Raw genomic sequence first — 144,179 nt, forward strand, 5'->3', positions numbered from 1 at the left:
TTTGCGAAACTCCCAAGTGTGGTGGTCTGCAATGTGGACCCCGCCCCAGAGAGGGGCATCTGGGGGCGCGGTGGGCGGACCTGTGCTGTAAGGCCCAGAACTTTAGCAGGTCCTGGAGGATGCGGGGAGGATGAGGCCAGAAGAGCAGGGCAGGGGGGCCGTTACTGGTGGGCGTCCTGGGGCGGAGCAGGAGGTGGTCGAGACAGAGGGCATTGAGACAAGGCTGTCTGTGGAGCTCTTTTACTGTTTGCAACTCAAACTAACCCCCTGTCCCGCCCCATTCTCCAGACAAGATGTCCTTCGAGGGGGCCAGGCTCAGCATGAGAAACAGAAGGAACGGCACGCTGGACAGCACCCGGACGCTGTACTCCAGCACGTCTCGGAGCACGGATGTGTCCTACAGCGAAAGCGTGAGTCCCCAGCAGCGGTGCTGTCATGTGGGAAGGCAGCGCTCTGCCTGTGATGTTATTTGGGGACCCACACTGTCTCTTTAAAAAGATCGTACCTCAAAGTGTAGTGTTTTGTTCTGTGGCTTGTTTTGGTCCCATATGGAAACATTTTCTCTTCTGTGTTGTTTCTCCAGTATCCTTATTTTAAAGGTTGTAGCCTTAATACATTGTTACATGATGTGTTTATTAACTGGCGTTCAGGCAGTTTACAATACTGAGCTGTTAACACTGGTTTTTCCTGCTTAGTGCTTGGTGTCCTTGCTTTGGGTCCGGCTGGTTCACCGCAAATAATTCTCGAATCTAAGTCCTTCTCTTCAGCTCTATGGCTGGGTCTCAGTTTGGGTCCTCATTTGTTCTTGCAACAGCTTCTAACTGTTCTCCTTGGCACCTGTGGGTCCTGTTCCAAGACAGCAACTACGCTGCCCTGCAGACGTGGGGAACTGCCAGTCATGCTTCCTCGGGGCCAGCAGGGGCCCTCTTCTTCCTGTGACCAGACTCTGTGGGGTGGGAGAGTTTTGAGGCGGCCTGGGGGGGGGGGGCAGCTCACCATTCCTGTCTGCTGTGTTGTTGCTTGGGCACATCCCACTGGCTTTGTGCTCATCCTGCGGGCAGATCCAATATGCTCGCTTGTTAGGATATAAAGACAGCATTCTAGTCTGATATCAAGGGCCCCCCTCGTCTGCGGTGTTGGAAGTCAGAACAGTAGCTCCCTGTAGTGATGAGGAGGGAGGAGGGTTTGGGAGGGGTGCTGGATGTGTCAGTGTCTAGGTCTGACTGGCGGTTACACGGGGCTGGGTTTGTGATCTGTTGGTGAGCTCTAAGACAACAAATGAGGGGCAAACGGCCCCCCACACTGCGTGTGCAGGCAGCGCAGGTTCTCGGGTACTGCTCCAGCATGAGCCCACCCCCAGCACAAAATGCCTCCTTAGATTTTACACCTGGTCTCACCTTAGCCCTGGCCCTGCAGGAAACAAATGAAGGGCAAAGACAGTGGGGGCCTCTCCTCCAGCCTCAAGCAACAAGAGGCCTCCGGGAAGACAGGAAAGGCTTTTTCCCCATTTCGCTCTTGGACCTGGGCTGTGATGCCTCTGGGAGATGGACAAAGGCTGACTTTCTCTTGCCACACTCCATGGCTCCCAGAGGATTTCTGGATGGATTTCCTGCTCACATCCTCAGAGGTGCTGGCAGCCCCCCTGGGTAGAACTTCCGAGACCACCCAAGGACACCTCATTTCCAAGGAGTCCTGTTTGCAGCCACCTGCCCCCCTCCCCCAACACCCTGTGAACACACAACTCTGCAAAGTGCATTTTCAGAGGGAATTTTTAGCTGTAAAGTAGTGTTTGCACCACCGCTCCTCTGTGATCATTGACTCCACAGGCCTATACAGCTGTAGAGTCCTGTTCATTTGGCTATTAAGTAGACGTAAAATTAGTTAAGATGTTAGAAAATACTATCAGGGAGAAAAGGCATCATAGGCTTTGAGATTTTTGCCTTCAGATGAGTATAGGAATTGTGGTTGTTTTCCACATTTTTATTGGCTGTGGAAGAGAATGTTCAAATGTCAATTTCCAGCTTAAGGAGGAGTAATAAAAATACTTTTGCACCCACCACCAGCTTGAGGAACAGGATAGGACAGGCAACCGAAGGGGAAAATGACAAAAGGCATGAGCATGCATTGAATAAAAGAGGACACAAAAGTAACCCATAAATGTGTGAAGAGAGGCTCAGCCTCTCTATCAGCAGCAAAACTTCAGAAGGCCCCACGTGCCCCCCGTGTCATCCTCTCTCTCCTGCCAGAGGTCACTGCGAGCCTGCATTCTGTGTTATTGTGTCTATAAGTTTATTATTTAAATAAATAAATAAGTAAATATATCCCTAAACAATATATTATTTATTTTTTAAAGATTTTCTGTATTTATTTGAGAGAGAGAGAATGAGCAGGGGGGAGGAGCAGAAGGAGAGGGAGAAGCAGACTCCCTGCTGGGCAGACAGCCTGATGCGGGACTCCATCCCAGGACCCCGGGATCATGACCTGAGCTGAAGGCAGATGCTTCACCGACAGAGCCCCCCGGGCGTCCCCATATTGCTTAGTTTTATCTGGTTTTGGTATACATGGAGGTCTATACGTATTCTTTGGGGAGTTTTTTTTTGGTGGTGATCATTATGTTTTTGAAATTTGTCCGTGTTGAGAGGTGAAGCAGCTGCTGGCCTGTTTCATTCCTGTTCAGTGCTCTGTCCTGTGCATGTCTGTTCAGCCTGAGGGGAATGTTTGGGTTTTAGGGCTTTGCTGTTAGGAGCAATGCCATATGAACATTTTGGGGGGTGTGAGGTGGGGTTCGCTGGGAAACATTCTAAGGGTGAAGCCGGGTGGGTGAAGGTAGATACCTTTCCCTCATGGGGTCTGGGTTTAAGACACAGGATCTATGGGACAACTTTAGTTCAAAGGGCCAGGAAGAGGAGGCATGCGGTCCCTGTTTCTCTGATGTCTCAGAATATAGGGTGGTGGGCACCAGCGGGCAGACTGCCTCATGCACTGTGGACTTCATTCCTAGAGACTGCCTACCCCGTGTTTTTTTGGGGCATGGCCGGTGGCAGCCTTGCTGCCAGGGATAGGGGCATCAAGGCTGGCTTTGGGGCCAGTGGCCTGACTTGGGAGGCCAAACCACTATGAAGTTGTTGGAGAAGTCAGCGCCCAGAGGGAAGGGGGTTTGGACAGCCAGCCCTACTTCCCCAGGGCAAGAATCCCTGTAGGGCTGACGACCCATGGCCAGGCATTCTGAGCTTATTGTCTGTTCACAGGACAAACCTACCTCTCTCTCCCCAGGGCGTGATTTCTAGGGGGATAACTTTGCTGGGCTTGGTAAATAATTTTCCGGAGTATTTGTACCAGTCAACTCACCCACCCCTAAGGAGCGTGAGGCTCCATGGCCTCACATCTGGGATCAGCTGCCTTTTTGATTTTTCCCACCTGGTGGGTGTGCCAAGGGAAATCGCTGTGGTTTTCCTTCACACTTGCTTCATTAATGGGGAGGCTGAGCCTCTCTTCACATATTTATGGGCTAATTTTGTGTTCTCTTTTATTCAATGCATGCTCATGCCTTTTGTCATTTTCCCCTTCAGTTGTCTGTCTTACTGTTAGTGATTTCAAGTGGTTTAGATAGTCTATCTATCAATCCTGTGATGATTAATGTGTATTAATCTTGAGGAGTGTAAAACTACACTTGAGGAATGTAGTTTTTTCAATGCATTTGCAATTATAGTCTCTCACTTGAGGAATATATTTTTTTTCAATGTATTCTTCATCTCTTTCCAAATAGTTTACTTTTGCATCTGAAGGGAAGACTTTGATGTATAGAAACTTGTGGTTGTTTAACAGAATGAGGTCCCAGATATGCCTTACCACCTTGTCCATGAGGGAGCAAACACAACCCTTAAAGGAGTCTTTGGAATATGTCTTCTTTTGAAAAGCAAGTGTAAGATGAAAGAGAATCTGCTTTGATACATTATTTATGCTAAACTCTCAACAAATGCTTACATTCTCTTGGTAATCCTAGGGAATTTAATCCTAGGGAAGGAAAAACATGATTTGTATGTGTATCATGACATTTATTACAAGATAATGCCAGGTTAACTTGTATAAAAATTTGCCTTTAGTTATAAAAATTTAAATGTATGCCTCTTTTAAAAAACTGTGTGGTACTCTAAAAGCATGAACGGACGCTGGGTGCTATGAATATGTGGTAAATTCTCGAAACCTTTGAAGTAGATGTAGATCATATTTAGTATTCATTAATGACAGCAGTGTGTGAAAATAAATTAGTGATACGCTGTCCAATGTTCTTTCTCCAAAGGACTTGGTGAATTTTATTCAAGCAAATTTTAAGAAACGGGAATGTGTCTTCTTTACCAAAGATTCCAAGGCCACGTAAGCAACAATTTTCCCTCCGTTTTTGCTTCCATGTTGGAAAATAAATTATTAACAACCATTTCAACAAATGAACGAATGTTCACTAGTTCATTATTAAAGTTGTTTTCATCTTGCAATTCCCAGAAATGATTTGTGAGCAGGAAGAATTTGGCAAGTAGCTTGGATTTGGTCCCTAGAGCGAGTCCCAAGAGCGGTATCATTTAGTTTTGTATTTTTAACTTTGGCAATAGTTGATGGAGGCTCCAAGAGAGGCTGTCACCCCTTTGGTGTTCCCATGAGCCTGGGAGCCCACCTGAGTGGCCACAGCAATGAAGGTTGTTGTGTTCTAGTGGTTGGCAGATGGCCCCAAGCAGGAGCATGTGTGGCAATCTGGCTCCTCTTTAGGCTGCTGACCTTTGGCCTTCCCATCTAATCGGGTGTTCATCCACTTTTGAGTCTCAAGTGTTTTGGAGCATCAACACTGGGTTTCAAAAGCCATGGAGAGCATCCCCCTACAGCTGTAAATGCAGGTGGTGCTCGATGAATGTTAGCTAACAAATGAGTGAGTTATTGGCCCGACTGCTGATCTTTCCCGTAAAAGATGCACCTGGACCCAAAGAGATAATTTTAGCGCTACCCCCCTCTCGTCCTTTCCCTCTGCCTTTCCTCTGTTGCCTGGGGTTGAGAGAAGAAAGAATCTAGCTATTCATTGGTTAGATTGTTGCTGCTGTAGTTTATAATTAAAGCACTGACCTTCTGCTGAGCGGAGGCAGCCAACAGAGGAAGGATGTAAGAACAAGCAAGAGGAGGTGTGTTAGAACCAGCCCTGGGTCCCACCTTGGCTTGGCTGCCAGCTCGCTGCATGATCTTGAACAAGTTATGCTTTTTCTGAACAGAATTCTCTGATGCTAAAATGCTAGCAAAGTATACCTCATGGGTTGTGGTAAGTATTCAATGAAGTAACACCTAAAATACCTACCATAGTGCCTCAGAGCACAAAAGGGTCTTAATAAATGTGTTTTCTTGCTTTGTGTGAATTAGAACATGAACATTAGAAAAGCTAAGAATCTCTATTTTGTCCTTGGTTAAAACTTACTCAGCATGACTCATTTTGATAGAGTATAAACTTCATGAGTCAACTATTTATTCCCTGAATGGTTTCAACGAAAGATTTTGCTGTTAATCTATTAGTTGACTGGTAGAAAATACAGTTTATTCATTCATTCACTCAAGAAATATTTATTGAACATCTACTATGTCATGGGGACTTACATACTTAATTGCTAATTCTACAATCAGCCCCCCTTGCAGGTAGCTGCTCTTTTTTGAAAAAAAAATATTTTTTTAATTTATTTGAGAGAGAGAGAGAGAGAGAGCGCATTAGTTGGGGGAGGGGCAGAAGGAGAGGGAGAAGCAGACTCCCTACTGAAGAGGGAGCCTGATGCGGGGCTTGATCCCAGAACCCTGAGATCATGATCCGGGTCAAAGGCAGACACTTAACCAGTCGAGCCACCCAGGTGCCCCAAGGTAGCTGTTCTTATCATTTGACAGTCAAGGCATGTGAGCCTCAACAGTTCAGTATTTTACTGGTCACACTGCCAGTGGGAGATGGATAAGGGACTGGACCCAGGTTTTCGGATTCCCAGCTTGTGTGTTCTGTTCGTCTCCTGACCCCACACTTTCTAAGAACAGCACTGCCTCAGGCATACTGTATTCATCAGCAATTTCTTAGGTGCCAGAAATCTAGTCTAATTGGTTTAAGTGAAAGGGGTAGTAATGGGAACTTTTGGCTGAAAAGCATAACCAGAGCCAGGGCTCAGTGGCATAGAGACTCTGTTTCTTCCCACTTGTTGGTTCTGCTGTCCTCTGGGTGGGCAGGCTCTTCATAATTGGTGGCAAAGTGGCTACTATATCTGACATGTTACCAGTGGGGGGAAGGAGGACCTCATTCTTAGCAAATCTTCCTAAAATTCTGGATGCATGTTCATGGTTCTCCTTGGCCTTAGTTGGGCCATGTGCCTACCTTTAAACTTGTCCCTGGGCTAGGGAATAGGATATGCTGATTGGCCAGACATGGGTATTATGTCCACATGGACCCCGTGTGGAAAGGAAGGATGTCTCAAAGGAAAATCAGGGTGTTTCTGCTAGCCGAACAGGAAATGGATGCAAGGTAGGGAAACCTATAGCTGTCCACCTTAAAGGGCTTGATTACAGCTTGAGTCTGGCCCAAAACAAAGGGAGATGTGGTGAGCAACCCCCATCTTCAACAACACAAGCGGAAGACAGGAATGCCTCAGGGTCTTCCGGTTCCCTTCTAGAAGGGCACAAGGTTGTAGACCAGGGTCAAGACTCTCTACTCTTTGAAATTCCCCATATTTATTGATATTATCTCTTCATAGGTGATAGGAATACTCTGTGTCATTCAAATTTCCTATTGGACAAGGACATCAAATGAAGTGACTATTAATATTGATACCCCCAATTTGCTTGCTTGCCACACAAGCTGACATAGGTTGTCCGAGTCTCCCCAGAGAATCCCTGTGGTTGCTCATATGTGCTATGCCCAGACTCCTCAAGTTTCTCTGCTCTACACCTTGTGGATGTCTATTTCTTGAGTAGTCACTGGAGGGTGATGCCCAACCATTGCCCTGTCTGGTGAAGGCCTCTGAAACATTGCTGTCTGGCTCAGGGGCTGTGTCCTGGGACTTCTGAGGCTATAAGCCCCTGGTCTGGGTTTGCTCTCTTCTCTTCTCTCTGCCCTGGCCATGCTGCACTCTAGATAGAAATAGGGAGGACTCTACTTTCTTTATAGCTGCTCTATGCAATGGAACTTTCAGCCATGATGGATATATCCTATATCTGCTCTGTCCAATATGATAGTCACTAGCCACAGGTGGCTCTTGAGCATGTGAAATGTGGCTAGTACAGTCAAGGACTTGAATTTATGTAATTTTAATTTTAACTACTTTAAACATAAAATTACATTGCTACATGTGGCTAAAGGCTGCCTTATAAGTCTGTCTTCAACTATAGTGAGAATAGGTGAGGCAGAGACTTCTCTTCCCCATCCTGCAATGAACTTTTGTGGGTGTGGACAGACCCCACTGGGTAGCAAGATGGTAAAAGCTAAAGAGAGAGAAGAGGAAGCCAATTTGGACCTTGGTGGGGAGGACTCTGAGACCACTGGGGAGCAACCTTGGCTCTGTAATAGAGCTGAGTAAGTACCCCAAGTAAGGGACTGAGTAATAGAAAGGACTGAGGAAGTTGAAATCAATCCTGGTTGTCTTTCTTTTCTTCGCCAAACTGCATGATGCCCCCAAACCTGTTCCAGAAAGGGGGTGAGATCACTGCTGAAGGTAGGATTTTGGATCCAGGCTTTACCTCCGTTTTTATAACCCTGGAAAATACTAGAAGTCTGACATATATTTTGAACATGGATAATTTCCATACTCTATAGTAATTAAGACTTTGAGTTATAAGGAACTCAAGCTAGCTTAACCTAAAAGGGCTGATTTACTATAGGAAATAGTTAATGCCACACAGAACCCAGGAAAAGCCTGTCTCAATCCAGCAGTATAGATGTAGAGTGGCAACAGGTTCACTGTGGTCCATGTTACACATGTATTCTCCAGCAGGAACCCACACTGCTGTATCATTCACAACCTCACCCCTAGGAGGGTGAACTGCTTTTGAGGATTCCTGCCATGGTGTACTTGTTCCTCACCGTATAAGGTCTTCATTGTGTGGCTTTGATAGTTACCCTGGGCTTCCAGCACTTCAAAAAGATCTCCATTAGCAGAGTAACTCATTTCATGTAACACAGTTGAGGCCAATTGCTTCCAAGTAGTAGAATCTTGGTCACCAATAGAATTTGTCTCTTTCTGGAGCAATCATAAAACCTCCTCCTCAAACTAGTTTTATCTCCATTGTATTTTTAGAAGCTGTCACAGAAAAACATACCACTATTATCATTTGGTAAAATGAAAATGTGATCTACTGCCATAGAGTGCTTTTAGAAGTAATTCTCTATTTTGCCATCTGTCAAATAAGCTCATCAGTGAGGAAGACCTTGATAATATAGCCCTTCCCATGACAGCTATATATGCTCAAGTCCACCTTCCAGAAGGCAAAACAAACAAACAAACAAAAAAAGCTTTACAAAAATCACTGAGGAATGATAAGTATTCTATCTATTTACAAGACAACTAATCAATGTATTCATTCACTCATTTATGCCTTCATCATTTGGAAGATATTAGCCGAATGCCCTTATGCTAAGAGAATAGAAGATAAACAGAGTCTAGTTAGAAGCAAACCCTAACAGAGTTTCCCAGCTTGTTTACTTTTATTTGACCTAGTCTGCACAGGGAATCCTTGCTTCAGAGTCACCACATATAGTTGCCCAGGCTGTGCACTGCACAAGTGTGTTAGGATCACAGGCCTATGTCTGCCAGAGGGAGCATCTTTTCTAGCGTGTTGGTGGTTAGGGTGACTACATACTTTATTTTGAGACTTGGAACACTGACAAGCATGATGAGGCTCTGACCCTACTAGGCCTTGGGCAGCAGATATAAACTGGGATTGTTCTGGGCAGATTAGGAGCTTTGGTCATGCATGCTGTTCTGCTTCTCCATGGGCCATGGCTCCCTTGAATTCTTAGCACCTTCTGACTCTTGCCCAAAGACTAATGGGAGAGACAATAGGGGGAGCCAAGTGAGTGGGGCAGGCAGAAAGAAACTGGGAAAAGGGAGAGTTGCTTTGGCCACACTGAGCTTTTTTTTTTTTTTAATTAAAGATTTTATTTATTTATTTGACAGAGAGAGAGAGATCACAAGTAGGTAGGGAGGCAGGCAAAGAGAGGGGGAGAAGCAGGCTCCCTGCTTAGCAGAGACCCCCCCCCCCCCCCCGCCAATGCAGGGCTCAATCCTAGGACCCTGAGATCATGACCTGAGCCAAAGGCAGAGGCTTAACCCACTGAGCCACCCAGGCATCCTGGCCACACTGACATTTTTGTTGTGGTTCCTCTTCTCTTTGGAGACATGGTGGTCAGGAGGCAACACAGCTCTGGATAGAGGAGACAAGGAACCATGGCATGGATTTTTAGATTTTTTTTAAACTACATTTTTCTTCCTTTCTGTTGCTCCTGCCTCCGCTATTCCTTGATCTGCATGCCTGGCACCAGCACAACCCAAAAGTCACTTGCTGGAGGGTGTGCCATTGTTTCCAACCCTCTCAGTAGCTCTGAGAGGAGTGGGGCTGTGCTGGAGAAAAGGAGGGGTTGGCTTGTTCTGTACTAAACTGGACTGTTTAACACCTAAACAGGTGTTATACCAACTGTTCCTGAGAGGTCCCCAAAACTGGAGAGCAGGTGTCCCATCCCATTAATCCCTGGGTGTGGTGGGTTCAGCCCAGGCCTGCCTCAGAGCAGATTTTCAATCCTTTACCTCTTAACTGCCTATCTTTTCATCCTCCTCCGATTTTGTAAATGCACATGTGTCCCTTAACAAACACATATATTTTAGTTCTGTGGCACTCTACATGGGGAGAAATAGTGTTTATTTATTGCAGTTTGTTCTTGTCTAGCCCAATGATAGAAAGTCTCCCAAGCAGCTGACATCTAGTACAGACAGGATGGTCTTTCTAATTTCTGGATTGCTTTGGGTCCCTGCCAGGGTACCCACTGTCTCTACTGAGTACCATCCCTGAGAAGGAGGGCTCACCTCACCTCAGGCGAGTGTTACTGGCCAGACGCACCCTGACAGGGCTGTCACTCAGGGCTCCTGCATGTTATAAACCACAGTGGTAGCTACATAAAGGGTCTCCAGATTTCAAAGGCTTAATCCCATAATAACCTCAAGGCTATGTATGCAGAGATAGACTCCACAAAGGCACTTCTGTATCTCAGCTCTCAATACAGAGCCAGCTTTTTGGTGCATGCACAATAGACAACAGGGATAAAACAGCAAGATAGCTTTTAAACAATCCATTGAGATGATGACTATAGTCTGAAAATAGGACTTGATGGCCATATCTCTGTGTTTATTTAAGCTAATAACGTGTAGTTTATTCTAAAAATGTGATGAATGACTCAAGTAGGCTTAATGAAATCAGTTCCTTCTTGTCAATATCATCCTGCTCAGGGACAATGTGTGCAAGTGTGGCTATGCCCAGAGCCAGCACATAGAAGGCACCCAGATCAACCCAAATGAGAAATGGAGTTACAAGAAACACACCAAGGAATTTCCGACGGATGCCTTTGGGGATATTCAGTTTGAGACTCTGGGGAAGAAAGGGAAGGTAAGTAAATGTTATCTATTTTAGCTGATTCACACAACCTGAACTCCCTTGAGTTACCTTGAATGGGTTCACAGGATGGAGGCAGGAGATATGGGTAGTCAATGCAAAAACTGCAAGTCAAAAAGCAGTGATTAGAATATGTACAGCTGGAAAACTCAGCTCAGGCTTTCCCTGAGGACAAGGCAGGCATGGTGCATCTGTGTTGACCGCCCACCCCCCACCTACTACAAAAGGCCAGTGAACGTTTTTATGCCTTGTCCCATTTAGTTTAGCTTGGAGCATTCTTGAGAATACACATGGCCCTGAATAAGGTGATATTTCCTTCTACACACCCACATTTCAGGCTTGTCTACCTGGTGCTACAACAAGGTTAATGACTGAGAAGTGGTATCCTCAAATGCCCGGGAGTCTCCTGTCTCCATGGCATTACCAGCCCCAGGCAGCTGGAAACCTGGGACTCCTCGCATCCCCAAGCCCTGTGTTTGCAGCCCTGGGAGGAAGCACACTGCAGTCTCTTCCCAGGGCCCCATACCCCAGGATGGGCCACCGTTATCTCTTGCCTTCGCATTAGCTCCCCTCCGTCTTGTCCCTTGGTGTACAGTCAACACTGACGCCGGACGGGTCCCCATCCCATCCTGTTTCTACTCTGCTTCAAACACCTCACAGGTTCCCCCACAGCCTTTAGGGTAAATTCCCGAGTTCTGCAGCTGGCCTGGATGGCCTGTTGGTGGCACTCCCCAGCCTACTGATTTCCTTCCACGTCCCCCTGGGGACTCGCGGTAGCTGCTGGCCCATACGCTCGCTCTTCCCACAGGAGCAGGTGGTTGGGAGGACAGGTGCTCACCCTGACACTTTCCGTCTTCCCCGCAGTATATCCGCTTGTCCTGCGACACGGACGCGGAGACCCTCTATGAGCTGCTGACCCAGCACTGGCACCTGAGAACGCCCAACCTTGTCATTTCTGTGACTGGTGGTGCCAAGAACTTTGCCCTGAAGCCGCGCATGCGCAAGATCTTCAGTCGCCTCATCTACATCGCACAGTCCAAAGGTGCGGGCGGTCCCTGAGGGGCGGGGATGCTGAGCCGCCTCTGGCGAGGCTGGGCCCCATTGTCTTCGGGAGACGGAACTGAGTCCCCAAATGCAGTTCATGCGCAGAATATAGACTCTCTAGAAGTACACGATTAATCATGATCTATTGAAAGCAAGGTCCTCGAATGGACAGAGAGCTCTAGCAGGTGGTGGTGAGGGGTTTGGGGTGGGAGGTGATGGTGGGGGTCACAAGGTTAAATCAGCATCAGGGTGCTTCCTTGCGGGCTCTTTTGTCTCCTTGAATCATCTAAAGTTTTCATTGTGTGGCTTCTACATATAAATTTTACCCAGAAAATACTCTGGCAAATCAAAAAGGCAAGTTTCATTTCTTTGCTCTTGAATTTTGAGATCACTGATGCGCCTTTGGAAATAGTGATGGTGCTTGACACGTTGTAAGCACTAGGTAAGAGTTTGATTGAGATCAAGATGAGTAACTGTAGTTTTGTTACCTGAAATATTCACCATAGTGTTGCCTTTCTTCATTTTTTTATTATGAAAAATTTCAAACCTACAAGAAGAAAGAATCATATAAGGCACATCTGTATACACTTTACTTAGAATCACAAATTATTAACATCTTCCCACAATCGTCATATTACTTTCCAAAAAATAGTCACATGTTAGGATTTTAAATTTTTTATTTTTTTAAAGATTTTATTTTAATTATTTATTTGACAGAGGGAGACAGAGTGAGAGAGGGAACACAAGCAGAGGGAGTGGGAGAGGGAGAAGCACGCTTCCTGCTGAGCAGGGAGCCCACTGCAGGGAGCCCATTGCAGGACTTTTTCCCAGGACCCTAGGATCATGAACTGAGCCATAGGCAGACGCTTAACAACTGAGCCACCTAGGCACCCCCACATCTTAGGATTTGTTAAAGACTCATTTGAGAGTAAACTGAAGGCTTCGTGACCCTTGGCCCTAAGTATGTCAGCATGAACCTCTCAAGAACAGGTATGTTCTCTCACATAACCCAGTACAATTTTCAAACCTGAGAAAGTTAGCTAACCAGTGCTATTATCTTAAAAAAAAGTCCATATTTTATTTTTGTGGATTATTTCAATATTGTCCTTTTAAGCAAACAATACAAACAAAACAAAAACTCCAAAACAGAAAACACCCCCCAAACCAAAACCACCCACAAACCCCCCAAACTGAAAAGCAAACAAACAAACCCCCTTCTTTTTCCCCTCCTCAGTGGACTCCATTGAATTTAGCTTTTCATTCCATAGCAAACAGAAGAGCTTTTTTTTCATCTTGGATTTCTCTGAAGAGTTTCTTGGTCTTTCAGGCTATTTTGAAGAATATAGGCAAATCGTTTTTGCAGATGGCTCCTTCATTGGATTCGATATTTCCTCATGATTAGATTCAGTTGATCAAAGCCTAATATTTTAAAAATGTCTTATTAAGAATACTAGTTAACTGACAGAACATAGGACACATGTCTTATTTTATTTTTATTTTTTTCTTGCCCATCTTTTATTAGATTTATTCCTGTGTATATTATTTTGTTGGTGACGTCACTATTATAAAGGCACCTTTCATTAAAAAGTTTTTTATTGTATTATGTTAGTCACCGTACAGTACATCATTAGTTTTTGATGTAGTGTTCCATGATTCCCTGTTTTCTTTAAACATCAAGAAGAACATTGTTCCCATTAGTTCTCCCTTTCCTGACCCACTAGAGGGAGCTGCAGTAGGAGGTTATTGATCACCTCAGCTTCCTTACTACTAAATCCTGAACACAGGATTCATTCAGAATTCATTCAGAAAATTCATTCAGAAAACTTCTTAAATGCCTACTATGTGTCAGGAATTGTTTTAAGTGCTGGGAATATAACAGAAAAAAACAGACAAAAATCCCTGGCCTGAGTACCTCCAGTCAGCTGAAGGGAAGGGCTGGTGCTGGATGTCAACAGTCTCGTGTCCTCTGTGTTGGCTTCACTTCCCCTCGCCTGGTATGAAAGAGGAACATTGACAACTAAAATTGTCTAGAGGATGGAGAATGGGTGCCGAGGGTCTGCCATTCATGTCCTGTTAGAAATGGTTGCAGGAATCAGGTAGGACAATCCTAAGGACCATGCTGCATTTACCTCAAAACATTAGAAGGGCTTTTATGTGGGAGGTGACTTATCTTGTTCCTTATCGCTGAAGACAGTAGTAAACTACAGAATGGAGACAAATAGTGAGCAAAGGGACTTTCTAATAACTGGGGGAGAGGGCCACCTAGAGACTATTGAGCCTTCCATCACCAGAGCTAATCAAGACTTGCCAGTGACCATTCTCAGACCAATTCTCATTCCAACCCTGGATTCCTGCCTGGGTAGTACATTAGATCTGGGTGGCTTCCAACTTTAGATTCTAATATTATGCTAAATAATATTTTATAAGTATTTTCTTTACTTCATTTCTGGAAAAAAATGTGCAAAACCCTTGACATTGTTATGATCATTGACTATAAACCTTAAAATACCGGTGCGCAAAATTGTGTAATTATGAAGTAAAGCTACATGGTAGGCACCAGGGTCATGGCCCCAGGGTAGGGGTTTGGGAGCAGAGTGCTAGCTTTTCATGGCAGCCCTGCCTTAACTTGCACACAAGCTCCAGTCCTGCATTTATTATCCATAACAGGATTTACCTGCAAGACTGGTTAAGGATGCAGATTCCCTGGCCCCACCCCCGGAGGATCTGATGATTTAGATCAAGAGTGGGGCCCAGAATTTGGATCCTTTTTAAACCAACATCTTTTAGAAATGCTTCCAGAGATCTTCTTCTCCTTCCTCTTCATAGGGTCCTCAACAAAGCCCATTGCAAGGGGTGGCTGGCAGTGCCTCATCCTGGTGCTCACATGGTGGGGGCTTCTTCAGGGGTCTGTGAGCACAGGATGGGAACCTTACTCAGAACCAGCTGAGCACTTGCTCTCCTCCCTCTTTGACAGGTGCCTGGATTCTCACTGGAGGCACCCATTATGGCCTGATGAAGTACATCGGGGAGGTGGTGAGAGACAACACCATCAGCAGGAATTCAGAGGAGAACATCGTTGCCATTGGCATAGCAGCTTGGGGCATGGTCTCCAACAGGGACACCCTCCTCAGGAATTGTGATGCTGAGGTATGTGACAGGAGGAGGGATTGGACAGGAAGAGGTCTGTGAGGAGAAAGACCATGGCATGAGGCTCTGGTCTGAACATTGTGGCTCTGAGATGGGGACAAGCTCATGGGGAACTTGACCTTACAAGGAGCACCTTTGGGACAGACAATTAAAAACAAGGTTGACATGGATACCTGGGTGGTGCAGTCGGTTAAGCTTCTGACTTTTGATTTTGGATCAGGTCATGATCTCAGGGTCATGAACTTGAGCCCTGCATCTGGCTCTGTGTCTGTGGAGGCATGGAGCTGCTCAGGAGTCTCTGTCTCCTTCTCTCTCTATCCTGTACCCCCTCCCCCCCAACCCTGCCAATGCTTTCTCTCTCTCTCTAAAAAACAACAATAACAATTCCCCTCAAAATACCAGCAACAAAAACAACAAAACCCCCCCAAAGCCAAAAACTGCCCCCAAAAGAACAAAAAACAAACGAACAAAAAGGGTGACATGATCAAAGAAGTCCTGTGAAAGAGTTACTAAAAGGTGTGTTTTGTTTATTAAAATTCTTGCTGACGATATTGTGCTGAAGTCAGATTCTTTATTCGTTATAACCATGACTTGAGTTTGTCCCAACAGGGCTCAAGCCTTGGGCACCATACCTTTATTGCTTGGCCACACTCACAAGAATTGCTGTGAACCCTGGTTAATTTGGCTTTAAGAGAGCTATGAATAGTTTTCCCCTTAAAGTTTCCTATGAGCATATTTAGAAAGTAATCAACACACATTTCATGGTACAAATGCAAAGTAGATGTATGAGGTTTTGTAGCAAGTGTAGAATTTTGAAAACAGGACTTCTGGTGAACTGAAAACCTCCTTAAGCGATAGGCAATGTCTACTTAGAAGCTTTGCACCAGATGTTAAGAAATCCCAATTTACTCTACACCTTCTTCCACCTGGGACTCCTTGGAAGTTTAGGTGGCAAATGTTCACGGTTTTTAGAATTATTCTGGTTCTTTTTACTTTTTATTTCTATTTTAGAAGATTTTATTTATTTATTTAGAGAGAGTGAGCATGCGTGAGCAGGGGGAGGGGCAGAGGGAGAGGCAGAGAGAGAATCTCAAGCAGAGTCCACACGGAGTATGGAGCAAGATGCAGGGCTCGATCTCACAACCAAGAGATCATAACCTGAGCTTATATCAAGAGTCAGATACTTAAGTGACTGAGCCACCCAGCGCTCCTGTTTTGTTTTGTTTTTTTAATTTTTATTTTAAAAAATGATAATACTTTTGTGCCTGTTAACATTTTTGAGTTATGTAAGGGACAGAGGAGACTAGGGAGTCATTTCCAAGCATCTCCTAGGAGGCAGCAAGGTGGGGTGGGAGGAGGAGGGCCTTGCAGAGAGAGCAGACTGGGTGTGAGGAACTTTCCTAGCTATGTAGTCTGAATTTTTATAAAAGTAAACTTGTATTATTATGGGATGGATTAATTGTGCAGAGTGAGTGGTAGATTTTATTGTTGTTTCCAGGTGCTCAGCCAGGGGTAGCAAAATCATCTCCCATCAAATGCCAACTTCAGGGGTCAGAGTGGCCTGGGTTAGGATTCTGAGGACAGGGGCAGGCTGGGTGGGAAAGAAGTGTAGTGTTTATCTCTTAGCCATGTTTGTCCTGGGCATTGGCTTAGTGTTGTATAATCACCATTGCTCTGTGGATACATTCCATATATAAATTCATAAAATCACAAGAACAACCCCACAAGGTAGGTACTCCCCCCCACCCCCGCCTTGCTGGATTTGAACAGCAACAACAAAAGACTTCAGTATTTCTCTGGTGGCATCCTCTATCAATAAGTAAAATGTGAAATGAATATGTAAAGATTAAATAGAGAGTTCTGATCACTTGGAAATTGAGAAAAAAACAAACAACATCTTGCTAAATAACTATTAGTTCAAAAAGGAACTTTCAGAAATATAATCACAGATCACTTAGAAAGCAAAGGAAATGAAAACATTATGGCCAAAGCTGCACTCAGAGTGGAATGCATAGTCCTATAACACTTATTAGCAAAAATCAAGAAAATAATTCAATAATAATTGAGTAATATCTGACATTATTTAATCTTTACAGCAGTGAAGTGCTACTATTACCTTCTCATTACAGATGAGAAAACTGAGTCATAGAGAAAGTAAGAAGTTTTCTTTATTCACATGGCTTGTAAGTGCCAGAGCCATGGTTCACAGTCTTTTGGCCACCACAGTGTTCAAATTAATAGGTTTGAAAATAACACCACTAACAACACTTGAGAAGGAGGAAAAGAATAATATTGCCTCAGAAATAAATTAATTAGAAAAGAAAAAAATAGGAAGAATAGAACGCTTATTTATTCTCTGAAATAATTTTGACAATTTAAGGAGTAAATAGAACTAAATCAAATATAATAATCTAAATCAAATATAGTAATCTAAATCAAATATAATAATAAATATTGAGAAAAACTTTACAGATGCAACATACAACTGTATGTCAATACATTTGAAAATGTCATGGAAATGTATACTTTTCTGTAAAACCAAAATTTCCAAAAGATGATTCCACAAGAACTGTAAAATCTGATTAAATGAATTATCAGTGAATGAGCTTAAAGTTTAGGGAAATAAAAATCTTCAAAATTGCTCTAGGCTAGATGATTTCATCCAGAAAATTTTAAAAAGTCTGTTAAGAGTTAAATTAGGGGCACCTGGGTGGCTCAGTTGTTTAGCGTCTGCCTTCGGCTCAGGTCATGATCCCAGGGTCCTGGGATTAAGCCCTGTGTCCGGCTCCCTGCTCAGTGGGGAAACTGCTTCTTCCTTTCCCACTCCCTCTGCTTATGTTTCCCTCCCTCATTTTATTTATTTGTCTGTCAAATAAATAAATAAAATCTTTAAAAAGGAGTTAATTTAAAAAATTGTTGTCGTCTCCAACACATACAGAAGCGTGAGATCCTTATAAATTTCTGCAGAAAGATCAAATCTGCACTCTTTCTGGAATACCATTTCAAAATTTGTATCAATCACTTCTCGGCCTTTTGGCTAAGATCAAGTGCAAAATTTGTATCAAGTGCATGAAGACTGTTCATACCATACTTATAAATATCACTAGGTAATTTAATATTTAATATTTAGACAAACATTGTTAAAAATATTTCTGATAATATCAAGAATTAACAAAGCCTAAATATCTAGTAATATCAAGAATAGAGGGATCTTCAGGTAGCTTACTGCGTAAAGAGAAAGAAATTTGTGCTAAATAATATTTGCAAAGATTTTCTGATAATATAGAAAATATTTGCAGTTTTAAATAGAAAATTATGAAAACAATGCAAATTAATCTATATGCCTAGGAAAGACATAAGTGCACTGAAATCTTGATAATTATCACTAAGTTGTGGAATTAAACATGATTTTATTTTTTCTTGTTCTTTTCTGTATTTTCCATGTTTCCTACAATGCGTATGTATTATTTTTAGATATTCATATTATAGCACTAATTTTTATCCCTTTTACAAGTATGTTCATGATACTTTAGTGAGTTAGGGTAGTCTACTAGCAAACCCATATTATCTGGTGGTCAACTTTTTTGTTTCTTTTCTGTCTGCCCTGGAAAACAGTGCTTGGTCTCTTGCACAAGTTGAACCCAGTAATTGTTTGCAATAACTTTGTCGACCATATCTTCCCATGTGGTCTCTATTCATGGCTTCGTTACAAACCCCACTACTAGTAGATGGGCTCTACCAGAACCCAGATTTAGCTGAACTGAAACAATACCAGGTATTGAAGTTTTATTCATTTGGAGTCTGTGTTATACTGTCAGAAGTATTGTTGCATGACATATGCACAGAAAAAGAGCTCATGCCTCTACTCTTGTTGTTATTTAAACTTTAAATCCTTTGTCAAAGTACAACCACCTATGGGTGCCTGGGTGGCTCAGCCGTTAAGCCTCTGCCTTCAGCTCAGGTCATGATTTCATGGTCCTGGAATTAAGCCCTGCACTGGGCTCTGTGCTCAGTGGAAAGTCTGCTTCTCCCTCTCCCTCTGCCTGCGGCTCCCACTGCTTGTGCTCTCTCTCTATCAAATAAATAAAATCTTAAAAAAAAATACCACCACAAGGCTAAACAACACAATAAAATTTCACACTCATTGAGTGGGATCATATTAAAACCCAAAACTGATGCAGGAAAATTGAAATGGTTGTAATATCAGATCTTCTTCCAGTGATAGGATATATCCCTCAATTTATGCAAGTCTGTGTCTTTGAGGAAAATTTTACAGTTTTTCTCACTAGGACCTACATATTTCTTCTTAATATCATTTCTAGAGATTATGAATTTTTGTTATTATTGTGAATGGGGTGTTTATTCAATGTAATTTTGGAAGCGATTTTTATGTAAAAAAGGATTTATTTGTTGTTTTGAATCAAATGTTTTGAACTCTTTTTTTTAATTCTAATAATATTTTAGTAGATTCATGGGGTAGTCTGTGTTTGCAACCATATCACTGATAAATAGTGCTACTTTTAAACATAACTCTTCCATTTAATTATACCTTGCATTTTTTGCTTATCTTGATGCCTGGGCTAAAATGTTCAGACTAATGTTAAATAATGGTGATGATAACAGGTATCCCAATGGCATCCAAAATATCTGGTATCATAGTGGTAGGAATGAGACTAGTATTTTTACCATAAACAGAATTTGGTGAAATCTTCAATAAACACTATTTTAAGAAAGTACCATAAGGCATCATCCTTTTATTTCTAGTTTATAATTTTTCTTTTTAAATTGAGAATGAACATTGAGTACCACATGTCTTTTTGCATCTGTTGGGTTGCTATTTTTTTCCCCTTTAAACCATAATCTAATGGACTGAGCTCTGGAAACAATGTTACTCATTCCTTAATAAACTAATTAAACTGAGTTTAAATAGCCAATGTTAGGAGTTTTATATCCTCATTCATTAGAAAGCAAGGTCTTTGGCTTTTCCTTTTGTGAGTCTTTCCTTGTTAAGGTTTTAGAATTTGTGTCTGGAAAAGTGTAAGTGGAATAGGAATGTTTTGTTCCAGGAAGGTTTGTAGGGCTCCTCTGTAATTGCCTGGATACCTGCTTGCCAATATTATCCTCTCTGTCATTTCCAGGACTCTCCTGAGTAGAGCTCCTGGCTGGACCAGGACCACTTTGAGAAGAGAACTGTAACATTTGAAATCTTTTTCATTCTTCCTTTGTTCTGATTAAACATGTATAGCATTAATAGAGTCAGTAACCTTCTTCTCATTGAATTTTCAACTTCACTCCTATTCTTAGAATTCAGTTTGAACATCTTTTAATGTAGCCCTAATCCTTTAAGAACTAAACATTGTACATCTACACACACACAAATATAAGTCTACATGTGTATGTGTGTGTGTGTGTACAAAACTATATGCACACACACGTATGTATGTGTGTCTGGATATACACACATACACACATACACACATACTTCCTTGAATGCTATCTGTTTCAGTGAATTTCTACAAATGAGCACAGGGCAATGGAATAAGAACTGAATTGGGAATCTGATCCTTACACTGTCACTGGCCATTTATGACAACAGGCAGATGACCCAACCATTCTGAACCTTCATTTCTTCATACTTAAAATCATGTCCTATACTATAAGACCCTTCCAAAACCTAGGACTTTGGGTGGAGGCATCAATATAGTTGAACCTGATGGGTTATCCTTCATAATAACATGTAAAAATGTTATCATGTACGTTGACCAACGAATAAATCTCAAGGACAAGATTCTCTGTGCTTTTCAGGGATATTTCTCAGCTCAGTACATAATGGATGACTTCAAGAGAGACCCTCTGTATATCCTGGACAACAATCACACCCATCTGCTGCTCGTGGACAATGGGTGCCATGGACATCCTACAGTAGAAGCAAAACTTCGGAATCAGCTGGAGAAGTACATCTCTGAGCGCACTATTCAAGGTCAGGATTCAGAAAGTGGATCTTAGACAGACCTAGTATCAAGAGCAGTAGAGCAGCACCAACAATGGTAGCCACCACTCATTGAGTGAAACATGGTGAACCCACCCAGTTGGGTGTCCTATTGCCAGAGAGGAGCTGTTATTTCTCTTCTTTCTTTGATATCCTAGGAGCATTTCTGCCAACGTGTGAGAGCATGAATGCTGCCTTGTTGCACTCTGGTTTGTCAGTACAGAAAACCCGCTGTCTCTTCTTCTGCTATACAATGTTCAAGAACAAATAAAATCCATACCAGCAAATCTGAACTTATGAAGCAATGTGGTTAGCTAGGATAAAAATGATAAAAACCAACCCGTTAGGTCAACAGTTGGATGAGTTATGTGTTTGAATCCTGGCTATTTCTATATAGTAGAACCACCTAAAATATCGGTTTCAAGGGAAGAATGTAGCAGTTGAGTGAAAGCCTTTATCTGGTATGGGAAGTGACAAATTCTCTCTGTTTCACCACTGCTGAGATGTTGGTGTTGAGGTATGTCTTATTATGGAACAAGAGTACCTCACGATGTAGTGATAGACTCCGTAACAGGAACATATTGGAGATGTTTTCAACATCTTTTTCCTTTTTCAGTGGGACATACATGAAGGAAGGCATTTATATATGTAATAATCTTTCTTGAGAGAATACTTAGTTATGCAAATTTGCCACCCGCTCAAGAAAGCATAGGATTATGCAAATTAGCAAGAGTATATTATTATAAGGATAAACTTGAACCTGGTCTAATATTTATTAGCAAAAGTAAATCATTCACAGCCTTTAGCATTTTAAATATCAGTAACAAATCGCAACATGACCTGTGTCATACTGGTTTGGAGTGCAGAGACACATCAATGTCAATGGGGAGATTTTAAGTCTGAGATCTGCAGTCATCACCCCACACCCTGGGAACAGAAGCTCCTGGTATGCTTCTTCTTGAGATAGATGAATATTTCTAATGAGTCCAGAGTCAGTTTCATGTTCTATGCCTTATAGATTCCAACTATGGTGGCAAGATCCCCATCGTGTGTTTTGCCCAAGGAGGTGGCAAAGAGACTTTGAAGGTGAGTCTTGGTTTGGTTTTCTAGAAAACTGATCAACAAACTAACCCAACAAATTTGCATTTTCAGGCTTTGAGTGTGTTGATCTAATCTGACTAATTTCTTTTACTATAGCAAATAGATTGTAGTATTTTCACCACACAATGTTCCCTAGCAGTCCAGAGGAGACTTTGCAAGAACATGAATAGCTTATATACCTAATATTGGCTTTGGCCATCAGCCTACCAAAGAGAAGGTTTGACATTAACTCATAAAACTACAGATCATAACCAGCATATATATTGGAAAATCATGGCCACCCTATCTGCATGGAGATGAGCTGTGATCACACACAGAGAGGCTACTCTCAGATGGGTTTCCCAGACCACTGAAGGCCCAACCACGTACTTCCTGGGCCTGCAGGGATTCTACCCATAAGAAGGAACCCTGAGCCCTAACCGACTCTGTGATCATAGAAAACTTCCTGGACGATTTTGCACCTCCGGTGTTGAGCAGTGGAGAGGAATTCTGCTCCCCACTCCATCTGTGTTACTTGGATGTTTCTGAGTTCCTCTTATCGCCAGCCAGGCTTCTGCTTGACCTTTGAGAAGGTATCAGTGTGATTGCATATTTGTTGGTATTTGAAGGCATGCACACCATATTGAAGATCTCACTGTTTTAGCAATAGGGCCTCACAAGTGATTTTTAACTCCTTCTTTTAATTAATTTCCACGTCGATTTGCCTATCCCCTTGTATCCTCTATCCTGTGTATCACGATTCTTGGTCCTCTCCACTCCCTCCCAGAGTCTCCTTCTAGAGTTACAAGTAATTCCCGGTGAAGTTATTTGGACTCATAATCTAGCACTTTGTTTATCCTTTTATATAACAATGGCCCTTCATTCATTTATTCATTCACTCACACATATTTAGAGAGCACCTGCTGTGAGATGTCTGATGACTGTTTGTTAAATGCTGAGACCATTGTTAAATGAAAGTTTTCAGGGAAAGGCTTTTCAGGGAAAGGCTTTTCAGGGAAAAATTAAAGATTATTTTAAAAATTGTCAGCACATGAATACTTGAAGAGCAGAAGAGGAAGAGAGGAGGAGGGATGGAGAGAAAGGAATTGAAAGATGGTTATGTTTACTAGCTCTCTTTCAAAATTTTTTTAAGGTTTTATTTATTTATTTGACAGAGATCACAAGTAGGCAGAGAGACAGGCAGAGAGAGGGAAGCAGGCTCCCTGCTGAGCAGAGAGCCTGATGCGGGACTCGATCCCAGGACCCTGAGACCATGACCTGAGCCAAAGGCAGAGGCTTTAACCCACTGAGCCACCCAGGTGCTCCTCTCTTTCAAATTTTTGATTTGGAATTCTCTGATTTCCAGAAAACCACTGTGGGCCTAGGCACTATAACTCTGTGGCATTACCCCCAAATGACTCTGTGGCCAGTAACAACGTCCAGGACAGGGGACAGGAGAGAGGAGGGACAGCTTCCTGTCTGATCATACTATTCTGGCCCCAGCATGTGGACACACTGGTCCATGGGGCAGGCAGTGGGATGCAGAGCTGGAAACACCCCTCAGCTCGCCAGGATGAGGCATCAGATGCTCTATGGGCGACATGTCCTCAGGGAAGGCGTTCAGTCTCTGCTAAGGACAGGGGCTCCTTGGTTTCTTCTGTGCATATAGATCACTGTGTCTTGTTGTTGAGTGATTTAAAATTCTTAAGACTTAGAATAGGTTCTGTGGTTTTGTAAAGGAAATAATAAAAATGTGGTGCGTATATATCTGGGAAACAAATTTAATTTTATTCTCTTTTCATAAAAAGGGCAAGGAAAATTACTTGGAAATTATAAGGGATATATGTGTCAATATATGTGGCTACTGCTTTGAAGGTATATTCATACCTTAAAAGTATGAATACTGATAACCTCTGTCAGATAAGCTGTCAATGATAATATTGAATACCATTTTAGGACTTGTCATGCATATCTATGATGTTAGTATTTAGAAAGATCGATTTTGTACATATCGATATTTTAAGCAGTTTTTTACGGAGAACTTAAGCTCATCACACGTGTCCTTGTTATAGGAATTGGTATTAGCACAGGCTATAACACAACTGGCTTATGTTGCTCATTCAATGACAGTTGCAAACATTTGGTTTGCTTCTGATTCAAATAAAACCCCAAAAGGAAAAGTGCAGAGATATGTCAAGGTGTCTGGTTGACCAGCCTGGTTCCGGTTGTGTTCCATTGGTCATCAGTGTGTCTTCTGTCTGGCCAACTCTGTCTCCCTTCTCCCAGGCCATCAACACCTCCATCAAAAGTAAAATCCCCTGTGTGGTAGTGGAGGGCTCAGGGCAGATTGCGGACGTGATCGCAAGCCTGGTGGAGCTGGAGGACGCCCTGACGTCATCTGTGGTCAAGGAGAAGCTGGTGCGCTTCTTACCCCGTACGGTGTCCCGGCTGCCCGAGGAGGAGACTGAGAGTTGGATCAAATGGGTGAGCTATAGGAGGCTTCTGGGAGCTGGGAAGAAGACAGCCACGTTCATGGGGAGGGGGAAACTGTTAAGAGTTCGATTGCACTAGAGTTGTAGCTGTTTTGTCCATTCTTAGTGACACTGAAGTGATTCTCTGGCCCAAAGTAGGTTTCTTGTTGGACATTGCAGCTCATGTAAGTTAAATAACTCGCCAGGTCTCCGTACCTGGTGGGGGGTAGCATTGAGGGTTCAAACTCAGGCCTGTTTGCAAAGCTGGTAATCCTTTTATATCATGACTTCAACAAACGTTTAGCTTGTGAATGTTGGTGTGTCAGTGGAGCAGAGGAAGGAGATTCTTGGCAATGATGTTTCACAACTGCAGTTGCTAAACTGAGTCTACATCCATCAGAGAAGTGGTTACTACAGAATAATTGCCTTTCTAAATTAACTGGCCCAAGATTCAACTCCGAATCTCTCACCTTTCTCATCAGATCATGTAAGAAACATGTACTTATCAGAATCTCTATTACACTTCTTATGGTTAAGCCTATTGAACTATGTTGACATGGTACCATAGCTTCTAACTACTCTGTTTCGTGAATGCTGTTGACTTGAACTGACTTCCACTTCCTTGACTGCTCAGTTCATTAGAAAGCCCATGTTAATATCAGTGGGTGCGTTTCCATCAGCTCATTCCAGAATGGCTAAATGTTTGGGTTCGATGGCTTCGATGTTTGGGTATGTCTTAGGAGTATGTGCTGCCGTTTGGGAATTTTTGCAGAAAGAAAATAACAGACTATAGATAACGAGAGAGTTATTTAAGTCATAGAGCCCATTTCATCATGAGAGTTCAAGGTTGAATTTAGTGTAAAAAATATTCTTTAACTAGACTGGCACTTTGACAGTATTTAGTTGTGAAGGCACCTCAAAACGTCCAGTGCAGCAGACTGAAACCCTGGTATAGTGAAGGTAGTCTTGTTCATGGTAGCCTCTGCCATTGTTTAAGGCAAGCCTGGATGAACCAAAGCCTTGTAAATAATGAGGAAAATCAACCCAGTCTTCTAGGTCACTCAGTTCTCTGGCAAATAAACATGCAGTGGGGACTCTACTGGTCTTAATTAACTTCAGATGAATGGACGGATAATCTGGGTGAGGTGCAGTGGGGTCGAAGTGATCAGGAAGGAAGTCCTTCCTGGATTAAGCCTTATTACCTAGAATTTAGAATTTAAAAATGCAGATGCATCTCCCAGAGTCAGTATTGGTGCTAAATGATGGCCTGCCCCACAAATGCTTATATGATACTCCTACTCGAATAATTGAATTTTCCAGATTTTACTAAAAATGTAAAGCTGGGGGTTTTATATGGAAGTTCATTCTAGGATTTTCTTGTATCTTGGCCAAGTCCAGTTGAAAGACAGACACAAGAATCAGGCAAATAGAGATCAGATTTTATCAACTTCATTGAGGATGAAGGCAAAGTTGACAGATGGGGCTTAGGGGTATAGTCGTAATGGGCTTCCTTGGGCTGAGCCCCAGAATGAGACAGACGAGCCCACCCAGACAGAGGCAGCCATGGATAGAGACTGCCTTCCCCGAGGCTGGGTATGTGGCTGATAGCAGACCAGAGCACTAACACTCTGCAAGGAGCAGATCCCAATGAAGAAGCAGAAAAGGGCTGGCTGGCCAGGCAAAGTGAAAGCTACCAATTAGACAGGTCACTCCCCCACCCTAAGTAGGAGGAAGTGAAAGGGTGGAGAATATCAAGGGGCTTGGCTGGGATGGAGCCTGCTCTGCATGGAAATATGTGGATAAGGAATAGGAGTCTTCCCTCCCCAAAGTGGTATACAGTTTTGATTCTCCACATGTGGAGACCTTAATGTCTGAGTCAATTCCAAACATATCAGCAGAGAATCCCAGAGACATTGTGTGTTGAGCACTGTGCTCAAGGTGCTTTCCCGCAATGGATGGGAGGAATTCAGTGGTTTGTTCAAGGATACCCACAGAAGAAGAAATAGACAACTCCTAGCTTACACACCCAGGATGGCCCTGAGTCCTCTCCAGTGGCTTTCCTCTCACTCATGCAAGTTGGCTTGAAGAGTCTGAGCCAGGTCATGTCCAAAGAACAGAGGCCATTCAATGGGTCCCCTTAATGAGGGATTTTGATTTCTGGTTTCAGAAAACTATTACAGAAATCTGGAACAGGCTAAAAATCAGATGCATTTCACTTATCCTTTCTCGGATTTATACCTCATTCATATTCATATCTAATATGCTAATGATCCATCATAATTATAATCATGTCAGAAGACATCCATCAATAATAAAAATTAGTCTGGCACTTTAATTATGCACTTATATGAAGGTTTGCAATTGGTACAGCTTTTCCAAAAGACCAAGCTCAAGAGAAGAATTATTAATTAATGAATGTATATATCCAGTCAGATATTAATTGAGCATCTCCCCAAGGCTAATTATGGGTGATTTCACTGATCTTCTGGACAACCAACCCCAAACTCTGAACTCACAGTTTCTTGACCTTTCCAGGGAACCCAGTTTACCTCTCCACTGGGATTATGCTTTCTCTTTCTACTAGTTCACTCAAAGTTGTTCACCTGTGCCTAGTCCTCACCTTCTCAAGAACTTGAACCTCCATAGTATCCCAGTCTATCAATCAGCCTAGATACCATTCATTTGTGTCAAACTGTTTCATCTACTCATTTATTCAGTTGATATTTATTGAGCATATACCATAGGCCAAGTTCTGGGATAGGCATTTCAGAAAGAACAGTATACATGATAGGAAGAGTCCTTGTCCTCATAGAGAAGAGAGAAATTAGAAAAAAAAAAAAGGTTTAAGTTGAATGATTACAGTATATAGCATCGTATAATATCAAACTGAAATGGGTATGCTAAAGAAAGGTAGCATGAACTCTGAAGGGCATGAGCCAAGGGAGCCCAGCCAGGTATGAAGGGCCTCTCAGGGAAAGAATTCTCAGAGGAGGTGATGTGGGATCTGAAGGCTGGGTAGTCAGTGGGGGTGAGGACTGGGATTGTAATATTGAGAACAGCATGTGCAAAGGTCCTGAGGTGTGAGGCAAGCATGGCCTACCTGAGGCCCTGGAATACAGCAGTGAAGGTAGAAGTTTTCGAGTGAAAGCTGGAGAGCTTATGAGGGGCCAGGCCAGGCAGCTGCTTGAACACTGTTTTGAGGTTTGGGTGTTGTTTAAATGGAATGGGAAGTCACTAAAGGTTGAAACAGAATGAAGATGTGGTGCGTTGTGTTCAGGAAAACTCATACTGGCTGCAGTGCAGGGATAGGGCTGAAGGAGGAAAGAGGGAGGTGTCAGGGTGCAAGACCAGACAGGATTCCCCAAAGCTGTCCCTGGGCCCGTCAATTCACTCTGTCTCCACATTCACTTTCTCCTTCTTCCTTTTTGTTTGGAAGGAAAACCTCCTCTGTGATGCCCACCCCCACTTGTGCCCAGACTCTTGGGACATGGACCCCTCTTACCAGTCATTCCTTTCCTTTCCTTTCCTTGGGACATGGACCCCTCTTACCAGTCATTCCATTCCATTCCCTTCCCTTCCCTTCCCCTTCTCTCCACACCTCCCCTCCCCTCTCCTTCCCCTGCCCTCTCCTTTTCCTTTCCTTTTTTTTTCTGTTCTTTTTCTTTAAAATAAAGATTTTATTTATTTATTTGAGAGACAGAGTGAAAGAGAGAGCACGGGCACAAGTGCAGGGGAGGAGCAGAGAGAGACGCAGACTCCCTGCCAAGCAGGGAGCCTGATGTGGGGTTGGATGAAGGGCTGGATGCCGCTTGATGCTAGGCTGGAGCCCAGGACCCCAGGGTGACAGCTTGAGCGGAACACAGAAGGCTTAACTGACTAAGCCACCAGGCACCCCACCACCCCCTACCTGTCATTTCTAGTTGTACCCCTTTCCTTCTGCCTGAGCTAGGGCTGCCCACATGGAGAGAGGACCCTTCCCTTCATACTCCCCCTCCTGCGGCCCTCAGTGTGCATCCTGTGGTTTTCCTTTATTTCCTGGTCACTCCTGGGCGCTGCATCTGTGAACAAAAGCCTCCAACACTGCCTTCCCAGGCGAATGCAGACCAAACAGTCCCTCCTAACATTCAAATCCAAGGTCTTGTCTGCTGCATGGCTTCCAGGCTTCCACCCTCCCACCCTGGCCCAAGACCTCTGTCCCCCTGCCCAGGTGAGACTCTCTGTATTAGTTTTCAAATGTTGCTGGGCCTCTATCCCCGGCCTGGAACCCAGTTAACCCAAACCAGGCTGGCTTCCTCCTCTAGAGGAGCTCTGTCTCAGTAAGCTCCGGCCAAGCTCAACGATATCGGAAGCCTTGGGATCGGGTTTTACAATGAAATGTTACAGAAATATCACAGAGGATAACAACAAGTTCCTTATTTCTTTATCGAGTCACCAAGTCCTCTTGGCTATTTTTGCACTGGAATTCTCCTTCCCACGGGTTAAGCCTTTCTGACCACACTTGGATGGTTTCTGTGGCTTTCTGTTGTTCTTTTCTCCTTTATTCACTCATTCAAAAATTGAGTGCCTACCATGTGCCTGGCTTGGTGACACGTGTGTGCATGTACACACACACTCATGCACTCTCACTCATGCACACTCACACATGCGCACACATACATAAGCACACTCACTCATGCACACACACATGCATCCTCACATATGCACACTCTCCGATTCATATGCACACTCACACTCACTCACACACACATACTCACAATGCACACACATACATATGCATGCACATACTCACACACGCACAACTCACATACACATGCACACACACACACTTGTGTGCATGCACTCACAAACACACACACTCACACATGCACACACACATGCACTTAACACTCACCCCAGTCCCTGAGTCTCAGCTCTTCAATGGGAACTTTTTCTCATATGTTGCACTTGTTCAACGAGTACTTTGTTCTCGTTGTGACTAAGGACTCATTATTCCAATTCAGAGCTTAGGCACTATGGGCCTAGGCACCGTAGGTGAGAGAAGGGGGTCTGGATCACCCTATAGGCAGTCCTCAAAAAAGAATGGAATAAAAGGTTCTTCACCAAAAGAGAGAATTTTTGTTCCTTGTGCCTGAAATCAATTGCCTAACTGTGCTCTTTAAATCTTGCCAGCTCAAAGAAATTCTCGAAAGTTCTCACCTATTAACAGTGATTAAAATGGAAGAAGCTGGGGATGAAATTGTGAGCAATGCTATTTCCTATGCTTTGTATAAAGGTGAGTAAAAATAGCTCCTCTGGAAGTTTTAGTTTTGTGTTGCTTTCCGTGGCTTCTAATGGCCTGCATTTATGTTTTGAACAGCTTTATTGAAATATAATCTCGTGCTTCATTTTGGTTTTCACAGACTGGAAGCCAGAATAACTACTAGTGGCCTGCTGAGTTAACCTCCTTGGTTGAATGTATTTAATAGAACGAGAATTTTTAAGTCATTAAAATACTGGCCAAATACAATCCCAGCACTCTCCAAAGTGCTGTCTGTAACAGTGTTTTAAAATTTTCATCTGAGTCTCAGGAGGTGAAAAAAGCTATAGGCCTTTTTCCTAGGGTTTCACGTTTATGTACATCCATGCACACACCTCCACACAAATAATTTTACGTTCAGTTTCAGGAATTTACAAGTCTCCTGAAGCTTATGAATGATCTTTGCTGTGTTAGAAATCCATCAAGGTGGAGGTTACCTGAAGTAAATTGATCCTTGGCAAAGACCATTTAGAGTCGAGCCACCTGATTAGTATATGTAAGGTATGCAGACTAGGGTAAAGCAACTAGGAAGTGTTATTTGAGCATTAACTATTTATTAGAATTATTCTTATTGTGTTTGCCAGAAATCTGGTTGTAAGTGTATTTATTTATTTTTTTAAAAAAATTTTATTTTTTATTTTTTTTAATTTTATTTTTTTATAAACATATGATGTATTTTTATCCCCAGTATAAGTGTATTTATTAAAAAGGGATTGTATTTGTAGAGATACATAGATACGGAATATATTTGCTCTGGAAAAAACACTAGAAAATTTTTATAATATGGCTCATTATTTCATAGACTTAAAGTTATGTAAGTCTGATATGGTCCTTGAAATGTAACATTCATGGAATTTGATTCTATGGAAAACATCAACATAGCACAATTGCACTGTTAGGATATGAAATGGAAAGATATTATTATGGCTTAAGTTGATCCTCATTATATGCTTTAGGACATCCAGAATATGGACAAGAGTGATTAAAATAAAGAATATGTAGAAGAATGGGTGAAATGACAGTTCTGAATGTCTGATTCGAAGGGAATGTGCTTAGAATCTGCCTTATAAGTGGCCATGAGATGGTTCCGACTCTCTTTTTTCTATTGAGTTGCTTTTCCCCCCTGTCCTCCTACAGCCTTTGGCACCAATGAACAAGACAAGGATAACTGGAATGGGCAGCTGAAGCTTCTGCTGGAATGGAACCAGCTGGACCTCGCCAGTGATGAGATCTTCACCAATGACCGCCGATGGGAGGTAAAAAGAAACTTTCCTGGCTTAGAACAGTATCAGGTCAGACTCACTTCTTCCTTGGTCTTCAATACCAGATCTTGCAGAGGACTGTCCCCTCAGCCCACTAACGCCATCCAGCGTTCACAGCCCATGGTCCCAACATGAGAGGTGCTTCTCCATCTGGGTGCAGAGGTACAGACCCCCTCCTGGGAGCAGATGGGGACACTTATGGGGACAATATGGACACGATGGCTAAAAGGGGTTTATCAGAAGTAGTTCGACTACTTCTAGACAAGACGGCGGTGCTCATTTGCTCCCTGCCCCATCTCCCCAGCCAAGCTGTGATAAAAGGGTTGTCAGCAGTGAGATGCATAAGGGAAAAGTAGAACAACTTCACTGAAGACACACAATGAATGTCTTAGAGCTAGAGACTCTAGACTCTTGGCCAGACAATCACCTCCAATATGGAAATTGTATTGTCTGATAAAAACTAGGTTTTTTTTTCCCAGTAGACTGATTTTTTTTTTACTTTTAATTTGATCAGAGGTATATAGGACTGCATTTTTTAGCAGGGTCCTCTTGTGTACAGCTCAAGTTAAATCAGCCTTAAGAGCTCTGTTCAGTAGGAACAATTACAACCCGTCACCCTGGAATCTGTGAGGCTATATGGTGGTTTGTTTTCTGCTCTTTTAGATCAGTGTAAGTCATCAGTGGGCAGTGAGAATCTATTCAATTTTATACGTGTACGTGAAGATTGGAGGTTTGTGTATCTCATGACATTTATTCTGAATATGACACTCAGAAAACACTTAGGCCCATCGTTGCAGAATCAGATGAAGACTTGGTTTATATGACTACATTACCAATTTTAATAATGTAATGCAAATAAAGTAATGGCGTATGGATTTTTAAATCATTCATTCCCTTAGCAAATATGATCTTGTGTTTGGTCTTTGTGGTAGAATGAACCTTATTGCATGCTGCAAGGCTTTAGTAAGTAGAAAGAGGGTAGAATTATAAGTAGATCAAGTTAATTGATTTGTAAATTAATCCCTGTGTGTGAGATGTTCTATTTAAGTAAGGTCAGGTAGTACAAATAAACATAAACTTAAGCAGATATTGAATGGTACATCTAATTGTATTAACTCTACTGAAGATAGTTCAGGGTAAAGGGCATAATGGCTAAGAGAACAGACTGTGGACCCAGTGCCTCTGCATGACTTAGCCTCTGCAAGTCACTTTTCCTCTCTGTACCCCAATTTCCCCATAGGTGGTGTGTTGGAGTCAGCTCATACTGGCGTGCACGAGCTGACTGCTTGGGATTCAAAGATTTTGTGAGTCACTTGTTAAATACAGTCATTCTAAAAAATTAAATGATATAAACTCAGAATTAAATTTTTAAATTTAAGAACAAAGGCAAGAAATAGTCAAAACACATCACTTTCTAATTATTTTACAACATTTGCTACTACGCGTGCTCTGGAAGTTATTTATATCTGTTGTATCTTCATGCTGGAAATACCAGCCAATGGAGTGGGTGCTTCCCCAGGTCTGTTCCCAGTTCTGCATTCAGTGAGGTCACACTGGTGGCTGAAAATGGGGCACAGTGGGAGCATTTGCACCACAGGAATTGGCAGGTATCACAAACCAGAGCTTATTGTCTTCTCCCAGAGATACGGTTGTTAAACACGTACCTGCACACCACCGCTTGTTTGAGAACGGAGGTGATGGTTGTAGAATCAGGGCATTACCGTCCTGGTTGGGCTGTTAGAATGATCATCAGATCATGTTTCTGAAGCACTTAGGACATTGGCACATATGAAACACTCTGTAAGTATTTGTTGAAAAACAGGCAAAAGCCTTTGGAATCATGGTGATATTTGTGTAAGCTTTTACAGTGCACGAAGCAGGTTTGTGGTGTTAGTTTACTTGCCCCCCATACCAACCCATAGCAGGAATGATCTCATTCTGCCGTTTAATAATCCAGGCCTCCCTAGGTCCCAGCGGATCAAGAGCTACTGATATTTTCTGGAAGGCCTTCTCTGACCTCAACTCTCTGCAAAGATCTTGACCTGTATTAGGTCTTTCACCCCGGCAAGCACCTGTGTTATTGACGAGCAAACTGAGGTTCGGAGACAGTCTTGTTCTGGGTCAGGCATGTAGGTAATGGTAGAACCAGGATCTGGAAACCAAGATGTGTCTGACTGCAAAGCTTTTCTCTTTCTGCATATGCCAGCAGTTTCCACCACCCAGACCTGTGGTGGCACGGGAATCACCTGGGAACTTGGGAGCAACACAAATTGTCAGACCTTATGTCAACTTGCTACAGCAGAAATTCTAAGAAGTCTGTGGCAACGTGTGTTTTAACAAGCCCTCCAGGTGACTCTGATTGAAGTTTGGGTCCCACTGCCCTGTCCAGTGTGTGACCAAGGAAAAGGCAAATGATCTAGAAGGATATGGGAAATGCTGGGCAATGGGACACTTGCCTTGAGGACCGGGGAGAAGGTGCAGCTCCGTTCTGCCACCGTGGGGCAGCCACCCCTTTCCTTTCCTATCCCACCTGAACCACAGCGTGGGGACTTACGAGACACTTGACAGTTCCTGTCTAGGCAACGTGTGATCCCCAGGAGTTCATCGTGAGGCAGAAACAGTGTTCTTCTTGGTAGAGGATATTCACGGAAAGTGGGGGTCAGGCAAACGTCGGGAGTGGAGTGGGCTTGGTGGACAGTAATGAGGAGTGTGTGTGTGTGTGTGTGTGTGTGTGTGTGTGTGTGTGTGTAGTAACAGGGATTTGGGGCACTAGAGACTCCAGGTCCCAGAGACAGCTGCCCTTTGGTTCTAGATGATGGTTGTCTATGTTGTCAGGGTTTCTGGTTTTCCCTCCTAAATCTGGATTTCAATGCTGGTGATGTGAGGATTTTTATGAACCTTCTAAGTGGTAATGTTGGCGACTGAACCCAACTCTGAGGTTTATTTTGGAAGATGTGAAAGCTAGTGTGGCCTGTTGCCCACTCATTTGTGTCTGAGGTAAACACTAATCATCTTTAATGAGAGTCTCAATAAGCTCCTATGGGATAGGTTTATCAGGGTGCCCGGAAAGGGGAGGTAAAGATAAATAATACCCAAGTGTGATTGTCAAGGGTCCCAGTGACTGACTGCGATGTAATGTGACAGCCCTTGGCAGGGTGGTGCATGACTGGGAGGAACAGCTCCTAAGGTGCAGAGTGAATGGGCTGGCCATCGGTTCACAGTCAGTGTCTACTGTAGACTTCAGAGAGATGGTGCGAGCCGCACTGTCCCAGGTGCTTCTTGCATGCCAGGAGCTGGGATGAATTACTGACCGACATTCTCCCCAAGTAATTATCTCTCCTCTACAGTAGCAGGAGGCCAGGTCACCTCCAAACCCACATCTGGCTGACTTCGAAGACTCTGCCTTGCCACTTCCCTGTCCGTTTGAACTATGATCCAACACTGTGTCAGAGATGAAAAGATAAAATTTTTCCCCAAACAGGATTAAAAGAGAAGTTGAAGTTACTCTTACTCTGTGGCTGGAAATGTGACGCGATTGAGAAAGAAAACACTTTTTGTTTTCTTGGCTTGCCATGGGGTCTGAGTCTCCTCTCTGCTTTCTCCACAGTCTGCAGACCTTCAAGAAGTCATGTTCACGGCTCTTATAAAGGACAGACCCAAGTTCGTCCGCCTCTTTCTGGAGAATGGATTGAACCTGCGGAAGTTTCTCACCAACGACGTCCTCACTGAACTCTTCTCCAACCACTTCAGCACCCTCGTCTACCGGAACCTGCAGATTGCCAAGAATTCATATAATGATGCTCTCCTCACATTTGTCTGGAAACTGGTGGCTAACTTTCGGAGAGGCTTCCGGAAGGAAGACAGAAGTAGCAGAGATGACATAGATGTAGAATTTCACGTATGTACCAGGGCAGGTTGTCTGCTTTTGAGTCTTCCCACAAAAAGTGTCTCGACCTCCATCTTTCCCACTTCTTCCCTTATTGCCATAAAGTAGGTAGCATGTAGGCATTGTTAATTTTTGCTACTGCCTTTACTTAAGATAATGAGTCTACCTGGTGAGTAGTCAGATATCTTGCTTAAGCTCTGTGCTATACTTCAGATTATTGTTGCAGTTTTTCTTAATTGCAAATCTCAGTGTGGCGCACTCATTTTCTGAAGGCATCTGACAAGGAAGAGGGACAAATGAATGGCTCCCTGTTCATGTCTCAGCCTTTTGGTGTTGGGTGTGATCAACTGCCCATGTAAAGGTCGACCAGGTTTTCCTTTGTAGATAAAAGGGGTAGTGAACACTTTGAAAGGGATAATCCAGGTTCCCATCTGGGAGGCTATTGTGGAGGTACAGCCTGAATTCTCTCAGGTCTTCGTGTTCCAACCACCGGCAGGCCAAGTTTCCAAATGCCTGCACCTGCAGCTCTTTGCTGAAGGTTTGTTCTGGTCAGAGTCCCATCAATACCAGCAGTTGGTGTATAAATACCCCAGCTCCCTCCCAACTTGGAGGAGCTAATTCTGAGGCATGTGTTCTACACTGGCTCCCAGGATTCCCTAGTGGTAGTAATCTCTAGTTACTAACAAGTGATGACTTGTTGATAACACACCATTTCCATTGGTTCCTTCTTTTCCCATCTTCTTTTCTCACTATCCTATGTTTTTTTCCTGGGATCACCCCTCAAATCAACTACATATCTCAAATTCTTGTTGCTTCTGTGAAAACTCAAATGAGGTAATTATCTCCTGTAATTTTAGGATTTTAATGCATGTATGTGGGTGCATTACAAAAATTTAAATGCGTTAGTTGAAGGAATTGGAACTCTTTAGAAAAACTTCTGTTTGATGCTATTTGTGTTAAAACCCTTTGCAGTATCCATAATTCTTCCTGAAGCATTTTGGATCCTGGTAAAACCTGTAGGGGAGTTTAAAAGGAATAGAGTTGTTGTTTTCAATCTGAAAAGTTTCCATCGGAAGATAGGGAATTCTGAATAGCAGCCATCGCATGTATGAGGAATCAAAAGTTTGAACAATGCTCTGAAAAAAGAAGCAAAGTTTTACATTGTCATAATTGAACTTAAGCCATAGGAAAGTTAGAATTTAGTTGGAGAGACTTTTTTTTTTTTAAGATTTTATTTATTATTTGACAGATAGAGATCACAAGTAGGCAGAGAGGCTGGCAGAGAGAGAGAGAGAGAGAGAGAGAGGAGGAAGCAGGCTCCCTGCTGAGCAGAGAGCCCAATGTGGGGCTTGGTCTCAGGACCCTGGGATCATGACCCAAGTCGAAGGCAGAGGCTTTAACCCACGGAGCCACCCGGGCACCCCGGAGCGACTTTAAGATGAGAAACAGATTTATGTGATGAGAGGAATTCTTCAACCTTCCAGAAATTGTTTAGTTTTTAAATTGCTGTCGGCACATGTTCCTACCCTTTGTGACTTTCTGCCTAGTCATACGTTGTCTTTTATGATAGTTAAGAGATTTTTGTCAAATTATCCTACCTGGTAAGTTGCAGTGATGAAAATCACACTGTGCTGTTGAAATGGATTCCTATATTAATATATGGAGCCCTCCATGCTTGGCATGCTCCCTTGGGACATCCTGACACCTGCTTTCATTCTTATGCCAGTGCATGTACTAAGCGGATATTCTATTTACATCCTGACCACACACTCTAACTCCTTGCAGGACGTGTCTCCTATCACTAGGCACCCATTGCAAGCACTCTTCATCTGGGCCATTCTTCAGAACAAGAAGGAACTCTCCAAGGTCATTTGGGAGCAGGTAAATGTCTAGGCCTGTGCCAAATTTATCCCAAATGCTCGCTTTGTTGTGATTGTTCTGACCTCAAAACTCACATGCCTAATCCAAGACATCATCAATAAAATAGGATGTCTTGTGTCAAGTGAATGTGGTTGTGCCTGTTTCCGTGTCGATGGAGGTGTGATTGGAGGGGAGGTCCTTGGAAGATAGCTATGCTTGGTGAGCAACCCAATAGGCACTTGCTTCTCAGCTGTGTGTATGTTTTCCAAGTGGAGACAGTTTTTAAGTTTAATTAAAAAATTAATTTCTAGCTTTATTGCATTAGAGGTAGGAAGTAGGATTTATTGCGTTAGAGGTAGGAAGTATTGCATTAGAGGTAAGAAGTAGGCTTTGGGGAATGTATTGAGATTTTTTTTCCTTGTGATTTAGCACATGGTTTATGTTCAGTTGTGTAGAAGCTACCTTCTCCATTATTAGAACATAAAGTTGGATATTGAGAATAGAGTTCATGAGCACAGTCTTACTAACTACATCGTCAGCTCTCCCGTGTCCTCAATCACTCTTCCCCTCTTTGAGCTGTCACAGTTTGGTGCTAGGCAGTCAGGTCTCATGCTATCAACAACTCACAACACTTATCTTGATATTTTCTTTTTATATGCTAATTCCACATTCAAGACTGTATCTTCAGGGTCAAGACTGTTTTGTGTACATTGCAAAGTTTATTCTGAATCATTATGAATGGTTCAGATTTCACCACTTCTTGCTTTTGCCAAGAGTTTGTCCTTTCCTGACATTAATGTTGACTTGACCACTTTAAGGAATTATGAATTAACTAACATTATCCACCCATCTAAAAGACCAGGGGCTGCACTCTGGCAGCCCTGGGAGCCAGCAAGCTTCTGAAGACTCTGGCCAAGGTGAAGAATGACATCAATGCCGCAGGGGAGTCTGAGGAGCTGGCCAACGAATACGAGACCCGTGCAGTTGGTGAGTCTCCAGGAATGGGCCACCACAGTGGGCGCCCACATGGTAGGAGGCACACATGCACCTGTAGCACTCATAGGCCAGGTGGTAGAGGTCAGTGGCATGTCCAGGCTCCCCTCTCTGGCATGATTTAGGGGTTGCAGACCACATAGTCAGGGGTGTGCATGTTATAGCAGAAGCCAAAGACCCCTTGGCTGTGCCATACTGATGTTTCCAAGAATGGATGCAGGACAATGTGGGTGTCTCATCTCACAACTGCCAGGGCCACACACAGGCTAGGTCTAAGAAACTCAGCACCACAGTCTGGGGGCAGAGAAGGAGTGTTTTTGGGTGCTTTTGAGAAACTGTGACAGAGCTGAGATTTTTTTGTTAAGATTTTATTTATTTATTTGGCAGGGAGAGACATAGCAAGAGAGGGAACACAAGCAGGGAGAGTGGGGGAGGGAGAAGCAGGCTTCCCACTGAGCAGGAGCCTGATGTGGGCCTTGATCCCAGGAACCCAGGATCATGACCTGAGCCGAAGGCAGATGCTTAATGACTAAGCCATCCAGGCGCCCCCAGATCTGAGATATTTACCTGACTTACCTAGTTATCAAGTTAACCTGTCTGTTTCCTAGAGAGAAGACCCTACACCTCTGGGTCAGGGACACAGATGGTTTATTACTAAGGGTCCAGGCAGCAGTCAGAGCAGCATCTTGGTTTGGTTCCCCATGCCTTCATTCCTCTGGAATGACATGACTAAAGGCTTCTGTTGCCTGCCCTGCAGCTCCCCCAAAGTTTAGGAGACTTGGGGTTTTCCCTGGGGCTGCAGGTGATCCACCCATGCTCCCTTCCAGGGCGTGATTGCTCGTTACCTGGAATGGAATGGGGGAGAGGCACTGCTAAGCATTACCCTTCTGGAATGTCTGTCTTCTGTTTGCTGTTCAGTCATCCTTGAACAAAGCTTGTCAGTGTGGTTTGCTCAGAAGGTCCAGACCATGCAGGAGCATGAGAAACTCAGAACAATTGCTTCCCGATGACAAGAGACTTTGGGCTGCTCAGCTTTTCCTTTCTCACTTGGGAGTTTTCGGTTTGCAATGGGGCAAGCTGCAAAATGCACACAACTTTGTTGTCTCATGTAATGAAAAAAAAAAAGCCTCGTGTGCTTGGCTTCTCTGTGTTGCCAAAAGGGTGTCCAATCACTTTTTAAAATATATTACATTTCAAAGATATTTTATTAACTTCTGATTAAACTCAGAAAATGGATCTCAAGTATTTTGACTTTTAAAAAATTTCCCGGGAGGATTTATACTCCAATTTCTAGCATTAGGTCTTGAAATGTAAGCACACCTTTAAAGCAATAGGTCAGTGTTTCTTATGCTTGTTCGTTGGTTGGTTGCTTCGTATGGTGCCTTATGAGGCAAAAAGCCCTCACCACAAGGCAGAGAATGTAAATGAAGGGAGATGCAGCTGCTCTGAGAAAGGAAGCAGCGGGTCTGTGTCTCTCCTCAGGGCTGAGCCCCACAAAAGGGGCTGGCTCCCCGTGTTCCACGCAGCTCAGTTCAGTGGGCACTTACAGACACCTGCAGCCATCAGGAGCTGCGTTGGGCGTGGTGTCCCCAAAACCCCCTTTGTTCAGCGGAGGATGACGCCATGCCCGCATTCTCTACGCCTTTTAGAAACCAGGCTTTTCACCAAGTCAGGGCTGGGTTGTGGGGGCGGGGCAGGCCCAGTCTGTGTATTTGCCAGCTCTGCCTCTGGCTTGGCTTCCCTCCCTCTGGTGGCTGTGTCCCCGCAGAGCTGTTCACAGAGTGCTATAGCAGCGATGAGGACCTGGCGGAGCAGCTGCTGGTGTACTCCTGTGAAGCCTGGGGCGGAAGCAACTGCTTAGAGCTGGCGGTGGAGGCCACGGACCAGCACTTCATCGCCCAGCCTGGGGTCCAGGTAAACGGCCTGCAGTCACCAAACGTCACCTCCAGAGATGGACCCTTTGCATCAGATACTCTTTGTGGCATTGAACAAGAGAGTATTAAAAGCAGACCTTCACCTCTGATATAAGAACTGAAGCAGGGAAAATTGAGGGACGTTCCAGGAGATGGCAGCACATAGACTTTGGTAGAGACCCCTGCTTCAAGAGACGGTGCAGGAGAAAGAGCATTCTCGGGGCTTCCACCAAGCACCCAGTACAGCACCGCACTTAGGGGCTGGGTTGCTGGATCCCACCCTTGGGGCTCAGTCCACTGTGTCTCCAGTTATGTGTGTGGTGATGGACCAAGGCACACAAGCTCTCTGAGCCTTAGTTCCCTTGTCTGTAAAGGAAGGGTTGCTGGGCGGTTTTGGGGAGATAGGATGTGACAGATGCCAGCCCTCGACTTCAGTGCATCCTGTTAAAGTTATTATGGGTAGTAATGGCACTAGAGGAACCAACATGAAATAGGGTAAAGCTAGCCCAGAGGTTTCCTCCACTGAGTTAAACTAACGGTGGTTTGCACTTGGTGTCTCGGCTTGCCGAGGGGAGTTTTTCCACTCATAATCCCAGCTGGAGGGGTCTGGTGTGAAGCGGGGAGGAGTGGGAAGATGTGGGTGGGTTGACACTTATCTGTCACCCACATGATGTACCTGATCATGTTTTATCTTCAGAGCATATGTGGAAGTGGAGGTCATCTCATTTTACTGATAAGGACTACGTTGTTCAGAGAGATTCTGGAACATTCTCTAGATTGCATTGCTAGGAAGGAGCAGAACTGAGATTTCGTTCCATGTTGATTGTCTGTTTTGTGGACTTCCCATTACACCATGCAGACAATAATTAGTGTGTTGAACTGAGGCTGGCACTGGGATCAGGGTTGGCCAGAGGGCTGAGCTGGAGGCCAAGGAGGGCCACACTCTGCTCACAGCTCCTTTGGCCCCAAGCCCCATTTTGTTGGTGCCCCAGAGCTTGGGGCCTGGGGAAGGCTGACTCTTTATCTGGTCCAAGCTTACCAGTCCCAATGGTTTCAGCCAGATGCCAATTCAATAATATTCATAGAAATCTCATGACCAGACACATAGGACAAGGGAGCTGGCTTCCTGGGTGCAGGCTGCTGCCTGGGGTCAGGTGTCACTGGTGGCTGTGGAACCCCAGCTAGGAGAGAGCCTCCTATGACTGGGGGCTAGTGATACCGCTTGATGTATTCCTCCACCTTGGCAGGAAAGAAGAGTGAGGAAGGCTGGGTATTACCTGTCTTTGGCTCCACAAGAAGCAGGCCCCAAAGTGAGGATTTAAATTCTTTGTTTGGAGGTGAGCCTAGGAAGTGTGTGTGGGCGCTGGGGCAGTGAGAACGGTGAGGGAAGGAAGCAGACAGGGTGTGCTAAGAGTTGCCACTGTGCTCTGCAGGGCTCAACCCCATGGAGACTTCCTGGGACTGCATGGAACTTGTCCTGGTGTAGCAAGGAAGTTGGCGTTGACCCACTAAATGCAGTTTGTCCTTTGTTGGGGCTGCCCCTCATGAGCCAAGCGCACGCCTGTTCTCAGCAGCCTAGGCAGAGCCTGGCAGGCTCCCTGGAAGAAGCGACTTCTGCGAGAGGGAAGGTCTGGTGCGGCACGTGGGGCCTAGCTCTCCCAGCCAGTGCATCCACGCCAGTCGCCTTCTGACGAACAGGGCCGTTTCTGAGAGCCGCGTGTTCCTTTGATGTGGACGAGTCTATGCTCATCCTTTTGTGTTGCCATGAAGTGTGGGTCTTGGAGGCAACCTGAGTTTTCTAATTCCCACCTTCGTGGGAGGCCCCGTTCCATCTCTCCGGGATTGGTGGTCTGGGAAGAGCGTTTTCATGCATTTCAACTCCCGCTGATGTTGAGATGCCAGCTGTCGCCCTGTTCCTCTCACCTGTCGGCCTCCAGCAATGAGTCCTGGGTTCCTGCAGGTAGCACTGGACGGGTGTGTGAATTTGCAATCAGCGAGGAGGAAGGAGCCAGAAAGATGCTTGTTTAAACTTACATAAGAAGAATTAGAGGTGGTTAAAATTCATGGCTTTAGGGAATTTGGCCTCATACAAACCTCTATTTTAAAGTTCACAGAACCCAAGTTAGGAAAGGACTGAAAATCAAACAGACTTGTGAATGGTTTTATCATAGTCCCTCAAACTCCAGACTCCAGACTCCAGTTAGTTAGGTAACTAACACCAAAGGAGAAGACCTTAATTTGGAGGGTTATTTATTTTGAGGGGGTGCGAGGGCTGGGAAGAGAGGTTGCATACCATCCTGAATTTCATTGCATTAATAATGACCCATGTCCTTTATCTCTGTCTGCCTGTAGAATTTTCTTTCCAAGCAATGGTATGGAGAGATTTCCCGAGACACCAAGAACTGGAAGATTATCCTGTGTTTGTTTATTATCCCCTTGGTTGGCTGTGGCTTTGTATCCTTTAGGTATGAAACCAAGAAACGTGATTGTATGTGTAAATGTGCATGTGTGTATGTGTGTGTGTGTGTGCGTGTGCGCACGCACACGCCCGTATGTAGAGGGTTGTAAAGCCTGGAATTTATGACATTCGTGAGAATCCCTACATGGTAGGCCTGGGGGTCTTTTCTGGCTTTTCCTGGTTTTGATTTTTAAATAGGTAGCGGTGGAGGTATGTCTTCAGTATCCAAGGCAGACCTTGGATTTGTTGGTCCTGGAAAGTCAGGGGCTGAGTTTTGGCCTGGTTGGTCTCAGAAGGCAGCTCTGGCTCCCCTGCCCCTGGCCATGGGTCTGGATTCATCCGTGTTCAGGAGGAGGACTGCAGCTCCTGCAGGACATGATGCTCTGGAGGGCGATGACAGTGTTCTCACCTCTTGGTCCAGGAAGAAGCCCATCGACAAGCACAAGAAGATCCTTTGGTACTATGTGGCCTTCTTCACCTCCCCGTTTGTGGTCTTTGCCTGGAATGTGGTCTTCTACATTGCCTTCCTCCTGCTCTTTGCCTATGTGCTGCTCATGGATTTTCACTCCGTTCCACACTCCCCCGAGCTGGTCCTCTACGCACTGGTCTTTGTCCTGTTCTGTGATGAAGTAAGACAGGTAGGACAGTTCCCACGTAAGACACCTCCTTCTTTCCTCAGCAGGTGGCATCTCCCTAGAGCCAATGAGGAACAGAAGTTGCTTCTGAAGCTCCAAAGTCATGATTTTTCTAAAGTAAATGATGCATTTTCAACATCTTAGCACTCTAGTGAGGTTTCTTAGCACCAAGCTCGCTCCTTGCTGATTAATGTTAATTGATGGAAATGAATTACTTCAGAATTGGGAATGTGTTCAAAGAGAAGATCGACCTTGGACTGTAACCCACTCCTGCCATTACCATCACAAGGGGAGGCAGGGGAGCTGGGGTGGGGGGGCACTTTCAAGCTAAGAGCATCTTAATGCCCAGTGTGTCAGAGTGACAGTGTTGGAAAGTCATAAAAGTCCCTGTGGATTTCAGGGAGTGTGTGTGAATTATTCATGGTGCTTTTCTGCAGTTTCTTTGGGATCTGCTTTTTTGGCAGCCTCTCCCTGCCATTGAACCTAAAACTTTAGCCCAGTCCTGGCACATAGCAGGTGCTCAGTTAGTCACTGTTAGAGGGATAAATGTTGAGAGTGAAGGATGATGCTGCCCCTAGAGCGTTATGAAAAGTCATCCCAGAAAAGCTTTTCGGACTCAGTGATTATTTGAGCACTGCTGTTACAGTCACTTTTGTTGTCCCTCCTGAGCCCAAATCTAACATCATACCTGTTGCTGATGTTTACATGATACTGTGACAGGTGTTATGAGAAATTTGGGTGGGGGAGGCACGGAATTCTGTACTTGACCTCACAGAGTCGCCGCCTAGTGTAGGAATCCTACATTGCTTTCAACTATCATGCCAAGTCTGATAGACTTTTTTTTTTTTTTTTTTTTTTTTTGGGGCTTTCAGGGGCTGTGGATTGAGGATGGTTCTGATTTTTTTCTGTTCTCAGCAGGAGAGTGTCTTGATTGATTATCAATATGTGCGATAGTCAGGGGGCCTGGGAGGAGTCCTGGCACCAGTGCCCTGCATCTGCCTTTCCCTGCCAAGAAGGTGCAGATGGGGGATAGAGATGGCGTAGAGGTGGAGGAAGAACAAGACAAATGACACAAGTCAGTGCTGAGCATGGACACATACGGGCTTTCTGTCTCTAGCAACTGTCCCTCAGGGCAGGACCCTGCTGATAGGTGGAGGATTCTGTGACCTCCCATCAGCCTCTTGAGGACCCCACGTCTGGCTCGTGAGGTCACAGCTCTATCTGGACATATGGGGGTTGAGACCCAATGTATGAATTTTGGGGGGTGCAGTTCGCCCCATAACCCTTCCATACAGTCTCTTTCTTCTGGCTGTCATCTTTTTTGTTTGTTTGTTTGTTTGTTTGTTTATTTACAGCATAACAGTGTTCATTGTTTTGGCATCACACCCAGTGCTCCCTGCAGTACGTGCCCTCCCTATTACCCACCACTTGGTTCCTCAACCTCCCACCCCCCCGCCCCTTCAAAACCCTCTGGTTGTTTTTCAGAGTCCATAGTCTCTCATGGTTCATCTCCCCTTCCAGTTTCCCTCAACTCCCTCTCCTCTCCATCTCCCCATGTCCTCCATGTTATTTGTTATGCTCCACAAATAAGTGAGACCATATGATACTTGACTCTCTCTGCTTGACTTATTTCGCTCCTGGCTGTCATCTTTTGCCAGTTCTCCTTTGATTTGCTGTGTGTCAGCAGCCAAGGGGTGAAAATATCATGCTGGAGAGAAGAAAAGATGGAAGGATATTCAACATTTAAAGCAGGAATGGGCCCAGGCCAATGTGAGGAAGTAAGGGAACAGCACCCTTTCTACTGGGACTCTCCTGAATGCCATCGCAGGAACTGTCTGTGCACGAGGTCATGTGTGTTCCCTTCTCCTAACCTGGTGTGGCTGGGTTCTGAGGTCGTACCTTCCTCCTTGTCCTCCACTCCCAAAGATGCAAAGAGAAAAGAACAGCATTCCCAGTGCAGGTTTTGCAGAGGAAGGGGTAAATGGTGAGGTTGCAGGCTTTGTCGAACTGGAGGGGGTGGAGCTCCGTTCTCTGTGGACTAGGGGATGGGGGGCTTCTTTCCGCTGAAGTGTCCATCCTGTGGCGAGGCTGCTTCCAGAGCCTTGCTGGGCCTGTGGAAGCAGGTGGAGCTGGAGGGGTCCCCCAGGAGGTCATGTGGGACTCTGAGGGGCCCCTGGTGGTTTGAGTCACACATGTGTCCCTGAGCTCTGTGGGCTTTGGTTCACGTTCCGGGGAGCAGTGCAGGGTGCCAGGAGAGGCATGGAGTTTGTGGAGACTTGAGCAACACACCCCATGGTTCTGGGTTCTTCACACCAGGTGACCAGCCGGATGCCTTAATGCAGTCACTGGGTAGGATCGCAGAACAGTGAAGTCATAGCCCAGGGCAGAAAGAAGTCATGGGTACTTGTAAATAAGCAGGGAGAGAGACTGAGAGAAAAAGAGGGAATGGCGCTGGGCACAAAAAAGCTAGCAGAAATTGCACATAGACAGTATGGTGATAACTTACTTAATTTCTTTGATCTTTTGGTTCCTCATTCCTAAATGGGCATCTCCCTACCGTGCGAGTTGATTGCAAGGAGCAGGAAGCCTCGATGCCTTATGTGGCAGCCTTGTGGGTCTAGTCCAGAACCAGCTCCTCTGGGTGGTCCTTTTGCATTTCTCCAGCTCCTCACGCATATGCTGCTGTTTTCCAGTACTGAGTGGCATGGAAATGGCCTAATGCAGATGTTTATTTCTTACTCATATTTGACCCTTCGGGGCTGGCACAAGGGAGGGTGTTGATGTACTTCTGGCAGGTGTGTGTATGTTTTTTAAGAAAAGAGCTGATGAGCCAGGGTCTTCCTAATTCAGTCCCAGAGCTGTGCTGTGACTGGGAGCATGGAGAGAGCCATGATGGTGGCTTTTGAGGCCAGAGCAAGGGAGATGTGGGAAGGGGCTCGAGGTATCCTTTGGAGCTGACGCTGCTCTTGGTGGTTGCTTCCTGCAATGGGTGGTGAAAAAAAATTCCTTTCTTGCTTTTCCCCCTCCTCATTTATGCTCCCAGGGATTTCTCCATGAGTCTTGGGACTGACCCTGTGAAAGTCCAGGTGTTGTTTGGTTCCTCCAGGCATAGAAAGAAGTCAGGAGATCTGGGGACAGGACTTTTTCTGGGTTGCTTTAGAGGACAGAGCTTGGCCTGGATGGAAGATGCAGGGAGATGTCTTGGCATAAGACAAACACTTCATTCCCGCATTCCTTTTAATTATTTATTGAGTACCTACTTGGTGCCAGGCACTGTTCTAGACACTGGCGATACAGCAATGAGCCAAACACACAAATATCTCTGTCCTTATGTAGCTTTCTCCCAGTTAATGAGGGTCGGCAGGGTCATTTCTGGGAGTTTCCAAGGAGAGAACAGCACTGCACAATGAGTTGTATGTTTACTGGGACGTTGGCCTAGAGGATTTGAAAGAGTGAACTTTGAAGTCTTAGGTCACAAGCATCTCCATACAATGTTGTGTTACATTTGACTACTAAGTCATTTATTCAAAGGAGATTCAGGACAAGTGTATGTTGTTTGGAGAAGGACCCTGGGCAGACAGTGTGAAATGTTGCCCAGGAGCTGTGTGCAGTGTTGTCCAGGTGCCATGTGCAGTGTTGTCCAGGTGCCGTGTGCAGTGCTGCCCAGGTGCAGTGTGTGGTGTTGCCCAGGTGCAGTGTGCAGTGCTGTCCAGGTGCCGTGTGAAGTGTTGTCCAGGTGCAGTGTGGTGTTATCCAGGTGCAGTGTGTGGTGCTGCCCAGGTGCAGTGTGTAGTGTTGTACAGGTGCAGTGTTCAGTGTTGTCCAGGTGCAGTGTGTGGTGCTGCCCAGGTGCAGTGTGTGGTGCTGCCTAGGTGCAGTACGCAGAGTTGTCCAGGTGCAGTGTGCAGTGTTGTCCAGGTGCAGTGTTCAGTGTTGCACAGAGCAGGGACATTGAGTAGAGTGACCAGTGGGCTGATGGGCAGGAATCCTGGGGAGGGAAGTGAGATGCAGAGGTGCCTGGGTAAGATAATGCACTTCCCAATCATTCCCGGAGGCCTGCCAGGTGGAGGTGAGGCCCACATATTCTGGCTGAGTCTCTCTAGTCTGTCTACATTTACAAAGGGAGATGTGTGATGGGGAGGGTGATAATGCAGGCATATAGCTTTAGGCAAATGTTTCTTCTCTTTTCTTTAAACATCATTTTAAACAGACCAGTTTAATTTAGCAGTCCTGTATATCAAGGCGATGATATGGGAGCACCTTGGGCTGAGGGCTGGGAGAGGGGACCCAAGCCCAGCTCTGCTCTGGGAGAGCTGATCCTGCAGTCTGTGAGCCGGGCTGCGGGACAAGGCCTCCAAGATTCTCCTCCTTCAAGGAGTCTGACGCTCGGGGTCGCTGTTTCTCTTCTGGCTGCAGGCTCCAGTGGCTAGAATCCTCAGTTTGCTTTCCCCTGCTGACCTGGCGCTATCTTAATGAACGTAACTCGCACTTGTCAGGAGAAAAAGAGACCTGAACAGATTGTTACCTGTTTTAGGTTATGTCTGGGTGTCGCAAAGAATACTCTCCTAATGTTTCCTTCCCTGGGGGCAGATGTAATAAACTAAGTTGAAATTTTCAACCAAGGCAGTCCATAAGTACAAATATCCAGTAATCAAGTTGTGGATATTTATGTAACAGGAGACAAGTTCCACTATCCCTTTGTGGAAAGTGCTGTTCAGTCTTAAGGCTCATTGAATCCCCAAATCCTGAAAGATATGGTGAGATCATTTTCTTGTATTTTATGAATATAGCCCATCTCTGTCATTCCATTCATAAAAAAGGCTTCTATTCATTTAAAAAAAAAAAGTGCTTTCTCACTGCAGCGGTGCTTCCAAGCTCCAGAACTGATCTATTTAGGGTTTTTCCCAACTCTCAGGCCAGGATTCTGAGAGGCCGAGCTGGGCTGGGGCTGCTGCTTGCCCTGTACTTATCTGCCTCCCAGACCAGGGTTTTAGAGGGAACAGGTGGAAGGTAGGGCCTGTCCCACCCGCTCTCATTTTGCAGATGGTTCTTGGTGGGTAATCCGCGAGACTGCGGACCACCTCAGTGGATGCTGAGGTGTGCTGACTCGGTTTCGGGACCCACCCATTCAGCCATCCCACAGAGAAGTGTGGTCGCCTTGGGGCTGGGAGATTTTATTTCCTTAGTGCTTGATTGCATAAGGCCCTCACCACGTTTGTCTACCAAAGCTGCTATTTGCATTTATAAATGAAGAAAAGGAAATACTCCTTGAGAAGTGGATGATGTTTCCTGAATCCCTTCTAAGTTTAAAGCTATAGGATTTCTGTGGGTTGTAGTAAAGCAGCGGGATGCTGACAAGATGAAACTCTCTGAGACCCAGAACCCATGAGCCTGCCACTTGCTGGCTGTCTGCCTTGGGCAAGTTCCTTAGCTTTTGTTTCCCTATGCTTTATTTTTGGGGAAAGCATAGGAAACGTGCTATCTGAGTATCAGATAGATCCATAGTGGTGAGCTCATTTAGTGAAATCAAAAGAATTGAGTTGATGACACTTCCTTGGCATTGGTTTCGTGCCTCTCACAAGGCAATATGCTGGTTTCCTTACCTGAGCTCCCTTGGGTTTTGTCCTACCTTCCCTCCAGTCCTGACCACGTTTCATTTTAAGGATGTCTAATAACTACCTTTGCCCCAGGGCCGATAGCTTCCTTGAGAATTTGTGTTGTACTTAATCTGAGGTCCAGGGTGCCAGGAGTCCAGCACAGGTGTTTGGAATCCTGTGGGCTCTCAGTAAATGGACAGATGAACAAGAGGGTCAGAGGTCCCCAGACCCAGAAGACAGATTACCAAGAGGCTGTCTAGATGTGGTCTTCTACTGGATTGCCCTTTCTCTGTTTATCTCCTGACATGCCTTCTTCTGAGAAATCATGCCAATATGCACAAATGATGGAAGGATCACTGATGCACACTATTCCTGTCAGTCATTTCTGTAAACATCTGCCCACACAGGTGAAGCACACAACCCCTGTGTGCAAATTAAAAAAAAAAATTAAAAATTAAAATTAAAAAAAATCTTTTTATCAAGATGTTTTATTGCCACACGCCAAAAAGTATTTATGATAAATATACAAATCTATGATGACAACAGTATGAATAATACACTCTAGAGTTGTGGAGTGCACAGCTTACACCACCGTATCACGTAGCCTGGGTATTCCACATTTGCCCACACAGGTTGGGCCCACTGTCTGTGGTTCATCTTTAAAGAACAGTAAGGATGCCTGTGTCCCTTTTCTGACTTTGTCAGCAACACATGCATAACAGAACAGCAAGCATGCAACCTACTTTCCAATCCCCCTGGAATATCACCGGGTATGAGGTAGGGCATACTGTTGGCTCAAAAAGGATCCGGGAAAAAAATGTGTGAACATTTAAAAAAGAAATCTGGAAGCAATTGATGTTTCCCAGCTGCTGATGCTCTCTCTCTGTCCCTTTCTGTGCTGCAGTGGTACATGAATGGGGTGAATTATTTTACTGACCTGTGGAATGTCATGGACACTCTTGGGCTTTTCTACTTCATAGCAGGCATTGTATTTCGGTAAGTAGACCTTTCCCAGTTTCAAGTGCTTTAGGATTTCCTTAGGTGGGTAGGTGAAGAAGAGGTCTTTGATATTTCAAGTCCAAGATGAGTCTGTTTCCCTTCTGCTCCCAGTTTGAGATTATTGCAAACGCCATTGTCTCAGCCTCTTCGAGAGACAGCTTGGCTGGCATAAAGTTGAATCACTTCTCTTCTCTCTCCTGGTGATTTATGCTTGAAATGCATACAGATCTATACTTGGTGCATACAGAATCTGTGAGAGATGATTAGACATTGAGGAGAGCCATACAATCTTTGAAAATGTGCTTCTGCTTGGATGCTGGCTATGGAGAATGTCTCCCAAAGCCAGAGTATAGGGTGAGAAAAACCAATCTAGAATCACTGTTGAAAAGCAATGTGTACTTCCCATGGTAGAGAAATTGGGACACACCCAAACCATGGCTTGCATTGCCTATGCCCACCTCCCTCAGGCCTACCTTCCCCAGGTAGCTTCAAGGTGACGTTCATGGTCATACCTGAGCTCTATGCATGGTGTCCTCTGGCAGAGAAGCCTGACTCTTCATATATGTGCCTACCCATGCTCATGCTGCAATTTGCAGTGAGTAAAAACTCAATTTCCCCCTCCAATAATTTTCCTTTCTGCTTGGGTTCAGCATTTGAACCACCTGATTTCTAGAGAATTCCAAGTAGAAGGCATATAAGGCTTGCAAGAAACACATTAGCAGGGAGTAAGCTAACCAAATGATCTGGTACAAATGAGGGACGTCTCATTAGGGGAAACCTGGTGGAGCCACTTCCCAAGAGGTTGCGCAAGGATGGGGACTGGGATCGTTATAGGGGCTGTGGGAGTGAGGAAGTCAGTGGCAATGTGACTGGGTTCTTGCAGTAGAAGTGTTGGAGGATGAAGGTTCAAGGGCAAGAACCTCTGAAAGCTCTGTCATTGCTCTCCTGGAGGCCACAGGAGCAGAAGACCAGTGACTGACAGGTGGTGTCCTTGGACTGTTTCCACTAGCTCCCAGGGCCCTGACTATGTTTCTTTGTGTTTGGTTATGATGGGTTAGCATGGTGATGGGTATTAAGGAGGGCATGGATTGCATGGGGCTCTGGGTGTTATACACAAACAATGAATCATGGAACATGACATCAAAAACTAGTGATATACTGTATGGCAACTAACATAACATTGACAAAAATAAAATCTTTACAGAAATAAAAAAAAACACAAAATTTTGAACTGTTTTGTTAGTATCTCACATATTCTGCTCCCCTTCCTTCCACAGGCTCCACCCTTCTAATAAAACCTCTCTGTATTCTGGACGAGTCATCTTTTGCCTGGATTACATTATATTCACTCTAAGGTTGATCCACATTTTCACTGTAAGCAGAAATTTAGGACCCAAGATTATAATGTTGCAGAGGATGGTAAGAATGGAGAACATTGTGGTTGCCATTCTGCTTGCTAGACCCAGAGTTCCTTCTGTTGTTGGTAGAAGGGTTTTACCCATAGACATGTCACAATTGGTAAGGTTTGCTTTCCTTGATGTGTTTTTCAATCAGGGGCCTCTCTCAGCTTGAAATTTAACAGAAGATGACTACTAGGAGCAAATGGTTAGTTAAGTGCATTGCTAAGAAAGGTATCTGTTTGGATTTTACTCTTTACCAGGTGCTTTCATTTGAGTCACATGAGTCAAACTGAGTCACAGCTCAGTAAGAACATAGACAGAATAGGGATGGTTATAGCCATTTATAGATGGGGACCATGGAGGTTAATATGTTTGTCTGGAGGTGTGCAATGGATTAGGGCTTCAGTTCTATAAACATGTGGTTTAGATGTAGGATCAGCATTACCAGTGCTGTTCCATAGGGACGTCCAACAGAAAGATAATTACACACTGACGATGCTGGTTTCCTAAGCTTGTTTTCCAGATGACCCAAACCTCCCGTGCTTCTGTCTTTAAATCAGATGGGCGTTTGGATTAGCTCATCTGGAGGTTGCTTTCCAACATTGAGGTTCTTTTGAGTTTGTGGTTTTTAATTCAAAGCATATCTGAGGCATCAAGTCACCATGAAGTCATGCTGTGTGTGCAAAAAGTTAAAAAAATGAAAACTGTGCATTCTTTTAAAGACAGTCTTTATTTTCCTTAAAAAAGCACTGAAGACACAATGTAGGGATTTCAAGAATGTGAGCATGCGAAGAGGTAGAGAAGGGCAGGTACTCTGAGGTGGGTGCCTCTTTTGCTCTCAAGCCAGTTTCTTATCCAGAAAATCTCTGGTCCTGAGTTGGTTTGGAGATCTACAAACAAAAATGCATCAGTTTTAATTCTGGGAGATAGATGTCCCAAGACCCCAGGGTGGCAATGGTCATTTTTGAAATCACACTGGGTGACTAGAACCTCCACCCTTCCCTGTAGTCAAATGAGCAGATGAGCCCCCTGGGGCACAGACCTGACTCTGTTCTTGTGTCCTCCCTCGACAGCTGATCGATGTGTTCTTCTTCCTGTTCCTCTTTGCCGTGTGGATGGTGGCCTTTGGCGTGGCCAGGCAAGGGATCCTCAGGCAAAATGAGCATCGCTGGAGGTGGATATTCCGCTCAGTTATCTACGAGCCCTATCTGGCCATGTTTGGCCAGGTGCCCAGTGACGTGGATGGTGAGCCTGACCTGGCCTGGGAGGGAACATCTGGGAGCAGGTGGTTGCTTCCAGAACCAGCCCCCAGCGCTCCCTGCTCTGACCCAGAGCAGGAGTTGGGCCAATACCAGGGACTGAACGCTGACCCTCTCAACCTTTGTGTCTGAGTTGGATTTTTACGTCCACCTTGCCAATGTGTCCAACAACGTTAGTCTGCAATTTTGAAACTTCTTGAACATAGCGTTTCTTATGTTTTCAACAGCGATGTGGCCATGGACAGCAATGAACCTCATTAGTGCAGAAATGGGTGTTGTGAGTTGTCCTCTCTTAAATAACTGGGTGCCCATTAATATTGAAAATTTTGCCCAGGAACCTGCAATCTCAACTTCTGGCCTCAGCCTCTGCCCAGCATCTTTCAGAGGCAGGAGAGTGGCAGCACAGATGGCATTAACGTGCTCACGCCTGGTTTAAGTGAGGAAAGTGCGGGGCATGTGCAGACCAGTGTGTGTCTTGAACAAGCTGTCTAAAGCATCTTTATGATGCTGACGAGAGCCTGGGCTTGTCATGTTCTGTCCTGCCGGGACACGATGATCCTGATGTTTCCCCTGCCCTACTGGTGGCATTTCTGAGCTCCCTGGTGTTTTATCCATTATCCTTGTGGCCTCAGGCTGTCCTGGCCTCTTCTGCTGCAGCCTCTTCCAAGACCTAAGCTCTTTTCCTGTGCTCTGATGGGAAGGCACATTGTTAGTGTTATTTCCCTTATGTAGCTGTAGTTACCATTTTACCTAAGGGAGCTCATTTTGTCCTCGGGACAGCACCTTCCCCAGTGGCTTTAGTCATGTGTGAGGATTTGGACTTTCTCCAAAGTCCGCATTCACTACCGTTCACGCGGTTGTGCAAATCCTGTTCTTGACATCTCCTCTGATTTCATTCCCCATCTCCAGTTCATCAGGTGGTTTTGTTGCTTTTATCTCCTCAGTGTCTGTGCAACCAGAACACTTTCTACCATTCCCACCACCATAGGCCGTCCTCATTACCTGATCATTGTCATGTGCCCCCCGCCCCCACCCTGGGGCGCTGTGGTACTGTTCCCTCCAGAGGGTCCTCTCCTTGCCTTTTGGTCTCTACATCCTCAGGTACCACGTATGACTTTTCCCACTGCACCTTCACTGGGAATGAGTCCAAGCCCCTATGTGTGGAGCTGGATGAGCACAACCTGCCTCGTTTCCCCGAGTGGATCACCATCCCCCTGGTGTGCATCTACATGCTCTCCACTAACATCTTGCTGGTCAACCTGCTCGTTGCCATGTTTGGGTACGTGCTCAGTCATGAGTTTCTTGGGTGTTCATGGTGGGCAGACCGTGTGCCAGCTGGGGCTGGAGGAACCAGGAGCAAGGCCATGAAGGTCCACCCTTGCGCAACTTGTGTTAGTGCTTAGGGGACTGCAGGTCTGGAGGCAGGGGCAGTCTTAAAGGGACTATAATAAAAATACAGTTATGTCCCTATTTGCTGTGCTGTAAGCTTGTATGACATTACAGCCAGGTACCTGTAGTCAGCATAGTTAGCACATTCAGACCATGTAGGTCTAGCATGCATTCAGCCATCTCCCTGAGTGCCAGGATGTGGGCGTGGTGCTGGTGCGGTGCAGCTCCTCCCCAACATCCTTGTTTGCTATGGACTCTGGCATGGATTCTAGGGTTTAAAGGACTCAGCCTCTAGTTAGTTGCTGCTTTGAAGTTTTTCAGCTTTCTTTTTAAAATTTTTTTAAAGGTATTAATTATTTATTTGAGACAAAGCAAGAGAGTAAGTGAGAGAGAGTGAGAGAGAGAGAGTGTGAGCTGAGGGGAGGGGCAGAGGGAGTGGGAGAAGCAGGCTCCCCACTGATCATGGAGCCTGATGCAGGACTTGATCCCAGGATACCGGGATCACAATCTGAGCCCAAAGCAGGCACTTAACCAACTGAACCATCCAGGTGCCTGATGCTTTTCAGTTTAAATACAGATCACAAGAGCAGAGTCAGAAGAGTGACTTTCTTTCGGGGCTCATGTCTGATGAGGTGGAGGGAGATACGATGGTGGCTCTAAAAAATTTGTATTGCCTTTGGTAGCTCTCCTTATGACTTTTAGAAAATCATGATTTTTCTTTTCCTTTCATCTTTTTTTCAGAGGGTTTCCAGGGGCTCCAGTTGTAGTTAAAGTGTGAGAACCATAGTATGTTGTTGCTTTAAGGTAGGTAGTGATTTTGAGTATGTGACCCCAGCGCAGACAGACAATTTAGCAACGAAATATCCTTGTTCAACCTTGAGGTGGAAGAGAAACAGTCAGAATCAGAAACCAAGAAACTAGGAAAGACAAGATAATCACTTTTGATTTTGTAAAGCAAGTGTTGAAAGTAAAGGTTTGTTAGGATGAAGTCCTGTGATAAGTGATAGAATGGCAGAAATGTGCGGTGGCCAAAGAGTTTTGGTTCTTAATGTAGAAAGAGCTTCTGCATATTGGTAGCAAAGAGAAGACACAATAGAAATTTGGTGGAGGAAGTGCCATTCGGAGAAGAAAAATTCAAATGGCGAAAATCACATGAAAAGGGGCTCCATCTTGTTGATGGGAAGGGCCCAATGAAACCAACAAGATGCTGTTCTAGGACCCATCAGATGAGCAGAAATTTTAAAAAGCCATTTGTGTTGGGGATGAGGCTGGGAAATGGGTGTTGCTGCTGGCCATGGGAATTGCCTCTAGGTCTGTGGGAGGTGATATGAAAAGAGTTATTAGGAGAAAAAACATACAAATCTTTGACTTAATTCTCTTATATCTGGGATTCTATTCTAAGGACGTATATACAAGGATGCTTGTTGGATCATTGTTTGATGCCTGTTGATCGGGTGATGGTCAAATAAAACTTGTTATAGATGACCGAGTTTTGTGCAGGTCTCACAAAAGGTAGACCTCTATTTACTGACTTGAAAGGATGATATTTTGTTAAATATAAAAGGAAAATTGCAGGCTAATTTTTATGGTATAATCTCATCTCCTTCCAGTAAAAAATAAATGAAAAGAATCAAGTATGTATTTTCACTTGTTACAGTGATTGTATGTTGCTTTCAGAATTCAGAAGAAAAATAAGAAAAAGACCACTGTCCCGTAGAGCCCTGGGCTCCTGAAAGACACAAGGATTGCACACGAGGGGCAATGGCCTCCCTTTGCACAGGGCTGGGTGGGAGCACGTGCCTCTGGGGATGTCACCTGCCTGTCAGGCTGAGCAGGGAGTAGCCATCTGGTTTTCCAGTGTACAAAGAAGCCCTCCCCCAGCCCAGCCTCTACACTGTCATGTTTCTGAAATGGCACTGCTCTACTTAAAATTCTGGAAGGATTTCAGTATTTCCCCATAGCTTTCAGGGTAAATTTCAGGCTCTTCAGCTTTTCCCCAAGGCTGACCCAGACGTCTGCAAGTTCTGGTCCCTCAGCTGGGATTACTTGGCTCCATTTTGGCGGTCTCTTGCCCTAGTCCCACTGGCCTTTTAAGGAACTCTGCATCGTCCTTTGCCTGAGGGGTCCCTGATACCCTCCCCACTTTGTGTAGAGACTCCTTGCACCCCCTTGTGCAGTGACAACCTTCTGTCCTTCTGGATGGTACATTCTAGAGGATGGAGATTGGGCCTATCTCAGCACCTGGGACCTTGTGGGTTGTATGGATGGAATGAACAGGGCTTTTCCCATGGTTAGTTCATCATTCAGTTATTGCTCAGGAGCCCGGCTTCTGGATCTTATATTCAAGAAGTACTAGCGGTGAATAATGGACCAGCAAGGGCTTCTGAAAGAGGGAATAGGTTGCCTTCTCCGTCACCATCCCCACAGTCCATGGCTCCGGCCACAGCACTGCCTACTCAAGGCTGGATGCAGCTCTCCTCCTTGCAAGACCCCAGGCATGGCCTGGTAACTTAATGTTGCTCTGTTCAGTACTTAGGTGTGACAATCTGGGGGCATCCCTTCCCTGGGGGGGGGGGGGCGCTGTCTAGAACAGTCCTGGGTTCAACTGAGGGCTTTGTCTTCGTTAATCACCATCCTGGGAACTTACGAGCACCTAGAGCCACTCCCTTCCCATCCTTGGGCTAAATCATCAGAACATGGTTTCTGATCACGGTGGTCGTTGTACTGGGCTTTGGGAGCCTATCGCCCTGGGCTGCGACCCCTGCCTGGCAGCGCATCCAAATATTCATGTAACAGCATAGCTGTACCCAATGGCAACCTTATGAACTGGAGCGTAAATGCGCACTTGGGAGTTTTAAAACAGCACCGAGTGCTCTCCAGATGGTATTCTTTGGGGGAGGTAACGGATGCAGGCCTCTGTGATTATTCTGCATGAAAGTTATCGATCCCAGGCCCTGTGTGGCTTATCAGAGCATGATGTGAACTTCAAGTCAGTAGATGACACTGGGTCGTCTTGACACACAGCTGTGATGCGTGTGGGCACCGTGTCCTGCAGATAAATCCCTGAGCGTTTCTTCCAAAGAGGACTGGTCAAACATGCCCTGATGGAGGGTTATTTCTGGGACCCAGATACGTTTTAACTTTTGGAAAAATATATGTCCATTATGAATATACAGAAAAATAGAGAAAAGGAAATAACCATCTGGTACCAGCTAAGGAGCCTCTCCACTTGCTTAAGAAGAGTTTTTAAAGTAGATGAAAAAAAAAAAAGCAGATAATGTGGTCGTAAGATGACCTCAAGTTTACTGATACTTCCCTGGGCCCAGCTGTCCACATTCCCATCATGGGCTACCCTCACGTAATTATCGATCATTTTCGTGTAGGTGTGGCTTCCTTATCATTTTACAAATGAGGAGTAGGAGACAGAGAGAGGTTGTGTCTGCTGTTGAAAAAGTTGATGGGCACATAAACAGATACATATAATACCATAAATAATACAATGTAGTGTAACAATACAATGTAGTAGAATAGAATACAGTATCATATAAGTAGCACTGAAAAATGTCACAGGGACTGTGGAGCACAGCGGGAGGTTAGGAAGCAAGACAGAACATTGGGGACAGGGCTAGAGTGAGCAGCCCCAAGCAGAGGGGACATTTGCTTTGAGGATCCCTTGCTGGGAGCCCAGAGCCTGGAGCCCGGCCTGGGGTTGGGGGTGAGAGTGGGAGGGTGAAGCATGGGAGAGATAAAGCTAGTCTGGGGAGAATCAGCCACTGAGGAAGGTGGAAAGGTAGGCAGGGGCTAGGTTGCAGGATGCTTTTTATGCCATGTTAAGGAAGCTGGACATTTTCTTGCAGCTGAAGGGAGATCTCATGGGTCTTTACACAGGTACAAGGTATGGTCTTCATTGTATTAGGCTGATAGCAAAATACTAACCCTAGTTAGCACTTTAAAACTCAGTGCAGTGAAATTGCATGTTGTCTTTTACTGTGTGTAAGAGTTACAGACGTTGTGCCTGCTTTTTGATGCCATGTAATGAGAGGGGAATCAGGATGTGCACGATGGGGCAGTGGGAGGATGCAGAAGTCAGGGTCCCCAGGGCCACAGGGCAGCTCTGGCCGGATATTGCTGGTGTGTCGGGAAAGGAGGAACAGATAGAAAACGTATGAAATCTGTGAAAAGCTTACAGGAGGTGTTTTCTGATTGAAATCTAGCCGGCAACTCTCTCGTCTTTCAGTTTATTCTAAAATTCTGCCATTGTTTTAACAACTACTTTTCCATTGTGATTTTTTTTTCAGACTTGACATTCTGTTCTGTTGATTAGTCTATTTTGGTTTTTACTACCAAGTGGCTTTAATTACTGACTTTAAAAAAATTATTTTCACATCTGTTGTACAAGTTCCTCTCATTATTCTGATGCAAAACTTCTTTTGGATTTTCTCAAATATTTAATATGGAAGCGTCTAAATCTTATCTTCTCAAATCCTTTTTACTTTCCCAGAAAAAAAAAGTCTTGTGAATTTTATTGTAATGATGTGAACTTTGCAGAATCATTTAGGGGAAGCTGGAACCTTTAAAAAATGGTATCTTACCATCCAGAAAAAAATGGTGTGATTCTCCATTTACTCAAATGTACATAGTTTGCGGGTGATGTTTAATGATTTTATTCCTACAGAGCTGGAAGATTTTTTATTACATTTTTTCCTAACCATTTGTGATTGTGAGAAAAATATTTTTTTCTATTTTCTTCAACAAGTAATTTTTGATATGTAGGAAGCCATTAAAGTTTTGCTTATTTATTTTGGAACATGTCTCCTTGCTAAATTCTTTTTTCCCCTCCTTTTTTTTTCTTATTGTGTCATGGACATTTCCTCATATTTCTTATTTATTAACCTCCTTTCTTTTTCTCCTACTTCTTTCTTTTTTCCTAATCAGAAATGGATGTTGAATTTGCCAGAAGACTTTCTAGCAACTATCGAAATAACGTTTTTCCTTTTGATCTATGATGTATTATGAAAATGATGAATTATATAAATGATCTTAATACTTAGTCATCCTCTGTTCTTTGGTCATGGCATATTATTCTTTGAACGTACTGCTGGATTTCATTTACGTTCAAGGCTATCTGAGTCCTGAACATTTGTTATCTCTTGGTAACATTCTCAGTGTCAGCAAATTTCTGAAACTGCGTGTCCCTTGAGGGGCTCCTGCCTCCTCCTGTCCTGCTCAGAGGAGGGAGCTCAGGTGGTTTTAGGGAACCAAACTCAGTCATCACTGCACATCTTCCACCAGCTGGGTGGCAGAGGGCACAAGATATCATTGCAGTTGTAGGGTCAGAGGGGACACTGTGTCATTCATCTCAGGGAAGACTCTGGATGGACAGGGGCTGGCAGGGAGACTCCCAGAGCCTGTTTGGAGAGATGATCTCAGAGCTGCTCTGGACATTTGGGTTTGCTGAGGGGGGGTGGGTGTGTATTGGCATCAGAATGCTGCCTTTCCTCTGCAGAAATGGAAGACAGTGTCTAAAGAACGTAAAAATGATTTTAACAAAGCAGTTCGAGGCAGTGCTCAATTATCAGTCTTCCCTGGGGAACACTCATGTGTCTTTGGCTGAGTCCAGAACTAATTTGGGGGGGAAAAGAGAGAATGATTTAGAAGCTGTTATCATATGGGGAAGGTGGGCCATAGTATAATTAAACCTCAGCATGGCCAGCCCCAGAAATGTGTAACTTATGCAAAGCGGCTTTGAGGTATTAATGTCCTGTAATCAGCTAGCTCACTCTCAGCCCCTGGGATGTGGATAAGGGTTTTTACAGTTTCCCCAGGAAAGGAAGGCAGCTCACTAGATCCACTTGTGCCCAGAGATGCAGGTGAAGTGGAGTTTCCAACAGGAGGCCACTGGGTTGTCCTGAGGGACACTCAGAGCAATGATGGGAGGCAAAGCTTTTCAGCCTAGAAATGCTACAGATGAATGCCTTAGTTTGCAGGCATTGGCCCCAATCCATTCTAGACTGGAGATTGGCTGGTGACTTTTTCTGTGAGGGCCAGTTAGGGTTCTTGCTTTGGCTATATGCCAAGCAGCTATCCCCACCTTTCTGCTTTGGAAAGGCCATTCTAAGCTGACCATCCCTGCAAAACTGTGGGGAAGGTTGGAGTTGGCCCCCGGTCCCAGTTTTCCAATCCCTTTTCCAGATGACTTGGAAGACATGAGATGTTTTCAGTGCCTCTGAGTGATCAGTTAAGCCAAGATGCAAATTTCTTTCCACTGGAACTCTTCTTGGCCGTAGTGCCACGCTGAGCTCCCAAGGAAGGGAGGGAGGCCCACCGGGTGGACAGGTCAGCTTTCCCTATTCTTAGCATGCTAACTCTCCCCCCCTTCAATAGGAACTGTTAATTCCTTCTGGGTGGAACCTCAGAGAACAACATTTGATGTGTTAAAATGGATGCTGTTGCTTTTTTGTGTTGGCTATTGTGTTGTAGGCATGGAAGAGGCAGTCGGTAGATATCATTTTTAACTAGATATGTTAGTAATTTAAGATACTCCCAGAGACAGTAATTTGAATGGTGACACTTGTTCTGTTGCAAAGTAATAGACTGATTTCTGGCAAGTTCTTAGCCCGGACTTAATGAATCTGGGGTGTGTCCACCACTGTCCCCATTACAGTGAGGGACCTACAGTATCCTTTGCAGGCAGAACCAGGGGGGACTAGCGAGGACAGACAAAGATGTTGGAATTAGGCTCAAAGCAACCTGACCTACATTTGGAAGACACTGCAGGCTCATTGCTAGATTCACTCTGCTACTCTTGTACTTATAGTCCTGTTTTTTTCGCCTAAAAAAATCTGCCACATAGAACTGACATGAAAATCAGTCCAGCAACCATTCTGCATGTCTAGTGTAGGCACTTAGGTGCAATGGATGTTCAAGAAACGTTAATTCCCTCCCTGCAAAGACTGTACCCTGGGGCTGAGTTTTAGGCATCGAAGGGACACTGGCTGCTAACACCCGTCCTCCCAGAACCCAGGATCTGGGGTGTCCCATTCATCAGTAAACACCCACACAAGCAAAGCCAAGCTTGTAAGCAGAGTCATAATGGTGATGTGTGTAGGTTAGTGTTTTGCTTGTGTGTATGATCTTTCCTTGTTAAAGATATTTAAGTCTTAGATCGTAATGTACCATGGGGCAAGAATGAGGTCTCACGACAAATGGATCCAGCTTCTCTACGTGGTCACCTCATTCAGGTTTGGTCTGTGACGTTTTTGCCCAGATTTGGGAGAATTGAATGCATCCCCGGTCAGGATTTGCTTAGAGGAGATTTCAAATGTTGATTGCTCCTTCTTTGGCTCTCGAAGGGGTGATTTGACATCAGCAATGAAAGTATCTTGGATGGTTGAAATTCACAAATGGTAAAATGCTTCATCGTTTTCTTTAATTAAGTAGTCGAACTGAATCCTTTGGAAATAGAGCGTAGCTCAAAACATTTCAAGGTCTGGTCTGCAAGGCAGCGAGGCAATCAGATGCTGGACTGGATTGCAGGGTCCAGGTCCTGGCTTCATCATTTTCTAGTTGGGAGACTCAGACAGTATTTGCTGGCTATGCCTCAGTGTCCTGATCTGTTCATCGTAGGTGATGATAGGACTTACATCCTCTAGAGAATTTTTTGCAGATGACATCATTAACATAAGTAGGCTGCTTGGAACAATGTCTGGTACACGATGAGCATTAGCTATGCTATAGTGGATTTGATTTGTAACCGATAAATCAATGGCACAATCAGACATTTTTCTGATCAATGGACACTTTTTTCAATTATATAAGTCATGTCCATTGTGTAACGCTTAGGAAGCAGACTACAGAGCATAAACAGCGTTCATGATGTGTGTCAGGGTTGACCACTGGTAATGATGGATTTATTTCTCCCCGTGACTTAGAAAAAAAAATTATGTACTGAGATTACGTTGTAAGTATGAGATTCAGCCTAGTTATTTCACTTAACATGTATCAGAAGCATTTACCCAAAGTATAAAAATTATTCATAATCATAATTTTTTTTAAAGATTTTACTTATTTATTTGCCAGAGAGATCACAAGTAGACAGAAAGGCAGGCAGAGAGAGAGAGGGAAGCAGGTTCCCCGCTGAGCAGAGAGCCCTATGTGGGACTCGATCCCAGGACCCCAGGACCATGACCTGAGCCGAAGGCAGCGGCTTAACCCACTGAGCCACACAGGCGCCCCATAATCATAATTTTTAATGGCTGTGTAATGCAGCCCTATTGATTAACCATAATGAGTGATATATTTTCTTAATATTGAGCGTTTCTGTTGTCTCATTCTGTTGAGGCGGGAGCTAGGGGCAGCTGTTACTTTCAGGACTGTGACAGACAGCTGTGTGTATATCCATATATACACATATTTTTTTTTCTCAGTATTTCCTTAGTCTTAGATTTCCAGAAGTAAAGTCGTTGGATCCAAGGACTGAACATTTCTTTCTTTTTTTAAAATTTTTTATTTTTTTATAAACATATAATGTATTTTTATCCCCAGGGGTACAGGTCTGTGAATCGCCAGGTTTACACACTTCACAGCACTCACCATAGCACATGCCCTCCCCAATGTCCATAACCCCACCCCCCTTTTCCTGCCCCTCCTCCCCCCAGCAACCCTCAGTTTGTTTTGTCAGATTAAGAGTCACTTATGGTTTGTCTCCCTCCCAATCCCATCTTGTTTCATTTATTCTTCTCCTATCCCCCTAGGACTGAACATTTCTAAGGCCCTTGATAGATATTAACAAACTTCCTTCGCGGATTATTTACAATTAAACTCCCGTTAGCAATGTATGAGGGGCAAATTGTCCCTAAGAAAGTCGACACTTTTGGCCTCTTTGTGGCTAACACAGTAACAGACTAACAGAAAAAGGGAATCCTTAAAAGGTCTTGAAGTAAAACATTTTTTACAAGTTCAGCGGACAACCTTTTTGTGTGTGTGATAAAAACAAAAACCCCAAACCTCAAAGCCCAAAAGCCAGACACAATTCTGGCCCAGCATGAATGGAAGCGTGCCCGGCACTGAGTTGTCCTGGCTCTGGGCTCCGTGTGGCTCCTCCCTCCTACCCTGGACTCAGGCTGTCCCAGGAATACCTCGTTATCAATGTCACTGTGCTTGCCAGTGAGGTGAGGAGGCACGTGGAAGGCTGAGGCTTGCCCTTCTCTCTCCTCCTGCCAGCTACACTGTGGGCACCGTCCAGGAGAACAACGACCAGGTCTGGAAGTTCCAGAGGTACTTCCTGGTGCAGGAGTATTGCAACCGTCTGAACATCCCCTTCCCCTTCGTGGTCTTCGCCTACTTCTACATGGTGGTCAAGAAGTGCTTCGGGTGCTGCTGCAGGGAGAGAAACGCCGAGACTTCCGCCTGCTGTGAGTGGCTTATCTGTCTGTGCTGGGGATCAAAAGCAATGATTTATCACAGGGACTCCTGCCCAGTCCATGTGGCTGCAGGAAGGAATTACGCACGGTTAGGTCGCAGCACACATCTGTAGGTCTGTAACGATCAGGCACCAGGCCAGCCTGTGAATGCTGAGAGGGGAAAGAGTAGATTAAGGGAGTGTGGCAGATCTGCAGGGACAGTCTTACTCTGGGGGAAGGACTTTCGGGTAAGCATCCTCATCACATAAATAGGACATCGAACAGGCATGATTCATGGGACAGGACCAAAACATGACCTTGTGTTTGCTTCTGGGAATGTCAGTCCTACTCCGGCAGAGCTCATGACTTCTCTGGCCGCTCCTAGGGAAATAGGAAATCCTACAGTTACTTTATTTTTTTAATTTATTTTTTATTTATTTATTTTTTTTGGGACAAATCTTTTGTTGCTTTATCAGATTCTCAGTCAATCAACTGGTGTTTGCTAGAACCGGGGAACGCAGGGGAGTGTTGAAGAGAGCACGCACGCAAGAAGAGAGAGTGCACGAGAACGGGCATCACCAGCTGCCCAGGGGCCTTCACTTACAGTTACTTTAAATACAGTCCAGTCTATTAACCAGCCCCTTAATTGCCATTTGGGCTGGGCTGGGGGAGACTTCCGTCTTTGCGGTACCCCCTCTCAGCAGGCAGAGTTGTCAGGAAGTGTGGGCTATTGGCTTTTTCCTCTCTTACACCCCTTCTCTCCCACCCATCAGCTGTGGTCACTGACCCGCTGTAGGTTGGAACACAGGGAGGAAGGCGGTGAAGAAGCAGAAAGTCTTTTCCAGAAACAAGGGTACTGTTCTAAGCCAGCTCCATGCTCTCTGACCTGGCATGTGTGTAAAACTGATCCTTTACTACGTGGGCCCTTCAGCTGTTCCCTGGTTGGCCCCTCAGCTCCTTGGACTTGGCAATCCTTTCTCTGGTGGCTGCTTCCCCTGAGCCTCCAAATGCCAGGGGTTCATACAGTGCACCCTCTCCCTGACGGGGACCCACTTCCTTCCCGAAGACAGGAAGGTCTACAGCTCAGTTGGTTCTCTCTCTCCTGTGGCCACACACCTCCTTAGCTCTGCCAAGGATCGAGGTGCAGGAGGGTCCCCACGCAGCTCCCTCTCCTCACCCCCACTGTAGGAACCAGAATCTGTCACCATGGGGTTCTCCATCACACTCAGGTACCCCTTCCTCAGGTACAGCTGTCTTCCCTGCACCAGGCTAGGTTTTCTTAACACCAAATCCTGGAGCTCCTGAGCCAGACAGATCATCCCAGCATACAGACATGTTTCAACCACATTAAGCAGGAAAGAAGGGAGATGACTATTTTTATTCATTTGCATGTTTGGACACAGAGAAAAAGAAAGGGTACTGCTAGCCCATTTACTCTGCCTTCTAACCTTGGATTTAAGCTGGGGGATCTGGCTCTGGTTTGGGCTGGGGTAGCCTCCCCAATCACACCCAGCACCAGAGTTCATGTGCTGCAGCGACCACGAAAATCCATACATTTCTTTTAAAAATTAGAAGAAAAAGAATGAACTTTTAGGTCACAAACTTTTAATCAAAGAGAGAAAAGCATGAAAAGGGATAAACCCTATAGCACATAGAGAAGAAACAGTGTAAAAATAGTCGTCTTGCTCAAGACTTGCTTTCCTTTGCAAATACGACCTTTGTTCTGGGGATATAGTTATGAACAAATTCACATGACGGCTGGGCTGCTCGGGCCATATTTTTACCAGAATGGTTCCAGAGAAAAAGCAAGCAATGGGTAAAAGTAGCAGGGAGGAAGGTTTTGACTTGATATAAGCACAATTCGTGCTATGAGGAAGTGAAACGAATAGCTCTGTGAGGCCGTGAATCCCCACCACCACTGGTTGGATTCCGTCTGGGCATGGGTGGATGGAAGGGCTATAGGGGATGGAGGTCCACTCTCCAAAGGTACACTGTGCTCAGTCCAGGATCAGGGGAACCAGAAAGCTCAGGGTATAATTAAGGACAAATCTCTCTCTTCAAACAGTTCTTACTCTCAGGAAGGAATAAAGAAATGGAGGGAATGGGTGACCATATGGCAAGTCCTTCTCCACCCAGAGTGCAGTGATGATGGAGATGGGGAGCTGAGAGTCCCGTTTACCGTTAGAGACTTCTGGAGGTGTCTGCTCACCATGCATTCATCTGCTTCTTCCTGATGATCACTAATTCCAGAAACAGCAGCACTCTGTGGTTGGCAGAGCCTCTTGTGGTAACCCATTTCCCAAGTTCACTTTGCATTTGCCTGCAAGTGAGGGGGACGTCATGGGATTTAAGCTCTAAACTGCCCTTCTTTGGAGAAAAAGGCAAGATTTTCAACTAACTTTTCAGAAAAAGTAGAATCCAAACTTCCATTTTGGGTACTTTCTGGTGACTTCCTACAGTAATCATGAAAAGGTATGATACCAGTGATCCACTTTTATAAAATATATTGCTTTCCATGATGCAAAAGTAATCCATATTCATTATAGAACATTTGAAAACTATAGAAAAACACAAATAAGAAAGAGCAAGAGGACGTGTAACCCACCACTCAGAGATAAATATTGTCAACATAATGGTATCTACTCTACTATTTTTGTGTGGATATGTGATAGCTAGGTTGCTCTGTAAAGACATATTCATAATCTAATCTGTTCATTTGGCCAATGATACATCATGAACACTTTCCATATCCCTAAATATGAATCTAAATGACAGTTCTTTGTTTTTTAAATGATTTTGTTTATTTATTTGTCAGAGAGAGAGAGCGAACGAGCACACAAGCAGGGGGAGCAGGAGGAGAGGGAAAAGCATACTCCCCACTGAGCAAGGAGCCCGATGCAGGACTCAGTCCCAAGACCCTGGGATCCCAAGACCCTTGGGACTCAGTCCCAAGACCCTGGGATCTTGGGACCTGAGTTGAAGGCAGTGGCTTAACCGGCTGAGCAGGCAGGTGTCCCTATATAACAGTTCTGAACTGTAGAGAATCCCAGACTATGGCTGCGCCATATTTAATGTAACCAATTCCTTGCTGTTAAACATGTAGACTGTTTCCATTCTTTCAGTATCACACAGTGCGATGATAAACAGATTTCTTCATTTTTTAGCACATCTGAATTTTTTCCTTGGAGTTATTCATAGGAGAGAAATTTCTAGATAAATCCAGGTACAGGTTGTGACAAATTTATAGATATTTCCCCCCAAAACCTGTTTATCCACATCTTTGCCCACATGGGCTATAGTTATTACTGTAGACTCTGCTAATTTTCCACTTTGGTTGGTGAAAATGCAACATCATCCTCCCAACAGCATTGTTTTGACTGCTAGAGAAGTTGGCCATCTTTTTTTTTTTTTTTTTTTTTTTTGGTTGTTAGTCACAGTTGCTCTCTGGTTCTGTGCTCAGAGTGTGTTGATCCTTTCTGTGTTGATTTTCAAGTACTCCTATTGGGCTTCTGCAGACATTTTCATTTGAGCAAAAGACCCTGGAAATCACTTGGCTAAGAAAAATACAATTAAAAGAAATTCAATTAGGGATTATTTTCTATAAATCTGTATTTTTTATGTAGGATTTGTTTCAATCCTGTCAATTGCCTTATTGGCTAGGTCTTTAATTTCCAATTAATTCTTTTTAAATCCAGGCAGAACTTATAATTTAAAACAAAACTCAATAGATTGTTTTCCAAGGGGACACCTACGTGAACATATGTTCTTTTCTTTCCCCATGAATTCATACAGCGGATGGCTGCCCAGTGCACCACTAGCTGAAACACAGGCGCCATGTTGATCTGTTATTTTGTTTGCTTGCCTTCCGAAAGGCCCAAGTATTATAAGAAACTGAACTGAGAGATCTTGCTGGAACATGGCCCCGGGCCAATTTTATGGCAAGCCATGATGAAAGGAAAAGACTAGACCTAGGAATTTTCCTTGAGGGGGTGCCTGGGTGGCTCAGTGGGTAAAAGCCTCTGCCTTCGACTCAGGTCATGATCCCAGCGTACTGGGATCGAGCTCTGCATCGGGCTCTCTGCTCAGCAGGGAGCCTACTTCCTCCTCTTTCTCTGCCTACTTGTGATCTCTGTCTGTCAAATAAACAAATAAAAATCTTAAAAAAAAAAAAAAGAATTTTCCTTGAGGTCCACACCCAGACTGCATATTTCACAAGGGGAGCAATGATGTTCAAGGCTTATTTTCCTCTCCTCCAAAGTTCCTATTCTGGGTTTAGGCTTGGAGTAGCAATCCATCAGTAATTCTCTGAGTGGTTGATTTAGCGTTTTTACGTCATCCAGTTGAAAGAGGAGCACATATAAAATGTGAGGACAAAATTTATTACTGAAACGATTTTGCTAAGTCACAAAACACACAGGCAGGCTTTAGATTTATCTCTATTTAGAATAAAGATTGCACTCCTATTTCATGCAGGCAGCTCCCATTCCTCATTGTTACTAAGAAATTCATTAACATTCCATCGCTCTGCTGCTGTCACTGGTAAGTCACATTACTTAGATCAGCCTGTGTGGGGACAAATCTAATTCTTCTGGCTCCAGGGTATCACAAAATGACTAGCAGGTGTTGATTTAAGAGGTAAGGGGCAAATGAGACAATTTGAATTTTTTTTTTTTTTTGGTCTCATTATTCAAGGTTTCAGAAATGAAGACAACGAGACTCTGGCGTGGGAGGGTGTCATGAAAGAAAATTACCTCGTCAAGATCAACACGAAAGCCAATGATGCCTCAGAGGAGTATGTCAGTAGTTTATTTCTGCTTTGCTAGGCTCCCCTTGTATACACAAGGTGGCAGAACATAAGTAGCTTATTTGTGTAAACTCTGTAAAGAGAATTTATAGCAGAAAGAAATAGCACCAAAAAGATATTACCTAGTCAATTGAAAATGACAAGCCCCTACGTGTGTGCCAGGCTTTCCAGAAAGGCAGAACCTGCCCCTTACCATCCTGAATGTCCTCCAAGTCCCGGGGGAAGAAAGAGGTATTTGAGGACTGCAGGGCGGGGCACGGGAACCAGGTACCAAGAGCGTGGCTCCCTCTGCCATGGCTGTGGCAGGGGATTCTGGGGAGACCTCTGATCATGGACAGTTGGCACAATCTGGGAGGTGCCACACATGTGTCTCTGTGATGAAGAAAGAGAATCGAAAACCATTTGGTAGCGCTATTAGAGACTGTCCTTGAGAATTCCACACCATCATTTATGAATTACATGGAGTTGTCATAAACATCCCATAGAACTAGAAAAGTCACAACTAAATCCATAGATGGTCCCCAAGTAGTGTGTCATGTATGGCCTTTAGGCATGTGCCCTTATTATGCACATTAATATGGTTAACGGTCCAATGTCACTCTTACTGAGCTCCACACATACCTTAAAATTTACTCTATCTAAGAGTAATGTAAGCACACCCAACCCCTGTGCTACGTTCAGCACAGCTACTGGGACACATGGGGTAGATGGCGTGCTCTTTCTCGTCGAGTTACACGGTAGATTCCCTAAGCTTTCTCCATTCCCAGACTTTGAGATCTTGATTTTGGAAAGGAGGGCGGGACCCTACTGCCCTCTAAGCAGAGGTAGCCTGCACTTGCTATACTGCTAACCGGGGTCAGAGTGGTATCCCACTTCATTTGGGTGTCGGGAAGAAAACTGCCGCTGACATGGATTTAGCTGAAAATGAAACTAATCTGTGTTTTGTTCTTAAAAGACTGAAAAATGGAGTCTAATAACCTTTTCCTCACCCTTTCCCTTCTCTCTCTCTTTTTTTTTTTCTCTCTCTCTTTTAAACTTCTTTGAAGAATGAGGCATCGCTTTAGACAGCTGGATACAAAGGTATAGTCCTGATAATAGTTTGGGAAATTTTTTTTTTTTTTTAAAGTCTGTGTTGTTTGGGGCACCTGGGTGGCTCAGCCAGTTAAGTGTCTGATCCTTGGTTTCAGCTCAGGTTGTGATCTCAGGGCGCTTGGGCTCTGCACTCAGGGTGGAGTCAGCTTGAGATTCTCTCTCTCACTCCGCCCCTCCTCCTCCCCACCTCACCCTCCTGATCACGTGCACTCTCTCTCCCTACCCCCAAAATAAAAAATCCGTGTTATCTTTGAGCTTTCAGCTAGAGGCCAGTGGTTGCGGTCTGAAAACAAAAGAAGTTAATTATTAAAAAAAAAAAAAAAGATAGAAATGACCCTGTTCCGTATTCATCTTTCTTCATTCACTGAGTGAGGTCTGGGTACTGGAACAGAGCTGCTTCTCAGATGTTCCCGGCCCCTTGGGGCAACAAGGCTGGAGTCCCATTCCCATGATCTCCAAACTCTTTGATGTCTCTGTCAGGCCCAGGACCCTGTCTTCTCTTTCTCTCAGCTGTGAAAGCAGGTGTAAGATGTTTGTAGTTACAGAAACACCTGCAAAGCTCAGAAGAGCAATTTGGGAGCCTAAGTGCCTCCGTGCTCATCTTGGATGCCACTCTAATTTGCTAGCTACTTAATTTGAAGGGCACTGCAGATGCACAAATACACATGTGAACATTAGGGTTGGGAGAGTGTGCCCACATCCACCCGGAGCTGGGTGGCCAGAAGTGATGATTAGGTTTAGCAGAAATTACAACCGACTCATAAATACTGGATCCCTGTTGGGCTCTGTGGAGGAGAGGATGCGTGGTGTTTTATCATGGTATTTTGAGACGAGCATCCTGGATGATGATAGTCACATTCCCTCGCAGTGCTGTGCTGTTTGGTGGCTGGATAGAACCCCACCAGGTAAGGCAGAATCTCAGGCACTCAGTGCCTTGCCCAGACCTGTAGGGTCTCAATGAACATTTGCTGAGTGAATAAACGACCCAAGAGATCCTCATGGAGCTCTTATATGAGAATTTATCCAGCTTAAAATTTCTTGGTTATTTTTGTTTTATTTACCACCGGCATTCTTAAGAACCAAGGCTGCATTTTCATAGGCCTCGCCTCCTGAAGTCTGGTGCTGACAGGACAGTATGCCTTCCTCCCCCCGGAGCAGCTCGTCTCTTCCTTCTGACTCATCCTCCCCTTTCCTTTCTGTGCAATGACGAGCTCTATACACTGGAGTCAACTACTCAGGATGGTGGTGTATTTTGAGCAAACACTTTGCTGCATAACAAACAACCCCTATAGTTCAGTGGCGTCAACCCACCATTTTATTTAGCTCTAGCTTTTTTTTTTTTTGGTAGGTCAGGGGTTTGGGAAGAGCGCATCTGGGCAGTTCTGCATCATGTGTGCTCAATTGGGTTTCTTGGGCTGGATACAGCAGGTGGCGAGGCCAGGATCTGGCATCTCAGTGGGCTTCTCTGTCGCCCGTGACTTCTGATCCTTGTAGCTTGGGCTTGTCACCGCATGGTGGTCTTGAGGCAGTCCCCCCTTCTTCCAAGAGGGAGGAAGCAGACTGCTGTTACTTTTGAGGGCCTGGTGTGATGTCACTTCTACCAGAGTCTGTTCAGAGAAGCCACCGGTCAGCCCAGATTCGGTCACCCACCTCCTGAGGTAGGAGTGGCACTTGTGGACAGGCACAAAGGAACCACTGGCAGCCATGTTTGGGGACTCTATCACACAATAGTGTATCTTGTTACAGCTCCTCTCATTCTGATGTTGTGTTGTGGGTCATTCCCTGAGGGGCTGGCAAGATTCCTGTTTGATTGGAGTTGAACGCTGTACGTAAATGACCATGCTAGGATGTATATCACAATTATCACCAATGGAGAGGAAAAAGAAAAGTGGTAGGTATGCTTAAAGATTATGGAAAATTTAGCGAGGATTAGGAGAATATATGAAAGGAGAAACTGGAGATAGCATTCTCAGATTGAGTATTTCTATTAGACACATATGGTATGTAATAAATAATATATATCCTTATATGATATATTCACTTTTCCACCTCATGTATTTATATTTAGGTCTATCGTCTGCTGCTTCTGTGGCTGGGCCATGTAGCACATTGTATTTACCGAGCACCCGCGATGTGCCGGGCATGGGGCTAAGAGCCTTCGAAGCAGATGTGGTCCCCCAATGTCATGAATGGAGTCTTTGTGAAGTCACGTGGTTATAGGACCTGAATTGTGCAGGACTTGGTGGCAACAGTGATTTTGGATGCAGGATCTGGCACGCGCTCCACAGATCACCTGTGTCTGTGTCAGCAGGGAGCAGGGTCAGCAGCTGGGAAGGCCCGAGTCCAGAGAAGCAGGGAGCATTCCAGGCAGCAAACAAGGGGCAGCGTGAACTGGGGAAGCTCTGAGTGGGAGGGAAATGGGGGTGGCTGGGCTGTCCCGTGTGGGAACTTGCTTCTGTCTGGTTGTGTTTTATCCCTGTGCGAGGGAAGCTTCTGCAGAGTTTTAGCTGAAGAGGGGCACATCTGGTGGACTTTTTCAAAGACCCTCCGAGCCGCTGGGTGGCCACACAAGAGCAGCTTAAACAGTCTGGTTTGAGAATCGAGGCACCCCAGACTCGTTTAGGTGTGTGTGCAGAAAGCAGGCTATTTTTGGTTGTTGTGCTGTGTTGTTTTCACTCGTGGTCTCAGTTGGGGTAGCTTTGGAGGGAGAGAGAGGCATGGATGGAGCCTCTCTGAGTCGTGGGTCAGAGGTCATCCAGTGAACCAGGGCATTGGACAAGCTTACCATGGCTCCCAGGAGCCATACCGTTTACAGACTGAGACCTCCTGACCACTGAGGGTCTGGCGGTGACAGCATCAGTGGGGACAGTGGGCCTGAGCTGTGGGGGCTGTGGGAGATGGGGGCTGGGAAAGTCACTTGTCATGGTTGAAGCTGCCCACATACAGGCCAGGATTTCCCAGGGTCCTCAGAGAAGAGCTTGCAGGTTCTGTCCCCTTTGCATGCCCCTGGATGTGGAGCTCAGCCCCTTTGCTGGTTTCTACTGGAAGCCCACTGGCACCATGCATTTTGTAGGTTTGGGGAGGATCTGGGTGGGTCCCAGGGAGGCCTCAGACTGTGCAGGATTTCACTCCCTGTCTCCCTGCTTCTCATCCTGCTCGCCTGTCCCGTCTCCTCTTTATTCTCTCCTGGATCCTGTACCCTCCCTACCCTACTGAACAACAAAAAAGTCTCTCTTTTGCATCCGCAGAGAACTTAAAGGATCATCACCTGTTCCTTGAGCAAGTTCTCAGAATCTTATATCTGCTTTTAGCAGCTTATTGAAGTCATTCTACCATCAACAAATACAGGGCTCTCACTAAGCTCCTTCAACAAATAAAAAAATTTCTGCATTCATTATACCCTAAAACAAAGTCATTCACAATTGACCTTAGGTTTGTAAGTAGGGATCTTACTAGACCTTCTTTATTTTAGGCAGCTATTAGTCCTTATGGATTTGTTTCATTCTTAGAAAAAAAAGAAAAAGTTAAATGAAGAGATTATTACTGGAAATAAACCCAAGATAAAAACATATTTCTTTTCCTTGAGTGAGAAACATAGCAAGTTAGAAAGCAACTGTATTGAAATAGCACTATGTCCATGAACTTTTATCAAATATACCGATAAGGTGTATAATTTAGAATGACCTTCATTCATCTTGTGTCATAAGCTTGTGAAAGGTGCAAATATCAAAAATAATTTTATTATGTCTTTTACTTAAATTGTTTTGCTATGTATACTTTTTTTGTGGGAGTAGACACTTTAGTTACAAATATTTGATTCATTAGTATTTAATCATATTATTATTATTTTTAAATATTTTATTTATTTTAGAGAGAGAAAACAGGAATGTGGACATGAGTGAGAGGAAAGGCAGAGGGAGAAGCAGATTCCCCACTGAGCAGGGAGACAGAGTTGGGGCTTGACTCCAGGGCCTTGGGATCATGACCTGAGCCAAAGGCAGACACTTAACCAACTGAGGCACCCAGTTTTTATCATATTTTTATTTTTATTATATTTTTATTTCATATCATATTTTTATTTGTATTATATATCATATTTTTATTTGTATTATACTTCTACTGAAGTGAAACTTTGTTGGTATCTTATAATTTTATTAGCATTAACTACATATGCCACGATTATTTCTACATATTATTTCTCTGTGCGGTTAAAACCTGTCATTTCTATCTGAGAACCATTGTTGATTTTCCTTTGAGAAAAGCTCCCACTCCTTGGTGTTGATGAGTATTTGCTAGTGCCATGATTTCAGAAAGTAAGCAGTGGGCAGGGTCCATATCGTCTGCCACCCATTCTGCCCTGTTCCAGGATGCGCCATACTTGCTGCTTAGTATCTACATCTGTTTCAAGGAAAAGCCATAGAGTAATCATTTAAATCATGGACAGTTGGAAAATTTATCTTAAGACCAGTTCTACGTTTTCTCCCTTTCCAAGATTAATGATCTCAAGGGTCTTCTGAAAGAGATTGCTAATAAAATCAAATAGAACTTCATGGACTGTAATGGAGAAAAATCCGATTATAGCAAGGTAAGTCATGTTAATGGACTATATCTTTGCTCTGAAATTTTACATATTTCAATACTAATTTAAAATCATGGTATTTTTTTCTTAGTTATTTTATTTTCCATTATTATCAGATTTGAAGATAATGCATTGGTTAAAAAATTCAAACAATATAGTGATATAGGAAGGAACAAGTAGAAGCCTCTCTTCACATTCCTTTCCCACAAATTTTGCTCCCCAAGGGAGGTTAGCACAGCCAGCAATAGAGTAAATGTATCCTTTTGAATCTTTCAAAGGCACTCACAAACTATATATCTATTTGGCATTAATTGAATCAAGGTCACACTGCTCAAAGACTTGATATTTTTTTTCTTAATTCTCTTTCATGGGTATTTTTATGGATCAGTGCCTAAACATGTTCCTTATTCTCATGATACACTATACACTATGCAAGTTTATTGCTGTGGGATAGATAAACGTATGTTGATCGTCTTTTTCCACCAAATATATTTTAGTCAAACATTCAAGGCCTTTCAGCAATAGCTCATTTGCACAGTAGAAATATAATTCAGTTAACTGGCAGTTGAACCCAAGGTTTGGCTCCATGATCTTACATTTGCTTTAATTATGTTTTTTCATTACCTGTCTAAATTATAAACATAATAAATGTTAAAATGTGAACATGTAGATTTAGGGAAAAACAGCAATGGGGATCGCATTGGATGAAATTTTTTTAAGAAAGTAAATGCAAGGAATAGAAATACAATTAAGACTCTCCCTCCTTCCTTCCCTTTCTTTCCTTCCTTCCTCTCTCCCTCCCTTCCTTCCTTCCTTCCTTCCTTCCTCCCCTCCCTCCTTCCTTCCTCCTTTCCCTCCTTCCTTCCTTCTTTCCCTTTGCTTCCCTTTCCTTAATCTTTATGAGTGCCCACTAACTTCTCAAAGAAGTCCTGTGTCAGGACCTATGCTGAGGCTCAGACACTGAACATGGGCTAAGCCCTAAACACTTACCCTGCAGAATTTCTCTTCACAGATTGATTGTGTCATGGAGGGGTATGTTGCATTAGGTTCCTTTCAATATTTCTGGTCACTCCACACTTTTCCTTGGGTCCTGACAATTATGGATCATATATATGGGGAACTTTGTTAGAGCAAGACAGATCCATGTTTTATATAACCTGGAAGGCAGGCATGAACTCCTAGATGTGCTCAAGACAACAAGTCTTACATATTTAGGAGGAATGTATTTCAACTCTCTCATAATGAAAACATTAGTATTGTTTTGGTGAAAAATAAATTGTAGTTTGAGTTTGAAACACTTGTCATTTTGTTTAATTTATGAGCTGAAATATATTTTAAAAAAACCAGAAAGAGATAACAAAAATTAAACATGATTTTTTAAAAACTGTGGAAGACAGAAGAGGTCAGAAAAGATCCCAAATGAGATGCCCATCCACCTCTCAGCTCTAGCATCTTCAATCTTGTTCCTCTTCAGATGTGTTTACTGTGAGTAAAATGAGCAAATGCACAGGCTTCTTACTGACTTGCCTTTTGTGAAAACTTAATTTTTTTATTAATATAAGGAGAGTTGATGAATTGGTGAATGAAAGTGAATTGGGAAAAAGACATTCCTCCATTTTTGTGCAGGCCACCCATGAAAGAATGAGGATGAGAAAACAGATAGCCTATAAATTCGTAACTGTTGATATCTTTAGAAACAATGAATTTGGGATGTCCAGGTTTTTTGTATATATTTTTTTCTTCTCAATGTTAGACCCATTTTCTTTTTCTTTTTTTTTTTTTTTCATGTTATTTGGCATATCCTTTAGAAGTTCACGGAAAATGTAATTTTATAGGCAATCATCTACATGTTGCTAAAATATTGTTCAGATATGTCTGTCTCTAGAGGGGTGAAGGTGATCTTTTTGGGGGGTAAGAGCAAGGAAGGAGAACATCAACTGTAGGTGGGAGTGACCTGGTGTTGGTAGGGGTAGGTCTTTACCAATTTGCCCATCTGGCCTCTCCATCCTTAAATCAGCCTTTGATCCAATAACTTGGGATAAAATAAACAGTTGTATATGTATTTCCCTTTCTTCCACACAAGGTTGAAAGGAATTAAGAACTGAGGGCAGAACAAAGCCACTTGTTTTCTCATAGCTTTATACTTAGAGTGGACTTAAGGACCTGCGGGCCATGGGGGAAAGACAGTCACTGGAAATGTCTTGATCCCTACATAATAATCCATTGATTCTTGCATTTGCCACCCTGAAACTCTAGTTCAGGGAAAGAATTTGAAATTCTTTTGGATGTCGTAATAAACCTTCATTTCAATAAATCATTGCAGTTCTTAGCTTTATTTTCAACTTACCCTTTTATTGATGGGAAACCACTCTGCAAATCAAGCACTGGGAAACTTTCTGAGTCTTCACCTGGCCTGAGCCAAGCCTTGTCCCTCACCCATGGTCGTCGCGTTCTCATGGCAAGCTGGTCAGAACTCACATCTTTAAGAGAAAACATGGTCTCACAGCCCCTTCAAAACCAAAAGAAAATAAATTTTTTAGAAATGCGTTGGGACTCATGACCCGTATATTACCAATACATTTAGAAGCAAATCATCTCCTGAGCACGGACATGGGGAATCCGTTCTTAAGACAGTGTTCTTTCTCTGTTTCCCAGGTGACATCAGAAATCTAGGTGGGAACAAGTCAAGGAAGGCTGAGGAAGAGCTTGGTTACTGACCACTCAGTAAGAACTATTCAGGCCCTGGGTGTGCCCAGCAGATGGCTTTCATCGCCCCAGTGTGCTCAAATCTGAGAAACAGACATGTGATTGGTTTCACACGAGAAGCTGGATGTGAAGGAAGAGCTTTTCCTGACGGCTGCCCTGTTACTACTTCCTGAGTCTCCATCACTCGTACTCGCTGTGGATCATTTTAGAGTGTGTTCCTGCGTCCCCTTCTTCCTTCACTTCTCCCACTTCTGACCCATGTGTATTACATCTCTCCTGGGAGTAAGAACCGGGTCACGCCTTTCCTTCCATGCCACTGTTGTTTAGCTCAGTCACTTCTCTGCTACTTCCCTTTGTGCAATGTGTGACTAATTAGTTGGCGTGTTGTTTAAAGTCTGCCCAGTCAGGGGCGATTCTGAAACATGGTGGAGCAAGAGGGCCCTGCTCTTCTCAGGAAAAACTGTTCTCACTTCTCATTATGCTTTTTATTTATCAGTGGAAGTGACACACCCGCATCCTGTCTTCTCTCACTTTGCCAGGAGCTCTTAAAGATGTGAAGATGAAGAATCACTCCGAAATGGGACCTTGAGAGGCACCCCTGATTTCGTGTTCATGGGGTGCTCCTTTCTTCTCTTATTCATTCTTTTCTCAGTAAAAATAACCCATGGATATTATAGAAAATTCAGACTACATGGAAAAGGAGTATAAATAGTCCCACTAGTGGTTAAAGATAATCACTGCTAACATTTTAGGGTGTGTTTCCAAATCTATTTTTTTCTATGCATATTTTATTTCTCTTAGAATATTTTACATGATGTCATCAGACCACATATACAATTTTGGATAAGGCTTTTCACTTAGTATTTTATCAAGGATGTTTTTGTTATATTCATGGCTTCTTAAACATTATATTAATGATTCAACCTCCAATGATTTCTGTAGTGCAGGTCATTGAAGACTGTTTCCAGTTGGTCGGGGGGATGAGCATCTTGGTGCATGCATCATTTTCTGCATTTGGGAAATTTTCCCGTGGCTAGACTCCTAGGGGTATGTATTGATTACCAAATCATTTACAAGGCTTTTTCATAAATGTATCGCAAATAGGAATTATTAACTTAAGTCTAAGATAAGAAGTTCTTGAGCTTGAATTCTTAACATAAGGTATTATATTTAATCCTTTGTTTAGGCAGAAATCAACACGCTTACTTAAATATATTTGTGAGATGCGTGAACTTAGAACTCTTAACATAAGGTATTATATTTAATCCTTCGTTTAGACAGAAATCGACACGCTTAGTTAAATATTTTTGGAAATTGAAGGTATTGGTTTGGAATTGGGGAGATCATCTAGCTGAACACTTCTAGTCTCAGCTCTCTCTGGAAGGGGAGGTAGCTTTGCCTGAAAGATGTGCTAGAAGAACACAAGGCACTGTAAGTGTCCATAATTAGTTTTTCCAGCTTTGACTAGACTATAAACTCAGTGGCTGAAGAAGGAAATCTTAGAAGGAAGCTATTAAAAGATCATCTAATTAAAAAAACTACAAAAGCACGAACCAAAAAAAGTGTTTTATCATTTTGTCTGGGCTTTAGTTAAAAAGATTACTCACAACATTCATAATGTTGGCAGGGAATGAATTCATGGGAATGAATGTCTTTTTTACTTAAACCTTATTAATGGCTTAAAGGGGAATCCTCTTCAATAGGGTTGACGAGCTCATGGTTTCAGATGCTGAAAGTAGATGGAAAAAATTTGTATGACAGAAATTGCCAATGAGTGGAATTTTCAAAACTTCTCTGTTCATGGGAGAATGTTCTTTTTGTTTCAACTAGAGTATCTTCCTTTTCCGAAGCCACCAAGAAGAGTCTTAGGTGCTCTCCGTACTGCCTGGGAAAAAGAAAGTGTGTGGCAGTGTATGTGTAAGGTTATCCGGGGAGAAACAGCAGTCTCAGCCTCTTACCCTCATTCACATAGTGAATTTGAATAAAGTCAGTAAATCAAACTGTTTTCAGTTTGTCTCATAAGACAAAATTTAGCATAACTGTTGGCCGATCCCCCTCAACCTGTTTGTCCATACACTCCTATCTCCATTGTCTGTGTTTTTGTTAGTTTAAGAAAAAGACCCCCACACACCTTAGTATCAGCAGCACAAGAAGTTCTCCTGTTGACAATAGTGACGGAGAAGTTGGCCCGCACTCAGAATTCACTGGTCCTAGAGAAGAAAGTAGTTTTCAAGAAAGCTAGGTGTTTTCAACCCAGCTTGTCTGGTAGATGTTTTTGCCTGGCCACGCCCCATGATATTTACATGTGCAAAGTCATTATTTTAAGTGTAGCTCACAGAAACAGCACAGGTGTGGATCGGGACCTCTAACCAAAGCTGCTATGTCTTTGTGTGTGGGGCTCACTGTGTCCTATGCTATTACATAGGTAATCTGCAGCTTGGTTTAAATGAGTGTGTCAATGAATTAGATGACAAGGAAGAACGGTCCGGGGTTGCTTCCGTCATTTTATTGACAGTGGACATAAAATAAAATTCTTTTTTTCTTCTTCTTGAGAAAGCAGTAAGGATTTTTATTGTCAACACAAATGAGAGATACAAGTAAAACAGAAGACACAAACTAATTAATTATCCTGATCATTTTAGATGCCAGAACCTCTCTATGGAAAGGTCAGCTCAGTTTCTTACGTAGACACGACACTGTCCAAAACAAGCATACAAAACAGGGCTATTTTGAGAAAGTGTTTAGGACAATGGCCAAATATGTACACGGTGAGAGGAGAAGTAAAAAGGTGGCTTCCCTCATTCTTTTCCTCAGCAAGTTACATATTTATAAAAATAGGTGGCTCTTAGGGACGCCTGGGTGGCTCAGCCAGTGAAGCATCTCCCTTTGGCCCAGGTCATGATCCCGGAGTCCTGGGATTGCGTCCCGCATCAGGCTCCCTGCTGCTGTGCAGGGAGTCTGCTTCTCCCTCTTCCCCTCCCCCCAGCTCATGGTCTCTCTCTTTCTTTCACTCATTGTCTCTCTTTCTCAAATAAATAAATAAAATCTTTTAAAAATATGTGGTTCTCTCTGGGGTCTTTTTAATAGTTTCACACAGAAAAACTTAAAATTCTTCCACCTCTCAGGTAAAAAAAAAAACCAAAACTTTATGCCGGTCCTGAACAAGAAAATCGAGATAGGGTGACAGCAGTTTCAAGACCACTTTACATGTAGGCACCACCTTCTTTAGTTTACAAAAGGGTTACCGTCCACGTATCTGTACCAAAACAATCGACTGAATTTCCCCCCTTAGGAAGTGTTCAACCAAAGTGGAGTTAGGTTGATCTCACTTGGAAAGTACAAAAAGGGATACGCAAGACCCGTGTCTGTTGTGTGACTCCAGGAGGTGCTCTGGTAAGAAGTGGTTGCAGGAAGAAGTGGTCTGTCGGGGCCACCACAGTGGGCGGACACACGGTCCCTGCCCAGTCTGGCTGGGAGCTGTACCCAGGTCTCAAACAGATGTTGGGGCCCCCAGCTGGCAAGGCTGGAGCACACGGGAGAGCACCGTCGACCGGATCAGAGTCTCAACTAGCCCCTGCATGCCTCTATTCCACGATTTGTCCACGCTCCCGCTGATTGTGGTCCAGAAACCGAGAAGCCCCAGTTCTGAAACGACACAAACATTAGCTACCCAGTAAGCAATGGGCAAAGTTCTTGTCTATGGTAAACAATACAAAAATGGGCGGTGAGGCGCCCCTACTTCACTGATGGGGTTCCTTAGTTTCACTGTTAATGAACAAGTACAAAATGGCTTCTTCCACATAAGGACGAGCTTTGCACTAACATCTCTCCAAAACCAGTTAGGTCTCCAGCTCTAGCCTTGGTTTAAGAGGTCTAAAAAAATAACAAGGACAGCCCTTCCCATGTCAGGGCCAAGATGAAGTGGGAGTTGGGCCCAAGATACCCTCCATGCAGGGTCCCTGGGATACACACAGCTCTAGAAGCCAAGGGTTGCGGGCACATTCAAGTCATGGGCTTTGAGACTATTATGACTGGGTTGGTTGTTTCTTCCCTTCTGTCACTGGTATGTCCATCATGGGTGGCTTGATGACTGCTGGATCCTTGGCCATTCGGGAGACCTGGTCTGGTGCTGTTGGAGAAGGCTTCAAATTCCTTAGTTTAATCAGATTTGTTTCTATAGGAATTTCGTTCCCAAGGTTACACGAGCTGACTTCTCTAAACAAAAGTCCCCCATATGTCATCATCCCTCAGACATGCTTAGCTGTTTCTGAGGTTAGAGAGATCCCCTGTGAGCTCACAAGAGGGTCAAGATCAGTCTTGGGGCCAACATGGATGTTCATTGTCCACAACCCCATGTGATCATGGTGTCTCAGGCCCAGCCTGGAGCATGGTTTCCTTGCTGAAGGCAGGGTCCTCTTGCTCCAAAGTGACCACATTTGTTCCAGAGAGAATTGAGGGATTGTATGTCCCCCTATCCCTCTCACCCGTCTCAGCTTCTTCTGGGTCTAGTGGAGGCTGAGCTGCAGGTCGCCATGGAGACAGCCTCTGCCCACAGCCTCTGTCTCAAAAATAAAAGTCTCAGAAGTCAGGCCCTCAGCCGAGCTGGGGCTGGTATCAGAGATGAACATTCCACTGGCCTGCCCGCCCACCCCTCCCGCCCTACGCCTTTATTCTCCTGAAGATGGAAGTCTTTAGGGGAAAGGAACCTTTGGTGGTTGATCAGACCAGAGTACCCCAAAGCCCCAGCTTAATCATGAACATCTGTGGTTCAGAAATAAGCCCTCTGCTCTGATCAAGACATTTATAGCATGGAGTTTTAAAAATCAGTTTCTTCCCCCTACAGAAGTCTTGTTTAACAAGGAGAAATCTCCGTCATCCCTGTCTATGTACAATGTGCGGTCATTAGCTCTCCACTGTGAGCCCTTCCTGGGTAATAAGGATGGTTCAGAACAAACAGAGCATTTGAAAGCCCCTGCCCCCACCCACCCTGTTGTACCGTCTCCCAGAGGAGAGGGCACTGATTTAAGAAGCAGAAGTAACACCGCACGGCAGTATGCCCAGTGAGGGAAGGTGCAAGGGCAGTGGGGTGCAGACTAAGGAGGGTCATGAGAAGGCTCTGAGAAGCAGGTGCTTGGTCACTTAATGGAGGAAACTGGCTGCCCCCCAATTTTTCTCACGGAGATCACTCCCGCCCATATTTGCACAAATACCAGAGAAGCTCCTGGGGGTCGACTATGAAACCCAAGTGGCTGAAGATGGCTGCTGGCCGCTGTGCACAGGCAGTGGGGAGGCATATGAAGTTGCCGGGGGAAATCGAGGAGGACCGAGCAAGAAGGGGACACAGGAGAAAGGGCGGCTTAGCAGGGGTACGTTAAGGGGGAAATCCAGGGACAGTGTCTGGGGCCCCCTCCCTGCCACAGGGCAAATCTTCGGTAAAAGAACATACAAACCACAAGGCCATTGTGGCAACAGATCACATGTAATGTAGACCACGGGCCACATCATGCCTGTGAGCCCCTGTGGCTTCCTGCCCCCCCAGATTACAGCAATGTCCTTGGGATGCATGTATCCACCAATGTCTTATCTCCCCCCTTGACTCTTGATGCTGTTTGAGAGCTGTCTTCCTGACATCATGATGCAGCGTATCAGTCCCTGCTCATGTCTTCCATGGCTCCTTGTGAAGTCCTGCTCAGCTCCCTCAAATGGAGCTTGTGACCTCGGCAGCCTTGCCCTTACCCACCTCCACACAGGTGCTTGGTCTGAGCTACCTGCCTAGTTCCTGAATTCCAGGACTAGCTGCCTTGCATGGATCCCAGGCCAACACCTGTGTGGCCCTCTTGGCCTGGGCTGAATGCTGTGTCCTCCTCCCAGCCCGAAGCTTACTTCTGACTGCTCAGCACTCCATGGCCTGGGAAAACCATGCAGCTTGTACTGCCTTCCTCCCTTCCCTGTGACTTTCCCCCCATCTTTGGTTTCACGCTCCAATGGATTCTTGAATAGAAGATAGTCTGGTGCCATGGCTCAGAATTATGGGACAGGTGAGCTAGCTGGAAATTCCAATTCCACTGCCGGCTGGTTGTGTGGCTTTGCAAAGGTTACATAAACTCTCTGTGCCTTGGTTTGCTCATCTGTAAAATGACCTCAAACCACACCGCCCTTTGCCTCGGAGTGTTGAGAAAATTAAACGAGATAGCTTGGAAGGGTCTCAGGTCTGCCTGGCCCTTGGTAACTGCTCAGTGAATTTGGCATCTCTACCGTCACCACTCTCCGCTGTTCCATTGTTTAAAGTCTCTTCCACCTGCCTCTTGGTGAGTTCTTACTCTACTGCTAGAGCCCAACTCAGAAATCACCTCCTCTAGGAAGCCTGCCTTGATCCTCTACTCCCAGAGCTTCCCGACCCTTTGACCTCATGGCACGGGTAGAGAAGAGAAGCATCTGTGCGTCCCCTGGGTGTTGGATGAGGACTTCTGGAGGCCACAGGCCTTGGCCAGCCATGTTCTGCTGCCCCGTCCAACCGCCCAGCTGGGAATATCAGCACTTGGCATACTTGTACCCCATTTAAGGTCCAGAATCCTGGTCGGGAAGTTCTGGTTATCAGTTCTTATCATGATCTGCTTATGTGTCTTCCTCCTCCTTCTCTGTGAGGTTCTGGACTGAAGAGACTTTGTCCTACTGGTTTGTTTTAGGCACTATATCTAGGTGATGCTGGTCTCTTGCAGGACCCCAGTTAGGTATGTGTGTGATTGAACTGGACTATCCTTCACTGTTCTCTAACCTACCCTGAGGTTTCTTCATTCATGTTGTTTCTTCTCCCTACTTGGCTGGTTAAAATATTACTCATCTCTAATTAAACACCGTCCAGTTCCCTTTGTTTCCCTGGTTTCCAGGGGGCAGAGATCACCGGTCCTTCCCCATGTGGGTTTGGAACCTGAAATGACGGCGGCCTGTCTATGAGGAATCATTCACGGTCATGGTACAACGATCTGTTCCCCACTAGATTAGCAGCTGTCTTAGAAAAAAACCTGGTCTTTTTCATCCTTTTGTTAACCCATGGGGGTAGACACACACATCATGTGCCTTGCAGAGTTGGTTATAATCTCAACCCTGTCCTCAGAGACCTTACCGTCTATAGGAAGAGGCAAGTCCAAAGGATTTCAGTCCTGAGTCTTGCATGAACTAGGATGAAGACTTCAGTATGGGGCTCTCAGGGAGCAGGTAGAAAGGGCTCCCAGCCCAGCTCTGGGGAGCAGGAAGGCACCCCCTGGAAACAGCTAAGGGTTAAGGAGAACTAATCCAGGGAGGAGTGTTTGAGGTAGAGGGTGAGGGGTTAAGAGCACAGACTTGAACCTGTTTGCCTGGGTTCAAATCCTGATTCTGAAATTTGCTGAGCCCACGGCGGGGCAAACAGTCCACACCCACATAACGTTAGCTATTGTATCTGTCTGTCATTTATTAACTCGGCTTAACTTTTGTGTTCCGGGCAAATGTTTGAGCATTTGGTTATCTTGTGACATTCACCCTTGGGGAAAATTTTGCCAGGGGAAATGAAAACAAACCGAAGGACTGCAGGGACCTGTACCTGTATAGAAAAAGAGGACGGGGACTTCCTGCAGGGTCTCAGGAAACCTATGTGGAGGAAGGCTTTAAGGCACATCTGCAACCATGACCCCAAACTGCATTCTTCACATAGCAGAGGGCTTTGTTTTTATTTTTAAAATAAGCAAAAAAGGACATAGCTCCCCAATTAAGAGTTTTAGTAGCCCCCCCTTTTTCCCCCCCTGAGTTATGAGGTGGGGAAATACTGTTTGCAATAATTTCTTATGGACAGAAGTGAAAATTGCATGTGATCACCCTGACTTAGTGCTTTTACATAAGTCCAGAAGAATGAGCCCTGATTCTCCAGTACTTGCCAGAACTCTGGCTTGGTGCACGGTTAAGGGCAAGGTGCTCTGTCCTGGTTTCCTGCCACTCCTTGCTGTCCCACCAAGCTTCCTCTTGCCTCTTTCATTTCAGTGCTGGCAAATGGCTTCGAGGTCTAGTTAATTTTTTTTCTGAGATGCGTGACGGATAAAAGAGAAACTGCCCTTCCAGGTTGATGGAGAGGGCTTCTGGATAAAGCTGCCATGGCAAACTGAAGCCCTCCCCCTACCCTGCCCCTCAAGGCTCTCTGCCTTCTTTCTTGAATCTGCCCGGCAGAAGCTGCAGAACTCTCGGATTATTCCAGAAATGGTTTCCTTTCAAGCTCTGCTGTCAGTTTTCTTTAGGCAGATTAGGCGGTTTATGGATGCTTTTCCCTGAGCCGTGTGCCTTCAGTGACCCAGAACTGAAGACATCCCCCAGGCAGGTTTTGCAAACACCCCCCCCCCCCCCTTTCCCTGCAGATTTCTCTGCTTGCTCCCTCCTCAGGGACAGCCCAGAGCTGACACCATCAGCATCCTCTGCACCCTGCAGAACACCTACCTCTCTACCCACTGGCCCCCCAACCCTTGGAAGCCCCAGGCTCAGCCCTGCTGTCCTTGGAGCGTCAGGAAGCAGGAAACTCATTCTGAGTGTGGGTTGTTTCCAGGTCAGGAGAACAATTTCCTCCCGCTCCTGACAGCACTCTGTGGTCCAGCTGCAGAATTCTGGATTTAAGTCCCTTTTTTGTGAGCTTTCCTCTTCAAATCCTTCCATAAGTAAGGGACACCGTTTCTGCCCCTATTAAAAAGAGAGGAGGCTTTCATTTTCAGAATGAAAAGCACCCGACTTGGACGGAGTATTTTTTTAGCCTCGGAGAAGGGAAGAAAAATTCATTTGCATGGAGCGTGTGCTGCCTGCCTCTGGGTCCACTGCACCTGGGTTAATTCTCCCGTATTTCACTTTCTCATAGAATATAGACAGCCCGTGGCTGAGATGGTAGGGGAAGGAAGGGCTGAGCTGAACCATGCATGATGCGGGTTCCCTGCTCTCTGAAACCCTCGGGATCTGCCACTCCCCAGATAATCGATAGTGGAAATGGCTTGGGTCAGAACACTGATGGCTGCCTCTTTTCGGTCCTTTGGGTTGCTTTGAATTCATTTCTGGAGATGGGGCAGGGATAAAGGGCAGACGTGAAGAGCTGAGCATTCGCAGTTTCTCTCCCCCTGGCTGGCTTCCCCAGCCCTCTGGGGAGCAGACGTTCTTGCTGGGTTCCTCAAGCCACCCTGTATTGTGGGGACGATCCTGGTGAGGGATAGCTTGGGAACAGACACCGGGCTGGCGAGTGGACAGGAGGAAGGGTGTCTGGCTGGCTGGATTCGAGAGACAATTTATGGCATGTGGAGACTGGGTCATGTCCCGAGCGTGACTGCACGTTTGTGTGTGTGTGTGTACAGGCACACGCACACTCTGTCTGACCCTCCTTGTTTCCCTTGCCCCCCTCTCTCTGCAGTGGCCATGCCAGACCTCCACCATCCTCACAAGCTCTGGCTCCCCTGCCCCCATCTCCTTCCTGGCAAACAGCCTTGCATCCTACTTCCCCATCCCCATGGGTTCTCACGCAACCTTCCTCCTCCAGATTTACAGACCTCCCTACACCCAGACCCAGGGTTTTCTCCTTCTCCCACCACCACACAGGCCCTGTCCTTCATTTTCTCCAAGTCAGTCCTCCCTCCTGTGTGTTGAATGTCACCCATTCCCCTCTGTGCACCTCAGGTTAAATGTGGACCACAGCTCCCCACTTTAATTTAACCTCTTTCCTTCTCAAGTGACTGTCTCTCATTGGAAGTATTTCCATCTGCTCAAACCTTTCCTACTCTCAAAATGCTAAGCCTCTGGCTCCCCATCTTTCCATTGGCCTTTCTGTCCCTTTCTTTCATGGTCTGGGTTGTCACAGATGTCCCGTATTCATGGCCTCCATTTCTTTGCCTCCCACTCATGCATCAGCTCTCCTTCTACACAGAACACCCCTTCCCACGATCACCAGTGAGCCCAGGGCCTTCACAGCCAACAGCGTTTCTCAGTCCTCTTACCGTGTTTCTCAGCAGATTCGACAATGGTGATGGTTTCCATCTTCCTTCTTCTCCTCTTCTCTTGGCTTTCTGGAAACCACAGTCTGTGAGTTTTCTTCATACCTCTGACGGCACATTCCCAGTTGCCTTTGGAACCACTTCTGTGCTCCTTGTCTATTAATGATGACTTTCTTAGGGCTCCGTCTTGGGCTCTCTCCTCGTGCCACTCCAGGGCCTCTTGTTCATGCTCACAATTTCAGTTACTGTCTACATGGTGTCAGGTTCTGGGCTTATAACTTCCAGCCCTGGTCTCCCACCTGGGATCCATGTCTGCTTATCCAATGGCCTCGCTGCCTCTCCGCTCACACTGTCCAGTGTTTCCACCAGCCATGCCAGGTGGAAATCCTGGGGTCCTCCTAGGTGCCCTCTCTCCTCTCACTTCATACCCTGGCAGTGGTACCCCAAATGTCTCTGAAATCTAACCACTCTCTCCTTCTCCACTGCTACTAGCCTCATCCCAACCCTAGCAGTTGACTCCGACCCTCCCTGTTTACTCTGCACTGTGTACTTCCTCTAGACTCCACAGCTGGGCCAAAGTTCCCTCCTCAATGTGAAAACCTGATCATGCGACCCTCTTGTTTAACGCTCTTAAGCAGCTTCTTGATGCTCTGAGGATAATGACCTCGGTTATTAACAGAGACCATGATATTCATCATGCTCTGGTACTATTTACCTTTCTAGCCTCTTCTGACCCATGCTCCCCCTCCCTGAGCTCTGCCCCCTCAGTTCTTCACAGGGCACCCCAGAGAGGGGCAGTGGATGCTATGAATGGGACTCTGGGGCAACGGGCCTGTGGTGGGGAAACCATGTGATTTCCCTACTCAGAGGTGACTTGCTCTCTGCTGCCTGGGTGTGCACTCATTCTACACTTTCTGCCTAGGACTCTCTCTCCCTTGCCTCATTGGTTCCAGCTCAGCCTTCAGTCCTCATCCCAAGGTCAGACTCTCTGGTGACACATGTTCAGAGGACGCCATGCTATGCCGCTAGGTGCCCCCAAGCCTCCTCTGACGTTCTTCGTAGTCATATTGTGTGTACTTACAGGATCTTGGATGAACACTTATCTCACCACCCGCCACAGTGTAAGCTCCCCAGAGTCGGGAACTATGTCAGGTTTGCTTCCCGATGTATAACCAGTGAGCAGTGCAGTGCCTGGCATATGACTGCTGGCGAGTGTTCGGTCGGTGAGCGAATGCCTAAATCAGGTGCTTGCTGGGAGGCACTCGTCGCTGGTTTCCTATGTCTCTGCACAACTGCCTTTGTTGCGGAGTATTTGTTTCAGGGTTTTCATATGATGAACAGCCTTGGAAGATGGAGACAAGGTTTCTCTTCAAGACCAAGGACAGATGCACTAACTTTCTGATAGGAGGGTAACCTCTTCCTCTGGGAGAAAGGGTCGGCACCCTACTGCCCGCTAGGAAAGATCTGGGTTCTCTAGAAGCAGGAATCCTACAGCATGGTTGGTAGTATATGTGGGTAGAGTCTGGCTCTTCTTCATCGCCCAGGCAGACCCAGGGCTCAGGTAACCAACGCGAACCATGCGGGTCCCCTGACTGTTGCTGTCACTGACAGGCTGCCCGTCATCTCTGACACGGGAGTGGTGGGTTTTCTCCCAGCTTCCATGCCCATCCCTGGCTGGATGAAATCTCAGACCTTTTACAGTTCTTGATATGAATTAGACTATTTTATTCATTCTGCATGTTTCTTGGACTTTGGTGTCAAGATGTGGAAAAACGAAGCACGAGAACATCATGAGCCCAGGCCCTTTTCGGGCTCCCATGAGACAAACCGCATCCCGGGATCGCTGCTGACAGAAGTGGAGGCTTTGGTGACCAACTCTCTTCTTTCCTCTCATAGTTGTATGTTCTCTTTTTTCTTCTTCTGATGTGTAGTTTTTTTCCCCCTCCAAGTTCTTTCATCTCTGCTCTATTCCCTTTCAAGTGGTTAAGCTAGTTTCTCACACAGTGTTTGCGAAATCGCAGCGGGGATTTCTAAAGAGGGAAAACGTTGCAGGTTCTGGAAAGGAGGGTGGGAAAAGCCCTGGTTCAGAAATTAGGAGACATAACTTTTAGATCTGTTCTGGTGTAACTAGTTAGGTGAGATGGAACAGGTCATGAAACTCTGGCTTCCTCACTTGAGCTCATGCATGCCTTCATTCATTCGTGCCCTCATTCATTCTACAATCACTCTTTAAATTATTTGAAATAGGGGTGTCTGGGTAGGCTCAGTGGGTTAAACCTCTGCCTTCGGCTCAGGTTGTGATCTTGGGGTCCTGGGATCAGGCTCTCAGCTCAGCGGGGAGCCTGCTCCCCCGCCCCGCCCACCTGCCTCTCTGCCTACTTGTGATCCCTCTCTATCAAATAAATAAGTAAAATCTTAAAAAAGAAATTATTTGAAATAAATGATGTCATTGCTTCCTTCAAAGGACTCACACTCTAATGAGACAGGTGAGAGAATTCAAGATCCTAATGGGTGTGTGAAAAGCATGAGAACGGAGGAGGTCCTGGGCACCCACTGCAGGGCCCATGTGGGTGGGCAGAGCAGCCAGAAGGAATCACAGTGAACCGTGCAGGCAGCTGGGGTCTCAGCCGAGTCTTGTGGGGCAAGTGCTTGTCCAGGATGAAGGCCAAGAAGAAGGTTTTGGTCAAAGGAAGAAGGAAGTCCCAACAATTCCTGTTGAGCCTTGACTAACCAGGCTGTGCCTCTACCAATAGATGGCTCTAAGTCTCCAATGGTGTCCATGGGGAGAGTCTTTATCACCCCTAGGGCCATGAAAAGTGTACCTGCCGGAAGGCAGCAGGACAACACACTGAACTCTACCATTAACCCTACCATCTGGGCCCCGTCATCTTGTGTGCCCAAAGGGGGTGGAATCAGTATCCCTCAGGGGGTGGTTGTGGGATGTGAGTGCTCAGCAGGGTCCTGGCACATGGCAAACATCCAAGCGACTGCATCAAAACCAGGAGAACACTTTGAAAATTATTCATGACTTTGTTTTTGCCTCTTTGAGAACATGACCTTCTCCCTACTTGGCCCAGGATCTCCATCTGCCTGGGCTGGGAGGAGGGAGCAGCGACGAGAACAAGAATCCTGCGGGGAACAAGAGGTAATTCTCAGTTTCCAACTGGCATAATAGGATTAGACTGCAAGAGGTGAGGCTTGAGAAGCAGGATACTGTCTTGAGGTGACTTTATAGATTCTTTATTCCTTTACCTTGGTCTTCTCCCCCATCACCTTTATCACAGTCGTCTGAAGGAAGACAGGGCAGTGCAAGGCATCTGGCCAGAAGATACCAGACTCTCATCATTATTTACATCCATGCGAGTCAATGAAAAGAGCTGGAAAAACCTCAGCCCCCAGGGGCTGGCTGCCCTTCCAGAAGCCTGCAGGAGGACAGAGCGATGCTGGTCCCCAACTAGGTCCCGCTCCCCTTGTTCTTCAAACAAGCATATGTTTGGGGGAAATGACTGGTCTGAAAATAGCCACATCTTACAGGTAGGAAAAAATATTTACTATCTCTTATTAATCGCAGAAAGGCACAAAGCAATCCCAAGATTTTGGAAGCATCAAGGAAGCTTTTCGATAAATCCTTGGAGGGCATTCAGAGATGGAGCCCGCAAACATGTCTGCTGATTTACATTTTTTAAAAGGACAGAGTGTTGTTTTAGAATTCTCTGGATTCCTGTCTCTTAGAAACGCTGTTGTGCTTGCAAGGGGTTAGTGCTGGATTAGACATGGTGACTGGAAGTATAAAAGTCTGCAAATTATCCTTCCTTTGGGGGTTATTGAGTTCTGTAGTTTGCTTTGCTCTTAAATGGTGCTTATTTGCTGCTTGTGGAAATGGAAACAGACACAGGATTTGTTCCAGGTCTGAGCACACGGAGTCGAGGGGCAAAGACACCAATAAGACATCTCATTGTGTTCCTCGCTTTTTTCGTGAGAGGATGACATGTGGTGTTGTGCATTCAACAGATAAAGAGACGATTGCTATCAAATATTTGAGGCATTTCCTCCCACTCTTGAAATTTGAAATTTAATTTCTTTCCCTTCCAAAATAATATTTGACATATTTTAAAAAGCTAAAAAGTGCCGCGAGGCTTAGAGTGAAAAATAACAGTCTGTGCCTAATGAAGAATGGAGACAAACCCTTGAAAGTCTTTTGCCTGTTTGTTCCACTTTTTTACATTGTATTTCTAAATAACAGGCTTGTACTGCTATTTGTGGATTTTTTGATTCCCAGGATTTCCTACTGTGGAAGACGAGGATTCCTTTTTTTAATGTCCCCTCTCCACCCCCACCTCCATGCAATGAACACTTCCCAGAGGTGCCGCCAACCATCGCTCATGTGATCATGACTATTTCTGCATTTTTCACAGCAATGCAGCATGTCCTTTTGTCGTTGCCACTGTTGCTCTGTGTCAACTATTTGGGAGTCTACCTTCAGGTGGACTTCTGAATTGGGGGTGGTGGTCATGTGACTGACCTGGGCAACAAGCTCCAGAGCATTTAATAGCTGATGTGAAATTCTCCAGGGCTCTCTTTGCATTGGGCATTGCTAATTACCCATGTTCTAGAGGATGATTGTTCCATCCATCCAGGTCTTTTGTGACTGTGATGAAGAGCATCCCCTTTTCAACTGGCAGAGAGCATAGAGCATAAACAAAAGATAAGATTTGATTGTTTTAAGCTACTGTGGTTTGGAGGTTGATGTTGGTTACCACACTGTAACCAAAGTTTTCCTAACTGAGTTCTTTCCTGAGCAAATGTTTATTTTTCCTGGAAATAGCAATGCGTCATTTAAAAAGATTTGCTTAATTTTCTCCGTACCAATCAGAAATACAATTCAAAGTCTACACGAAGGGTCTGAATCTCTTCTCAGAATTCTTTATCAGAGACTCTATTGATATTATCCTTTCTCTATTCAAGGATGACCCTCTAGCCTCCTGCACAATTGTCTTCCTGGGGGTTCTCATCACCTTTCTACTGTGGAGTGTAAATCCCCGGTGACTTATGTTTGGTCAATGAGATGTAAGCTGCAATGTTGTGTGTGACCTTTGAAAAGTGTGTTAAGAAGAGGTTCATCTTTCTCTTTCCTACTTCAAGCTGCATGGAATAGAATGTGATGGCTGGAGCTCTGGCCACCATTTTGAACTATAATGATAGGATATCCCGAAGGAGTCCAGGTCCCTAATAATTGTGGAACCTCCAGATAAGCACTGGGCTGCCTATCATCACACTTAATTATTTAATGTGAAAAATAAACATTTAATTTAAACATTTAATCATTTAATCTGGTGTTGAATTTCTGGTCACATGAGATTGAAGCTGATTCAAATTGAACCTTCCTTGTATTTAGCTAATTCCTTTGTTTTGGTGAAGCACATCCGCTTATCTGTTGTGGTTTGGTTAAGAAATAGAAGTGACTGTACACCCTAGATATGAAGGGTTTTACACAAAAAAAAGAAACTGCTAAATCATTACTTCACAACTTTTATCAAAACTCATTCCAAATGGATTAAATAATTAAAATGTAAAATGGGAAATTATAACATATAGGTAAATAATTATGACTTTAACCTGAAGGCTTTCTAAAGATGATGCTAGTAGAAACCAAAAACAAGTTGAGTGAGGTTTAAAAGAAAAATAAAATCTTTCCTAGGACATATCACACCAAAACTGAAATACATGAAAATTTTATAGGAAACCATAATTAAAATGCAGGGCTGCTGATCAAAGCTTCTTTCCTTTCATCAGGGTTTCTCAACGTTGGCATGACTGACGTTTTGGACTGGGTAACTCTTTGTCATTGGGGGGGTGTCTGTCCTGCTCATTGTAGGATGTTCAGCAGCATCTCTGGCTTCTAGATGCCCAGTAGAGTCCTCTGCCCTAGTTATTGACAACCAAAAGTGTCTCCAGACGTTGCTACATGCCCTTGAGGAGCAAACTCAGCCCCAACTGAGACCTATAGCTCTGCATGGTGGTTCTCACATTTGAGCATGTGTCCACACCATGTAGGGCATGTGTAAAACACAGACAGCTGAGTCTTCTCCCTAGAATTTCTGATGTAATAGGTCTGGGGTGAGGGGTTTGAGAATTTCCTTTTTAAGGAAGTTCCCTGGTGGTGCTGAAGCTGTTGACCTGGAGAACACACTTTGAGAATTTCTTGCAAATAATCACATCATCCCCTAAAATATGAAAGCAGCAATAATATTGACATTTCCAGGACACAGAAATGTTATGGTCATAGGTAATTAAGGTACGTCTTGACAGTGGAGTTCAGGAAACCATGTTCTTACATGAGATTGCAAGACGGAGGCAAAATTTATGATTTATGGATCAGATGAAGATTTGGTTTACATTTGCTCTAAACTTGGTGATTTTTCTTAAGTTTAATATTACTAGATGACCAAAATGAAAGGAACAATCTCAAAATGAAAGAAACAATGATAAAGATGATAGCAATGGATCTTATTAGTCTGTGATGTAGATGTTCATCCATCTTTACTCAAACTTTTCCCAGTTGCTAGTTAAGCTTCCTGTGATAAATTTTATACAAATGTCCAGGGGCTGTGTTAAACAAACAAACAAAAAAAACTTTGCAACTTTTTTCACTTATGGCTACATCACACTTAATAGTTCATCTAAATAATTTTTGTTGGGATAGCAGAAAACTGCTGGAATTTATGCTGTACATCTTTTGGCAGATAGGCAAAAAACCCCCAAAAAACAAAAAACAAAAAAACATCATTATGGTTTGAATTTCAACAGATGGCTCATATATATTCCAGGTTTATCAGACATGACGCAGTTTTAGATCATCGCTTTTGAGCACCAACTGCATGCCCTGTGCCTTGTTTATTACAGCCACGTGAACCCACACCTGCAATGACCTATCTTGCGCCAGCAAGCTACAGACAAAACCAATAGCCCTGTGCTGGCAACATTATTTTATTGTTGTTTCCTTAATCTCCTCTATTCTTTTGCAATTACTTTTATTAGTATTGCTCATTTAATGAGACCTTAGAGTTCGGAGCCAGATGGTGCCGTTAGTTAAACCTGGAAGACTCTAATGGAATTGAGTTCAAACCAGGTTAAGAGTAAGAGAATTACAAATCTCTTAGCATACTGCTTTGTGAACCTTTGGCACCCCAGAAATTAGTGTAGGCTCCAAATGGGAAGACCTGGATTGAGATTCAGAGAGACCACATGGGCTCCTAGCTGACATGTGGTGTGGAACAAACAAGACAGGGCACGCTCCCTGTCTCACAGAGACTGTAGTCTCCTGGAGGTGAAGGACAGTAAGAAGCAAGCAAGCAAGACCACCAGGCATTGTGATAACTGGTGGGAAGGGGGGAAACAGAGATGACATGGAGGGATGCTCAGGAAAGCTCTCTGAGGAAGTGATAGTTAAGCTGATGCCTGGATGATGGGAAGGAGTTGACTCAGGGAAAGCAAGAGGAATGTCGTCACTGTTTGTTAGAAGGAATCAGGGATTCAAGTTGTGGGATGCAAGTTGTTTTGTGTCCCCAAGGAACTGTGGGACACCTGTATGACTGGAGTCTATAGGGGCAAGTCGGGTGGTTCCACATGAGGCCAGAAGCTGCTGGACCCAGAGATGTTGCATAGGGCAAATGGAATTTGGACGCTGAGATTATCTAGGTTTTTTTGCTTTTGGTTTTTTTTTTTTTTTTTAATAACCTCCGTGGCAACATGCTGATGAATAAGGCCTGTAGAAAAAGTGTCTTTGGGATCAGAGCTATAAATATTCATGATCTGGCCAGTCTGTGATGTCATCAGAGGCATGATTTTGACCCTTTGTACAAAGGGCAGGCAAAACCGAGGCAATATTTTGATTAATCGAATTGCCTCACGCGGTAATATTAAATCCATATTTATACCACACTTCCAGTAGGGCGCCGCGGTAGCAGTAAATCTACCCAGTGTCTCCTCTTCATCCTTCCTGTCGGTAACAATGGCTGGCCTGCCTCTGACCAACATCTTGTCCCACACTGTGTCCCTGATCAATGGCTACAGTGGGTGCTTCTGCTTCTGTCAAGGTCAAGTTCAGACACACACCCACCTGGGAGTGAGGTCAAGAGGAGTGAGTGAACTGCCAAGAACTTTTACAGCAATAGACGCTTCTCTTGCTGGCACTCATATTTGCCTTTTGTAAGCAGGAACTAGATCATTCGTTCATTTAAGCTATTCTCTGGACCTGTTGCCTTATACATAACAGATATGAGAGAGTATGTACTGAATTCCATTCTTACCAGCAGTTACCATTTATTGAGTGGTCAAGGGCTCTTCCAAGTGTTAGTGATTTAATCCTTATGTGATGGACAATTTTATGAGTCAATTGACCGTGGTGCCCAGATACTAGGTAAAACACTTTTCTGGATGTTTCTCCAAATATATTTTCAAATGAGATTAACATTTTAATCAACAGACTTTGAGTAAAGCAGGTAGTCTCTATAATGGGGGCGGGCCTTGTCCAATCAGGTGAAGGCATCAATAGACAGAAACTGACCTCCCCTGAGCAAGAAGGAATTGTGCCAGCAGATTGCCTTTACATTGTACTGCAAATCTCCTTGGGTCTTCCGCCTGCTGGCCCATCTTGCAGATTCTAGACTTGCCATCCTCCACCACTGTGTGAGCCAATTCCTTAACACATCTCTCTCTCTCTCTCTCTCTGTCTCCTTCTGTGGTTTGTTTGTCTCTCTAAACACCCTGTTGGTTCTGTTTCTCTGGGGAACTCTGATTAATGACATACTTTATATCTTACTATTTATGCCCATTTTAGAGATGAGGAAGTTGAGGCAATAAGCACAGTGTCCGAGGGCAGACACTTGATGAGTGTGGAGCCAAGATTCCAGGCTAGGTCTTTCTGAGCCACAGCACAATACAGCTTCTCCTGCGTGAACCTGAAGGAAGAGAACACAGGGACCTGCTATTAACACACTATTTACTATAAATCCTCTCTCCTTTTTAGTATTCTCCAGGTACACTGGGCTCTTATAGCATGGGAGAATCATGCAAATTTTCCTTTAGCAGAGAAGGCTGGTCAACAGCTGTGTACACGGTACGTGTGTTTGACCTATTTAGGTCCTATATATGCAATCCTCTCCTTTACAGTCATAATTTCCGAAAACATCTTGAAATAACACACAATTTCCACACACAGTCAACTACAAGATCTTCAGGAACGTAAGACAGAACTAAACTGACATCAGTTTAAAGTTCACGGTTTTGCCGAAAATAAGATTACATCTCCCTTCCCTTTACAAAAAAGCAATTACAATAAAGAGAAATAAGCAGTACATGTGGATGAAATTAAAATAGAGAAAAACAAACAGCGCACACAGAGTCCTGAGCCTCTTGATGTCTCTTGCCGTGGGCTAAAGTCCCATCTTGAGGTCAAAACTTCAAAAGTAGCCTCAAACTGGAACCTTTCCATAGGAAGAGCCAGCAGTGAATATTGACCCCAGGATCAATTGTTTCTGTTTAAGCTGCAGACTGCTCCAGTCGGAGACAGCAAGCCAGGCCCCAGCTGAAAAAGACTGTCCGTCACCCCCAAACACATAAGAACGATCTCGCTGCCTCTGAATTAAAATGATTCTTCCCGGAACGGAGAAGATGGTGATGAAGATATTGATCTTGTTTGTGCTTGGAATGAACTACCCATCTTGTGCAGGTAAGGAACTCAAAGACACAGGCCCCCTGCCCCAAATGCTGTGGTCCCTGTGCCTCGTCTCACTATGTCCCCGTGTGCTTGTGGGTCCAGGTTTCCCGGTGTACGACTATGACTCTTCCTCCTTGAGGGAAGCCCTCCGTGCGTCTGTGGCAAAAGTGAATTCCCAGTCCCTGAGCCCGTATCTGTTTCGGGCATTCAGAAGCTCCGTAAAAAGAGTAAGTGCATTTACATCTTCTTGATTCCTTTTTATATGTGCTGCTTTCTGCTATTTGTTTATTTTTTGTCTGTTGGGTACACTTTAAATATTTTTCCAGGTTTAAAAGACAATAGCTAGTCCTCTCTTTCGTACTGTTCTTGGACAGAGAAAGAATTTAATAACAGTTATTGCCCTAAGGCCCTCATAGCCCATTTGGATGCAGGATTTTTCTGGGGTGTCTTCCCTCTGGCCTGGCTTCCCATTTCCAGATGTTGCCCTGCATGTGTCCTGCTTCTGTATCCACAGCCCCCATGGTTCCTCTTGAGATGTTTTAGTAAGAACTGTTCGTTTATGAGAAATGAGACTTTCTCGATTTCAGCAGTCCTGCTCCTTGTACTTAGAGACAACACATTCTAGCTTTTAAGTCAAAGAAATCCCACCTTCCTTTGTCAATTTGGTGATGGTTTGTTTCCTGTTAGCTTAGGGAAATGGGGAAATGTGAATTTTCTTGGGCTTCCAATGACTCGGTTTGTGATTGGCAAAGAAAGAAATGCAGAAATTCACTTCCAAGGAAATGAGGAGCCTGGACCAGCGAGTTACCTTTCCCTCCTCTGTCTTCAGGTGACTTCATGGCTTACTCACTGTCCAGGTATGGGAGGAACAGAAATTCCCCCAGGCTAGTGGGTCCTAAGATGGGAGAAGAACCAATAGAACGTGTGTGTGTGTGTGTGTGTGTGTGTGTGAGAGAGAGAGAGAGAGAGAGACAGATTTGGAGGGAGAGAGAGAAGGAGAATGAGTGAGTGGGAGAGATTTATCATAAAGAATTGGCTTATACTATGTGGAGGTTTGGTAAATCCAAAATTTGTAGGGTGGGCTCATGGGTTGGAGACCCAGGAAAGAACCAACACTGCAGTTCATGTCTGAAGGCAGTCTGCTGGCAGAATCCCTTCTTGCTCAGGAAAAAGACTGTCTGTTCTATCCAGGCCTTCAACTGATTACATGAGGCCCACCCACATTAAGGAGGATGATCTGCTTTACTCAAACCCACCATATTAAAATGTTAGTCCTGGGGTACCTGGGTGGCTCAGTGGTTAAGTATCTGCCTTCAGCTCAGGTCACGATCCCAGGGTCTTGGGATCGAGTCCCACATTAGGCTACTTGCTCAGTGGAGAGTCTGCTTCTCCCTCTGCCTCCCCCTTCCCTGTCTCTCATGAATAAATAAATAAAATCTTTAAAAAAATAAAATGTTAGTTCCATCCAAAAAACACCTTCACAGAAATATCCAGAGTGTTTCACCAAATATCCCAGCATCATGGCCCAGTCAAGTGGACACATAAAATTAACCATTATAATCACCAAAAGGAATTGTTGTTGGTTTTTTATTGCTCGGATATTTTTGTTTCTTTCTGGAATAAAAAGCCAAAATATGCTCAAAGTTCAGAAAATATAACAAGAAAGAAGAAACCAAAAGTACTATCTATTATCCATTCCTCTGAGACACCCACTATGAACGTGTGGGAGAAGGCCTTTTTTGATCCTTTTCATATATTGGTATAAGACATATTTAAAAAAAAAACTTAAAAAAAAAAGACATATTTAAAAAAAAAAAACAAACTCCATTTCCTTGGAGCATAATATAACAGCAATTGTAAAATACCATGATTTACCTCAGCAAGGATGCTGGATTTGGGATTTTCTCTAGTTGATTCTTTATTATCAAACACTGAGGTTGTCCCACCTTTTTCAAACAACACAAAGTAGAAATTATTGGGTTAAAAGTGAGTTTGGATGAAAAAGCAAAACCATTAGGCTTTTCTTCTTATTCTGAAAAGAGTGCTTAAAGATGCAAAGAAAGGTTGCAAATTTATCTCATAGTTCAATAAAATTATCTGTGCTCAAAAAAAAAAATCCCACATTTTCACCTTTTTAACTAAGCCTTTGTGTTGTCAGTTTGTTTTCATTGGATTGCTTTAAGGGAATTGCTGGAGCACAATCTGGGTGTGGAGACCCAACAATGCACTCCAACAGGAGAGGGCTTTATTTTTTTATGAGGTTCAGATTTAATATCTAATATTTTAAAATTATGAATAAATGCAGTAATAAATATTGTCAGAGCTGAAATTTTAGTCTCACTTGTTTTCAGAAAGCTTTACTTCTATGAGCATTCTTTGTCCACTGTTAGACGGAGATGTGAAGGTCCCCCATCCCAGGCTTGGAGTTTGTCATTTATTTCCAAACACAGTGTTCTAGCTGTGCCCATCCTTCCCAATGTGTGACTGGTCTGTGCACTCACAGAGGGTTCTCCCTACCCTCCTCACTGGGAAGTTGGTTGAATGTGTGCTGACTCAACTTTGTCAAGGTGGGTTCAAGGACTGAAAAGGACTAGAGTTTTGGAGTCTGAGGGTATGGTTGGATACTGGGCCATGGCAGCTTCCAGCTGGCCTTCCTGCCACCATCTTGTCTCTGCCCCAGTGTGGTCTCTTTGCAGTAGCCATAGTGATTTACATCTTAGCTCTTAAATTCTTCTGAGAATGTCCCCATTGCAATGAGAATGAAATCTACACACCGTCCCATGGGTGACAAGATCATAAATTACGTGACATATGCTCTCTCTCAAACATCATAGTGTATGGTTCTCCTCTTGTTCATTTTTCTCCAGCAACAACAGCTGGACTTATTCTGCCCCAGTACATTGGCCTTACTTTTTCCACACACGACGGGCTCTTTCCCATCCTATAAGCCTTGGAAGGATTTCTCTGGCACTTTCTCTACAGTAGCTACTTCCTCCTCCTTACCCCCATTACCATGCTGTTTATTCCTTCATAGCACCATAACCTTCCAGAATGACCTTGCTAACTTCTTTTTAAGGTGTTTACTCTGTGGCTGTATGTAATCTAAGCCAGAATCTAAGCTGCATGGGGTCTCCCCTCCTCTGTCTTTGGGGCTGGACACACTGTGGGTGATCATTAAGTCATGGGATTTCTGTGTCGTCAGAGCATCACAGATTCATCACGATGTTTGGAAGATTCCCCCCATATCCCACCCTTGGTGGAAAGGAATAGACAATTGTGAGAATTCATTCATGGACCACAGCCTATCAAGCAGGAAGCAGGAGAAGAAGTTTCAGACTTTCCTGCAGTAAACTGATTAGTTGTTGCCAGGGTGTGGCAGGGTGGGGTACTTTCTTAGAACTAAAGCAGGGTGAGGGTCCCTGGAACTAAAGTAAAGTAGGGGAAAGCTCAGCCCTTGGGCCTGAGATGGCTGCCAAAGCTAAGATGGCTGTACTTGTGCTAATGCTAAACCTGAGGTGGGATGGCCTTAATTTTCCCGGCCTCCAGACTCTGGGGCTACACGTGGAGGCCATTTGAAACAGCAAAATCACCGAGAAAAAAACCCCACAAAAATGAGAAAAACATAGTCCAAAATAAACCATCAAAGTGACACTTGTCTACAGTATGACAGCCGAAGCTAGAAGGCAGAGCTCTGCCTTGTCTGATCTCAGTCGGGAATGTGCGCACGGGGCAATTCAAGTTCGTTGGCGCTTTGTGCCTGTCTGTGGATGACTGCAAAGAGACCCTGAACATTGATTTTGGGGATTATGATATATTTTGGTGAGGAGGCACCTTTGCAAAAATGGAATCTCTGAATCATGAGGATCAACTGTAAATTAAGTCATCAGAAGTAACATTGACCTTGCAGTCCAGACACCTAAGTTCTGGTTCCATTTTTTAAAAAGAAGTGTTATGTGCCTTTGGAAAAGCACTTCTGGTCTCAGACGGAGGGGATGGAACTGGGGGATTGCTGAAACCACTTAACAGCTTTCCCAGGGAAGGAGTCTAACTTTTCCTCATTGTGCAGGAAGAAATATTTGTAGCATGGTAAACTACAGAAGCTCACCAAGGCAAACTGATACTCTGTTTTTTGGGAAGGTCAATGTTCTGGATGAGGACAGCTTGAACATGGACCTAGAGTTTGGCATTCGGGAGACAACATGCAGGAGAGATTCTGGAGAAGACCCTGCTGCGTGTGACTTCCAAAGGGGCTACTACGCAGTAAGTTTGGCAGGAAACGCCATATCCCAGAAATTAGCAGAACAAAGCACCTCCCTTCTTCCATGACCTGGAGGTGTTCCAAGTCATAAGGAGAGCTTGGCCCCTGCCTGGCATCCAGCCCCACTGGGAGGCACCAACTGTATCCATACTGAGTTCCCCGGGGAAGGGGTGGTGTGGCTTGGTGGTTGAGGACTGGACTCCGTGGTCTTGAGTGATCCTGGCAAATTATTCCCTGTTGCCGCAGTTTCCTGCCTCTTGGAATGGGTAGAATGATGGTTCCAGGCAAAGTGAATACAAAGAGGCCGACCCCAAAGGGAAATTCCAGAGATGTTTCAAATTCCATTTTAAATGAATCTAAAACACCCACTGTGTTCTTGGGGTGAGCTGCATTATTTTGTAGTTGACTGTTGTGTGATATCTGTCCTCCTCCTCCTCACTGGCTTGGGCTCCATGGGGTCAGGACCACGGTGTGTTCAGTTTTGTTTCCCCGGCAACCAGAGCATGGCCCCACACTTGCTTTAACACCCATGGGCAAGGGTCTGGTGGATAAGGTTAGCACTAACACTTGCTTTCCTGGGTGTTGATGTTCAGATGTATGAATTCTTCGGTTTTGTTACTTTATGAGTTTGTTACTTGATGAGTTACTTTGTGTCAGGGTCCCTTCACAACAGTGTAAATTCTGAAAAGGAAATCATTTGTTTTGTTGTTTCATGGGAATTTTCTCTATAACTGTTTTATGAAGGACTCAAACCAAGTGTCACAGTGTCTGTTCCTAACAGAATCTCACGTCAAAGAAGAGAACAAAGTCCTTTGTGTTCTTCCCACTTCCTTTTGTTTCACAGGGAAACTTCCGGGCAGCCTGCGGGACTCGTGATACACCAATGCCTAACAGATCTTTAAATGTTTCATTTGTTTCTGCTTCAGTCTTGAGAAGGTTTCATTTTAGAAACATGAAATGCCTCTCTGAATTCTTCCTTTCTGTTTGCCTTACAGCATGGCCTGAGCTCTCTCAGAGGTCCTAACCCGTTCTGTGAGCTGCTGAGGACTGAACTCAGTGTTTTCTTTTGCAGTCTCCAGCTATTTGCAGAAGCACGGTTCGGATGTCTGCCGAACAGGTGCAGGGCGTGTGGGTTCGCTGCCACTGGTCTTCTAGCTCTGAGTCTAACAGCAGTGAAGAGGTAGGACCAGGGGCTTGGTGTCCTCTGAAACAGCACCTAGTAGGGTCTGTGTGAGTCTGTGACAAGCAGACCGGTGTGATAGAGTCACGGGAACATCACCAGGCAGAGGCGAGTACAGCTCTGCTGGCTGGAGTCTTCCCTACACCAACCTTCTCTCTCTCTCTCTTTTCCACTCTGTCTTTATTTCCCAGACATTTGGAAACAGAGAGCTTAAAGCAACAGTTGACAAATCTTAAAAGTTTGAGATCTGAGTATGCAACTCCCTGACACTGTGGTTTAGTGGAGGGAAGGGGGAGGGACATTTTTGTCAGATAAGAGTTCAAAATCATTCAGCAGCTCCACAGTCTAGGTCGGGACACTTAACTCCATGATATGTCACTTCTTGGTGAGATGCCAAGAGTAAAAGCCACCTGATAATGTAGGGAGAACTGAGTAAGTTGGTGGACAAGAAAGATCTGGTCCAGCATCTGGTCCACAAGAGATGCTTGGTGAATGGCAGGACATGGCTTTCCCCACCCCAAATGTGTTGAAATTGACTTGCCATCTTTCTGTGAAATTAACAATATGTCAATTTATGACTTGAACATATATTGCATATTTATTTGTCTATCTGCTTATTAATTGCTTTCCTTACTAGAATGTATGTCTCCTGAGGGCGAGGTGTGTTGGTTTTTGAGGGTGTAGGACAATGTTTGTCACAGGGTAGAAGTCCAGGAAATGCTTATTGAATGAATACAAAAGAATGGAGGAAGAGAGGGTAAAAAATATGATATGTGGAGGAAACCTCTTGACTCCAACTAGGCATGAAAACACAATTGTTACATTATTTATTCAAGATTGGATAACATTTTCCACTGGTATTTTAAAATATTTGTACTGGGGTACAGCTGGGTCTGTCTAATGACAACATTTCTCTACTCAGTTTCTTAAGATTTCATTCTGTAGGTGAGAATAACATTAGAAGAGTAAAGAAAACTCAGCTTCAAGAGTTATATGTTAAAGTTAATGATCCCATATTATGAATATACTCATACCATAAATATTTTGCATGGAAGTGCATTGTGGGATTAGGATGTGAGGAAGCTAATGGCTAGGAGCGCCTATGACAGGAGACAGTTTGACAGGTGCAGGATGACTAAGCCCAGGTGCTAGGAGCTTCTCCACAGAAATGTTCAGTTGCAAACTGGTACCTTTGAGGATCAATCCACAGGTGGTTTCTGGGCTTTCCATGGAGCCATGGCTTCAGGATCTAGTTCCTAAGTATTAGGGAAAGTATGAAGGGCCTCCTTTTCTAGACTCCGCTGAAGCATCTGGGAAGTCAGGTGTGTTCATTCTGACACACTCGCATGCTTCTGGCCTGGCTAATCCAGAAATGACAAGGAACAAGCACAGTGTTTCACAAACATTTTGTTAATACTGAATTGGGGCGGGGGGGGGGGGTGGTTCATTCAGCAGGAGCGACCCTGACTACCAGGCCAGCATGTGGGGGCACATGTCAAGAGGACAGCTCATCTGGGCACAGGAGAGCTTCCCTGGGGGACTTGATGGTCACATCAAGAACTTCCATCAGGACAGAGGGGACAGTTATGGAGTGGAGCAAGGAAAAGCAATTCTAAGCACAAAGGGATCATGAAGGAATTCCCTGAGGCATGAGAAGCTGGTTGGGTTGGAATGGACAGAAATCATTATGACTGTAATGAACAAAATACAGGGCAGAGGCATAAGGGTTGATCTGGAGGGGAAGTCAGGATGGACCTTAGAGGTCATGTCTAGGATCTTTGGCTTCATCCTAATGGCAATGGGCCTATTGGCTAAGAGCAGGTAGGGGCTCTAGGAGGCTGCCAGGACAGGTGAGAAGGAATGCTAGTGGATGCCAGGAGCTAATAGTGGGTGTTGAGAAATGGATTTTAGTTCATTCTATGATCTTTAACATATTCAACTGAATTCAGTAACTCCCCCCCCCCCCCCAACACACACCATTTAACCCCTCTTCCATCTCTGATTTGGGAAGTTGATTCTGATCACACAGCTCACAAATCTTTTGCAACTTTCTCATTGCATAGTGAGGACTATACACTTTTCTTCCAATCCAAGTTTTGTAAGAAGACTCTGACATAAGTTAAATTGGCCCTTGAAACACACAGTATTTTAAAATAAACTCTCAGGTGGATGTTCCTCAAAGATTAGGAAATTGTAAAGAACTGTGAGCAAATTAAAAAAAAAGAATTCCTTAAATTAAAGAATACTGTAATTCAAAGGAAGAAGAAGAAAGCATATGGAGATTTCAAGTAATTCCTGGAAACTCTGAAATAGATTTCTTATATGAAACAGAAAAAAAAAAAAGAAAATAAAACAGCTGTTAACCATTTTCATTGAAATAAGCAGTGATCTTATAAACATAAAAGAGAATAGACTAGAATGAATTTAGTCATCAAAGAAGTAAATCATTGTTGGAAGTAGGAAATAAAAGAAATAAAACAGAAATAAAAAAACCTGGAGTAATGAAAATGAAGATCATTTGAAAAACATATGTAGGTTCTAGAAAAATTTCCAGGGAAAGGAACATAATGTGAACAAAGGTATAACTCATGGAGAAAAAGACTGAAAATCCGAAATATGAGGATTAAGGACTTTGATCAAATGGAAAATCTCTTGTAAGGATATAATGTGAGAAATTGCTGAATGTACGAAGCTTGGATTTTCCCCTTACAGGATTTTTAAAAGGATAAAAGTTGTAAGGAAATTTGAGGAAATAAATTTCTAAATTTGCTAATATGCTTCTCTCCTTCACCAAATACATATTTATGTTGCAGTAAGGTTCCATTATTTGTGTTAATATTTTGAAAGTGAAAAAGAGAGAGGATAAAGGGCTCTGGACAACCCGCAGCCAAACACTTCTTGGTTTGCTCCCCACCTGGAGTGCGATGCTAATACCTTTAGGTTGACGAGTGAGCTTGACGCTTGAGAAATTCTGGTTTGGAGTACATGGGATGAGATTTAGCTAAACCATCAGCTAAGAGACTTAGAAACAGTCCAAAGGGAGAAACTGAGGAAGAAGAACTAATATGGAATTTTGAGCTCGGAGAAAGGGAGGTGACAGGCATTTGATTTACTTACTGTGTTCCATTTCCAAGGATAGAACTTCAACTACAAATTGCCTAAGCCCCGGTGAGATAAGTCCCTGGATCACATTCCCAGAAAGGACCTGAAAGAGTTGGCCTCACGGACCAGTTAATTTGGGAGCATTCAACACCACCTGTGCCACTTTTCTTTCTCCCCGTCCCTCCCCCTTCTCCACCACTCCCCCTCTGCCCTAACCGCCCTTGCTCCTTTCTCTTCTCCCTCTTTTATTGAAGATGAACTTTTTCCTTGTATCAGGAAACAGGGTCACAATGTGCTCCAGATTCAGATCCCCTAAACTTAGGAGGAAAAGGAAACTTTTCTCTCTACGTCCACTGGAGATGCCTCTTGACATGACTTCTTTGGCCTGGCTTTGGTTATGTGTCTCCCCCCACCCCCCGAACCCAAACTTTTAAAAAATCACACTTTTATTGAGTTACAATCTACATAGTATACAACTCACCCTTACAATGTGTCTAGTTCAGGGGTTTTTAGTTATTCATAAGGTGGTACAACCTGCACCAGTATCTAAATCACCTCGAAAAGAAACCTTGTCTGCATGTGCCCCCATTCCGTGTTCCCCATTCCCCCAGCTCCCAGCAACCACTCATCTACAGTGGTCTGGGTCTACGGATTTGCCTTTTCTGGCTATTTCGATATAAATAGAATTATGTATTCTTTTGTGACTGGCTTATCTCACTAAGTATCAGGCTCATATTACCTGTTGCAGGGTGTATCAGAACTTTGTTCCTTTTAGTGTTGAATAAGATGGTTTGTACGGATATACTGCATTTGATCCAGCCATTTACCTGTTGATCAACATTTGGGTTACTTCCACTTTTTGGCTATTATAAATAATGATGCAATGAGTATTCATGTGCGAGTTTTTGTGTGGACTTATGTTGTTACGTGGCCTTTCAGTGGCTTCCTGAAGACAACTTGTGTAAGCCTTTTCCAATCTGAACACATGGGAGCTTCATAGAGAGGAAACCTCTACATCTGACCTAAATGTAGTCTCTTTGCAAGTCCACACAAAACGTTCCTTCTTAGGGCACCTGCATGGCTTAGTCGTTAAGCTTCTGCCTTGGGCTCAGGTCATGAACCCAGAGTCCTGGGATCAAGCCCTGCATTGGGTTCCCTGCTCAGCGGGGAGCCTGCTTCTCCCTCTCCCACTCCCCTTGCTTGTGTTCCCTCTATTGCTGTCACTCTCTCTGTCAAAAACCCAAAAATCTTAAAAAAAAAAAAAAAGATTCCATCTTGCTGGTCCCCAATTTTTGGGAACACATTCTGATTCCAGTGGAAAACTTTTTGGACAATTTAAACTTCACTTAAGTTTCTCTTCCCATGTGCTTCCTTAGACACACATGCTTTACACCACATAGAGTTATTTAATAAAATATGTTGCCTTATTTCATTAATAATTAATTATGTAATGCATTAGAGTTCTCCAGATAATATTTGCATTTTTTACAGTGTCTCCTTCTTTTCTTTCATGTGTTGATATATCCCAATGCCTACATTGACTTAGATGTTTTTGGGGGACATACTGGGATCCTCTAAATGGAGAAACAACTACCTACTTGGTAAGTTAAGATCTGTTCTTTTTAATGATTTTTATTCTTGAAACAACTCATTTAAAACTGGAAACATTGAAGGACACTTGGGTGGCTCAGTTGGTTAAGTGGCTGCCTTCGGCTCAGGTCATGATCCCAGGATCCTGGGATCGAGTCCCGCATCGGTGCGGGTTGGGGGGGTCCCTGCTCAGCATGGAGATTGCTTCTCCCACTGCCTGCCATTTCCCCTGCTTGTGCTTGCTCTCTGTCTCTCTCTCTGACCAAAAAAAAAAAAAAAAAAGAAATAAAAAAAAGAAATCTTAAAAAAAAACTGGAAATGATACATAACATTTGAACAGTTATACCAATTCCAGAAAATGAACATTCTCTTTTATTTTTGTTCCTATTTTTTAACTTTCTTTTTTTTTAAATTTCAGTTAGCCGATGTATAGTACATCATTTCTTTTTGATGTAGTGTTCAATGATTCATTAGTTGCGTATAACACCCAGGGCTCATCACATTAATGCCCTCTTTAATGCTCATCACCCCGTTACCTCATCCGTCCACCCACCTGCCCTTCCACAGCCCTAGTTTGTTTCCCAGAGTCACAAGTCTTTCATGGTTTATCTTCCTCTCTGGTTTTTCTTTCTATTTAGTTTTCTCTCCCTTCCCCTATGATCCTGCATTATTTCTTATGTTCCACATATGAGTGAAACCTATGATAATTGTCTTTCTCTGCTTGACTTATGTCACTCAGCATAATCCCCTCCAGTTCCATCCATGTTGATGCAAATGGTAGGTATTCATCCTTTCTGATGGCTGAGTAATACTCCATTGTATATATGAATCACATCTTCTTTATCCATTCATCTGCTGAAGGACATCTTGGCTCCTTCCACAGTTTGGTTATTGTGGACATTGCTGCTATGAACATTAGGGTTCATGTACCTCTTCTTTTCACTACATCTGTATCTTTGGGGAGAATGCACAGTAGTGCAATTGCTGGGTCGTAGGGATTTCTATTTTTAACTTCTTGAGGAACCTTCATACTGTTTTCCAGAGTGGCTACACAGCTTGCATTCCCACCATCAGTGTAAGAGGGTTCCCCTTTCTCCTCATCCTTGCCAAAATTTATTGTATCCTGTCTTGTTAATTTTAGCCATTCTGACTGATGTGAGGTGGTATCTTATTGTGGTTTTGATTTGTATATCCCTGATGACAAGAGACGTGGAACATTTTGCATGTGTCTGTTGGCCATTTGTATGTATTCTATGGAGAATTGTTTTTTCATGTCTTCTGCTCATTTCTTGACTGGATTATTTGTTTTTGTTCCTTTCTTACAATTAGGCAATAAAGACACAACTTACCATTTAGGTATCCCTGTATATTCATACAGAGATTTTCTGTACATGATTCAATCTGATGGCCCCATGTGTCAAATAAACAGGGCAGATGTTGGATTACACCTTGAGAGGGTCCCCTAACTCAAACATGCTTGTTTCATCCTGGGTGCACAGCCCAACTTACAGGGTCCAGGTGTGCAATAATGTGTGGCTGGACAGTCTAGACTAAAGCCCACCTAGTTGATTGAGGTCTAATTCTGTTATCCTCCTGCCATGTGATGAAAGCTGATCATCCCTTTAAGTGGCTTGTTTGGGGGAGGGAGGGCCTTTCTTTCTTTCCTTATTGTGTGGCCTTTCATTTGAAGTGGGATGGGGATTGGGAGCCATTTTTACTTTCCTGAGGTTTTTCCCCATTAGTGCTAATGGCAGCAAAACTATCTGGTGGTCTTCCACTGCTTCCTTGCTTAAGAGGTGTATTTGGGGCATCAATAATAAAATCATGGAACATCCTGGAGGTGGAGAGAGGGACCTCGCCTTATGACTGTTCTGTATTACAGGTCTCATTTCTGACAGACCCAGAAGTGAATTTGATGAACGGTCACTTGGTAAGTGGTCCTACTTTCTTCCATATGACACCAACAGATGCTTTTTGGATCAAGCCAGACTCTGCTGAAACCATTTCATAGTAGATTAACCTCTAAAGTATGAGCTATTTTAAATGAAAATGAAGAGAACAGTACTGCATAAACTTGGTTTGCAAATCACTAAAAAGGCAAACTTGAGGCATCGTGACTTGCTTAAATGTTAGCAGGAATCAAAATAGGAAATCGGGCTCAGGATATCAGCACTGACCTTTCCTCCCGCCTCACTTTGAGGGCATTTTCTGAAAAAGCTTAAATTCTCTTGAACCCCTCTTTGCCCTCCACCCTCATTGGTATGGTATTTTGGGGCCAGCAGGTAACATTAACGGTAATGTAGTTCCTCCCTTTTACAGATCAGCTTCCCTCTCATTTAATTTTCAGAATAGAGCTGCGAACCAGGTGTCTTATGACCTGTTTCTGCAGAAGAGATGAACAATGATTCTTGGTGCTAATATTACATGCAAGACACTTAGGTCTGTGCTAATTGCTTGACACAGCTTTCTCTTCACATCCATCCTATGAGGCAACACCGTGTGCCTTTACATTTTGTAGATGAGCAAACTGAGGCTTAGTGAATTTCTGTAGTGTGTCCAAGGCTATATGGCCAACGTGGAACTTGGATCCAGTTAGTGAGCGGCAGATACAGGACTTTGGTACAGACTTGTCAGACTCTTCCAGCTTTTGTTTTCGCCAGTGCTGTTTTCCAGAGAAGTTGTGAATTTCATCGTATTTTGGAGTTCTTCATTAAAACGAATAGACAATACATTCTTGAACACTGACAAGAAATTAAATTAAATTAAAAAATGAATAACACAGATATTAATATTTCATTGAGCTCAATGTTTGATCCTCACTAGGCATACTGAATTTATTTCAAGTGATAGGGCTTATAATCTGAGGCTTGATTTATTTCCTTTATATTTTTTAACTTATTTTTAAAAAGATTTTATTTATTTATTTGAGAGAGAGAGAGATTGGTCAAGAGCAGGCAGAGGGGTGGAGAGAGAAACTTAAGCAGACTCCCAGCTGAGCATGGAGCCCAATGTGGGACTGGATTTCACCGCCCTGAGATCATGACCTGAGTCAAAACCAAGAGACAGATACTTAACTGACTGAGCCACCAGGTACCCCTGAGGCTTAATTTAAACAAAAGTTTTAGACAACCTCCCAGTTTTTGCTTTGGGAGAACGTCAGTTATTCGAACAGTGTAACCATTGGAGAGGACATTTTTGAACACCTTTTTTTTGGGCACTGCCTTCAGAATCTATGACCCATTCTTTTGAATTGCTGTAGTGGTGGAAAATATTTGTCCTTGGATTTGATTTTTGGAAATAGCCACAATAAATGTGATTAATTAGATTAACAACTAATTTAAGTGCATTAGTTACATATTGCTGTGTGTCAAATTACCCCCAAACTAAGCAGTTTAAAACAACAAATGTTTGTTATATTATAGTTTCTGAAGGTCAGGAACCCCCAGGCAGCTTGGTGGAGTGGTTCTGTCGCAGAGTCTCTAACAAGCTTAAGATAAGATGTTATCTGGGGCTGCGATCTCATTTGAAGGCTGGACGGGGTCTGAAAGATCCACTTCCAAGATCATTCATGTGTTTGTTGGCTTCAGCTCTTCATGGGCTCTTGGACTGAGGGTTTCAGTTTCACCCTCTGTGAACCCCATGGGGTTGTCTGAATGTCCTCAAAACATGACAGCTGGCTTCTCCCAGAGACAATGATGGGGGGGGGGGAGCAAGTCACAGAACATCCAAGAGAGAAGATACAGGCTTTTGTGACCTAATTTTGGAATTTGTGTGTCATCCCTTTTGTGTATTTTATTAGTCACACAGACCAGCCTTCGTCCAGTGTCAGAGAGAAATATCTGAGTGTGAATACCAGGAAGCCATCATGGAGGCTGGCTATTGCATTGGGAAAATGTCATTTGGGACCAAAAATATTTTATGACTGTAAGTTAATGTGACTGATCCTTTTTATGTGGCTCAGAAGATAATTCCAGAGCTGAATTTTAAAAACCTTTTTGGGCCTTAGGAATGTCATGGATGCAGCTATGCAGTCATCTCAGAGACTTCTTTGAAGAAAACAATTTAATTTATTCCTCCAAATGTGTGTGACAAGCACTGAGCCGATCTCATGGAGGACATATAGTAGTGCCTGGGACAGAGCACACAGAGAGAGAAATAAGTGTGGGTTCAGCTGTGACACCACACAGGGGACAGGAAGGAAGAGCCAAGGAAGGAAGACAGAGCTGTCCTGTTCTTGGACATCTCTCAGCAGTGTGGGTCTGATTATGCTAGTCACACCTCTTATATGTGTTATATGAACACCACTGTTCATAGTCATAGGGTCCACGTTGTCTCAGACCTTGGTATGAATGACAGAGCCTATATGTCCTTCCATCTGCAGAGAGCCCGAGAGGGATCTTTCCTCCTGGGAATCGAGGGTACCGGAACAAGTGGCACAGACTTCAAGAATAAACACTGGCTTTGAGTAATAGCCTCAAGGTAAGGGGACACCATTAAAAATGTGTATTTAAAAATAGAAGCTGCTTGGAGAGATTGTCTTAACACTGCTGTCCGCATGCCCTCAAATGTCTTACTCTGTCATTCAGCTCTCATCTTCCCTCACCTTCCCACCACCTGGTCTCCTCTCAGGCTCTGTCCCTCAGTCGTCTCTCCCATCCTACAGACCTTGAGCTTTCTCCTGTGGCTTTTGCATTTGTCACCATTAACATGATCAAGTGTCCAGTTGAAGAGCAAACAGAGAGATGGACAGAAACATCGCTCCTTTGATGCCCCCCATCCCAGTGACTGCCCTCCTTCTTCTTATGTGCTGAGCTTCTCCATACAGTTGTGGTCCTTGGCTGTTGCCTCACCCTCCTCTCCTCCCATTCACAGTCTGCTTTTTGCACCCTGGACTTTCAGTCCTCAGATCCAAGAAACTGGATCTGCCTTCCTTTCCTCGATCAACAGTTTAAATACTGGTGACCACTTGTGTTATCTCCTTAGCCAACCCTCTGCTCCTTTCATAGATTGCTTTGTCATATCTTCCACCTGCTAACTTCATCAATGATTTGCAATTACGTCCAAGCACACATCTCTTACCATGCTCTGTCCTGGATGCAGTTAGTATGGGCACCTGTAACCTCCTGGAACTTACCCGGTGCCCTCTTCAACACTGCCTTCCTTAATTCAGACTGTCACCATCCACCTTATTTCCTCAAGCTCAAAATTTTAGAGCATCATTGACCCTTCTTTCCCCTTTCTCTTCTCCTGACTTCCCTGTGGACAGGGGTCCAGTCTTATGAAACATGGCCACACATTCTCTCTGGCATTGGCCATTCATATCATTACTGTCACCACTGACAGGTGCCTGCATTTTTGCCCCAGGTCCTGACCTCATGCTGTTCACCTTACATGCGGTCCTCAAGCTTATCCTGAAACAGAAGAGTCTGATACTTTCCACATTAGCCCCCTAGTGTTCGCTTCACTTGGGGATAAAGCAGAGGTATGCAAAATGCAGACACTAAGCCAAAAGGAAGAATAGCCTATTCCCCTAGTGTGGTGGGGAGCTGAGGACTGAGCCCGAGTTTACCAAACCCACACTGAGTATCACCAAGTATATAAATTCCTAGTTACTAGGGACTGGAGCAGATGTAACTAAGTCTTTCTAAAGGCTTCCATGTAGGAAGGGGACGTCAGGAAGGGCACACTTGAAAAAAATCTTCAGATGCAATTATAGACATCAATTCAATGCACATCCATTTTTGCACACACATACACACACACACATTAATAACAAAGTTTGAGCTTTCACAGACTTTAGTTTGCATAACACTGCATACCTTCAGGATAAAGTCTGAGCTCCTTAGCATAGCGCACAAAGGTCTTGGTGATCCAGCCCCTGTCCACTTCTCCAACTCTGCCTCGGCCCTAAGCTCCAGAAGTACTGAGATCTCACAGCTTGTCGTGCTGAGACCTTCACATGAGACAGCTCCCTGGCTAATCCCTCCTCACCAGTCAGGCCTCAGCACAGTGTCATTTCCTGTGGGAGGTCTACTCTGATCCCTTTCCAGTTGTCCTCATCACAGAGCCCTGCAGTTGCTCATCTCTTCTCTGTCCCACCGGGCTGCCCCAGACACCCTGGGCACGGGGCGCAGGGTGCATGCAGGGCTCAGGGTATGTCACGTGCCACTGTGTCCCAGTGTCCTGCCCAGAGCCTGGCACACAGCAGGCATTCGATAAGTATTTTTGAGGGGATGACGGAATCCTTCACTTTAGGTGCCTGAGACTGTTATTTAAAAAAAAAAAAATCAGTTAAGTGTAGTATAATTAATTTTTAACCACTGGAATTTGAAAGAAGTCAACTGACATTTTACAAAAATAGAAGGAAAATTTACCAGTGAGGCTGTATTGGATGAAAGATGCAAATGGTAGGTTTTCTATTTAATCTATGTGCCACCTAAAAATAAACACTGGCTTCATATGGAGATCCAGAATCTACTCATTATGCAGAAATGGACTCATCGTATTCCTTTTTTTTTTTTTTACCAATTTAAATAATTTCCTTTTGCTTTATAGAGTATCCTCAAGGGGCAAAATAGAGTTCCTCATGAACTGGCTGTGTTTCATTTATTTATTTATTTATTTTTTTAAAAAAAGATTTTATTTATTTATTTGATAGACAGAGATCACAAGTAGGCAGAGAGGCAGGCTGAGAGAGAGGACGAGGAGGGGAAGCAGTCTCCCCACCGAGCAGAGACCCCGATGCGGGTCTTGAACCCAGGACTCTGGGATCATGACCTGAGCTGAAAGCAGAGGCTTTAACCCACTGAGCCACCCAGGTGCCCCCTGTGTTTCATTTATTAATAATATGATTATACTGGGCATATTCACACACATGGATTGCAATATGTTTGCAATCCATGTGTGTGAATATTATTGATTTGATTTCTATAACAAAACTGATTGCTTATTAAATGTGTTTTTAGAGACAGCACCCATGAAAGGCTCAACATTGCCACCCTTGCCCCAGTTATGACCCTGAGCTCCCATGACCTTCAGATTTCTCCACTGAGCTCGGAATTTCCTAGAATCCCAAAATGAGCCTGGGAAGGCCAGCACAGGGACCTGGGTCTGCAGACCTGGCTCCAAGCCTGCTCTGCCACCAAGAGCTGTGAGATCATGCTCCAGTCTCTTAACCTCTTGGCTACCTTCCTTCAAAGGTTCATTATTATTTTCATATTTGTTTTTGGCCCTGCTACCTGTGTCCTCCTTGGCAACGCATGGCCCTCATTCTTATTAATTATTTTAGTTTACTACCATAAAGTTAAGAACAATGTCTAGAACATAATAATCAGGCTGGAAGGAAGGAAAAAACACATGCATGACCCAAGGCAGGATGACTGTGTTCAAGTCGTGGATGTCATTTTTCTGGTGGGGAGCTCCCCAAAGACAGAGTCTTTGATTCAAGGACCATGGAACCCTCTGAGCCTGGTTTTATAAGGGCTAAGTGTTTTTGTAATTTAATAAACAGTGTTCTAGGCTTCTTTCAGGTTGCTAGAAAATCATTTCATATATAGGAGTCCATAGCGAAAGGTAGGATTTCAACATGAGCTTTGGAATTTTTTCTTATTTGCTCCTCTAACATAGAGGCCATGAAAATCAGGTCCCAACTCTCATGCTCTAAGGCATCTCTCAGCTATAGCCTTTGCTTGATCTTTATAGCTGGAATAGTTCACCCTTTTCAACTACTCAGTGGCCAGATGACCACGGAAAGCACCCAAACCACAGCAGCATGAGCGAGGCGTTTTCCTTTATGTTGCAATGACAATTCGTGTGGACCCCTGAAACTCGTCCCCAGAGCTATAAAGCAGGCCATTGCAAGTAAGGTCTGATGTGGACAGTGGCATGCTGAGAAGGATCAGTTTCATGAGTTTGTCAGTTTGCTTAACAAATGTGTCTGGTCCCTGCCCCAGGGAAGGTCAGAACGCTCAAGAGTGCCTGGGTCTGTGCGTGGACCTTCCCGTGCACTGCCTTTTATAAATCTTGCAACAACTCATATGAAGCTTTGTCATTCTTTTCTGTTTTGTAGATGAGGAAGTGCGGACATCAGAGGCTCTTGCTTTTAGAGGTGATGCTAAGATTGGGATTTTAAAGAGTTCTTTTAAAATTTGCTTAGTGAGAGAGAAAGAGAGAGAGAGCACACCAGCAGGGTGAGGAGCAGAGGGAGAAGCAGACTCCCAGCTGAGCAGTGAGCCCCACGCTAGGCTCCACCCCAGGACCCCAGGCTCATGACCTGAGCCGAGGGCAGATGCTTAACCAACTGAGCCACCCAGATGCCTCCGAGATTGGGATATTGTTACTGATATCTGTCTGTCTCTCTTTCCCTGCCCTGTGACATTCAACCTCATGTCAATATCTCCATGTTTAGGAAACAACATGAGAGGGCAAAAGTCCAAGGATTAGTATTATTTTTTAAAAGACTTTATTTATTTGAGAAAGGAGGGAGGGGCAGGGAGAGAGAGACAAGCAGACTCCCCACTGAGCACAGGGCCGGCAAAGTATTTGATTCAGGACCCCAAGTTCATGACCTGAGCTGGAATCAGACGCTTAATGGACTGAGTCACCCATGCACCCTAGAAACCCAAGGATTATTTACATCTGTCACGTGTTGGGTGACGCTAGGTAGGCAACCTCCCACTGGAAGGCAAAGATTAGAAGCCTGGAAGCCTTTACACATACCTACCTATCATCAGCTATCTGGGAGAGGTGACCCCACAATGTGGCCCCGTAAGTGAGCTGGCTGAGTGATTTCCATATTCGGGGATCAGACCCATGAGGGACAGCTTGTCACTGCCCATGGCTGCCCACCCACCGGAGGAGCCGACCCCTTCCCCCATCTGAGATAGGAAAGACCAGCTGGTGCCGGGGAGATGGAAAGCTGGCCATGTGGGACTGTGTCCACTTACAGTCTACTCTGATGCTCTTTCGCTGTGCACACCTGGAGGAGGAAGGACCGTCTACTCTCAGTATCTTGATAGTAATGATCTGTAAAGTTGCTGCCAACACTGAATTAGCCAATACTGAGCCATTGTTCCAGTGGAAAGAAGGGTTAGGCTCCCGTGATCCTCTGGTCACCTTTCATCAACCAGTCAGTACACGGCCTTGTTTTATGTGTGTTTCCATTGAAACGCACCTTATTTAACATCCGCTATTGATTCATATTGAACTCACGGTCAACGGTACCATAACTTAGGCCTGGACCACACTCCTTGAGCATACACATATTCTCCATAAGGCATGTTGCAGCCTTCTGTGCTAAACAGGGCTGGACACCACCCTGGCACGATGCATGGGGGCCATTTGAAACAGCAAAATCACCCACAAAAAAACACGAAATGCCCCAAGCATGGCCCTAAATGGTATGCAAGAAGGACACTTGTTTACAGTATGAGCTGAAATAAGGAGACAGAGCATCACCTTGTTTGACCTTGGCTGGCAACATGGATGCTGGGAGACTAGCTTTTCACCACCCTAAGCATGTCTTAGAATGAATGCAAAAGCACCAGGAATATCGATTTGGGGATTACAAAGGAATGTTAGCAAGTAGGCAAATTTTTGCAAATAATGAGGGTTTAGGTCCCCCCGCCCCCATGCGTCCCCACCTCCTCTTTACTCTCTCAGGTCTCCTTTCCACCTGGCTTGAAAGAAGTGCTGTCTGCACTCCCACATCCCAGGACCACTCTCCAGGGGCTCTGCCCTGCTCTCTCTCTCCACCTCTTGGTGCCTCCAGCCCCCTGGCCTTCCCTTTGCCTACTGAACTTTGTGGCTGCCTCTGGTGTTTCTTCCTGTTCAAAGTTTTCTCTCTGTTCCGCATGGGTCTCTCTTCTTACTCCTGCCCCCCCAAATGGGGGTGGTCCCGGAACTCCAGCCTGGGCTCTTCCTCTACTCACTGTCTTCTCTTTCCCAGGTGACCCCGGGCACCCCCAGCACTTTTACGCCCATTCGTTGGGGGGAGCCTTCCACCCTCCATTTCCAGATTCTGCCTTAGCCAACGGCATGCCAGACTCCTCCATCTGGATGTGTTGCCACATGCTCACACTGGAATACTTCTCCCCTCCCCTGGCAGGTGTCTGTTGTCTCTATTCTTTGTTCAAGGAGCTGGTCACTTTGCACAGTTGCTCCAGTCTCTAGTGCCGCCTTGGATTCCCTTCGCATACACCCAGGAGTGTTGGGTCCTGTGTCTCCATAGCAGGAGTGTGGAATGCATGCCGCAGAGGCGAATGCCCCCTCCTTCTCTCTTTTCACAGCTAAATACACTGGAAAGAATAGAAGTGCCAGAGAAGAAAGATGCTTCATGAATTGTGTGATTTTTCTTTGGATCGGTTCCAGTCCTTAATAAATGCTTTACTCTTCCTCTTTTTCCATTGACTGATTTTTTTTAAAAAAAGGCATAACTCTCAAATTTTTAGATAAGAAGCAATTACATGAGGAGATTAATATTACCTAAGGATTTTAGGAGCTAAGAACTCACATAGTAGCCATGCATAGCATAATTGTGTCAAATGTGTGTTTTCGATCAATATGCAGCGGTTGTAAATTCCTTATTCCTTTTTTTTTTTTTTTGTAAATTCCTTATTCTTAAAAAGACAATCAGTCCAAGCAACTTGGTGTCAAGAGTGTCTTTCCTTTTGTGACTTATTTTAATTAAAAAAAAAATAAATCATTTGGTGAATTAGGGATGAAAGGCAGGCCCCTCCCTTAATTATCAAAATGTTCCTGTGGATTCTTTTTCTCTGGACTTCTCAGTCCCAGGCAACAATATAGAGGAACTAGCTTTCTGTCAAAGTGGATATTGCCACGTAAGTACCCAAGGACAAAGGTCTGTGTTCCCAGGCCACTTGGCAATTGCAGCAGCTAGAGGACGTTCCTGGATCCAGGCCCTTCTGCCGTAGCCCCGAGAGGATTACAGGACGTGAGAATCCACAAACCCAAATGCAGTCCCTTTCCAGTGAGACTGAAACTCTTGTCAGATCCCCCTGGCTTTCCAGGAAGGTGTCACAAGCCCCTGAGAACTATTTCCCAGATGGGTGATACAGTAAAGGCATTATTGGTCATTTGCACCTTCATTTAGAAGTGACTGCTGGGGCACCTGGTGGCTCAGTGGGTTAAGCCTCTGCCTTCGGCTCAGGTCATGATCTTGGGGTCCTGGGATCAAGCCCCGCATCAGCGGGGATTCTGTCCCCCCCCCCCCCCGCCCGCTCTGCCTGCCTCTCTGCCCACTTGTGATCTCTGTCTGTCAAATAAATAAATAAAATCTTAAAAAAAAAAAGAAGTGACTGCTTACTCCTGTTCCCGTAGCAAACTGCTCCACTTCCTATAGCTTCTCAATGTCTGCTAAGACTAGAAACTGACCTGCTCCACAATCTTGCTTATTTTTCAGAACTTTCCTGGATATTCCCATATACTAATTTTATTTCCACTTGGAGATCAGCATGTCAAGTCATGAAAAAAATTCTGTTGGTATTTGAAATCAATTACACCAAATTTGTAGCTTATTTTGAAAACTTGACATCTTTCAACTTCTGAGTTTTGTTCTGTGGGAATGAGCCGTACATTTCCATTTCCCGAAGTCTTCTTATGTGACACTTAATAGAATCTAAGAGGGTTTTTTTGGGGTGTGTGTGTGTGTGTGTGTGTGTAAGAGTGTGTCTGGCATACTAAAAAATTTTTTTTGCATGAAAGGTGTGTTTGCCATTTTAAAAAAATTATTTATTGGTATTTTCTTTTTGTTATTATAAATAAGATCTTTTGTCGTTCAATCTTATAATATAAACGACTAATATATGTTAGGCTTTTGGCCTGTCTTCAACAATTTTCATATTGTTTTTTAATAAGTTTTTCAGTTGCTATTCCAGAGTGTCCCATGTATACCATATAACTTTTGCAAATAATATTAATTTTGCCTACCCTCATCATTTTTCTGTGCCATTTTTTTTCTTTTTCTTATTCTCTTTGAGCATATTCTGACAGGGTAGACAACAACAGTATGGTGATAAGCATCCTGTCTTATTCCTCACTTTGATAGCATTCTGAGAAGAATTTTAGTGTTGCACCCTTAAGCTTCATGATGCCTTCTGGTCTGGTATAAGCAGTGTTTATAGTTCAGTCCCATTTGGGTTGCATCCGTCCTCCACTGCTAAGAGTTTAGAACATAAATATATACGGAACTTTCAAACAAAGCTCTTTTGAATTTTTTTTTAATTTAAATTTGGAGATTTGGAATTTGTCTTTCTTCTTTTATAACAAAACATGGTGAATCATGTTAATATATTGCCTAAATCAAACCATCTTTGCATTCCTGGAATGACCCCACTTGGCCACGGTTTACTATTCTTTAAAAACGCTGCCAGATTCCAGTTGCTTCAGGGAGGATGTCCAAATCACCATTCATACGTGAGAGTGGGCTGTCACTCTCTCTTTGTGCTGCTGTGCATCTTACTGAGTTTGGGTATCAATGTTGTGAAACCCAACACAGCTTGTATGTGGCTTTCCCTCTTCTTACCATCTCCCTGCGCCCTGGTCTAATAACGGAGCATCCATGCAGGACAGGTATGACCTATTCAGTGATCACAACAATATATTAACCACATTTAAATAATTTTAGTATTTCTGTCATCTGCCTTCCCCAAACTTTTCTTAAATATTTTTGTTTATTTGACAGAGAGAGAGGGAGGGAGAGCACAAGCAGGGGGAGTGGGAGAGGGAGAAGCAGACTCCCCACTGAGTAGGGAGCCTGACTCACGGCTCAACCCCAGGACCCTGGGATCCTGACCTGAACCAAAGGCCGATGCCTAACTGACTGAGCCACCCAGGTGCACCCTTCCCCAAACATTTTTGCAACACATTTTTGTCACTGTGTTCTGGAAGGAGGGAATAGCAAGAAACAGGCTTTAGCCTGAAATGGTGTGCTTAGCAACACTCACTGGGGTAGGAGTCTGCTGGGTCATGTATCTGGCAGAGAAACTGTGTAATTTGTTCTGTAAATGTGTGCATGGGGATTGTGCATGTCATTCTCCTCACTGAGCACAGGCACCATGCTCTCACTCAGCTCGTGACTTCCCCAAGCACTAATACCCAGGATGTTAGCAGACCAGCAGGGATAGACACACTTAGTGGGGGAAATGGGCTCATCCACCATTGGCAATGGTGGGGACTACAAAAATACAAACTGTGAATGTAGGACCTCCAGGCTCTGTGCGCTCCACTGAGGCTGTTTCTAATTCCTTCAGGCCAGAAGTCAGGTGAGTGGTTTTCTGTTGACCCAAGAGAGTTCATGGGTTTCCTTTGATCAGCATACACCTGCCCTCTTCCAGCTCCCACCTCTATAGGAATCCCAGTACAAGGAACAGTGACAAAAACCTCTCCCTAAAAATGTCATTGTGCCACTCTGGGGTTGGCAGCAGAACAATTTGGCCTCTATCCAGAGGCAGGTGTGACCGGAGTCAATCTGTATGAGGTGACAGGTTGGCTAAGGAATCATTAGCAGTGTGAGCAAGCGTAACAATGTTGCATTCTTGTGAGCCCCTGGGAACATGAACACCCCTCTACAGAGGGACTGCATTTACCTCCCTTGTCCCTTCACAGCTTGGATGAAAAATTGTCCAGGGTTCCAACATTTAACATTCGTTTTCATTTTTCCATCCTGTAATGTCTTGGCGTGGCTTGGTGTGTCACCAACCCATCACATACCACACTTGTCTTCCCTCATCCAGGGGACATGTGCGAGGAAAGCTGTACATTCAGGTCTTTCCTTTGGAGCTGCCTTAGCCTGAACATTTGCTGGTGTCTTCCTTGAGTTTGGGGCAACTTCCCAAACTGTTTTGTGGGTCTTCTTTTTTGTGTTACTTTCCTTCCAGACCACAGCGGGAGATTTAATTCTGGTCTTAAAATTAATTTTATGGACATTTCACAATACATGGCCTGATTTCTTCAGAGATTATTGGGTACTAGTGGCTCAGGAGAAGTGGGATGGGGACAAAGTAAGAAACAGTCTACAAAGTGCTCTGCACTAGGGATGTCATGTTCTGGTCTTTTCAAATGAAGCTCAGCTTGATTACCTCTGAGCTTTCTGGACTGTCTCTTTCCTTCTTTCTCTGTTGTCTTTCCTCACACCTGTCTTCTCCTTCTCTAGGCTATAGTATCTTCAGTCCTTTTGCAACCCAAGGAGGGCAAATGAGGATTTTTCATCTTGCTCAACTGTCTATGTGAAGAGCTCTGCTTATGTAAATGGTAGATTTTACGGAGGGTATGTGGGACTCATTGTGGATGAATGTGAGTGGGGTGAGGAAGAGAAGCCCAAAGGGGCTTCAGCTGGAGCTGCAGCGGCAGTGGGCATGTGTAGGGCCTGGGTGGGTGGTCTTGGGACACAAGGAGCTAGAACATGGTGGGAGCTGGAGCCCCCTGAAGTCTTTCTGGAGGTGAGACTTCTCCAGAGTGGCAACATAACATCCTTGCTATGTTGCATGGGTTTCTGTGGTTGCCCTAATCATTACCCAAAGGCAAATGATGTTTCCTAGTCAGGAGCCCAGCCACAGTTGCCATGGTGACAGATGGAGCCACTGGTCCATGCAACATATGAAATCTCTGGCTAGGATCAGGCAGTGAACTACAGGGAGCTGTCAGGGTCAGATGCAGAAAGGTGAGCATTGGTGGTCAAGAGAATTAGACACACCAGAGGGGTTATAACCTCCATCCCACCCTGGGAACTTTGAGAGACCGAATCTCAGATTTAATTTGTGACAACATCCACCCCTTATGTCCCCTGGCTAGAGCCATTTCTACACAACAGCAGGATGTTTCTGCTCTATCTCTGAGCTGTCATGGTTGCTACAGTCCTGCTTCTACCCACTGGCTCACCCTGCCAAAGGATTGGATTCCCCATGGTAAGAACCCATCCTCCTGGAGATGCCAATAGGCAGAGGGAGGGAAGCATCCAAAGCTGCTCATTTTGATGGACTCGCCAATAGAATTTACATAAAACAGCAAGAGGTCAATGAGAGAAGCCACAGATCTGAGACTCTCAGCTTTCTCAAACTCACATGCTTGAGTTTGCATATTTATCCAAACTCCACATGTCTTCTGTCTTCCTTCCCCCTTTGACCGCATTCTCCTCTCCACCCTCCATGTTGCGAGGTCTTCTGCATTGACCCTGGAAGTTCCCAGGTTGATTTCTCCCCTGTGCAGCTCAGTCTGCTTCTCTCCCTCGTGGTGTTCTCATGGCCTTACATGTGGGATGTGGCTTAGGATTGGTCCCATTGTCTGTGTTGGTTTCCATGTTCTCTTGTCTTGGTCGTAGACTGCTTCAGCCATTCTCCTCCCATGTCCCAAATTAGGCAGAGTATCAAACATGTATCTTCCATTATATCTTCGGTCAGTGTTCACATGAGCTTTCTCCCTGCTGTCCTTCATTGTTTCGTTCTGTTTGGGGTACAGCCCTGTTTTATTCCAAGTGATGTTACTCATGTTGAAAAAATGACTTGAATTTGACTGTATTACCAGTAATACAATCAATATATGACTCACTAGTATGTTCACCCTGACTGGATCCTTGGGCTAGTGACAGGGAAGGAATCCCTCTTATAAAAAGATCCTGAACCAGTGTCATGAGGCCAGCCACACTGGGAGACTTGGGTATTTATAACTATATTGGTTTCTATTGCTGCTGAAGCACAAACTTTAATGGCTTCGAATAATACAAATGTATCATCTTAACAGTTTTGAAGGTTTGAAGTTCAAAATGGGTCTCCTGGGGCAAAATCAAGGTATTTTTTAGCAGGGTTGTGTTCTTTCTGGAGTCTCCTGGGAGGATCCATTTCCTTGCTTTTTTTGGCTTCTAGAGGCCGTCCTCCTCATTCCCTGGCTGAGAGCCCCTCCTCCATCTTCAAGGGACAAAACTCCAGCCTTCACTTCCATCATTCACGGCCTTTTCTGTGACCATGCCACACTTGTCTTACAGGGAATCTCATGATTCATTGGGTCCACCCAGATATTTCAGGATCTCTTCATCTCAAGTTCTTTAACTTAAATACATCTGCAAGATCCCTGTTGCCTTGTAAGATGACACACTCAGAGACTCTGGGGGTTAGGATGTGGACATGTTTAGGAGGCCATTCCTCACCTGACCACAATCACCGAATCAAACAGCCAAATAGCTATCATTTATTGGACACCACAGACAAGGCTGGCACTCCACATGGATTCCATCATGTAATTCTTAAAATAACCCTATTGGGTGCCTGCCACTATAACTGTAATTTGACCAGTGAGGAAGGCATGGCTTAGAGAAAACTCACCCTATTTCTAGTAAGAGGCAAACCCAGAGCTTACATCTCAGCTCTCTGAATTGTGTTCTTCCTTCCCTAAAAAAATTTAAAGCATTAAATAAATAAATAAATAAATAAATAAACCTTTAGAAAGTTAACCAGTGGGTTTGAAGTTCTCTCAGTAGATAGGAAGCAAAGAGAATGGTAGCCAGACCGTTGGCCCGATAGCCCACTTTGACCATCAGATGTTTCCGGTGCGACTTCTTACAAAACTGTTGCGAGCTCACCTGCAGACTCACCTACCCCTCGGATAAATGTGCATTAAGCAATTCTATACACCAAGTCAGGGAGCATGGTTCTCTGCATCAGCTATGGGGACTCCATACGAGTGGGCGCGGAGAACTGATTTACCCTAAAGCTCTCTGTTAAACACTCACACTGTTGCCCATCTATTTAATTCTTTTTAGAGTGAAGGCCTGGAGTTCCCAGTTTATGCAATTAGATGAGGACCTGGGTTCATTCCCAACTTTCCTGTGCCCATGACTTTGGCATTCTTTCTTTGGATATCCAAATAGACACTCCCTTGGCTTTCACTCAACAGAAAACTGGCATTCCTAAAAGCCAAACAAAACCTACCTCAGAAGAAAAAACAAAATTGGTGAGCCGATAAGACATTTGAGCCTTATTTTTCCCTGAACTAAGATGTGGTGGAGGTAATGGCTTTGTGGGTACCGTGGGGGAGGGTTTCTTTAGACTCCCAGCTGCTTCAGGGCGCTCGGAAGGAGCTGGAGGGCACTAGGTGGCAGGATTTGCTAAGCCGGGCTCTGAGGCCTGTGGTGAGGAGGGCAAGGCCCAGGAACTAGGTCACAATGAAATTGGGAAGCACTTGTCCTTCTGTGGGCAGAAGCACAGGGGCTGTTGGTGCATCATCCAAGAGAGCTCCACATGGTTGCAGCCACTGTGGAAAGCTTCCTGTTCATTCTACCCTTTCTTTTCTTTTTTGCTTTGTCACGTGTTCCCCCGCAGTGCCCCCTCAATGACCAGCTTAATGGATCAGCTAGTGTGACACCTGGTGGCTCAGAGGGTGGTCTCCTACTGTTTCCCACTTTGAGGCACACATTGGGGGAGGGACATCCCATCTCAACTCTTAAAGTGAGTTTTTGTGGTAGCAAAACTCACATTTTCAAGAAAATGCATTGCATTTAATATGTGTGGTCTTTTGTTCTCACACTCGCCCTGCAAGCAGTGGCACGGGGGTACCGGACAGTTTTGGGAGTGCACTCTTTGCCCTAGGGACTGGCTCGTGGTAAATCTGGTTCTTCCACTTAGGACTCTTTAGAAATGATACCCTGTGCTCTTTTTTTCCTGGGTTCCTTTGGCCTGGGCCTGGAGCTGACAGAGCTCCCCTCGAGATGGTTCTTGTGACTCGTTGCTCATCCCCAGGCCATCTTGTACCACATCTCACCCTCCTTCTCCAGGTCTACTTGCCTACTCATGACCCCCACGTAGGACTGACTCGGGATACCCATGCCAGTTGACTTGGGTTCAATAATGTTCCTCCAAAACTCATATCTATCCAGAACCTCAGAAAGTGACTTTATTTAGAAATAGGGTCTTTACAGATGTAATTAGTTAAGATGAGGTCATTCTGGATTTGAATGGACCCTAAGCAGTGACTGTGTCCTTGTAAGAGAAAGCAGAGACACGGAGACAGGAAGAAAGGCCATATGGCAATGGAGTGGACACTGGAGTCTGTGTCTACAAGCCAAGAAAAGCCAAGGATCGCCAGAACAGCCAGGAGCTAGGAGATATGCCTGGACCCGATCCTCCCTCAGAGCCTCCAGATGGAACCAAACCCACCAACACCTTCTGGGGACTTCTGGCCTCCAGGACTCCTTCATGCTCTTAACTCTGCGTAGGGGAGGCAATGGTGGGTTTTTTTCATATTTGTGTTGGTTCTCCAATCCCATCCTAAAAATTGTGTTACCCACTGTGTATATGTACATTGTTGAGGTAGGACTGCATAAAGTTTATAGACTGCCTTTCTAACTAATAGATCGAATTGTGCCTTTCTCCTCCCCCAAAAGATATGTCTTCCCAGAACTCATGAATATGACCTGATTTGGAAAAAGGGTCTTTGCCACTAGAATTCATTTAAGGATCTCAAGATGAGAGCATCTTGATTTCAGGGTAGGTCCTAAATCCAATGACAGGTGTCCTTTCAAGGAGGGGAGAACACAGAGACACACAGGGGAGAAAGCCATGTGAGGAGGGAGGCAAAGATGGGAGTCATACAGCTCCAAGACCACAAATGTCTGGAGCTACCAGCGGCTGCAAGAGGCAAGGTAGGATTCTCCCCTGGGAACTTGGTCGGGAACATGACCCCACTGACACCTTGGCTGATACCTTGGTTTCAGACTTCCAGCCTCCATGAGTGTGAGTCAGTAAATCTCTGTTGTTTTAAGCCACCCATTTGTGGTAGTTTGTTATGACAGCCCTAGAAACCTAACACACGAATTATATTGTAAGCACTTTCCCATGCTACTACACATGGTGGTAATTATCTTTAAGGACAGCACACTATTCTATAGTTTGAGGAAGCCTGTCAATCTTCTATGGCAAATTATTAAATATTTTAAAATTGAACTAACTAAAATAGCAAGGAGTTAAACGCACTTGATCATGCATTTTGAGTACCTGATGACATCCTCAGGAAGATCTCCCAGAAGCAGAACTGCTTGGTCAAAGAACGCACGCTCTGCTCACACGTGCCTTTCTTGCAAGAAGCTGACTGCTCAAAGCCTGTAAATATTATTTTACACTAGTTAGTATCAGATGTGTAATAACCCTGTGACGTATCTCTATGACAATGCTTACAAACGTTGTCCTTGTGAGCATGAACAATAACTCCCTGAGGACCAGGTAACCCAGCACTTAGCTGTCTGGGTTTCCCTCTGATATGTTTTAGTCAACATCAGCTCATGTCTCTCCATCTTGGTGGCAGACACATATTTAAAACGTGCTTCTTTGTGCTTCTTCTTTTATAGGTCTCCACTCTAAAAGCAAACCCTTGGGGGACCTGGGTGGCTCTGTCAGTTAAGCATCTACCTTCTGCTCATGTCGTGATCATGGGGTGCTGGGATGGAGGCTGGCATTGGGCTTCCTGCTCAGTGGGGATTCTGCTTCTCTCACTCCCTCTGCCCTTGCCCTCCAACTCATGCTTTCTCTCTCTCTCAAATAAATAAATAAAATCTTTTAAAAATAAAATAAATGAAGGCAAGTCCTTAGCTCTAGCCAGTCATCCTTAAGTAGCCAGAGTAACAGTTGCATGGGGGTGCTCCTTAGCCCCCAGGTTTGAATAACATGACTGTACTGGCTGCTGCATGTAATGTTAGCCCAAGAGGTCTGTGGGTATCATTGTTCTGAAGAAGACAGCACAGAAAAATCACTGAACACTGAGTCAAAAGATCTGCAATTCAATTTGTATTTTGCTAACATCAAATTATTTTCACCCTGGAAATGTTCGCAAGTTTCACTTCACCTCAGTGACGTATCTGGGCAATAAGAACGGTGGGGGAAATACACTCGAAGATTCCAAGATTCTGTTCTCCCGCTGATGTTTGAATGGCCCGTTTGAAGGGCATTGGCATGTTCATTGCTCAGTACTGGAGCCTATGTATTGGAGTCATACCAAGCCATGCTATGTATCGATGGTGATACCTGGAGTCCAGTTCTTGCCAAAATAACTATCACAAAGATCATGATTGTGTTAAAGAGAAGCAATTGCTCTAGGAGCCTACCTTAGTGTTTCAGCTGAATGAAATATTTTATTATATGAACTACCATCTTGACACAAAAGGTTGTAATTCAAAGCAATAAAATAAATCAAAACCTAACTATTTTGTCTCATTTGTAACTTTATAAAAGACTGTGTTCTGCCACAAACTTGCATAATATGTCTGCATAATTCTGACCTGGAATCTGAAAATGACTTTTAAGATTTAGTCCAGAAAGAAGCCGATTAATGTAATTAAATATGAGATGCCTTATCCATTTGCCCAATAACTATTGGACAATCCTCCCTCTTGATTCAAAGAAAGAAACACAACACATATGCTCATGCACACACTCGGGCCTCACACTCAGGTAAGCATGCGTAGGCATGCATAGCCACACACACTAGAAAGTGTGCAACCTTCCTCTTGGCAACTTACGCCAATGCCTCTTCTTTAGGAAGAGCTAACCACCCCGTGTATCATGGGGAAAGGCCTGTAGTAGTAAAGCCATTATAGAGAAAGATGACATGTGCATGTCACCCCCCTTTGAATTTAGTGGGGAGCTAATAGATATGGGTCCTCAGGGTGTGTGCCGTATCACTAGGAGATTCAGGATTGACTTAGTTACATTATTTTTCCTTAAAGTTATGTTACTACCTGGTTTCCTTTATTTTTCTAAGTTTTGATTTGTTTATGTAATTTTATAAAATGTGTTGAGTCTTTGGAGTTGAGTGAGCTTCAGAGCACACCTGTGGCACAGGTGCGGAGGTCTTCTGTCCTCCTGGAAGCTGACTGCCAGCTCCACCCAGCGATTGCTCCAGAAATGGGCTTGTGAATGCATGCCAGCCAGAGATGAGCAACAAAGAGTGTGCTAGAGGCTCCTGGGCATGGCTTCTTGCATTTTGGGTCTATCTTTCTTCTGCAAAGATGAGGATGATGCAGGGCAGGAGGCAGAGCTAAGAGAATTTGAGGCATGGGACCAGAGCCAGCAAGTTCAATGAAGCCCCAAACCTGCCTTATCCCTGGACTTCCAGAGCTGAGTCACTCTTTATTCTTGAGTCATTTTGGGTGGGTGATTATTGGAGGGGTTTGTGTGACAAACTGTCACATTTGGTTCATTTCATTTTATACAGGAAACCAGAACCCATTAGGTCATGGCTTCAGGGCCTGCCCAAGATCGTCAACTACTTACACAAAGCCCACCCAGCACCAGGTCCCGGTCTCCTGATGGGCAGACTGCCGCCTTTATAACCTCGAGCAGATCTTGCACATACTTTTTCAAATGTTATGCTTTGGTGGAGCAATGGGTTCTTCTGATGAGGGTCTTTGATGATCAGAGAAAATAGATAAAGTCAATGGAGCAGTGTTTGTGTGGGACACCATATCTTGATGACCCAGTTTACTGGGATTCTTCTTAATCCTTGCTCTTGCACCAAGGTACCTGCCTAATAAATAACATTTTAGAGTTTTGATATTGATGGGCAAGCTAATTAAGATTCATATTCTCCAATTAGTTCTTGCCTCTTGATTAGAATGTTTCTGACTGCTGCTGTTGTAATGCTCAGAAAGGATTATAGGTTCCTGAGGACATCTTGCATACATACCCATTCTAGCCTTTGCCTTATAGGGAAGAGGAGGAGGAGAAGAGGGGCTGCAGACAGCCCCCCCTCCCACATGCCTGGACTTTTTTCAGAGAAGCGTGGACCCTCTTTCCTTTCTCCCTCTCCTCTTCGTGGCTTATGTACTCTACTCCTGATTCTACCTCCCAATAACACACCTTTTGTTGTTGTTCTAGACAATGTATTTAAGGACAGACATAAGACCCTGAATCAGACAATGTGGTTTTAAGACCTGGAAATGACGATGTGCAAGTCATTGTCTGACACCCAATCTTCCCCTGGAATAGGAGAATGAGGACTACAGTCTCCGGACACATCTTCTGCCCAAGCGCTTGTTATGCTGATCCATTTGTTCATACAAACATGTTGGGTGCCCGCTGTGTGAAAGGCATATTGCCAGGGACGAACAATAAAAGGAGATTATGGAGCATTATCTAAGGGTATCTTGTTACCATTATAAAAACCCTTGTTTGGAACTGTGTCGAACATTGTATTTCTCCTTAAACTACTCTCGTCTTCCAGATCCATAAACTTCCCAGCTGTCCTATTACTCACATCAGTGGTAGAAACAAATGCTATCCTTTTCATGCATCGCCACCTTCCTCCACTGAGCAGTAATTGTGTCAACCGGAAATATTATAAAGGTCATCTGTTCGGGGCTTTTATTTGACATTGTGAATCACTGGGTTTTACAAGTGATTGATGTCCCTGACAATTCTCACTTTTTGTTTTGCATTTAATCAGTCACACATGGACCAGGAATAACAAACTTTTACTCTCTGTAAAAAGATTGTGGTCAGAGTAAGCGTGTTTAATTCAGAAAATGACATCACGTAGTTAAAAGTATCCTTTTATATATTATGGGTTGAATTTTTTTTGCCCCCCCCCCAACCAACCATCAAAAAGAAAAAAAATATATGTGTGGTCTGAATCCCAATGCCTCCAACTTATTTGGAAATAGCCTTGTTGTAGATGTGATTGAGATGAGGCCATACTGAAGTAGGGTGGGCCCCGAATCCAGTAGGGCTACTGTCCTTGTAAGAAGACGGCCATGTGTAGACAGACACATGGAGAAGGGCACGTGTAGGTGGAGACAGAGAATGGAGTACTGCAGCTGAAAGCCGGGGAATAGCGAGGACTGCAGCTACCACCAGAAGGTGGGAAAAGGTAAGAAAGGATCCCCTTTCAGGTTTCAAAGAGTGCATGTCTTTGCACACAAATTAATTTCAGACTTCCAGCCTCCAGAGCTGTGAGCAAATAAATTTCTCTTGTTTAAGCCACCCGGTTTCTGGAAATTTTTAATGGCAGCCTTAGAAAACGAATACAGTATAAATGTATACAGGAGGTTTGGGAAGTAGAAGTTTTCCAAATGTTGTTGTATTACTTATCTGTTTAAATTACCTCCACTTTGCAGCTTAAAACAACACATCTTATTATCTCAGAGCTCCTATGGGTCAGGAATCTGAGGGTGGCTTAGGTGGGCCTTTTTTTTTTTTTATTTATTTATTTGACAGAGAGAGAGAGACAGACAGATCACATGTAGGCAGGGAGGCAGACAGAGAGAGGAGGAAGCAGGCTCTCCGAGGAGCAGAGAGCCAGACGTGGGGCTCGATCCCAGGACCCCGGGATCATGACCTGAGCCGAAGGCAGAGGCTTTAATGCACTGAGCCACCCAGGCGCCCCTTAGGTGGGCCTTTTGCTTCCCTGTCCATCACAGGCTGCACTCAAGGTGTCGGCCAGGGCCGGGTGCTCATCTGAAGGCTCAGCTGGGATGGGGTCAGTCATAAACTGATGGTGGCATCTGGTTCCAGCTGACAGACAAGAGAGGGGGTCCAGGCTCCTTGTTCTTTACCCTATGAAAGATCCCGCCTTCTGCTCCATTTTGCTGTTCTCATGGAGACTGCTCACACTGCGGAGTGTTAAATAAAATTTGTTTGTGTCACCAAAATTGTCTCCTCTAGTCATTCTTTAACATATCCTAATATGAACTGAGGTCTTCAGAGACCCAGGGAGGAGGTGCAGCACTTTGAAGGCTAGCAGAATGCACTACTCCAAAATATGTTTCTTTGGCAGAAGGATTAATGTGAGCTGATTATTTTGAGACACAGCAGACACAGGAAAAGTTCTGAAAATGGAGTTGAAATTACCTTTTTTAAAGGGAAATTAACATGTATAAAGAAAAATTTCCATTCGTATGGGTGTCTCTTTCTCTGTACCAGGAAGAGAAGGATGAATTGGGAAATTCTCTAAGCCACGAGAAACTTCTATCAGTGGAGAAGTCACCACTCAAACCTGCATAACATCCTTGCCCTTATTTACCATGGCTTTCCTAGCAACCTCTCTGGGACTGGCTACTCCTACACGGACACATACCTTTCTTCCTTTTGTCTTTAGCTAAAGATGATATCTAAGCTGAAGATGGTATTTTGGGCCACCTGGGGAGTTGCTCACTTTCCTTTGGTTTTCTCCTACATATATAGTGAGGTATATATGTTAATCAACTTCAGCTTGTTTTTCTCTTGTTCATCTGTCTTTTATTTGGGGGTTTCAAATAAGAACTCAGAAGAGTAGGGGGAAAGTTACTTTTCCTCCCTTATAATTTCCTGAGCTTATTTGATTGGACTTTCCCTCTTTTTCTGTTTTAGGGAACTTTCCAAGGGATGTTTTGGGAAGTGCTAACCTAGAGTTATATTTTACTAAGTAAAATTAAAACCCATTGCAGTTGCTTGTTCTGGCTCTTGGGTTCAGGGAAGATGTGTTTTTGGCATGGCAACTTGGAATTCAAGTTTCATTTTGCATGAAACAATGCAGCTAGAAGTAGTTGAAATAGTATGATTAGAGCTGTAATTTGGGTGTATGTGGGTAAAACAAGATTTTGTGGACTAGTCTGGAAACCAAACTACCAGGCATACACCTCTCACTAGAGAAGAATCCACTCAAGGTTGCACACAGATGAGAAATATACATACGGAATTCATCCTAGGCTTCACTGGGGATCTGACTTTGTTGGAATTCTCAAAGTAAAGCTTTTTATCAAGCCTAAAATATGCATCCATTTTTTGAATGACTGAACCTAACATGAATGGTTTTTACTTGTTGCCAACTTATGTGCCTTGAAATTCTGAGATGTTCTTTCATATTGAATTTCTCTTAAGAATTAAAAAAAAATCCTGAGTAAATGTCTTACAATTATAATCAACTTTAATTACTTGTTGCTATGGAGTTTTACTTGGTTACAAATTCTTCATCTGCTGTTCCTAATTCAACTCAAGTTTCAGAAGCTGAAGGAATAGTCTGATTCTAATGAGAGAAAATACATAAATTTTTTAACAGGTTTAGCAATGCCTACCCAAGGAGAGCCAAGAAAAGAAAATGGTAGTGGGGGAGGATTTTTTCCTTCTACACTTCTAGGTTTTTTGACTGGTATAATAATCAAATTAACATAAGACATATTAAGAGGAGAAAAACTTTATTAAGTTAAGTTTATTTCATTATGTATGTAGGGGGGCCCCAAAAAATATGAGACCTGAGGACAAGCTGGACAATTGAGGCTTATATATCATCTTGAGCTAAGAAAAGGGATGGGGCCTGGGGCTTCAAATGGGGAGGAGGGCAATTCACAGGAAGTTGAGATCAGTTGTTTGGTAATCAGATGTTTGTCCTGCCATGTGGATAGGTCATGAAGATAAGAAAGTGATCTCTTAGTAATAGCTCTCTTTCTGGGGTTCAACCCCTATCCAAATTCTTTCAGCTAGTTTAAAGGAGAGATGAAAGTTTTTCTTGTGTCTCCTGGGTCTTGACTATCTTCAATTTAAAATAGTCCACATGCCAAAGTGGCAAATTTTGGGGAGACTTCTTCTGAATCCCTTCAAAAACAAAACAAGAGACAGCGATACTTCATGAGAGCTACAATACAGATCTTTGAGAAGAAACATTTAGAATGGTTTTCTTTTTCCAGGATAGAGATTTTATCATAGCAGCTTGTGAATGGGAGAAAAGCCATTTGTTAAAGGATTCATTTTAAAACTCAAGCTGTTAGTTGGGAGGCAGGCTCCCATCAGAAATTTTATGCTAAATTTTATGAAACACTTGTTTTTCCTGATGAAAATAAAAGTTTAGTATTTGTCAAAATGATTCTGATGATCTTATTCTATTGTGTGATGGCGCAAAGTAAAAAAATCAATGCTAGACCAGGCCAGGTGGGTTTAGCAAAATCTTCCCAGAGCAGAAGATACTGTGTCAAATGAAAGTAAAATCAAACTGCAACAGTGCCTAGGGCTTGTTTCAAACACTTAATCCATACGACCCATGAGAGCTGAACATATGCCATTATAATTCCTCAGATGGTTGTTATGTCATTTTGGAAGGGACACTTCAGGTGAAAGTTGAACGATTGAGGGGTGGGATGTAGCAGTTTTGAAGCTTGATTTGAGATGGTAGCTTTGTAATGTGTTTGCTTGGCTATGCTGACCTGTTTCCCAGGGTCACCTTTCCTGTATGTTTGTGGTTCCATGGGTGACCAAGGACATTGGTGGGAGATTCTGAGGACACAGGGACACTCTGGTCATTCTGTAGGTCTTGCACTTCCCTGAGCAGCTGATTCACCTTTCCCCTTATTGGCTTGAATGAGCATCTGGACCTGCAACCAGTCCACCTTCCCTTAGATCTCCCTTCAGCTTCTTTGACTCTTGGGCCAGGTGTGTGTGTTCAGCTTCATGAGGAAGGGGCTGGCTTTTGCAGGACATCTGTCCCATCAAGTCTGAAGGTAACAAAAATGACTCAAATCTGCCAACTGAGGAGTAGCCATCTGTCTATCCTTGTGGGGTTCCAGCTTTGATCTCTTCCATTTTACATTGGTCTTCCCTTCTGACTCCCGCCCTGTGAACTTCAAGCTCCAGCATCAGACAGGAGGATAATGACCTTACAGATATATAAAAACAAATACAGATATGAAGATATATAGACATGTGGTGGTTCTGTGTCTCTGAACTTTAACTGGCACACATGTCTGTCTACAAATATAAATAAATGAAATATTGAAAAAAAATAAATTGAATACAAAAAACTGTTAACAATTACTGAACTAGACAGCCAGTGTATGAATATTTATTTGACTATTCTTTCAACTTTTTTGTAAATTTGAACTTTTCTATATGCGTGATTTGGAGAAAGAAAGAATGAGTTGTAGTAATGAGTATGGTTTATAGATTTTCAGTCCAAAAGGAGTAATGTTATAGCAAATGATTTTTTTAAGTTAAATTGAGTAATACATTCATTCAGTGAGTAATGAGACAGCATTCAGTTGAGCCAGGCATTGTCTTAAGTACTGAGGATTCTATGGGCAAACAAGACCATCAGAGTTCCTGCCCTCATAGAGTTTTTGTATTCTAGTATTTTTCTTAAACATCTATAATTCATTGGCAGTCTTAATGTTTTGGCCCTTCATGGCCACTCTTGATATCAATGAGTAATGCAAGTGGAAGTAACCAATCACAAATTTCCTCTACTCTCTGAAGACTAGCCATTACCTGATATTCCTTTTTTACCAATTGGACTCTGTCACATGCTTGGCATGATCAATAAGCAAGAAACCAGTGACCATTTTAGGTTATGGTCTTTCAGTTGTACACAGATAGTAAAACTGACCTAAGCAAATGAACCATGGTAATTGCCAAGGTCCCATTTCCTCTAGGGGCTGCCTCTGAAGTTGCATATCAGGACAGTGCTATGGTGGGAGACGGTGGGTGGACAGTGGGCAGGTGTAATGCTGGATCATGGATACTTGGATACAGAGGTAAGAAGGTGATATACAGAGAGATGCTGAGGCTCTGCACAGGTCATAATTTGGGATCCACCTCTGTTAAGAAGACCCAGGGTTCTTGTTGCGATAACATGTCTTTTGGTGAAAGATTTTAAATGTCCTAGATGACAGTATGTGGGGATTGCTCCTTTTCCTCTTTAACAAACCCAACACCAGAAAAGCAAACCTATATAGTTTGGAAAGGAAGGAGTAAGTAAAAGATGAAAATCTGAATATGATTTTTTCAAAACCCACTCAGTTTCTACAAGTTCAAAACCAGAGGAAAAACTAGCTGTTTGTGTTATCATTGTCTGTCAGTGAATTGTTTTCAGTTGAGCAGCATTGTCTCCTGAGTCTATTCTAGGAGACATGACGAAGACATTAATTCATTAATTGATAGTGTTTAGGAAGAGAAAGACAAAGAAATGAAGCCTTTTGTGTAAGATTTCAACAGTGAAAAGTTAGAGAACTTCTCTGAATAAGGATCTGTTTTTGATTCTTTTTGCCGTGAGATTAATTTCTTTTGCAATCCCTTCTATGGCTGTACCCAGGAGACGTAAGCCCTGCAGGTGACACCTCCCAGGCTCCCTTATTGTGGTAGACAGAATAATGGTTCTCCAAAGATGTCCATGTCCTAATCCCCAGACCTGTGAATATATTTCTTTACATGGCAAAGGAGATTTTGCAGATGTGATTAAACTAGAGATCTTGAGACGGAAATGTTGCCCTGGATTATGTAGGCGGGTTCATGTAATCAGTAAAGTCAGAGAGAAGAAGTTGTGACAACAGAAGCCAAGAGTGGGAACAGAGAGAAAGAAATTTGAAGATGTTACCCTTGCAACTTTGAAGATAGAGGAAAGCACTGTGAACCAAGAAATGCAGGGAATTAGTTCTAAAGGGGGAAAAAAGCTAGGAAACAGATTTTCCTCTGGAGCCTCCAGAAGGCACCAATCTTTCTAACACTTTGACTTTAGCCCAGTGAAATTGATTCTGGACTTCTCATCTTCAGAATTGTAAGAAAATAAACTTATGTCATGGTGTGTTGAAAGTTTGAGCTGTTTTGTTACAGCAGCAGTAGGAAACAAATATATTTATTAACTGGCTGTCAAATGGATTTGGCCAAGGGGAGGCATTATTGAGAGATTGGCGGGTAAAGGAATAGAGAAGCCAAGCATTTATTCTTTTCTTTCTCTGGCTTTGTCATTACCACTAACAGGGGTCACACATCCTCCTTGGATCCAGCTTAGACCAGACATACCCAGCCATGACACAATCCCTGGGCTTTGGTAACTCCACTTTCACCCTTTGTTCCTCCAGCTGGCAATGGCATCAGCTCCTGGCTGATGCTAATTTCTGGTTTTTTAACAAAAAAAAATCTCAAATGAGGTACATGAGAGAGTATATACTTAGAGGGATTATACATGTATCGTGATTGTACATGTATCGTGATTGTACATGTATCGTGATATACTTAAGTGAGTTTGTTAATTAAGGTCCCTTCCCAGTTGTATAGCCCTACCTGTATTGTGGTGCCACCACAAGCCATGACCATATTTTATCAAAATCAACTTTGATTTGTTGTAGAAATGTCTTTATAAGCAATGTGCATTGATTCTAGTTAAAATGAGAAAAAAACAACAGCAACATTGCTATGATTAAAACGCTCATATCATCTATTAGATTGGCTAGTGTTTTTATTGCATTAGCAAGTTTATTACTATGTAATGCTTTATAATCTTAGATAATGACAATCTTACTCAGGACATTTTACCTATTATTATTCTGTAATAGTCAGTCTCTATGTGGCCACAGATGAACTCTCGTCTCCTGGTATTTATACCCTGTATACTATCCAGCACGTTGGGTCTGTGTATCCAATAGAATATAACAGAAGTGACAGTGTGTTATTTTTCAGGCTAAGTCATAAGAGATATTTTAATTTCAACTTTAAAGTGATTTTTAATCTATCTTTTTCTTTTACTGAGTGGAGGATTGAAATTGAAGTGTAATTGTGCTTTTGTCAAATCAGCTTTTGTATTTCAAAGTTCAGTTGGATGCATACACATTTAAAATTGCTATGTCTCCCTGATGAATTGACTCCCTTATCATTGTGAAATGTTTCTCTTTATCCCTTTTAATATTGTTTGCTCTGGAATTTACTTTGTGTGATATTAATAAAACCACTCCAGCTTTCTTTTGATTAGTGTATATCTTTTCTCTCTTCTACTTTAACCCTGTGTCTTCATCTTTATTTCTATTCATTTATTTATATATTTTTAAAATAGACTCCATGCCTAACTGTGAAGTCCAGTATGGGGTTCGAACTCACAACTCTGAGATCAAGACTTGAGCTGAGATCAAGAATTGGATGCTTAACTGACTGAGCCACCCAGGCACATTCCTATCTTCATCTTTACAGTGGATTTCTCGTTGGCAGCATATAGTGGAGTTTTGCTGTTTTATATCTACTTGGAAAATCTCTGTCCTTAATTGAGAGGCATATCAATCAAGGTTCAACTAGAGCCAGGGAGTCAGTAGGAAATATGTATTAAGAGTTTTATGGCAAGGAACTGGCTTACATGAGTGTGGGAATGGGCCAGAAAAATGTAAAATTATAGAAGTGTCCTTCAGGAGGGCAGACCAGAATTCTCAGTCACAAGCTTAAGCTACTATTCAAAGGCAGAATTTCGTCTTCATCAAGAAAACTTAGCTCTGCTCTTCAGGCCTTAAACTGATTGAATCCAGTCCACCCAGATTTTCTAGGATAATCCCACTGACTGACAGTTGAATGATTATGGACTCTAATGATATCTATAAAATACAGTACCACCTGGGTTATGTTTGATTGAAGAATCAGCGTCTGTACTTTTGGTTTTTTGCTTTCTAAAAAGCATTCCCCGTTAATCCATCTTGGCCAGAAATATCTAGTTATTTGTTTTTGGATAGTATGAAATATTTTCATAAAATGGCCCTTCAGTTTTTTAAAATGTAACCTCACAGAAAGGATTGAGAGAGACACAATTACAATCACAGGAGCAATTTTGGAGATCTATCTTCCATTTTTAACTCTAACTCACATTAACTGAAGTATAAAATTCTCATGGGGAAATGAAGTTAATAAGCCATCACCTTCACTCCATTGTAGCAATCATGTTTCACGTACCAGCAGCGAGTCCTTCAGGCTCCATGAATTTGGTTACAGTTTCCACTCAGTAGGAATCTGTGCCAGGTCTGTGAACTTCTAGCTTCCTTTCCCCCTTGAGCTGTGTAAGTGTATTTGTAGGCAACTTACAATGGAAAATGAGCCCTCTGCCTTCACTGTCATGATTGGCTAGGCCAACTCAAAATCTTGTAACGCTGACAACGAAGTAACTTGGCTTTGAGGACCATATCACAAACAACCAAGATCACTTAGATGGATAACAACAGAGGGTTTCAGAGTGCCAGCAGACTACATTTCTCTGGAATTTGCAATAAATTTGTAAAATTCACGCACATGTTTGATTTTTTGCTTTACCTCATCCAGTGACTCTTTCCACTTAAATATAACTCTGATCTTTTTCATTTTTTGTAAATGAATTTTTTCCTCATTTTTAAATTATCTTAAAAATTACAGTGTAGTGCCTGGGGGGACGGGGGTGGATGGATGGGCAGAATGGATGAAGGGCAGTGGCAGGTGCTGGCTTCCAGTTATGGAATGGATAAGTCATGGAGATAAAAGGCTCAGCATAGGGAATGTGATCAATAGATTTGTAGCAGCACTGTATGGTCACAGAAGGGATCTGGACTTGCTGTGAGCGTAACATAGCATTGTACACCTAAAACTAGTGTAACAGGCATCAACTGTACTTCAACCAAAAAATTTTTTAATTAAAATGTATTTTTATACTAAGTCTCCAAACATTGGTAATATTAACTGATTATATAATTATACACACAATTACATACCTATGTAATAGATAATGATTTCATACTCTTTTCTTCATCTGCTGACCATATTTCTGCAATCCTTATTCTTACAAATTTCCTACTTGGAATATTTCATTTTTCTTCTAAATATTTCATTTCTTCTAAAGAGGAAGCTATTATGGCTTCAAGATCCTCAGATATTAATTTTGGTTGAAATATTGAGAGTTTATTAAACAATTCTGCAGTGATACAAGTGGCCAATCTAAATTGTCATGTCTTTACCAAATGTTGAGTGTTCCAGGCTTTAAAAAATATGCTTCGAAGGGGAGTGAACCATAAGAGACTATGAACTCTGAAAAACAACCCGAGGGTTTTGAAGGGGCGGAGGTGGGAGGTTGGGGGAACCAGGTGGTGGGTAGTAGGGAGGGCACATATTGCATGGAGCACTGGGTGTTATGCAAAAACAATGAATACTGTTTTGCTGAAAAAATATATAAATAAATTTTAAAAAAAGATAAAATATGTGGCAATTTGAAAAATTAGGCGCTGATGTCTCAACCCAAAATGGATTACCCATTTTGGAAACCAATATGGCACCATCTATTAAGTTTGAAGAGCCATCTACAATTCAGGCATTGTGAGGGCTTCAGGAGTTAGGGGTGAGACTTTTTCCCAGAGCACTGTCTGTAACAACAAAATAACAGAAACTGTGCTTGGAAATTCAGCAAACGGAGACTAAATATTTCCTTTGTATATAGTCACAGAGTTCAGCCATCTACCAGAATATAAGGGAAATCTCAATGCATGTAAAATAATCAAGAGCATACCAGTTCCCTCTCTGACTACAGCAATTAAATGAGACAGCAGCAAGAAAAAAAGAGTTTTTTTCCTAAAGTAGATTGTGTTATTTGGAATACAAAAAAAGTAATATAAAATGCATATTTGGAGTAATAAAACATGCAATCCTGGTGAGTTTGTGGTGTGTAAAGAAAATCAGTGGTCAATTTCTGGTCACAAAATGAAGTGACTTAAAACAAAAAAAAAATATGCTTCAAAGACAAGTGAGAGATATTACTTTTCTTTTTCTCAAAAGGAAAAGAAATATTGTATTTATGATTTGCAAGAAATGATAAAAGTTTCTAAGTGATTTGAGGAATAAAGAAGTGATGCCAAAATTAATTAATTTGTTAAAATTTCTTCCCAACTGAGTGCCTCTTGTGGTTAGTGTCATCCCAGGCCATGCCACCATTTTACCAGAATCAATTTTGATTTTTTTTTTGTAGGAATACTTTTATAACTGATGTGTGTAGATTTTCGTTACCTCCTTATTAATAAAAACAATAACAACAGCAGCAACATTTACTAAGATGTCCACGGAAAACATGAACTATTTGGGGCACCAGGGTGGTTCAGTAGTTTAAGCATCTGACACTTGGTTTCCACTCAGGTCATGATGTCAGGGTTGTGATGTAGCACCCCATGTCAGGCTCTGCGCTCAGTGAGGAGTCTCCTCCAGTTTCTTTCCCAGTCCATGTCTCTCCCCACCACTTTTCCCCACTCCCCCGCTCATGCTTTCTCTCTCTCTCTCTCAAATAAATAAGGAGATAGATAAAATATTTTTAAAAGAAAATATTCACTATTAAGCTGGCTATTATTCTTCCATTGTACTTGAAAAATATATTATTATGTATTGTCTTATAATCTTAGATAATGGTGACCTCACCCATACATTTCAGTCGTTATTATTCCATAAGAGCAAGCCTCCAAGATGGCCCTCAATGATTCTCATCCCTGTATGAGCACCTTGTATCTCCCCACCTACTTTAATCAGGGCTGGCCCTGTGCACCCAGTAGAGTACGGTGGAAATTGCAGCTTGTGATTTCTGCGGCTAGATCATGAAAGGGATTTCCATTTCCATTTTGATCTCTTGGACCACTTACTCTGGGGGAACTATAGCCATGTTGTAAAGGCAACTCTATGCTGAGGTTCACGTGGAGAAGAAACAGCTCATTATACCAACCTGCCAGTCACATGAGGGAGCAACCTGGGAACTGGGTCCTCCAGCCCCAGGCAAGCTTTCAGATGATTACAGCCAACCAACCTTTTAATTTAACCTGATGAGAAACTCAGAGCCAGAACCACCTAACAAGCTGTTCTTGAATTCCTGACAGAATCCATGAGAGGCAAAATATCATTGTTGTTGTTTTAAGCCACTATGTTTTATGAGGATTTGTTATATAGCAATAGAAAATGATAGATATGCTGATGATACATTTTAGAATTTTGGGTGATTTTATAGAAATCAAGCTGAGTATATCATTTGGGCACTTTTTTCTTTTTATCCTTGCTTTTTTTTTTCCTCCAGAAAAACAAAAATACAATAATGGCAAACACAGATTTTCAAAAAGTAGATATTTTCTACTGTAAGCTTCAGGTATATTTCATTTTATTTTTCTCAACTTGTTTTGAGTGAGTAGATGGCAATTTATTATCTATAGTTTCATTTACAAATCCTTAAGTTTCAAAAGAATACCTACTCCAAAATTATCATTATTCTGGTTATATCTCAGTTATTTCTTTACAAATTTGTTGAAAATTTCTAGAGTTGTTCCCCCAGATAGAAACTCCTTGTATTATAAATAAATTTTTTGCACAACTGCTTTTCTAATTGGCGTAACAGTTGGCATGAGCAAAATGTTAAAGTGATGCATCCTTAGTGACAATATTCAAACTACTGAAAATCTGAAATTCAGGGTTCTTTGACATTTTACAATTGGCCCGGAATCTTTTTTATATGTATAATCTGAAAGAAGACTTCATTGTTACCCATGACCCAAATACCCTGTGTCCATGTGTTCTGATGTTTGGGTTGGGGATCTACGCTCTGGATTTGATCCCCATAAACCAGATATAGAAACACAGAGCCTCTGTCTTGCTCCAATATATGGATTTTCAGCATCCATGTGATATTTTCAGACTGCCTGGGCAAAAGGCACTGGTGTTTGCAATTTACCCTGGATCCACCCAAAGACTCCTGACTGGTCTCGTCATCACTGGTGACATGAGAGAGAATTGCATCTAAGTCTCAAGTAAAAATTAAGCTCTCCACAGAGAGCCAGTGAAAGTAGGTGGGTAGAGGGAGGTAAGAGATATCTTACTCTTATTCTTTATTTTTTTATTATTTTTTTTTGATCCTTTGACTACACAGGATAAGGGCTTTCAAATGCCGAGGAGGCTTTTTTATAGGATTAAGTTCACTGTGCAGATGGATGGAGGCCCTGTAAGGAAGGCTGTGGGAAAGCTTTATCCTCTGAATCCACTTTCCCATGAAGCATCTGGGATTCTGAATAAGGAGGAAGAGAAGAAGGTACAGGGCCTGTTGATGAATTTTCTCACCGTGGAAATTTCCCTTCTGGAGGAGCTCTGGTGTCGTAGGGGGCAGAACTGAACTTGCTCAGGCAGCCAAGAGGAGAGGCACCTTGTTGTGCATAAGAGGAGCACCTCCAGGCAGGAGGAGGAGGAGGAGGAGGAGGAGGAGGAGGAGGAGGAGGAGGAGGCAAGTGGCAGGGACTGGCCTATACTGCACCACACAGGTGCTGGCTTTGCATTGACTGGGACCAGCTGGCCGTGGAGTTAGACAGATTTGAGACTTGATCCTGATTCTCCATCTATGACCCTTTGGAAAAATTTACCCAAACATCATTTTTCAGTCTTCGCATCTACAAGATCAGGAAAATAAGAGTTTCCACACTGAGTCGCTAGGACTAGATGGAGTGCACTGTCCGTGTTTCACCCAGTGCTGGGCCAGTGCTCAGTATCTGCTAGCAAGTCTTCTTCCCACCCAGACAAGGATAGGTGTGTGCTCAGGTAGTAGCCAGGTGATAGCTCTTAGTGGTGTGTTCAGGGAGCTGTAACAATTACCTACAGGCTGGGGGCTTAACCAATAGACATTTATTTCTCATAGTTCTAGAGGCTGGAGGTCCAAGATCAAGGCGTTGGCAGACCCGGTGTCTGATGAGGACCTGGTTCCTGATCTGCAGATGGCCTTCTCTTATGTCTTCAGTGGCAGAGAAAAGAGATAATATGATCCTGAGTCTCCCCCCTCCTCACATAAGGGTGCTGATCCCATTCGTGATGGCTCCCCCATCATGACCTAATCACCTCCCATCACCTTACTGGGATTTAAGCTTCAGTGTATGACTTTGAGGGGACACACACATTCAGTCCATAGCTCAACTGGAATATTGATCCTTCCATCTACTTTTCCCTATCTTCCAGGTCACCTCAGCCTGCACCAAAGCAGAGAGAAGGACTCAAAAGAAACTCTGGAGAAAAAAAGGTAAGCATGAAGCCCCCAGGATTCTTGGAGAACCAATTTCTCTGCTCGCAGGGACTAGTGAGGTCCACTGGGAGGAGGGGAAGCTTGCTGGAAAAAGGTCCTGGTAGATAGAGGAAGGGGAAGAATCCTCCTAACGCAAAAGGTAGAAGGGCCTACAGGCTGTCCTGAGGACAGAGTAGAAGGAACACAACAGCCACTTAACCTCTTTGAGTATGGATCCCACTGACACATGTTCTGGAGGCACTTGCTGTCTAGTAGGCAAGGTCCTTTGTAGTCCTGCCTCTGAGTAGAGGGAGGACCTGGGCACCTGGTCCAGGAATGGGATGTGAAGCAGGTCCTCTACCTCTGACCAGGAGGTAATGGGATGTTCTCAGGATAGCCAGGACAATGGCGAACATCTGCCCCTCTCTAGTCACCATCCTTTGCCGACACATGTGACAGATGCCGACGCTGGCTGGGTTGCTCACAGACCCTTGGGTAAATCTGGCTCACATGGGGGTAGATATGTATTTGCCATGCATGTTGGCAGATTTCTATTTTTAAAAAACGATATATTTTTTAAAAAAACCGCCTTCCCTTAGCGCTATCAATTTACTGAGGAAAGGACATTCTAATATAAAGGAAAACTTCGGAAGGGCAATGTTAAAGTAAAGGAGTATTCTTTACGTTGAAGAAATTTGGTTTTCTTCAAAATTAACAGTGTCAACGATGCTTTCTTCCAGGCCAGTGGAGGCAGCCTGCCTGTGGTGGGCACTGGATGGGAGCCTCTTTGAGGAACAGTCCTACAGAAGCTCACCTTCCCCGGGGAGCACTGAAGGGAGAGTCCAGCAGGCCGGGCTGACCCCTGTGTTCCGGTACTTGGTGTCTGTGTGACCTCAGCAGAAATGCATGGGTCACACAGCTTCCTCCTGGGTTGCATGGAGTGTAAATGCCCACCAGATAGACTTGCTCTGAGGACAAAGTGACCTCAGCAGAAATGAATCGGTCACACAGCTTCCTCCTGGGTTGCATGGAGTGTAAATGCCCACCAGATAGACTTGTTCTGAGGATAAAGTAGGCGAATATCCACAAAGCACTTAGCTCACTGTCCAGAACTAGGACAGGGGCTAGAAAGGGTGAGTATCATTGTGTTTCATTATTTTGACTTCATTTTTTTTTCTAAAGATTTTTACTTATCTATTTGAGAGAGAGAGAGTGAGAAAGAGAGTGCGAGCAGGGTGTGGGGTAGAGGGAGAAGCAGGGAGCCCAATGAGGAGCTTGATCCAGGGACTCCAGGATCATGACCTGAGCTGAAAGCAGCCACCTAACTGCCTGAGCCACCAGAGCGCCCCATTATGTTAACTTAAAGCATCCAACAGCTGCTATGTTTATCCAGGAGTGACCGTTTTCTTCCAGTTCAACAACACTGTTTCAGCTGGCTTTAGGCACTTTCAATAATATCCGTGACATACTAGTGCATGCCCAAGCGGGGCCCCCATTTCTCCCATGCATCTGAGAGGTCCTGAAACTGCTTTATGATTGCTCCAGTTGAACTTGATCCCACCAGCTTGGCTATCCCTAAGAAATCAGAGCCAGGCAGGCACTGCCTGGTTACACCGCCCACTGAGGAGATGAGCCTGCCCCTCCCCCTGTGTCTTAAAGGAGGTCAGTGTGGGGTGATTTTGGCATCTGTGTATCTTCCTCCCTCTCCTCTTCCCCACACACCCCACCCCTTCCCACAGATAATGGGAAGATGATTTTGTACAAACTGTGTTTGGGCAGAGCCACGACGAGGGCTGACAAGGAATGTGATGTGTCTTGCTCCCGGCACGATGTTCGGCACAAGGATGGTCAGAGCAGCAAATTCTGGGCCACTTTGCAGTCTTCCCCTGCTTTTAGTTTGACTTGCGGCTTAAATCTGAGAGTGGAAAAGTGTCCATGTCAAGCTTGTTTTGACTATTGCAAAAATGGGGATGAATTTCTGTAACATCCATAGGAAATGTTGAAGGCATGGATGCCCTGTAATGAATTAAACAAGCCACGGTGCCAATACAAGGAAGAAAACAACCCAGGTGTTCATCCCTAGCAACACAAATCCATGATTTACAAGTCTTGAAACAAAAGGTCAACATTCACAGCCCTGACTGCAGATCATCCTCAGAGACTACCCCCCCTAGGAGGTTCGGTAATGTGGCTACCACAAGGCTATCGGAGAATCATAGAAATGATCTCTGGAGAATCCCTGGAGAAAAGGCGAAGAAAACCAGGTAGCCGAACAATGGGGAAAGTGAACAAGCCCGTAGCCAGAGAAACCTCATCTATGTGTTGAAGGAGAGCCTGCTGGGACGGGCTGTCCTTCAACACATGGGAGAGCTTCTCGTGAGGTCTGGTTGATTGTATCAGACCTCTAAAAAACCCAGTGAACAGCAGGAGTCTGCAAAAAGCTTGAACCAGAAAAGGAGAAAAGGAAACATCCAAAGCACCCCTCCGAGCCCTATTCTGCCTTCATTTCTTTAGCTTCCTGACCGGAGTCTGCATATTTCTAGAGCCAAATCTGATGCAGGCAAAGGCCTTTGAAGAGATCATTTGAGTTAAATGGATTTTATATTTTTATTTGCAAGACTGGAGTTTTATTAAATGCCTCTTATCCATTAAACAGGTATTTGCCAAGGTTCCAGATTCCTCTTGGGTGAGGAATAGAC

At 44.0% G+C, this 144,179-nt stretch overlaps 2 protein-coding genes across 6 annotated transcripts; both read left to right on the plus strand.

The window, feature by feature from the left end:
- The first annotated feature begins 293 nt into the window (after positions 1 to 293).
- Positions 294 to 76,295, plus strand: TRPM8 (transient receptor potential cation channel subfamily M member 8). Its single transcript, XM_046019259.1, has 25 exons — positions 294 to 410; positions 4,301 to 4,374; positions 10,497 to 10,653; positions 11,524 to 11,701; positions 14,678 to 14,850; positions 20,656 to 20,830; positions 21,858 to 21,925; positions 24,206 to 24,403; positions 29,560 to 29,662; positions 30,824 to 30,942; positions 34,556 to 34,846; positions 36,620 to 36,715; positions 37,552 to 37,681; positions 39,456 to 39,601; positions 41,953 to 42,065; positions 42,480 to 42,696; positions 49,195 to 49,286; positions 50,567 to 50,708; positions 51,763 to 51,934; positions 53,050 to 53,227; positions 62,560 to 62,750; positions 67,431 to 67,530; positions 68,589 to 68,622; positions 73,127 to 73,219; positions 75,869 to 76,295. The coding sequence occupies exons 1-24, from the start codon at positions 294 to 296 to the stop codon at positions 73,175 to 73,177; spliced, it is 3,315 nt and encodes a 1,104-aa protein (XP_045875215.1). The 3' UTR covers positions 73,178 to 73,219; positions 75,869 to 76,295.
- Positions 76,296 to 89,309: 13,014 nt separating this feature from the next.
- Positions 89,310 to 125,181, plus strand: SPP2 (secreted phosphoprotein 2). 5 transcript variants are annotated; one of them, XM_046018092.1, is made up of 9 exons: positions 89,310 to 89,439; positions 95,451 to 95,635; positions 95,726 to 95,850; positions 99,761 to 99,883; positions 100,954 to 101,061; positions 105,710 to 105,764; positions 107,636 to 107,683; positions 110,135 to 110,232; positions 123,746 to 123,768. In XM_046018092.1, the coding sequence occupies exons 2-8, from the start codon at positions 95,554 to 95,556 to the stop codon at positions 110,203 to 110,205; spliced, it is 612 nt and encodes a 203-aa protein (XP_045874048.1). In that variant the 5' UTR covers positions 89,310 to 89,439; positions 95,451 to 95,553; the 3' UTR covers positions 110,206 to 110,232; positions 123,746 to 123,768. The 5 variants fall into 5 exon arrangements, with proteins under 5 accessions (XP_045874048.1, XP_045874047.1, XP_045874046.1 ...); XM_046018091.1 differs by lacking the exon at positions 123,746 to 123,768 and adding an exon at positions 115,888 to 116,022; XM_046018090.1 differs by lacking the exon at positions 123,746 to 123,768 and adding an exon at positions 125,102 to 125,181 and having other exon boundaries at positions 89,311 to 89,439.
- Positions 125,182 to 144,179: the final 18,998 nt, after the last annotated feature.

Source organism: Meles meles, chromosome 9 (assembly GCF_922984935.1).
Source record: "Meles meles chromosome 9, mMelMel3.1 paternal haplotype, whole genome shotgun sequence".
In the NCBI taxonomy this organism is placed as follows: Eukaryota; Metazoa; Chordata; class Mammalia; order Carnivora; family Mustelidae; genus Meles; species Meles meles.

Coding starts and splice junctions, on each gene's coding strand:
- TRPM8 (XM_046019259.1), top strand. CDS start 294: ATGTCCTTCGAGGGGGCCAGGCTCAGCATGAGAAACAGAAGGAACGGC. Junction 24,404..29,559: donor CTGAGAGTTGGATCAAATGG/GTGAGCTATAGG, acceptor AAATCTTGCCAG/CTCAAAGAAATTCTCGAAAG. Junction 36,716..37,551: donor CCAAGGTCATTTGGGAGCAG/GTAAATGTCTAG, acceptor CCCATCTAAAAG/ACCAGGGGCTGCACTCTGGC.
- SPP2 (XM_046018092.1), top strand. CDS start 95,554: ATGATTCTTCCCGGAACGGAGAAGATGGTGATGAAGATATTGATCTTG. Junction 95,851..99,760: donor TCAGAAGCTCCGTAAAAAGA/GTAAGTGCATTT, acceptor TTTTTTGGGAAG/GTCAATGTTCTGGATGAGGA. Junction 105,765..107,635: donor GAGAAACAACTACCTACTTG/GTAAGTTAAGAT, acceptor TCTGTATTACAG/GTCTCATTTCTGACAGACCC.